Source organism: Phacochoerus africanus, chromosome 12 (assembly GCF_016906955.1).
Source record: "Phacochoerus africanus isolate WHEZ1 chromosome 12, ROS_Pafr_v1, whole genome shotgun sequence".
Classification (NCBI taxonomy): Eukaryota; Metazoa; Chordata; class Mammalia; order Artiodactyla; family Suidae; genus Phacochoerus; species Phacochoerus africanus.
Genome location: NC_062555.1, coordinates 16,784,264 through 16,925,783, shown reverse-complemented (window position 1 = coordinate 16,925,783; position 141,520 = coordinate 16,784,264). Strand labels below are relative to the sequence as shown.

The 141,520-nt window shown below is 47.4% G+C and overlaps 4 protein-coding genes, 1 non-coding gene and 1 pseudogene across 12 annotated transcripts in view; 4 read left to right on the top strand and 2 right to left on the bottom strand.

The window, feature by feature from the left end:
* Nucleotides 1-9,471, bottom strand: part of MIA3 (MIA SH3 domain ER export factor 3) — a 50,230-nt gene extending 40,759 nt beyond the window's left edge. For 3 of the 4 annotated variants that reach the window (XM_047755575.1, XM_047755576.1, XM_047755577.1), the window contains exons 1-4: nt 9,314-9,470; nt 6,115-6,248; nt 3,584-3,670; nt 1-445 (exon numbers count right to left, since the gene is read on the bottom strand). The exon at nt 1-445 is cut by the window's left edge and continues 2,448 nt beyond it. In XM_047755575.1, the coding sequence (XP_047611531.1) occupies nt 1-445; nt 3,584-3,670; nt 6,115-6,248; nt 9,314-9,446 (799 nt within the window). In that variant the 5' untranslated portion in view covers nt 9,447-9,470. Of the gene's footprint in view, nt 446-3,583; nt 3,671-6,114; nt 6,249-9,313 lie in introns of all 4 variants that reach the window. The other variant, XM_047755578.1, reaches the window with a different exon arrangement.
* Nucleotides 9,472-24,312: 14,841 nt separating this feature from the next.
* On the top strand, nt 24,313-50,805 carry TAF1A (TATA-box binding protein associated factor, RNA polymerase I subunit A). Of its 4 annotated transcripts, none has more exons than XM_047754713.1 (11): nt 24,313-24,461; nt 26,049-26,171; nt 27,179-27,348; nt 29,990-30,103; nt 30,819-31,017; nt 34,037-34,167; nt 36,460-36,618; nt 39,092-39,158; nt 39,985-40,108; nt 40,824-40,978; nt 50,393-50,805. In XM_047754713.1, exons 2-11 carry the CDS (start codon nt 26,051-26,053, stop codon nt 50,803-50,805), a joined length of 1,653 nt encoding a protein of 550 aa, XP_047610669.1. In that variant the 5' UTR covers nt 24,313-24,461; nt 26,049-26,050. The 4 variants fall into 4 exon arrangements, with proteins under 4 accessions (XP_047610669.1, XP_047610668.1, XP_047610671.1 ...); XM_047754712.1 differs by having other exon boundaries at nt 26,039-26,171; XM_047754715.1 differs by lacking the exon at nt 50,393-50,805 and adding an exon at nt 44,843-45,289.
* Nucleotides 34,178-35,635, top strand: LOC125112525 (60S ribosomal protein L30-like; annotated as a pseudogene).
* On the top strand, nt 50,757-70,237 carry HHIPL2 (HHIP like 2). 2 transcript variants are annotated; one of them, XM_047754710.1, is made up of 9 exons: nt 50,757-51,068; nt 54,440-55,092; nt 55,981-56,124; nt 57,983-58,314; nt 60,238-60,364; nt 62,657-62,802; nt 66,961-67,042; nt 68,324-68,406; nt 69,610-70,237. In XM_047754710.1, the coding sequence occupies exons 1-9, from the start codon at nt 50,757-50,759 to the stop codon at nt 69,912-69,914; spliced, it is 2,184 nt and encodes a 727-aa protein (XP_047610666.1). In that variant the 3' UTR covers nt 69,915-70,237. The 2 variants fall into 2 exon arrangements, with proteins under 2 accessions (XP_047610666.1, XP_047610667.1); XM_047754711.1 differs by lacking the exons at nt 66,961-67,042; nt 68,324-68,406; nt 69,610-70,237 and adding an exon at nt 64,175-65,237.
* LOC125112441 (uncharacterized) lies at nt 70,233-136,822 on the top strand. Its single transcript, XM_047754625.1, has 4 exons — nt 70,233-70,273; nt 72,060-72,496; nt 88,699-88,841; nt 136,351-136,822. Exons 1-4 carry the CDS (start codon nt 70,233-70,235, stop codon nt 136,459-136,461), a joined length of 732 nt encoding a protein of 243 aa, XP_047610581.1. The 3' UTR covers nt 136,462-136,822.
* TRNAT-UGU (transfer RNA threonine (anticodon UGU)) lies at nt 72,634-72,706 on the bottom strand. Its single transcript has one exon. It is a non-coding gene; the product is annotated as a tRNA-Thr (tRNA).
* Nucleotides 136,823-141,520: the final 4,698 nt, after the last annotated feature.

Sequence of the window (141,520 nt, the reverse complement as noted above, 5' to 3'; positions counted from 1 at the left end):
AAAGTTTATAAGCATCAATCTTCTCCTGCTCATTGGAGACCTGAGAACTATTGCTGGTTTTGCTGCGTTCGCTTTCTGGCACTTTTAACTTATCTTGCAGCATTTCTCCAAAAGGTTCGAAAGAAGACTGCTCTCCCTGAGCGGGATCTGTTTGACTGCTTCCATGGGGGTGGCTCTTCTGAGCCTCCTGTCTTTCCCTGGGTTCCTCAGTGTTTTCTGAGAATACACTTTCACTTTCCTGCGAGCTGGGTTCTCCTGGTTCAGGTTCAGGGTCACTTTCCTCGGATGCTTCAGGAGGTTCTTCCACCTGCTGAGAAGTTTTTTCTTGAACTCCCTCAGAGTCTCCAGGCACCGAATCATACAATTCCAAAAATCCTAAAAGTTCTTCTACATTATAATTATCAAAATCGTCTCTTCCTCCATCAAAACAAACAAAATCTGTCTCCTGCAGAAGGGAAAGAAAAACATTAGTGTGTCACTAACTGAGTGTCACAAGAGCAAATGCTTACCCACGCGAATGACAGAGATGGTCTCAAACTCATGTTTGGCTCCAGAGGCGCTTTTGTGCCAGCCTCAGGGAGTCAGGAGACAGAGGCTGGAACCCACTTTCCCCTGGCTTCCTGCTCCCTTGAGGAAGGACCTTGCCTGAGGAATGCCTCCGGCCTTGCTTCCTTTGCTTTCCTAAGGGAAGAACAACGCATGTGGCTGCTGAGCTGGCTCTGCACCCTCCCTGTTTTCTGTTGGGATTGGGGCCCAGGGGCGGGGACACGACACCCTCTAACCTCCATGCTGCCAGTGTTACAGGGGCAGTCCTACCTGGGGAGGCCCCCCAGTTGGCCTGCTCTGCCTGTGGCTGGGTGAGTCTGTCATATCCTAGACTGCAATTTTCAAAAGCCCATTCATTTCTGCCCACTTGAGCCAAGTTGTCCAAAAACTTTTCTGGTAAGTAATGGTGACATTTGGGTCTCCATCTGCCTGACTTCTGGGTTTCTCAATTTGGTCTCAGCACAAGCAGGGAAAAGGAAGGAATCATTCACCAGGTCCTCCAACTTCCAGTATCTATACCTGATATTCTGGAAAGTGGTCTCGTAATAATTTGTCCAGGAGAGGCTGGAAGACCACCCGTATCTCCATCATCCTACCCTCTAGGCGCTATTTCTCTGCTTACCCAGCTGGAAGCAGGCAGAATCACCTTGCCGACTGGCTCTAAGTCTACAACAGATTTCTGGCTCATACGTGCCTTGGACTGGGAAAGATAAATGAGCTTAAGAAGCACCGTACTGAAATACAGATGTGAGGGAAATAAAAATGCTAAGGGACAAAGACTGGACCAAGACAGGCAAGGATTAACTATCACAAGTGCAGCTGGAAAACAAGATTCAGTCAGGGATACACTCCACTCTAAATCAGGGTTCTAAGTGTCATAAGAGCTGCTTTCAGACTAACCGGATACTGACATTCTTCCTCCGCTAGTAAACAAACTGACGTAGAAGGGGCCGTACACAGAGGAAAAGTGAAAAAACAGTGCCCATCAGCTCCTTCTCCTAACCGGCCTCGCACAGCACTCTGGAGACCCGATAATTGTAGCAGAGACGGATGGCTTCCTCTTCCTTTTTTTTTTTTCTTTTTTTCTGGTCTTTTTGTCTTTTAGGGCCACACTTGCAGCATATGGAGGTTCCCAGGCTAGGAGTCCCATCAGAGCTGTAGCCGCTGTCCAATACATTTCCAGATAACCATCCCTTTCATCACTGCTTTGATCCACAGCAACTCAGGATCCAAGCCGTGTCTGCGACCTACACCACAGCTCATGGCAACACCAGATCCTTAACACACTGAGCGAGGCCAGGGATTGAACCCATGTCCTCATGGATGCTAGCTGGGTTCACTAACCGCTGAGCCACTACAGGAATTCCGACTTCCTCTTCTTAGTGGCATTTCTAAGCCACTTCTCAAGGCTAAGCGTGGAGGGAAAGGGGCAATGAGAAGGCAGAATCCCTAACAAGTGAGGTTCCCCTGACCACTGAATAGCTGGCTCACACCTAGACCACCCCCCGCACCCCCAGCAGGATCTTCATCAGCAGCAAGGCCCCACAGACAACAGGACTGACTTTATGACCCTCGAGAATACCAGGACATTTCAGGAAGAGCAACGGCTCTGTGACTTCCATCCACTCTGCAGAGCTCAGCTGAGAACTGTGCCAGGCCAGCAGCTCCCCTGCTCGGCAGCAACTCCAAGAACTTGCTCAAAGATTTCTGTTTGGAGGTGGGTATCAAGTCCTTTAAATTTTAAAACTCCAGAAAAATAATCTGCTGGAACGAGGACCCCAGGACACGGACCCTTTGCCATCACAAAGCTATTTTAAGTTTGTGTGCCCTGGATGAGTGCTTTTACAGACCATGCCGTCAGGACCTGCAGATCTGAGCTTGGACCTCACGGGAAGCACTCAGATTCCCTTTTCCAAAATCTATCACATACCTCTAATCCCTTAAATCCCTAGAGTCAATGAGAAAACCTCATGGCCTAGTGCATAAGCAAGGGTTTCTTGCTGATTAACCTGATTTTTATATACTTAAAATGTCTACAAGCTATTCAATGAGTTACTTGCAAATTGAGACACCTTTTCATCATGCTTGTAAAATATTTATTTACCATCTACATTTAATAACTAAATACAAAGATACTGGATAGTTCATCTTTCTTTCTTACAAAAAGTAGCCAAGAAAGGAGTTCCCACTGTGGTCCAGGGGGTTAGGACTCCAACTGCAATGGTTGCTGTGGAGGCCCAGTGCAGTGGGTTAAAGGATCGGGCACTGCCAAACCTGTGGCTCAGGTCACACCTACAACTCTGATTCAATCCCTGGCCCAGGAACTTCCAGATACCACGAGTATGGAATTAAAAAAAAAAAAATTTTGCAAAAGTAGCAAAGAAAAATCCTGAATAAGCATACACGACCTTGTATAAGAACACCTGCTTCAATGGATAACTAGCATATTATGATATAAAGTCTCCTGTAGATTCTTTTTCTTTTTTTGGTCTTTTTTTTAAGGCCACACCTGCAGCATATGGAAGTTCCCAGGCTCGGGGTCAAATCCGGAGTTGTAGGCGTGGGCCTACACCACAGCCACAGCAACGCCAGATCCGAGCCACGTCTGCAACCTACACCACACCTCACAGCAACACTGGATCCTTTAACCCACTGAGTGAGGCCAGGGATCAAACCTGCATCCTCATGGATGCTAGTCAGATTCATTTCCACTGAGCCATGACAGGAACTCTGTCTCCTGTAAATTCTTTTCAAACTTTTCCCTTTCTTTCTTTCTTCCTTTCTTTCTTTCATCTCTCTCTTTTTTCTTTCTTTCAAAAGTAGTCTGTTTTTTTTTAAATTTTTTTATTACTCAATGAATTTATTACATTTATAGTTGTACAAAAGGTAGTCTGTTTCTAAATTAAAATCTGATACACAGATATCAACTTTTTTTTGATCAAATCACATTTCAAAAACACTTGAGTAGAAGGTTAACTGATGAATTTTAAAGCCAATTTGTAATTGAGAACAACAACAAAGCAAGCCCACAACTTACATCTGTTGGAACCTGTAGCTCTTCTTGGGTGTATTCATGGACTACTCGGATTAAATCCTTTGGAAAATATCCGAAAGTACGCCCAACCTATATGAAAAAATGGGCAAAAGAAATGAAGATCAGTCAAAAGTCTGTGTAAGAAATATACATGAGAGACGTCTCAGCAGTGAAAAGAAATACACAGATAGGGAGACATAACCACAAGAGGTAGATAATTGCTATTCTGTTTCCAGGGATTATTTATCCCAAAAAATGAAGTATAGAACATTAAAAGGGCAACTTTTCTAAAACCACTGAAGTTTTCTTTCAACATTTAGCTTATTACTAAACAAGATACCTAAAGTTAGATTTGTGAGGTAGACACATCTGCCTAGGAGAAAATTATTACGTATTATGTGATTAAAACTATGCAAACCAAAGCTGGTTACAGACTTTTCCAAATAACCCCTAACAAGAAGTTCTCTGCAAATTTCACAGCATCACTCATAAACCGATACCTATAAGTCTTTCTTAAACCAATAAACAACACCCAAGAAGATTAATAAGTAAAAAGAATATGAAACGTCTGAAATGCATGGCCACTACAACAAAAAGGCAGAGATTTATTGATATCATGGGCTGTACTAGCTTTTTCAAAGACTAAATTTTCAAGTATTGGGGGAGAAATACAATTCATATGAATCTACACAGTTAAGCTTTAGTTTCATGCACAGTAAACCTCTATAGAAGATTATCCCGTTCCTCTACAGGGCTAACAGCTAAGATATATTGTGTATCCTCCTGAGAAACGTACACTGCCTTGTATTAGCTACAGTCTGAAAGGGACGGCAGATCTCTTTCCACTCATTAAAGACTGACATGCAGATCCAATGCCCCCAAAGGAAAAGGAAAAAAAGCCATTTTATCACCGACTCCTAAAATATCCTCATTACGAGTGCTCTGGTTATATCTGGCAACTATCTAAAAAGCAAGGTTTAGTGAAATACTGCCTTGAAGATTAGATAAGAAAGGGCAATTTAAAATGCTACATGGCAGTTAAAAGTCTGAAACTCTAAGAAACCAAAAAACGGAAGGATGAAGACTAAGAAACAGAAGCAAGAATCACTTTGAAAGCTAAGGAGAGAGAGTTTTTAATTTCCTTAAGTATAAGATTCATGAAATGAGAGGGGAGACTGAGGAAAAATATACTTGTGTTCCTTCTTCCTCCTCAGGAAAATTCTACTTTATTAAGAAAATCTGGAAAAGGGAAAGAAATCAGAGATATGAGGAGAAAGGAATTGCATTTATCTCTGTGTAATCTTTGTCAGCTGAGCCCATAGGTCATAAAAAAAGCTCCGTGCGTATTTTTACAGCGGGTGGGTCTCACTTTTATGATCTGACAGAAAGATGCAAGGATCAGGGGCCCTTCTGCCTGGAAGTAGTCTTTGTGATCTAATTTTGCTTCCGGATATCATCTCTGCCAAGGAACGGTTGATTCGATTTGGGAGAAAATAAAGAGAGAGAAGAAAAGAAGATGGTTTCAAGAGAATGAATTTGCATAAACTACCATTAGGACAAAGGTAAGTGAGAAGCACTGCCCTGAAAGGAAGGAATTTTTTTTTTGTCTTTTGTCTTTTTTGTTGTTGTTGTTGTTGCTATTTCTTGGGCCGCTCCCGCGGCATATGGAGGTTCCCAGGCTAGGGGTCAAATTGGAGCTATAGCTGCTGGCCTACACCAGAGCCACAGCAACGCGGGATCCGAGCCGCGTCTGCAACCTACACCACAGCTCACGGCAACGCTGGATCATTAACCCACTGAGCAAGGGCAGGGACCGAACCCAAAACCTCATGGTTCCTAGTCGGATTCGTTAACCACTGCACCACGACGGGAACTCCAAAGGAAGGATTCTTAAGGGGAATCCGACTAGGAACCATGAGGTTGCAGGTTCGATCCCTGCCCTTGCTCAGTGGGTTAAGGATCTGGCGTTGCCGTGAGCTTTGGTGTAGGTTGCAGACATGGCTCGGATCCCATGTTGCTGTGGCTGTGGCATAGGCCGGCGGCTACAGCTCCGATTAGACCCCTAGCCTGGGAACCTCCATATGCCACGAGTGCCACCCTAGAAAAGGCAAAAAGCCAAAAAAAAAAGAAAGAAAAAGAAAAACACATAAAATCAACTCTAAATGGGAACGCCTAAAACACCATCTAGATTAAGTCTAATGCCCATGAACCCCCCCCTTCTGCAAACAGTGCAGTTACTTTTCAGGCTTCACCATCTCAGCCTTGACTCTGTATTGGGGCAGCCAGGGCTGGGAAAGCCTAGAACTTGATGCTGAGGCGCAAGAGCCACAAGCAGTCAGTTCTGTTGAAGCCCTTCCTCTGTGTGCCAAGCCTGGTGCCGGCTGGGGACACAGAATCACCCTCTGTTTTCACGGTCTAGCAGAGAAAACAAGTTAATGCCATCCAAGACCCCCAGAAAACAAGTTACTTCAATCTAGACTGTTAAACAAGCCAATGAAAAGGAAGAAAATAAAGCATGCCAAAGTGGTACTTACACTTCCAGCCCAAACTTCAGGTGATCCCCCTGCCAGTTTATAGTAGACATATACAGGGTCACCTTTTTTAAAATTCACAAAGCGACAATCCGGTCCTGTAAAATCTTCCAGAGCCTCGCCGCGGTACATTAACACTGTATGTAAAAGGGAAAAAGGAAGAAGCAGAAATCAGGATTCCACTTCCATGGTCTCTGCTGATTTATCAGGAAACGTACGATGTAAACAAGCAGGGAGCTTCCCCCGTAATCTCTGGAACCAGTCCCTTTCCATCCACATGCTCAAGCATCTCCAGAGCCTTACGGCTCTGAATCACGACAGGGGAGGGAAAGCATCCCCCGTTGTTCTCCCCGGATAAGGCTGGGAAACAAAACTCAATGGCCACTGCCACGCGTGGCTGCTCTCAAGTGAATCTCTTAGTTTCCTGTCCAACCATCCAGTCTGCAGCCTTCTCTGTTTCATAACCATCATGAAAAGCTTCATTCGGCAGTTGGGTAGATTGGATCACAGATGCTGCCTGGCTACCTGTCAAGGTAATAGGTAGGTGGGGAGAGCACCCAAGAACCCCCCAAGGGGTCAATTAACTTGAACTAAGCACGAAGAGGCCCTGTCTTTAAGTGGCTGTAATGGCAACTGCGCAGCAGTAAACACTTTCATTTGCAGCCAAGCTGCTCTCTCCTGGATAAATTAAGGAGAAAGGACATCACATCCTGTTATGGATCCAATTATAGGACAAAGTAATATCTTCTAAAAGCATATACGCTTGACAATATTCAACAGTAAGAAGGTTTATTTATTTCTAGAAACAAAATCAAATTGGACAAGTGGCTTATGTTTCTAGAAACACAATCATGTGTGGCAGGGACGAGCCTAAGGATGAGAACTGTTTAGTAGTTACCTTCAGTCTTAAAATGCAGGCCTTAAATCACACGCGATCTAGGAACTGGTAGAAGCAGTATTTTTCTTTTTGTTGACCAAACACACAGTTTCTAATGTAATATGGAATGCACAATAAATGCAATTAAATAGCAAAGAAAAAGGATGAAACGGAAATAACACTTTTTCTAAAAGCTAAATAGCAATAAAAGATACATTAAAACATATCTTTAAATAAGTTATTTGAGGGATAAACATGGGGGTTATTTGGATTTTGAAGCTAAAATCTGATTATTTTAATACACTTCAGCCTCCTAATTCAGATATAATTAGATAGATGAGAGGCCAAGTTGAAGGTGATGGACAATTTAAGACTGGGGATTTGAAGTTCCCTGTTGTGGCTCAGTGGAAACAAATCTGACTAGCACCCTTGAGAATGCAGGTTTGATCCCTGGCCTCACTCAGTGAGTTAAGGATCCCGGGTTGCCATGAGCTGTGGTGTAGGTTGCAGACGTGGCTCAGATCCTGCGTTGCTGTGGCTGTGGTGTAAGCTGGCGACTGCGGCTCCAATTCGACCCCTAGCCTGGGACCCTCCGTATTGCAGCAGGTACAGCCCTAAAAAAGCAAAAAAAAAAAAAAAAAAAAAGAGGCTGGGATTCTCTCAGAATCAGAAATGGCAATGTTTCTCTTATTTCACCCTTGGAAGATATCACTGCAGATTTATAATAACAAATCAGATGACAACATACAGCACACGGTGACACAGCTATCTGAAAAGCACACAAGGACAGCCCACACGCGCACACACACGTTACTAAATAAACACTTTATGCAACACAACACAGACCCAGACCCTGCCTGGCTGCAGCCTGTTGTGCTTGGTTACATCTGCTTGGACTCATGCCATTTTCTCAAGTTATGTGACAGCTACAGGCCCTTCCAACACCCTGTGGCCTTTCCACACTGAGGAAGCATCTACAGAGCGACTGTCCAGGTAAGCGGTGTTGAGGACCAGACAGGCCAGTGCTGGAAAGCAAAGAACAGCCAATATTTTGCCAACCCTGCTGGCTACTAACCTGGATTGACTCCAAGAAAAGAAGGGAAACAATCATGGAAGTTGCGCCCCTTTTGCAGCATTTATTACATCAGGTCTAGGGTTGCCTCTAGGAATGGCTTAAACGCAAATCAAAGAAAGCCTCCTTTCTTGAGCGGTGGAGCAATGATACAACTCTTCAAATTATACAATTTGTTTCTGGAATAACACCCATTTCACTATAAATAGCTAACCGTAGGCTCTGGCCTTTCCAGAATGAACAGTTCCCCAGGTACTGACAACAGTATATGAACAAGCGTTTCCGAAGTGGTTACCAGTACGTTACAAGGTTATCTGAAACGGACTGGGAAGCCGAAAGGACGGCAGTGGTCCTGCAAACACAAAGGAGGAGCCCCAAAACACAAGTGACTAAGGCTCAAGCTGGCTGGGTTTATAAAACCCCTGGAGCATGCATTATTTTTACTTTAAAACCCTCTTCTTCTCAGTCCGGGGAATCTCTGCGCTCCTCACCAGCAGCGGCACCCCCGCCCCATCCCCAATCCGCGAATGGGGAACAATTCCGCTTCCTGCGCAAAGAGGAGGCTGCCGGTCCCAGGTGGCCGATGCAGAGTCTCCGCCTCTTTCGAGAGCGCAAGCTTTTGGCCCTCCCGGCGCCCCCCCGCCTGGCTATTTGCAGGAAGAGCCTTCCAAGCACAGAAATGACAGGATCGAGGCAGAGCCGGGGCGGAGACCTTGGAATACACAGCACGCCTGGACTCCGGGCTCGTCCCAAGCCTAAACTCCAGTCCCAGTTCGAAAGGCGTCCGAGCCCCGAATCGGTGGGAAGCAGAAGAGCGAAGGGAGCCTCTCCCGAGCCCCCACTGGCCACTGCGTAGGGAATACGCCCCCTGAGCCCTTGGCCTATCTGCCCCCGGACTGCACTCTCCGAGGTCCCCGCGGCGGGGGCAGGAGAGCGCTGGGATGCAGCGTGGGAGCCCAGGACACTCGGCGCGCCACCCCAGCTCGCCGGAGCCAGGGCAGCCCGGGGAAGGGACGCTGGGGGCGGCCCTGGGAAACCGGGGGCCACCTCCGACCGCCCACCCCCCGCCTCCGTCAGCGAAAGAAAAAACGAAATGCCGGCAACAAGTGGGAGGCGCAGCCCCCGCGGCCGGGGCCGGCCGGCCTGGGCGCCCGCAGGGCCGGAGGGGACAGAAGCGGGGACCCGGCTCGCCCCCCGCGGCGCTCCGCCCAACCGCCCTGCGACCCCCGCCTCCCCGCGCGCCGGGCACTCACTGCTGCATTCCTCATCCGCGCAGACTTTGTCCTGCGAGAAGCGCCGGCCGGGGGCCGGCTCCGGCTGGCCCGGCACCGGCCAGGGCGGCCCGAGCAGGAGCAGCCAGAGCAGCAGCCCCGGCGCCGCAGCCATGTTGTGGTCACTCGCGGAGCGGGTGACGCGGAGGAGGCGGGCGGCGGGGCGGCGCCCGCCGGGGTGTGGGGGCCCCGAGCGACACGTCAGCACGGTCTCGGGAGGGGATGGCCGGAGAGGGTCCTGAAGAAGCCGGAGGAGGACAAGCGCGCCCACCTCCTCGCCTAGGCCTTCGCGGCCGACTGCTGCCTTCGCGGCCGACTGCTGCCTTGGCAACCAGGATTCTACCTCCTCCCTCGTCCAATCGCCGGCCTGTGCCCTTGTCCCTACGCAGTGGACCCTCGGCGAGATTCCACGGGTCTCGCGCCCCTCTCCGACCTTGGGTCCCCCCTCCCCCCGCGCTGGTCCAACAAGTCTTTCTTGACCCCCTTCTCGCAGCTTCGGATTTCTGGTCGGTCCCCAAGGGGCTCACCGTCACTACCCCATCCCTTCTTGGTTTGGTACCTCCTTTCCCGAAGGACCACATCCCACCCACGATTTACCACTGCTGGTGTCCAGTTCGGCATCCCCCTCCTCCTGACTCCCAGGGCGTTCTTGGGGCCCCATCCCATGATCCCCTCAAATTAGGAAAGGGAGCTGTGACTCTGAGGGAAATTAGAGCGGTGGCCTGCTCAGTTTTTTGTTTTTTTTTTTCCCCAAGCGTCTCCTGCTAGCCCTGGGGATGGGAGTGGCCCTGGGTCCCTTAGGCTGAGGTCTTCAGATTCTTGGGTCTATATCCGTAACAGAAGAATAATTTAATTCAATGCAAATGTGTTGAGCTTCCGTTACGTTACAGGCTACCGCGTTAGGACAGAGGCTGGACAAAGCTCCAGGATGATGAGCGGAAAGGTGTAGGGTCAACAGACAAGCTATCTGGACTTCGTGTAAAGAGGCCCACAATTTAGTGGAAAACAACTCACATCAAAAGGACTGAAGATTAAGTAGTTCCTGTCCTGGCTCAGCAGAAACAAATCTGACTAGTATCCATGAGGACGGGGGTTTGATCCCTGGCCTCGCTCAGTGGGTTAAGGATCCAGCGTTGCTGTGAGCTGTGGTGTAGAACTCAGATGCCGCTTGAGTCTGGTGTGGCTGTGGCTGTGGCGGCTGTGGCGCCTGTGGCATAGGCCTGTGGCTGGAGCCCAGATTAAATGCCTACCCTGGGAACCTCCATGTGCCACCAGAGTGGCCCTAAAAAGACCAAAAAAAAAAGACAAAAATAAATGTTAGAGGTGGGAAAAACATTTCCTGAGCATTTTCTTTATGCCCAGATGTCATTCTAAGGTCTTCATACGTAGTAGCAATTTGTTTAATTTTCACAATAGCAGGTGCTATTACCATTCATTTTCCAAGATGAGTACATTGCATTTGTCCGTGACCTGGCACTTCTCACTATAGCCTCTGTCAAGGCTATTCATCAATGCTGAGAGCCAATTGCATCTGTTAGTTGGTTTCCCAAACCGGAGTCCTTAAAAGCAAGTGAAAGAATGTGGCAGGTCCATGCAATCCATAATGTTGAATAAAGGAAAAGGTGAGAAGGAGATGTTCACAGTTATTTATCTCCAGGGTCATGAGATGCTCCACTGGTCCCACGGTGTCTCGAGAGAACGTACAATGGGTCAGGTGACTGTCCAAGCAATAGTGCCTTTAGGAGTTTCTCCATTTCTTTTCTACTGTGTTTCTTGCTTTGGAATCTTGGTGTTTCTAACATGCATCTTCAGCTTAGTATGTTGGAAACCCAATTTCTCATTTTCTCTCTCCAACCGTGCTCCTTTCAGCCTTCCTATTTCAATGATGGGCCCTTTAATTCTGCCTTCCAGGGGTTCAAGTCAGTAACTTACAAACCATCCGGGATTCCTCTTTATCTCACACGCCACATCCAATCCATCAGACAATCCTGTGTACTCTTTACTTGAATAGCTTTACTGAGCTGGAATTTACATACAATAAACTGCGCATATTCCAAGTAGACAATTGGATGAGTTTTGACACATATACACTCATGAGACCAGCACTAGAATCGAGGTAGCTAACTTCTCCATCACCCCAAAGAGTCCTCATGCTCCTTTGCAATCCCCGCCCCCGTCTCCTGTCTACCTGCCTGTCTCCAAACAACCTTTTGTTGCCCTAGATGATTTACAATGTCCAGAATTTGATATAAATGGAATCATACATTGTGTACTCCTTTTTGTGTCTGACTTCTCCCATAAGCATTTGAAATACATCCAGAAACTGACCGCGTCTCACCATCTCCTACGCTAACACTGCGGGCTAAGCCACCATCCTCTCACACCTGAAAGACGGCAGGCTTTCTCCCTGTTCTCTGCTTCGGCTCTGCCCTCCCAAAGTCTACTGTCTCAAGAGCAGCTGGAGGTGTTGAGTCATGATATAAATGCGGTCGTGTCTCCTCTGCTCAAGACCTTCCTCCGGCTGTCCACTTCCAAATAAAAGGCAGGGATGTCATCACGGATGGCCCGTCTTAGGTGGCCTGACCCTGTTCACCCCTTTCCCCCTCATCTCCCAGAACTCGCCCTCGGCTCCGCTAGTTTCACTCAAACCCGCTAAGCCTGGTCCTGCGCCAGAGCATTTGCACTTATAATTTTCCCTCCATCTGGAACAGTTGCCCCAAATAGTCTGCTTGGCTAGCCTGTTCCCTCGCTTCATCAGGGGACCGTAACGACACAGCATCTTATTAGAGAGGCCTTCCCTGATCACCTACATTAAGTAGAGCTTCCTCCCGTGATACCTAGCCCCTCTCCCCGTTTTATTCTTTAGAGCAGGTGCCCCCCATTTTTTACTTGGAGCACTTAAAACTGATGCTCGACATAAACACAAATCCCAAGTATATTATTTGCTAACACCTCAAATGGAATTTCCACTAGATAAAGGTTGAGTAAGAGTCAAAACACAAATGTGTCCAGTTTGGTGGTGGGCGGCGGTGGGGCATGGGGGCAGAAAAATACAAGATATGGAATGTTCCTGACCTTAAAGAATGTGCAACCTGATGGAGACAACAAGACAAGTACATCTGAGACGAACGGAAGACAGCATAATAACATATATCATTGCAAACCTCCCATGTGCCCGCCAGGAACATTCAGAAGAACTAACACTGAAGTTATCAGAAATAACCCAGTCCAGGAGTTCCCGTTGTGGCTCGGGGTAAATGAATCCGACTAGGAACTATGAGTTGTGGGTCTGATCCCTGGCCTCGCTCAGTGGGTTAAGGATCTGGCGTTGCCGTGAAGTGTGGTGTAGGTCACAGACAAGGCTCGGATCCTGCATTGCTGTGGCTGTGGTGTAGGCTGGCGGCTACAGCTCTGATTAGACCCCTAGCCTGGGAACCTCCATATGCCACAGATGCGGCCCTAGAAAAGACAAAAAAATTAAATAAAATAGAAATAAAAATAGAAATAACCCAGCCTGTTTCCAGAGTCCAGAAAATGATATAAGATGTTTTTAAGGACTATAGCTTCCAACCTAAATGCAATAACAGGAATTGTATTTAACCTACCTCTGTGCTTCAATTAAATATATAGAAAACTGGACAAAACATTCAGAATGATAATTTTTAGAGACTGGACTGCAAGCAGTGTAGGACACCGATCCCTAAAATAAGTGGAACAAATGAAGTGAGTGCTATGACTACCCCAACTTACTCCCCAGATGAAATTTCCAGGCCACAACCAGAAAAAGGAAACTCAGACAGATGATCTCCTTGCGTTGAAAAGACAGATTTGAAAGTTTGGGGCAGCTGACACAGATGGAATGCCTAAGGGATGGGTACAGGAGCGAAAGAGCTGCGTGGAGAAAAGAGAACCTTGCAGCGTGAGCTCCAGAGACCTGCGGAGGGCTTCCTTCAAGTCTTCAAGACAAGCGCCCGTGTGTAAGGAACTACTTGAAGTCAAGAAAAGAAGCACCAGAGAGGACAGGGGGAAAACTCATTGGAGCAGAGAACAATTTGTATTTTCACCAGCTGTACCATGCAGTGTATCAGGCAGAGTACTTAGTAAAAGGGAAAAATCGGCCTAAGATCTAGGGCTACTTTTATCCTTAACAAGGCTTGAAAACAAACCTTGAAAAGATCAAAATGTTTCCAAGTAAATTAACTGCATCCCATCAACTACACTTCAATTTTATTATTTATTTATTTTATTTTATTTTATTTTATTTTTTTATTTTTTTGTCTTTTTTGCTATTTCTTGGGCCGCTCCCGCGGCATATGGAGGTTCCCAGGCTAGGGGTCCAATCAGAGCTGTAGCTGCTGGCCTACACCAGAGCCACAGCAACGCGGGATCCGAGCCGCGTCTGCAACCTACACCACAGCTCACGGCAACGCCGGATCGTTAACCCACTGAGCAAGGGCAGGGACCGAACCCGCAACCTCATGGTTCCTAGTCGGATTTATCAACCACTGCGCCACGACGGGAACTCCTACACTTTAATTTTAAAAAAGATTCTGTAAGAAAGTATAAGCATGTAAAAGAGAAACATCAAGGATATGAAAATGTTCCAAATCATACTTCGATGAATAAATCAATGGCTGACATGAAAGATACCCTGGAAGGAATTTACACCGGATTAGGCGCTGCAGAAAAAAATACTTTAAGACATAGCTACATAAACTCTCTAAAATGAAACAGAAAAGAGACTGAAAGAAGAGGACAGACTATCAGGGTGGGCACTTTCAGTAAACCCCATATGTGTGTGATTGGGGGTCCCTGAGGAGGTGGGAGACAGAAAACACGTTTGAAGAAAAAACAAATGAAACTCTTCAGGTTTAAAAATGAAAAGACACATAACCCATTTAAAATGGGCAAATAACCTGAATAGAAGGAAGAAAAGAAAGAAAATACACAATGGGCAATAAGTAGATGAAAAGATGCTCACCACAACTAGCCAACAGGAAAACGGAATTCAAAGCCTCCATGAACTACCAAAACTACAAGCAGCTATCACTTCAATCCACTAAGAGGATCAGAGTGAAAAAAGATAGTACCAAGTTTTGGCAAGGATATAACAAAATCAGAGTTGTCACAAATTGCCGGCAGAAGGAGTTCTCATTGCGGCTCAGCAGGTTAAGGACCCAACTAGTATCCGTGATGATTCGGGTTCAATTCCTGGCCTTGCTCAGTGGGTTAAGGAACCAGCATTGCTGTGAGCTGTGGTGTGGGTCACAGATGTGGCTTGGATCTAGTGTTGATGTGGCTGTGGCATAGACTGGCAGCTGCAGCTCTGATTCAACCCCTAGCCTGAGGATTTTCAAGGCTGTGGGTGCAGCCCTAAAAAAAAGACAAAATAAAATAAAATAAATTGCTGGTAGAAATGTAAAAAGGTGTAGCCTCATTGGAAAATGATCTCATTATTCCTCAAGACTTTAAAGGTAGAGTTACCATATAATCTAGAAATTCCACTTCTAGGTATATAACCAAGAGTAGTGAAAACGTATATCCACAAAGAACCTTGTACACAAATGTTCATAGCATCATTATTCATAATAGCTAAGAATGGAAAACAACCCAGATGTTCATCCAACTAACGAATTCGTAAATAAAATGTATATCAATATGTTGGTAAAAGGAAGAACGGTAAGGGGAGAATAAAGTACTAATACAAACTACAACAGGAGTGACCCTTGCAAACACTGTGTTAAGCATTGTTAAGAAAAAAATCCATCCACAAAAGATCACATGTTGGGGAGTTCCCTTCGTGGCACAGTGGAATTGAATCCAACTAGGAACCACGAGGTTGTGGGTTCGATCCCTGGCCTCGCTGCTCAGTGGGTTAAGGATCCAGCGTTGCCATGAGCTGTGGTGTAGGTTGCAGACGAGGCTTGAATCTGGCGTTGCTGTGGCTGTGGTGTAGGCCAGCAGCTACAGCTCCTATTAGACCCCCTAGCCTGGGAACCTCCATATGCTGCAGGTGCGGTCCTAAAAAGACAAAAAAAAGACCAAACAAAAGATCACATGTTACATGGCTCCATTTGTATGAAATGTTCAGAATATACAGATTTATAGAGACAGAAAGTAGATTATTGATTGCCTAGGGCTGGCAGAGATGGGGGAGTTGAGGAAGGGGTGACAGATAAAGAGACGAGACTTTCTCTTTGGGGGTGGTGAAAATGTTCTAAAATTGACTGTGGTGGTGCACAACTCTGTGATTATACTAAAAAACATTGAATTGTTCACTTCAAATGGGTGAACTGTATACTTAAGTGAATTACATCAATAACACTAACAAGAAAAGAAGATTCCCATGCCAAAAAGCAAATTTCTCAATATGCAAAACAAAACAAAGCAAAAAGATGGTGAAATATATTTTCAGATACACAAAAACTAAAAGAATTACTCATTACCACATCTACACTGCAAGAAATGTTGAAGCCTTTCAGCAGAAAGTAAATATCAGATAAAAATCTGAATCTATTGCAAAGAATGAAGAATATAAGAAAAGTATTTATGTGGGCAAATATAAAACATATTTCTATTTTAAATACATAAAATATGAAATAACTTTTCTTATTTAAAAATATCTTTAAATGATAACTGTTTAAAGCAAAAAGAGTGACACTGTACTGTGATGTTTATAACACATGTACAAGTAAGATGTATAAAAGCAGGAGAGGAGAAATGAAAGTATATTGTTCTAAAGACCTAAAACTACAAGGGAAGTGCTAAAATATCACACAAAGGTATACTGTAATAAGCCAAAGATGCATATTACGAACTGGATCGGAACAACAACAACAAAACCATAAGACTTATGCCTAGTAAGCTAACAAAGAAGATGACACATTCTCAATTAATCTAAAGGAAGACAGAAAAAGAGGAGAGGAGAACATCATTTGTTCTACAGATGAAACAAACAGAAAGCAAATAGCACAGATTTAAACCTAATCTTATCAATCATCACATTAAATGTAAATGGTCTAAACAACCCCAGTAGAAGGCACAGATTTTTCATATTCAATTTTTATTTATTTATTTTTATTATTTTTATTTATTATTTATTTATTTTTGGTCTTTTTGCTATTTCCTGGGCCGCTCCCATGGCTTATGGAGGTTCCCAGGCTAGGGGTCCAATCAGAGCTGTAGCCACCGGCCTACACCAGAGCCACAGCAACGCGGAATCCAAGCCGCATCTGCAACCTACACCACAGCTCACAGCAACGCAGGATCCTTAACACACTGAGCAAGGCCAAGGTTCAAACCCGCAACCCCATGGGTCCCAGTTGGATTCGTTAACCACTGCACCACGATGGGAACTCTTCGTATTCAATTTTTAAAAAGCAAGATTCAACTATATGCTTCCTACAAGAAACAAACTAAATATAAAGGCACAGATAGGCTAGGAATTCCCACTGTGGCACAGTGGAAATGAATTGATTAGGAATCATGAGGTTGTGGGTTCAATCCCTGGCCTTGCTTGGTGGGTTAAGGATCCAGCGTTGTTGTGGCTGTGGCATAGGATGGCAGCTGTAGCTCCAAATCAGTCCCTAGCCTGGGAACCTCCATATGCCATGGGTGCAGTCCTAAAAGGCAAATAAATAAATAAATAAATAAATAAATAAATAAATAAATAAAGGCACAAATAGGGTAAATGTAAAAAAAAAAAATGAATCAAGATAACACTAATCAACAGGAAGCTGTAGTAGCTACATTATTATTAGACAAAGTAGATTTCACAGCAAAGACTATTACCAGGGTAAAGGAAGTTATTTCATAATTTTAAAGAAGTCAACTCACTGAGAGAGTATATCAATTTTAATTATTTATCTCTTAAGAAGGCTTCAAAATACATGAAGGAAAAACAGAACTTATGGGAGAACTGCACACATTCACAATTACGGCTGGAAATTTCAACATCCCTCTCTCTCTCTCAGTAACAGATGGAATAATTAGACAAAGTCATTAAGGATAGAGAAGACTTAAGCAATAGCATCTTACGTGACCTAATTGATATCTATAGACCAAACTACCCCCAAACAGCAGAATACATATGATTTTGAAGTGTGTGGAACACTTACCATGACATTGTGAGACATAGAACAATATATTTTTTAAAATTCAAAACATATACAATGTTTGTTGATCACATGCAATTAAAAATTAATAACAAACACATTTTGGAATATAAATAACGAACTTTTAAATAACTCATGAGACAACAACAAAAAAATCAAATAGGAGTCCCACTATGGCGCAGTGGGTTAAGGATCTAGCATTGTCTACGCAGCAACTTGGGTGACTGCTGTGCTGAGGGTTTGATCCCTGGCCTGGGAAATTTCGAATGCCATGGACAGAGCCAAAAACAAACGAGCAAACAAAAACCCATAAACAGCCCTGCATTTATTTATTACAGAAATTAACTAGTGGCTAGGAGAAAAAAATATTTGCCAACAACAACAAAAAACCCCCTCCATATCCAGCTAGCTTCACTAATGAGTTCTATCAAACATTAAAGAAAGAAAGAACACTAGTTGTACACTACAAACTTCTCCAGAAAATTGGAGGATGAAATATATTCAAACTCATTCCATGAAGCTATTTATTTGATAACCAAGCCAGAAAATAACTGTGTAATAATAACATTGCAAAAGCCTTCGTGAATGCAAAAATTCTTACCAATTTTAGCAAGTAGATTCCATCAATACATAAAGAATGCAGCCCATCACCAACAAGTGTGTATTATCACGGGAATGCAAGGTTATTTTAACATTCCAAAGCCATTCAATGCAATTTGTCACTTTAACATTAAAAAAAGAAAAACAATGCGATCATCTCAATTGATACTATAAAATATTTGACAAAATCTTACATATGTTCTCAATAAAAACTCTCAGTACATTGGAAATACCTAAGAGGTATTGTGGATTTGGTTCCAGAGAACAGCAATAAAGCAAATATCAAAAATAAAAAATGGGAGTTCCTGTGGTGGCTCAGTGGTTAACAAATCCGACTAAGAACCATGAGGTTGTGGGTTCGATCCCTGGCCTCGCTCAGGGGTTAAGGATCCGGTGTTGCCATGAGCTGTGGTGTAGGTCACAGACGCGGCTCGATCCTGTGTTGCTGTGGCTGTGGTGTAGGCTGGCGACTACAGCTCCAATTAGACCTCCAGCCTGGGAACCTCCATATGCTGCAGGTGCAGCCCTAGAAAAGACAAAAAGATAAAAAAATAAAATAAAAATAAATAAATAATGAAAATGAGTTCCCATGTGGTGCAGCAGTTTTTTAAGGTTCTGGCACTGTCACTGCAGCAGCTCGGGGTCCTGCTGTGGTGCGGGTTTGATCCCTGGACTGGGAACCTCCACACACCACAGGCATGGTCCAAAAAAAGCAAATATCACAATAAGCAAGTCACACATTTTTTTTTTTGGTTTCCCAGAGCATGCACAAGCCATGTTTACACTATACTGCAGTCTACTGTGCGTAAGAGCATCAAGTCTAAAAAGGATATACAGTAATTTAAAAATATTGTACTGCTAAAAAATACTAACCACATGAGCCTTCAGTGAGTAATCATAGTGATAGCAAAGACTACTGAGCACGGAACACTATGACAGTGCGATAATAATGAAATGGTCTGAAGTATTTCAAGAATTACCAAAATGTGACATGAAGTGAGCACATGCTGTTCAAAAAATGGTATCAGCAGACTTGCTTTACACAGGGCTGCCATGAAATTTTAATTTGTAAAAAACACAAGATCTGGGAAACAATAATGCGAAGCACAAGAAAACAAAGTATGCATGTAGAAGGAAACTTCCTCAAATAGATCAAGGGCTTTTACAAAAAAACCTACAGTTAGTATCAGTCTTATTGATCAATGACAGAAACATTTTCCTTTAAAGATCAGGAAGAAGTCAAGGAGGCCTGGTCTTAACCATTTCGATCCTACATTGTACTGAAGCATCTAACCAGCGAGACAAGGCAAGAAAAGTGTAAAAGGCGTAAAAATTGGAAATGAGGAAGTGAAATTTGCAATGACTATATAGACTATCCTACGGAATCTACAAAAAGCTCCTAGAGTTAGAGCGTTTGTTAAGGTTTCAGGATACAAGAACAATATGCAAAACTTAATTGTGCTGCTACATGATAGCAATGAATAATCAGAATGTGAAATTAAAAGTACAATACTTTCTGTTTTGCTTTTTAGGGCCACACTAGCGGCATATGGAAGTTACCAGGCTAGGGGTCAAATCGGAGCTGCAGCTGGAGGCTTCACCACAGCCATGGTAACCCCAGCTCCTTAACACACTGAGTGAGGCCAGGGATCGAACCCACATCTTCATGGATACTAGTCAGGTTCATAACCCTCTGAGCCACAACGGGAACTCCCAGTACAATACTATTTATAGTAGCACCCCAAAATGAACTATTTTGAGGTAAATTTAACAAAACATGTGAGAGGGAGTTCCCGTCGTGGCGCAGTGGTTAAAGAATCCGACTAGGAACCATGAGGTTGCGGGTTCGGTCCCTGCCCTTGCTCAGTGGGTTAACGATCCGGCGTTGCCGTGAGCTGTGGTGTAGGTTGCAGACGCGGCTCGGGTCCCGCGTTGCTGTGGCTCTGGCGTAGGCCGGTGGCTACAGCTCCGATTCGACCCCTAGCCTGGGAATCTCCATATGCCGCGGGAGCGGCCCATGAAATAGCAAAAAGACCAAAAAAAAAAAAGTGAAAGAACTGAATACTGAAAAGTATAAATTATTGTTGATGAGAATTAAAGAACTAAATAAATGGAGACCAATACCAGATTCATGGATTGGAAGACTTAATATAGTCATAATGTCAATGATCCTTAACTGGTCTGTAAATTTAATTCAATCTCAATCAAAATCCCAGTAGATTTCTTTGCAGAAATTGACAAGCTAATTTAAGATGTAGGCAGAAGTGCAAAGGACATATGATAACCAAACACCTTTGAAAAAAGAGAAAAAAATTGGAGGAGTTATACTAACTTTTCCTAGACTTATTACAGTTATATTTATTATAGCAGTGTGGTATTGGTATAAGCAGACACAAATCAGAGCTGCAGCTGCTGAACTACAGGGCAATGCCGGATCCTTAACCCACTCAGTGAAGGCAGGGATCGAACTCACATGCTCATGGACACTAGTAGGGTTCATAACCCGCTGAACCACAACGGGAACTCCCATAAGCTATCAGACTTTAAGTAAAGGGAACATATAATAAGTAAAATTTAAGCAAGTATCCTGTTGTGAGGCCAAGGAGAATGAAGATTTGCAGGCCAGTGGAGGTAAACCCTTTCCCCACAGTTAAAAAGCCATGTCAAGAATTCCTGCTTGGGCTCAGCATGGTGTCAGAGAGGACGTGGGTTCAATCCTTGGCCTCATTCGGTGGATTAAGGATCTGGCATTGCCACATGCTGCAGCATACGTTGCAGACGTGGCTCAGATCCGTTTTGTTGCCTTGGCTCTGATGTAGGCTGACAGCTGCAGGTCTGATTCAAGCCCTGGCCCAGGAACTTCCCTATGCCACAGGTGTGGCCATAAAAAGAAAAAAAAGCCCAGTCAAAGTCATGTTAAAGGGTATGTCCCCCTGAGCATGAGTCACATACAAGGCAAAGTCTTCTATCAGCATGTACTGTTTGTCTAGTCCTGACAAATATTATTCCAATTTGTACTGAACAAACTCAAACATCTTTAAGGAACATATAGGCTTATATAGAAGTTCCTGTTTCCGGTTCTGTCTAGTTTACCTTGGCACTATTTTCATAGAAGTCAAATATTTGGTGCTTTGAACAAATACAGAACAAATTCCAGGGTGGAACCTGTACAACACAATTTCCACAGTGGAGACTGTTTGGCTTAATCTATTTACAGGTTTCAGATAGGAGTTGCTTCCATACCAGGACAACAGCAGAGGCAGAGAATGTCGTCCTAAAAAGCATTAAACTAGGTATCAGAAGTCTAATTGTGTGACCCTAGGCAAGTTGCCAACTTCACTGAATCTCAGATTCCTTGACTGTAACACTGGGGTTAATGGTAAAACTTCACATTTCTATAAGAAGCAATGAGATAACTGATTAAAATGTGGCCCATTACTGTTGTTTAAATAATTAAAAAGCAAAATCTTAAGACTCTTACAACCAGCAGGGATGGTGATGGTACCAGAGTCTCAGTCAATCAATGACTTCATCTCAGAGGAGAGATTTTTTTGATAGAAACCTACCCTGGAAATTGTTCCCTTCTTACTAAAACACAGAATGGAGGGTAACAGCCCCACCCCCAAAAGTGTGCTTATTGGTCAAAAGTGCCTCCTGGAAGGAGACACTGAGAGCTAAGAGGGAGAAAGTATGCTCTAGATGTAACGTACAACCTAGCAGACCTGTTACAGATCATACACAGCAAATTTCCTGAATCTTTAGTATTTTGATTGACACACATCGTACAAACTAGGAACAGGAACGTAAATACCATCATGAAGATTGTACTCGAGTGGGTACCAAGCAACTGCGTACTCAAAGAGTGGTTCTTTGCAAGTACAAAAGCTCATCCCAATTCCAATTTAATTCTACATGGGATTCGAAATGGCATGGAACACATATTCGATGATGTCAAACCAGAATGATTAAATAGAGAGTCTAAAAAGGTGGGGGTGGTGGAGTTCCCACTGTGGCTTAGTGGTAACTAACCTGGCTAGTATCCTTGAGGATGCAGGTTTAATCCCTGGCCTTGCTCAGTGGGTTAAGGATCCGGTGTTGCCATGAGCTGTGGTGTAGATCACAGATGTGGCTCAGATCTGGCATTGCTGTGGCTGTGGAGCAGGCCAGCTGCTGTGGTTCCAATTCAATCCCTAGCCTGGGAACTTCCATATGCCAAATGTGCAGCCTTAAAAAGAAAAGAAAAAAAAAGTCATTAAGTTGCTCTTTAGCACAATGCAATCTTTTTGTTCCTTAGGATATGTTTTCTCTTAGATTGGAGTCTAGAAGTCTTTTGTATGTTTTGCTTTATTTTTTTAATTTAATTAATTAATTTATTTGTTCTTTTAGGGCCAAACCCGTGGCATAGGGAGGTTCCCAGGCTAGGGGTCTAATCGGAGCTGTAGCTGCCAGCCTACACCACAGCCACAGCAACACCAGATCCGAACCGCATCTTCAACCTACACCACAGCTCAGGGCAATGCCAGATCCTTAACCCAATGAGCAAGGGCAGGGATTGAACCTGCGTCCTCAAGGATGCTAGTCAGATTCATTTCCGCTGAGCCACGACGGGAACTCCATGTTTTCCTTTATGTTTGCATTTCTGTTATACCATTTCCTTTTTTAAAAAATTATTTATGGTATTTGGCGTGATATAGTATTTTCTTTTTACTCTCTTCCCTCTGACACGTTTTCAACCAGAAATGTACCATGGAAAAGGGAACAAGTAGGTAGAGCACATAAAGATATTTGTTCCAACTTTCTTTTACCTATTGTCTGAGAATGTTTAGGTAAATCAAATTTCTTCCCCATTTTTTGAGGGAGTACGAATTTTTAGCTAGATAAAATGCATTCTCTATTGGTTTTGGTGAAATTATACCTCACAGCAAGGAAAGAAATGTAACTAGACCAAATCTTTAGACTAGAAACTTGTGTCTATGTTATTTAGTGTAGGTGTCCCCCGAATCACAGCATCACTTAGGTCAGCCTTGTCTGCGGAGCTTGTGCACAGGCTTGAGTGAGGCCGGATTTTTGACACACAGAGCAGCAGAATTTTCCTCACAAGCGCATGGCTGCTGCATAATGTTACTGAAGACAACATACAATCAAGTATTTCAGCATTTTAAGGAATCCCTGTACAAACTCTTACTAGACCCTTTGATCATCTCTACAATACTGTGATTCTGCTGAAATAGCTCACTTTCAGGTCGGGGGAAACGCAAACGTTCCTGCGGGAGCCTAACCCATTATCTCTGTAGACTTAGTTATGAACCAAATTGTTTTAATGACTTTTAAGCTGCCTCTCTTTTACTTTCATTACTGAGTCCTGGTTCCATTCTCTGATGCTAGGAAAAGTCTGACCCTTCCTTCACAGATAAAACCTCCAAATTTTGAGTTCCCATGGGTCTTTAGTTTTCCAGGATTATCTTCCCTAGAACTCCTCAATTTCCCCTCGTTACATTTAACCACTTTACTTTCGACCTCCTATCACATTAAGTTTGTCAGCGTTCCTCGTGAAATGACCCCAGAGGACTCCATGGAACCAACTCCAATGAGAAGGAAAACGATATTCTTGCCCAAATTTGGCTGAGGCAGCCACATAAATTCAAAGTTAACACTTTAATAAGAGAAAAAAGATCTCAAGGAAGAATTAAAAGCCCATGCGGGAGTTCCGGTTGTAGTTCAGCCAGCCGGACTAGTATCCACGAGAATGAGGGTTCCTCCCTGGCCCCGCTAAGTGAGTTAGGGGCCAGGTGTTTCCAGTGAGCTGTGATGTAGGTTCACGCGGCTCGGATCTGGCGTTGCTGCAGCTGCACGCCGGCAGCTGTAGCTCCTAGTCCACCCGTAGCCTGGGAACGTCCATGTGCTGCAGATGCGGCCCTAAAAAGCGAAAAAACAAAAAGCCTAGGCAAAGATTTATCTTGTTAGAATCACAAGCCACGCCTCCAACGCTCGCTGAGTGGGCGCACAAGCCACGCAGTAGCCGGAAGGTCGCATGGAGAACTACTCAGTTAAAGTGACATTTCGGTGTTTTGACTGTTACCCTCTTCCAGGCGGCCTTCCCCTGCTCCAATCTTCACTTGCAATTAAAGGCTCCCATTCTTCCCGCTGAGCACGTCTAGGAGGAACACCTGGGGCCAATCCAATGGGAAAGCGTCAGTCCACGGCTACTTCCGGGTCACGTCCGGGTCGAGGCCCTCACCACCCAATCGGGAGTCAGGGGCGGGGCTGCGTCTGCGCGCCGCGGAGCGGCGGAGGGCGGCTTTGCAGCTTTCGCTCTGAGCGCTCCTTTGCTTCCTCTGCTTCGGATGGGAGTTTGCTCTCACCCGGCCGCAGTCGCGCGGCGGGTTTGGTGCCCAGGGGAGCTCCGGCTTTAGCAGGTGAGTCTCGCGGTGGTCGTCCGTATGTCGTTGCCCCAGGACGGGACGGAAGGGCTGTGCTAGGATTCAGTCATCATCTCCTTTCCCATGTTTTCCTGATGCTCTGAAGCTCGCGTTCGGAGCGTGCTGCTGGAGGGGAGGAGAAGCTTTGGTACTGTAACAACTGCTCGGCACCAATTTGGGCTTTTAGAGTGAAAAGGGAGAGCTGCTTCTGGAATGACTCTTTAAGGAATATGCGGGTCGGGTTCAAACTCTGTTGTTATTTCAAACCCATGCTAACCCCAGAGTTTGATTGTGAAAGGTGTACTCGGGCTGTGACGTGGAGAAGCCCAATTGGAGGCGGGGTAACTAGTTATAAAGTTAATGCAGTAGTCCAGACAATTTGCAGGGGGGTGGTGAAGAGTCTAGGAGCGGGGGGAAGATGGGAGCAGTACCAGCAGGCAGTATCAGCAGGACCCAGTACACCGTTGGATAAGTGGAAGGAGGGAAAGGGGCCTGAGCATCTTGAGAATTAAGTCCAAACTCAGCTTTTCGCACCCTCCTGCACCTACTACCCATCCACCCAGAATCTGTTCATGCCAAGTGTGTTTAGTGTTCTAGTTCCTGGAATACTGTCCTCACCTTTCTTGTGACATTGGACCAGGTTACCTAGTTTCACTGAGCCCTTTAGTGCTTTCAGTATGAAAATGGAAGAAAACAGTAGTACTTACGCTGGATTTCTGTAAGAATTGAATTAGATACCTTGTATCCCTGGTGTATTGGAAGGGGCAATACATGTTTAGTACTGCTGTTATTATTGTATTTGTCATATTGTTTTGTTATTATACATTTTGCTGTTTTTTCTCTAGATGAGTGTTTTTTAAAAAATTGGGAACAGCTCAAAAGGATTTATTTGTGTATGTATTTATTATTAGGACCACACCTGAAGCATATATGGAAGTTCCCAGGCTAGTAGTTGAATCAGAGCTACAGCTGCTGGCCCATACCACAGCCAGGCCAGATCAGAGCCATGTCTGAGGCCTGCACCACAGCTCACGACAATGCTGGATCCTTAACCCATTGAGCAGGGCCCGGGATCAAACTCACATCCTCATAGATACTAATTGGGTTCATAACCCACTGAGCCACAATGGGAACTTTTTTATTTAATTATTTTTTTAATTTTTAATTTTTTAATTTTTAATTTTATTGGACTGTTGTTGACTTATGATGTGTTAGTTTCAGGTGTACAGCCTGAATCAGTTATGGATATAACTATATCCATTTTTTTCCCGTATAGGTTACTACAAACTATTGAGTAGATTTTCCTGAGGTTTTTTTTTTTTTTAATAAAAGGATAATTATCTTATTTACCTTTGTATCTTCTTGAAATATGGTAGTAGTTATCTTTCTTTTTTTCGTGGGTCATTCTTTTGGGCTGCTGCTGATGTAATTAATTCATTTCCTACTTTAAAGGAACTACCAGGTACAGTTAATTTTGTTAATCATTGATATTTGTGAGATAAGAGATGGCTGTCTTTCTGTATAACTGGGAAGCCTATGAAATAAGATGTACAGAAAATAACTGGTACTGTCAGCTTGGAACAGGTATGAGTGATTTCAGTGAAGAATTGACACGGCCCACGACAGAGGATGAACAGGGGGAAAAATGCGTGTCCTCTGGTACAGGGATGTGTTTTCCTTGGCTCCAGAAGCATATAGAAACTATAGGTAAGTGAAATAACATACATGCTTTTCAGCTTTAATGCAAGGAAGTGATAAGCTTCAATATGGATACAAAAATGGATAACCAGGCTTGTTCAGTTTTCAAGATAAGAATATGTGAGGGTATTTCAGGCTGTTAACCTTTTTTTTTTTTAAGAATTCTTTTCAGTTATTGAGAGTCTGTATATATGGTAGATGCACTTTTTCTTTTTTCTCCAGTAATTCTTACTGAGCATTTACTATATCCCTGGTGATGGCTAGACATGGGGTACACAGCTGAAGAAGATATGATCTTTGCCATTGAGGAGTACATACCAGAAGTTTCTGTTTAATTGCATTGAAATAATTCCTAATAGAATTGATATATAATAGATTTCAAAGAAAGAATATTGTTTTCTATCTTCATCTAATGTAGAAGTAAAAAAAAGTTTCTTTAATGGGATAAATCTATCAAAATTCATAAAAGTGGGAGTTCCTGTTATGGCTCAGCCGAAAGGAACCTGACTAGGATCCATCAGGATTTGGGTTAGATCCCTGGCCTTGCTCAGTGGGTTAAGGATCCGGTGTTCCTATGAGCTTTGGTGTAGGTCACAGATGCGGCTCAGATCTGGCGTGGCTGTGGCTATAAGGCCAGCAGCTACAGCTCCAGTTCGACCCCTAGCCTGGGAACCTCCATATGCCCTGGGTGTGGCCCTAAAAAGGCAAAAAAAAAAAAAGAAAAAGAAAAGAAAGCATAAAAGAAGCAGTTCTCTGTATGTGGTATGTTGGGTGCTGTAGTCCTGGGAATACATTTGATCTTGCACTTTTCTAATTGCCCAGAAATGTATCTTTCTTAGCCTCTCTTTCTTTCCCCTTGACTAAGATTCCCTGGCTCTGAGAATTTAGCTCTTATTTCTTTATTTTTTAAATCTGAACATCATCTCATTTAACTATCTCAGTAAATTAATCCTCAGTAAATCTATGTGCGAGGCATTTTAGAGATGGGTCAAGACTCTTTTCTTTAAACTTTATAGCCACTGGAGGGAAACAGGAGAAGGATTTTGCTCAGACAACAAGTGCTTGTTTAAGTTTTATCCAAGAAGCTCTGCTGAAGCACCAGTGGCAAAAAGCTGCAGAATACATGCACAGTTACCTGCAGATCTTGGAAGATTCAGACAGCAATAAAAGGCAGGTTGCACCCGAGGTGAGTCAAGTGTGTGTCTCCTGGAAGAAGGGGTGGAATCCTGGGAGTTTCTGCTGCTTGAACCCCACCCAGAAAGGCTGTTGCAGGATCTCAAATTTCTTTTACTACAAGCTACTAAAAGTAATTTTGGATGGAGAGTTTTATGGGGACATTTTTTGCACAAGCCCAGCCACAGCAATGACACCCTAAAAAGCAAAAAAAAAAAAAAAAAATTACAGTCTCTTTTTGTCCAGTTTGTTTCATAAAATGAAAGAATTAGATCCGTGGCTTCCAGACACTTGTTTGGGCTGCGTGTGAATCATGTAGGGCTCTTATTGAAAGTAGAGGTTCCTGCGCTCCATCCCCGCTGTACTGAGTCAAAGTCTGACTCCCTCAGATATTTTATTTATTTTTGTCTTTTCAGGGCTGCACCTGCGGCGTATGGAGATTCCCAGGCTGGGGGTTGAATCGGAGCTACAGCTGCTGGCCTACTCCACAGTCACAGCAACCCGGGATCAGAGCCATGTCTCCCACCTACACCACAGCTCACAGCAACACCGGATCCTTAACCCGCTGGGCAAGGCCAGGGATCAACCTGCATCCTCAGGGATGATAGATTCATTTCCGCTGAGCCATGACGGGAACTCCTAGGATGTTTATTTTTAACTAATGTCCCAGGTCATTCTTACAGGTTTAAGAACAGCTGTGATGGGATTGTCTCCAGGTTGTCTTTAAACTTCAGAATCCTGCAGTTTGGGTGTTCTGAAGTGAAATCTTGGTCTCTTTCTGAGGTGGAAAGATGATTGTTATTATACCTGACAACCAGTATATATATTCAGAGAAATAATTGACTTATAATTCACTTAAATTTGGAGCTCCTACTGGGGTGCAACGGGATCGGTGGCATCTTTGCAGTGCCAGGACACAGGTTTGATCCCCAGCCCAGCCCAGTGGGTTCAAGGATCCTACGTAGGTTGTGGCTCTGACTTGGATCTGATCCCTGGCCAGGGAACCATGGCCATGGGGTGGCCAAAAAAGAAAGAAAAAATTCACTTAAATTTACTTTGAAGTCAATATTATTGAAGTGCTTTATGTTTTTTCACAGCCAGAAGATTATTATTTAGATAATATTTTCATTTTGTACAAATTATGAAATCTGAAAGGTTGAGTAGTATATAGAAATTAGGAGCCCTCATAGACACCTGCAGTTCTTTCTGTTGTTGCTGCGGTGAAGCAGAGGAGTTTTGGGGGCAGATATTCATGAACATCGGTGATAAATGTGTGTCATTTCTAAGCACTGAATGAAGACAGTGGTGCCGATTGCTGTCTGATGTAATAATAAGAGCATCGTCTAACACCTTGCTTGCATAGTCACTGCACCTGTAGTACAAAGGTCTTTTTGGAGTTGAGGTTTTCAGGTTCCCAAGACAGGGGCTGTTTAGCGTGAGCTACTGCAGCTCTGTCACATAGAAATGGATGGAAGTTGTCAGCAAACTGAACCATAGCAGTTGAAGAAAGCTGCAGGAACCTTTTTGTCAGCTGAGTGTGCTATATGGCTGATAACAGGTTTCCACTCTGTATGCACAGGAGGGTACACTGTACACAGGAGGGTAAGGCTGGCAAAGTACAATGAACTTGGAACATCTTAAATGCATTTCCTGGCAAATTTTCACACATTAGGCTGCTTTTTAAAACAAGTGTTTCGGGAGCTCCTGTCGTGGCTCAGTGGTTAACAAATCCAACTAAGAACCATGAGGTTGCGGGTTCAGTCCCTGGCCTTGCTCAGTGGGTTAAGGATCCGGTGTTGCCGTGAACTGTGGTGTAGGTTGCAGACACAGCTCAGATCTTGTGTTGCTGTGGCTGTGGGGTAGGCTGGTGGCTACAGCTCCAATTCAACCCCTAGCCTGGGAACCTCCATATGCCAAGGAAGCGGCCCAAGAAATGGCAAAAAGACAAAAAAAAAAAAAAAATTTAAGTGTTTCATAGTCAATGAGTTTGTAATAGAATATTGTTTCAATGTGATCATGCATACATAGATCATTTATTTTTATTGAGGTACTTTAAATTGGGGTAAAAGAGAGATTTGCTCCCATGCAAAAGAAGAGCTCCAAATTCTCAGCCAGAGTTCTGGTCCTCTGGGCAGAAAATATTTTAATTAAAATGTGTTCAGAGCTGATGAAAGATTTTGAATTGGAGTTCCAAGTATAGACTAACTATAGTCAACAGTCGCTGACCTTGGAGGATTCTTAAGAACCATCCACTTGCTCACATGTGGTGGATGCTAACGATGGGGCCAGAGCAGTGAGGACGTCAATGTTAGTTGAACCTGAACTTTCTGAATTTAATAGTCTTCCTCCAATACTAATTAAAAATGTTACTTTCAATATGTAGCTTAACCTCCTACCTTCTTTAGACCACTAACTTAAAAATGACACTGTTATAGTTACCTGATAATTTAATCAACACAAGATTTTTTTTTTTTTTTTTGGTTAAGATATGTTGGTTTTACTGGGTGAAGTACAGTAAAACATTGACAGTAGTGGTATCTAGGGAAAGAAATCATAGTTTGTTTTTTAATGTTATAATCAGAAAAACATAGCTTTCTTAGATATTGGCGAAGGCAAGGATTTTACATTTTTGTTGGTAATTTCTGTTTTGACAGATTATTTGGAGGCTTGGAAGTGAAATTCTTTATTATCATCCTAATAGCAGTGTGGAGACTTTCAATACCTTTGCTGACCGGATGAAAAACATTGGCGTCATGAATTACTTGAAGGTGAGAAAGGAGGCTTGGTGGATTTGCACCTGCAGTGTTCACTTGCGGAAGGTGCTGGCCTCAGTGCCGAGACAGTAACAGCGTAAAAAGCATAGGAGAAGGTTGAGACGGTTGGATCACTAGGAGAAGCTGAAACTGGGGTTTTTATATTGCCCCTCCCCCAGGGTGTGACACTCCGATCAAGGATTGACTTTCCCTCTGAACCAGAGCCCTTCTCCCACAGCCCTTGTTCAGGTGTTTTCGCTGCATTTATGTAGCATGGATAAAAGAGGATGTATTGATTTCCTGCTGTGGGCTAAGTGAGGTATTAGCTTGTGAGCCGATGCCATCTCATTGAATTCCCCATAATGGCCTTTGAAAGGGTTAATAGTTATCATTCCCTATGAACATGAGACACACTAGGGGAGAGTAATTTCCTCAGCTTATTTAGCTTTAAAGTAGTATTTGACCAGAACTCTGTCTTCAGAGCCCTGTTCCTTTCACACTGCCTGCTGTTTGTGTGTTTATGTACTTTGGCTCGCATTTACATAATGATCATCTTTTCATGTGTCTTTTTGCTAGATTGAAATTTTTGATAATGGGGACAGTGTTACTCCATTGTGTGTGTCCTCTCAAGGTCTTACATAGCTCAGCACTTATCGTATGTTTACTGAGTTTTTGACCCTGGTTGTCTAATGGCTGTGGGCTGAGATGGTGGGCTTCTCAACCGTTGCAGATCTCCTTACAACATGCATTGTACCTTCTGCATCATGGCATGCTTGAGGACGCCAACAGAAATCTCAGCCAGGCAGAGACGTGGCGATACGGTGAAAAGTCATCTTCCCAGGAAGTGTTAATTAACCTTATTCAGGCCTATAAAGGGCTTTTGCAGTATTACACGTGGTCTAAAAAGAAGATGGAGCTGTCTCAGCTTGGTGAGTGAATATGAGTGAACTTTTCACTCGGTGATAGGGCTGAACCTGGGAGGGAGGCCGTCTTAAGGAGCAGTCTCTCTCCCCTGCCCCGCAGCCTGGCTTTATCCAGGGTGTGCAGAGAACAGACATTTCTGTGATCTAAAATTCTTGACCCCCCTTTATAATCTTTCTGGAATTTAAAAAAAAAAACTATTCAGACGTGAATCAGATGATTCACAGATTAAGTTCATGACCATTTTATTACTTTTTATTAAAATATAGTGGATTTACAGTGTTGTGCTCGTTTCTTTTGTACAGCAAAGTGACTTCATTATGCACGCACATGCGTTCTTTTTCTTCAGTACTCCTTCCGTCGTGCTCTGTCCCAGGACGCTGGGTGGAGCTCCTCGTGCTGTCCAGCAGGACCTCGTTGTTGTTTATCCCTCCTGTGCATCTCCCAGCCCCAAACTCCCCATCCATCCCTCTCCCTCTCCCCCTCAGCAAACACCAGTCTGTTCTCCGTGTCTGTGAGTTTGTTTTCTGTCCTGTAGATAGGTTCATTTGTGCCATATGTTAGATTCCAGATATAAGTGATACCATATGGTATTTGTCTTTCTGACTGACTTCATAGTATAAGAATCTCTAGTTACATCCATGTGGCTGCAAATGGCATTATTTTGTTCTTTTTTATAGCTGAGTAGTATTCCACTGTGTATATGTACCACATCTTCTTAATCCATTCATCTGTTGATGGACATTTAGGTTGTTTCCAAGTTTTGGCTATTGTGAATAGTGCTGCAGTGAACATAGGGGTGCATGGATCCCTTTGAATCATTGTTTTGTCCGGGTGTGTGTGACCATGAACATGTGCTAAGAGTTAGCTTGGGATTTTTCCTTGTTGCCGTGGCCGCTGCTGGTTGGGTTTGACTACAGTTGAGTGTCTGGGAACCCCTTTCCACAGTAAATCCACACCTAACTTATACTTAGGAATCTGCCTTTTTTCCTTTCAAGGTTTATTTTGTATTTTTATTATTTATTTATTTATCCCTCTGTACAGCATGGGGATCAAGTTCCTCTTACATGTATACATTTTTTCCCCCACCCTTTGTTCTGTTGCAATATGAGTATCTAGACATAGTTCTCAATGCTACTCAGCAGGATCTCCTTATAAATTTATTCTAAGTTGAATCTGATAACCCAAAGCTCCTGATCCCTCCCACTTCCTCCCTCTCCCATCAGGCAGCCACAAGTCTATTCTCCAAGTCCATGATTTTCTTTTCTGTGGAAGGTTCCTTTGTGCCGTATTAGATTCCAGATATAAGTGATATCATATGGTATTTGTCTTTCTCTTTCTGACTTACTTCACTCAGTATGAGAGTCTCTAGTTCCATCCATGTTGCTGCAAATGGCATTATGTTATTCTTTTTTATGGCTGAGTAGTATTCCACTGTGTATATGTACCACATCTTCTTAATCCAGTCATCTGTTGGTGGACATTTGGGTTGTTTCCATGTCCTGGCTATTGTGAATAGTGCTGCAATGAACATGCGGGTGCATGTGTCTCTTTTAAGTAGAGTTTTGTCCAGATATGTGCCCAAGAGTGGGATAAGATTTATTTTTGATGTTTCATACCTACTTTCCCATTATCACTTCATTTCCATGTATGTGTATGTATATATTTGTTTTGCTTTTAAATTGAAATATAGTTGATTTACAGTGTGTTAATTTCTGCTGTATAGTAAAGTGGTTCAATTATAATACCTAAATATACACATTCTTTTCTATATTCTTTTCCATTATGATTTATCTCAGACTATTGAATATAGCTCCTGTGCTCTACACTAGGACCTTGTTGCTGATCTGTTTTATATATAATCATTGGCATTTGCTAACTCTCCCAACTCCTCCCCGTTGGCAGTCACAAGTCTGTTCTCTGTGTCGATGAGTCTGTTTGTGTTTTGGTTCATTTGTGTCATATTGTATTTCATTTTTTTTATTTTTTGCTTTTTTGGGCCACACACACAGCATATGTAGGTTCTCAGGCTAGGGGTCGAATCGGAGCTACAAGCTGCCGGCCTACACCACAGCCACAGGCACACCAGATCTGAGGCATGTCTGTGACCTACACCATAGCTCCTGGCAATGCTGGATCCTTAACCTACTGGCCAGAGATTGAACCCATGTCCTCATGGATACTAATTAGGCTGAGCCATGACAGGAACTCCCCATTTGTGTCATATTTTAAATTCCACAAATAAGTGCTATCACACGGTGTTTGTCTTTCTCTTTCTGACTCTGATACTGTATCTTTTTTCATTCATCTGGTAGCTTGATTTCTTCCTTTCCAATTGGACATTGTTTATATTATTTTCTTGCCGAGTTGCCCTGGCTAGAAGCTCCATTATGGTGGTGAATGAAAGTGGCAAAGAGAGGACGGTCTTTTGCATGAAGCCTTTCCCTGTTAATTGTGACATTCAATACGGGCTTTTTCACGAGAAACTTTTCATCAGATTGAAAAGTTCCTTCTATTCCTACTTGTTGAGTATTTTTATCGTGAAGCGTTATTACATTTTGTCAAACGCATTTTCTGCAAAAGTTGAGATGGTTGTGAGGTTTTTGTCATTATTCTATTGATTTGGAGTATTGTAGTACTTGACTCGGGTGTTAAATGACCTGGAATAGACCCCACTCGGCGTGGTATAAAATCCTCTTTATTTGTTGCTAGGTTCAGTTTGCTAGTGTTTTGTTGGGTTTTTTAAAATCTATGTTTGTAAGAGATACTGGTCTTTTGTTTTCTTGTGTTGTCTTTGATGTTGGTATCAGGGTAATATTGGTCTCATAGAATAAGCTGAGAAGTGTTTTTTCTCTTTTTTGGGTCATTGAGTTTGTAAAGAATTAGGGCTGTATTTTAAGTGTTTATTAGCATTCACCCGTGAGGCCATCAGAGTCTGAGCTTTTCTTGTGGGTCGCTTGTCAGTTACTGATTCAGCTAAAGTCCTCAGAGCTGAATGACTTTAATAGTTTGTTTCTCTCTGCACAGATAAGGAAGATTATGCTTTCAACGCGGAGTCCCAGACGCTGCTCAACCACAGCTGGAAGACCTCTGTAAACCTGTGTGCGTTGATTCAGATTCCTGGAGTTTGGGACCCGTTTGTGAAGAGTTACGTAGAGGTAAGTGGACTTTTCATAAATGTCTATAAATCTTTGTGCTTTGATTCAAATTCCTGGAGTTCGGGATGCATTGTGAAGAGTTATGTGGAGGTAAGTGGACTTTTCATAAATGTCTATAAATCTTTGTGCTTTGATTCAAATTGCTGGAGTTCGGGACGCATTTGTGAAGAGTTACGTGGAGGTAAGTAGACTTTTCATAGTTTCACCAGTTTCATTCTGTTATAAGCTTTATCTTTATTGATTAGAAGGCAACTAATGATTAGAAAATGGTTTAAAAAAAGGGAATATGATGCCACTTTTTTTTTGTCTGCATAATTTTTATTTTACCAAAGTACCTTATATTTTCTCTTACCAACATGCTGTACATGTGACGGTATTTTTTTCACCCCTGGATAGCATGTCGTGGCCAAATACAGTTGTCTCTCAGTAGCCGTGGATGCTCAGTCTTTATATGTGCAGTGTTTGCATATAACCTATGTACATCCTCCTGTTGACTTTAAATCATCTCTAAGAGTACTTATAAAATATGTAATAAAGTGTAAATGCTATGTAAATAGTTGCCTGTGCACAGCGCATTCAAGTTTTGCATTTTGGAAGTTTCTGAATTTTTTTTTTTTCCTGAATCTTTTCCGTCTGTGGTTGGTTGAACCCTAAAATGAGGTCTGGGAGGATTCAGGGCCTGTAGCTGATGCTGACTCTGTTTATAAAGTTATTAGCCTTCTAGTTGTAAGTGTCACTTCTGTGTTCTTCTTGAGCTTCTGAGAAAAGCAGAAAGTTCTCTTATGATTTGGTGGGGTATTGCTGGGAAGGAGCTAAAACTCTGAAACTACGTCACAAAATATGAGACGAAGAGTGGCTTTCAGAGGCTCTTAAGGATGTCCTGCCATCTCAGAGTCACTGTGAAAGGACAGAGCGCGGTGGCACTGGGCAGTGGGAGTAGCTCATCAAAATAATTTGCTGTTTGGCTTTCTTGCTGCCCGGCCGTCTTGGCAGCTGCTTGTGGTTGGGGGCGTCCCGCACCTAAGGCAGGAAGATGGTGGCCACAAAGAAGATGAAAAAGTTGCTGGAGTCAATCAACGCTCGGCTCCAGCTCGTGATGAAAAGTGCCAAGTACGTGCTAGGGTACAAGCAGACTCCGAATGACCAGACAGGGCAAAGCGGAACTGGCCATCCTCGCCAGCAGCTGCCCAGCCTCGAGGAAATCTGAAATCGAATGTCACGCCATGTTGGCCACAACTGGGGTCCATCACTGCAGTGGCAAGAATATCGAACTGGGCATAGCACGTGGACGATGCTGCCGAGGATGCGCACTGGCCGTCACTGATCCAGGTGATTGTGGTATCGTTGGCAGCATGCCAGAACAGACTGGCGAAAAGTAAATCATGCATGAGTTTTCTTCAATGAAACCAGCTGGGCTTGTTTTTTAAAATAATAATAATAATAATAATTTGCTTTTTGGAATTCCTGTTGTGGCTCAGTGGATTAAGAACGCGACTAGTGGAATTCCTGTCATGGTGCGGCAGAAACGAATCCGACTAGGAACCATGAGGTTGCAGGTTCAATTCCTGGCCTTTGCTCAGTGGCTTAAGGATCCAGCGTTGCCATGAGCTGTGGTGTAGGTTGCAGTCATGGCTCGGATCTGGTGTTGCTGTGGCTGTGGTGTAGGCCAGCGTCTACACCTCCAATTGGACCCCTAGCCTGGGAACCTCCATATGCTGCGGGTGCGGCCCTAAAAAGACAAGAAAGTAAAAAAACCATTTTGCTTTTTGGAAGTTTCATTAGTGCTAGTGCTGAAGTGATGATTGTATTATCAGAAGATAATCTCTGAAACTGCCAGCAAATCTGGAAATTCCTGTTTCAGAATGGGAAGGAATGCAAAGAAAGGAGTTATAATTCTTCCGCCCTCCCTTTGTGGCTGACATGCCCTGTGATTGGCTGCATCATGTGGTCCTTCTTTAGCCCTTAGTGTGTCCTACTTTGAAGATGTCATGTCTCATAGGGACAGTTTTTCATGTGGAAGCTTGCTGCATCTTTCTACCACAAAATAGGATAAGGAACAAAAAGGGGAAACCGTGTAGGCCTTTGTTGTGATCGCCTGTGTTCCGCAGCAGTGGTAACACACGCCGGCGAAAGCAAACGCGGGCATCACGGTCGTTTCCTACCCCTTTTGCAAACGGCCTTTAGCAGTTTTCTGATCTTTTTTGTGCTCGTCAATAATGTCAGCTTGTGCAGTCTATTTCATATAGCCCTCTTACAGAATTTAGCAAAGATGTTTTGACTTATTTTATATAGATGCTGGAATTCTATGGGGATCGAGACGGAGCCCGAGAGGTGCTCACCAATTACGCCTATGACGAGAAGTTCCCGTCCAACCCCAATGCTCACGTCTATTTATACAGCTTCCTCAAGCGAGAGAAGGCACCCAGAGAGAAACTGCTCCGTGTGCTGAAGGTAGCGTGCTTCCTATCAGCAAGCAGGGGTGGGGGCGCACTCTAGCCAGTGTTTTAGCCAGGTCTTGGGACAGCGCTTTCTGACGTTGATGTCACAGCACCCAGAGAAAGTGACAGTGTGCATACGGTACACTGAGGTCAAGACAGGAGGCCCCACGCAGACCCCCGCCCCATCCCAGGGGAGACCAAGCCGGAGGGACCCGTGTGTCAGAAGCCCTGCGTCACCCTGATTGGGAAGCTCTGCATTGCAGTTTTTTTTTTTAAATGCACCTTTATTGAAACTTATGTACAATAAAACACTTATTTTAAGTGTACCTTTGGATGCATTTCAGCAGATATATGCATCCGCATGACCCCTGTAATAACTGAGACGTTAAACATGGCCTTCAGCCTAGAAAGTCCCTCATTGCCCTTCTCAGCCAGTCCACCCTCTGACTCCTTGCCCCGGGCAGTCGCTGACCGGCTGTCACTGTGGGTTGGTTTTCTCTCTTCTTGAATTTCATGTAAACAGCGTCTTACAGTATGTACCCTTTTTCTGTCTGTATTTTCTCACTCAGCCGAATGTTTGAGATTCATCCTTGTTGTAATTTGTTCCCTGTTACTAATGAGCAATATTCCGTTTCTGTATATTCACTTCTCGGTGGACGTGGATGTTGTTTTCACTTTGGGGCTATTATGAATATCCCCGTGGGTATGCATGTGCATGATTTTACGAACCTCTATTGTCCTTTTTCTGTGGCAGCTCCCTAAGAGCGGCACTGTGGAAGGTCCGTATTAAACTGCCCAGCTGTCTTCCGCCGTGACGGTACCACTGACCTTCCCGGTACCAGGGTGTGAGTTCAGTTTCTCACACCCTCTTTGGCATTTGGTATTCAGTCCTTTGAATCACAGCCATTCTAGTGGGTGTGTAGTGGTGTCTCAAGTGCTTTTAATTTGCATTTCCCTGATGGCTAGTGATGTTGGATATCTTTTAATAGGCCCATTGGCTATTCTTACGTCGTCTTTTGTGACATGTCTGTTCACATGCTTTATTTTTTGGAGGCTTATTTGTCTTCTTATTGATTTGGAAGTTTTTCATATAATTCGGATAAAGTCCATTGTCAGATATACAGATTGTAAATATTCTCTCCCAGGCTATGGCTTGCCTTTTTGTTTTCTTTACAGTATCTTTCAAAGAACAGAAGTGTCTAATTTTGATTAAGTACAATTTATTCATTTTTCTTTTATAGTTAGTACCTTTTAAGAAACCTTTAACCAGAGTTCCTGTCGTGGCTCATTGGTTAACGAATCCGACTAGGAACTATGAGGTTGCAGGTTCGATCCCTGGCCTTGCTCAGTGGGTTAAGGATCCTGTGTTGCTGTGAGCTGTGGTGTAGGTTGCACACTCGGCTCGGATGTGGGGTTGCTGTGGCTATGGTGTAGGCTAGCAGCAACAGCTCCGATTAGACGCCTAGCCTGGGAACCTCCATATGCCGTGGGTGTGGCCCTAAAAAAAAAAAAAAAAAAGACCAAATAAATAAATAAATAAATAAAATCCCACTGCAGCAGCTTGGGTCACTCCTGTGGCTCAGGTTTGATGCCTGGCCTAGCATAGTAGGTTAAAGGATCTGTCGTTGCCACAGCTGTGGCTTGGATTCAGTCCCTGGCCTGGGAACTTCTATTTAAAAAATAAAAGATTAAGGAAAAGTAACAGATTTACTGGTTATTTTGTAGGAAATTATTTCTGTGTGAGGTTAAAGTACCCCAGCAAGTAGACAGAATAAATTATTTTTCCTTCTTCTTTTTTTTTTTTTTGTAGCCGCACTTTTTTTTTAGCTATGGCATGTGGAAGTTCTGGGCCAGGGATCAAACCCTCAGCACGTCAGACCCTTAACCTGCTGAGCCACAAGAGAACTCCTCCTCTCTACTATTAACTTTGTTTAAAGGAGGAATAAACTTGTAATCCTGTTTTTGGCATATTCATAAAAATAGTCCATCCTGTTCTTTAACAGAAGAACCATTAATTCTCCCTATTGTGTAAAAAGATTTTAAAAATATTGACTTTGAATACTCTTAATGTGCTGTGTTCCAGACCTCAGTCTTTCAAAATAACTACCCTTGCCTTTTTTCTTACTGTGTGATCTTCTCTTTTTTCCTTTATTTTTTTCCTCATTCTTGGTTGCTGAAAGGAAACAAAGTTTTTAAGTGTGGTAAACAGTTTAACATGGTGAAAATTAAATGTTTCTGTCTCTCCAAACCCTCCCACCCCCCAAATAGCTATTTTGTTATGAGCAGGGAATATTTTTAAAAAAATAGCTTTACATGGAATGCTTTTCAATACCAAAATTAAACGTGGATAAAAGTAAAGTATCTTTTAACTCTTTGATTCATTTGCTGAGGACACATTAGACACTAAAAGCTTTATTTGAAAGTAAGTTGAAATTAGAGAAATGCCTTAGAATGTATAAAAATCACAAGATTATTCTTTCTTCCAGATTTTGTATCAGATTGTACCATCTCATAAACTGATGTTAGAATTCCATAGATTACTGAGAAAATCAGGTAATTCTCGTTTTCCATCTCTTTGTGCAGACAGGCTGTAGACTAGGGGTCGGCGGAGGACCCCACCTGTTTGTAGAAAACTAAGTTCTATTGGCGCTCAGCTCTGTCAGTTTAGTCCTGTACTGTCTGTGGCTGCTTTTGCACTGCAACAGCTTGTGTAGTTGTGCCAACCTGTAAGGCTTGCAAAACAGATGTTTAGGGTCTGGCCCTTTGCAGAAAGAGTTTGCTGAGCCCTGCTCTGGAATGTTAGACAAGAGTTGGCAAATGGATTCAATTTCTGTAATTCATGTCCTTTTACACTTAACAGAGTGTCAGCTCAGCATTGGAGGAAATCCACTTATTAAGTCCAGTAGGCAGTGGGACTACCTCGGTGCCCCACTGGTAGAAGAGAACATGTATAAGATGCCCAAATCGGGCAGGCAGTTTATTTATTTATGTACTTATTTTGGTCACACCCGTGGCCTGTGGAAGTTCCTGGGACAGGGATCAAATCTGAGCCGCAGCTGCAACCTATACAACAGCTGCAGCAGCACCAGATTCTTAACCCACTGTGCCACAGCAGGAACTCCTAAGACAGGTAGGATAATGTTATGAATAGTGTAGACCCATGAAGAGATGGGACCGGGCACCCTGCTGTCATTAGCATGGGCTGAACTTTGAGTTGCTCAGATTCATCGCAGGAGAATGTGATGATAGTGAATTGTTTTAAACTTCTAGCCAGACTAGAAGGCTTATGACGCAGTGGTCCTTTATCAATAGAATGTACTCTTTCATCTTTGCACGCCTGTGTGCTTTCTCTAACCTTTGATTGTTATGACCATTGCAGAGAAGGAAGAACACCATAAACTGGCCTTGGAGGTATTGTTTGGAATCTTAGATTTTGCTGGATGCACTAAAAATATAACTGCTTGGAAATATTTGGCAAAATATCTCAGACAGACTTTAATGGGGTAAGTAAGAAGCACACAGTATCTGTTACTGCATCACCATAAATATTTCCCAGTATTTTAGAGGATATCAGTCCATTTTTAAAGTTCTTTGTTTACGTTTCTGCATTTCTCAAACTGTGTCTTCAGCTGTTTTCTTCTGCTTACATCAGAAGACAGGAAATAGGAAGTCACAAGTAAAAAATTCTGTCTGGATTTGTTGTGCTCTCAATATGAGTGCTGTTCCTTACCCCTGCCTGAGAGCTAAGTGTGTGCCTTCTGATGGGAGGGGGCCTGGAGGGGTCCCTGCCAGGCTTCACTGCTCCAATTCGACCCCTAGCCTGGGAACCTCCATATGCCAAGGGTGTGGCCCTAAAAAGGGAAAGTAATAATAACGGTGCTATGAGACGGGCACCATTAGTATCCTCAAGGAAATTAAGGCTCAGAGAGGTTAAGCGACTTTGCCAGGCTCACACAGGCGGTAAACGGAAGATCTGGGATTTGACTTCAGAGTCTGCGCTGTTTGCCACCGGGCTGTGTGGAACTGACCGCTTTAGCAAGTGGGAAGGTGGGAAGTGGGACTGAAAAGGACTTGCTTTCGTGTGGCTCTGCCGTGGCCACAGCTAGTCTGGAAATACCCTCCTTGTCATCTTCCCACAGACTGGACCGAAGCTTGGGTTCTGACCGGCTGGCTCTGTCTCCATCATTGACCTTCCCTTTGGACATTTTTCTTTTCCAGGAACCATCTTGCCTGGGTTCAAGAACAGTGGAACTCCAGGAAAAACTGGTGGCCAGGCTTTCACTTCAGCTATTTTTGGGCAAGAAATGATTGGAAGGATGACAACGCTTTGGCTTGTGAGAAGGCTCTGGTAGCTGGGATGCTGTTGGGAAAAAGTATGCATTTCACTTCTTTTTTAATCTAGGCCTGGCTTTTAGGCAGTTTTGAAACTATAGTGTGACCATTTCATGCTGAAGAAATAACGAAACAGGAAAATAAGTCCTGAGTTGCAGACCAGGTGCTCTTTCGGTAGGGCATTTCTATGGATTAGAAACAGTGATTTCATTATTATTTTTTTAAAATACAGTTGCCTTACAGTGTTGTGCCACTTTCTGCAGTATAGCAAAGTGACCCAGGCACGTATATACATACATACATTCCCTTTCTTATACTGTCTCCCGTCATGGTCTGTCCCAGGAGATTGGATAGAGTTCCCTGTGCTGTACAGCAGGACTTCATTGCTTATCCATTCTAAAAGTAATAGTTTTCACCTTCTAACCCCAAACTCGGCGTCCATCCCACTCCCTCCCCTCCCCCCTTGGCAACCACTGGTCTGTTCTCAGAAGCAGTGGTTTCATATTGTTGACTGTCATCGGTTTTTATGCTCTAACTCGAGTATCTTTAGGGACCATTAAGTTAAGGGATGCAGACTGTTTTCTCAGGAAATGACCACACTGAAAACCAGCTGTAATGGAAGAAATAAAAATCATTATTAAAAATAGAGAAACTCAAAAACAAAACAAAACAAGAAATGACAACTGGCCTGTTATAGAAAAAGTTTGCTGAGTTGTCTACTTTATTGGAAGTAGAAAAATATTCTTTATTGAATGCACTTTTAATGATATCCTTACATTATACTTAACTTTTCCCTCTCTTTCTGTAAGGATGAGACATTTCTTAAGGGGGGAAAAAAAAATAAAACCCCCTATTTAAGAAAAAGCAAATTGATCTTTTGGGGGGGAATGTCCTGATTGTTAAAACTTTACCTGCTTTGTACTGAAGTCTGGAAAGGTAGCCAGTACTGAAATGAGACACCACAGAATGTTCCAGAGATGGGGAGAGAGAACCTCACAGTGGCTGCAGTAAGCAGCGTGGCCACCGAGTTTAAAGTGTTCTGAAGGGAGTCTTCAGGCCGGTTTAACTGTAATTTTATTAATTTGGAATTAGTATCTCGTGAATGTTTTAGATGATTACTAAGATTAGTAAATTGCTGATTTTGTGGGAGGAAAGGGATTAATGAACGTAAAAGTGGTTTTAAAATTTCTCTTGGAGTTCCTACTGGTGCAACGGGATTAGCAGTGTCTCTGGTACGCTGGGACGCAGGTTCAATGCCCTGCCTGGCACAGTGGGTTAAAGATCCGGCATTGCCACAGCTGCAGCTCAGAGCTCATCCCTGGCCCAGGAACTCCATATGCTGTGGGGAGTCCAAAAAAAAAAGAAAAAAGGGAAATAAAATTTCTTTCTAATGTATTGATGATGAGAAACAGAAATGTGATTTGGACTGTGGTTTTCTGAGTATAGAGGTTTCTAGTTCAGAAACCTGAAGATGCCTGGGTTTGCGGGGGCTCCGAAGATGGTCTCTTACTGGCCAGGTCACTTGGGTCAAACAGCCGTGGGAGGTTCCCGTGTGCAGTTGGCCCTGTTTGCTGACAGGGTTTTTGTAAGAAGTGTCACCTGAACATCGCAGCCAGTGCCTTATAAACGCAAAAGTATTCTGTGAATAGCACACACAGGATGCCTGCATGAGGGCCCACCTCTTCTCCTCTCAGGGTGTTAGTGTGGGCTTGAGCTGGGTTGGTCTTGATCTGGTCTCCCTCCTCACATCCTGGGGTTCGCATCCTGGTCGAGGTCGGCCTTGGCTCTGTGCTGGGTGGGGAGTGGTGGCTGCCCATGTCCATGCTCTGCACAAGGCGAGCCAGGCCCTCTTCTCCTTGCAGGGGCCTCCTCCTTGTGGTCAGGCTGCCTGGCTGCCCTGCAGCTCCAGTGAGCTTCAAGTTAGGAGGTTGTAGTTTATGTGGCTTTTTCTCCATGTTCGGATGGGAGCAGAGTTCTTTACAGCTTTCTGGATTCTAGATAAAAGCAGACATCTGCACAGGTATTTTGTTTGTGCTAAAGTGGTAGGTGTGTTTGGCAACACAAATTATATTATGATATTTGTTATTAACACCACACACTCCACTGATTCCCAGTTGATAAAATGTTAGCAATTCTGGGAGTTCCTGTTATGACTCAGCGGAAACGTATCTGACTATAGCATCCATGAAAATGCAGGTTTGATCCCTGGCCTCGCTCAGTGGGTTAAGGATCCGGCGATGCCGTGAGCTGTGGTGTAGGTTGCAGACGCGGCTCGGATGTGGCGAGGCTGTGGCGTAGGCCGGTGGCTACAGCTCCAATTCGACCCCTAGCCTGGGAACCATCATATGCTGCAGGTGCAGCCCTGAAGAGACCAAAAAAGGAGAAAGAAAAGTGAGCAATTCTGGCATACTATTTTCAAGGATAATAAAATTGTTACTCTAGATAAAATATATATTCTAGCAGTTTCCCAGGAAGGCGAATATATGCAAGCTGCACTGTAGTTTTTCATAATGTGATATATAGTCTCATTCATCAAATATAGAGTCTCTTGCGCTATCCACCTTGTATTTGTCTTACAGAAATTTGGTTCCTACTCTGAAATATTTAGCTAGTGATCCCCCCCCCCCGCCCCCGCCTTGTAAGACTTGAGAAGCAGGTAGAACCTCTGATGAGCACCTTTGGCAGAGCTGCCTGGTCACCATCCTGCTATCTGTAAACGGTGGGAATCACAGGATAATATTTAAAAAAAAATTTTTTTTTGAAGTATTTGATTTACAATGTTGTGTTAACTTCTGCTGTGCAGTTAATTTCTGCTGTGGTGCAGTTATACATTTATGTTTTTTCATATACTTTTCCATTGTGGTTTATCTATCACAGGATATTGAATATAGTTCCCTGTGCTGTATAACAGATAGTTTGCAGCTGCTAGTCTCAGACTCTGCCTCCATCAACCCTCTCCCACTTGCCTTCCTCTTTTGTAAGCACAAGTCTGTTCTCTGTGTCTGAGTCTGTTTTTTGTTTCATAGGTTCATTTGTGCCATATTTTAGATTCCACATATAAGTGCTGTCCTGTGGTATTTGTCTTTCTTTGTCTGACTTGCTTTACTTAGTGTGAGAATCTCTAGGTCTGTTGATGTTGCTGCAAGTGGCATTATTTCCTTCTTTTTTTAGGTTGGTAATATTCAGTTGTATATATGTACCACATCATCTTTATCCAGTCCTCTGTTGATGGACATTTATGCTTCCATATCTTGGCTGTTGTACATAGTGCTGCAGTGAACCTAGCGGGTGCGTGTATCTTTTCTAATTAGTTTTCTGTGAATAGATGCCCAGCGGTGAGATGGCTGGATCACGTGGTAGTTCTGTTTTCAGTTTTGTTGAGGAAGCTCCATACTGTTTTCCGTGGTGGCCGCACCAGTTCACATTCCCACCAACAGTAGAAGAGGGTTCCAGGAATGACTAGACAGCTTTTGATCTCTTCCTACCTGTGATTCGTTTATTCTAATTCTTCGCTTCCTTGTTGTTATAGATGGCTCTTTGGCTGTTCTACCAGGTTATCATTGAGAAGAAGAAGCTGTAGTAATTTGCCTCTAGAGAAGGCTTATTTAATATATGCATATATGTGATATGCATATCACCTTAACTGAGATTTGGGAGGGAAGGTAGAAAATGAGCTTAAAGTATATGTGTTAATTGCGATGGATCAGGAATAGTTATGTACGTAGGAAGTGGTATGTTTCATTGGTGACAGCTCTGAGAGTGAGCTTGGACATGCTGTATAGATACTACAATTCCTTCGCTTTTCAAGTATGCCTGAGTGGAAGCAAAATTTTAAAAAGATGGACAGTGTACTTGAAGAATTTGATAAGTATTAAAGTTTTTGGTTTTTTTGCCTTGTTTTTTAGGTTCTAGATATTTTCGGTACATTTCAAAACAAGATCATCAAGTCTTAAAGAAGAAAATTAAGCAGATGAAGAAATCAGTGAAAAAATATAGCATTGTAAATCCAGGACTCTGAGTTTTAGTTATTTCAGATTGGTAGCTACAGAGTTTTAAATGTATTTATTATTTATTTGGTATTTTAAGAAGGTACTTTTTTTGGCTACAGAAGTGCTATTTTTTTTAATATTTTCCTCTCAATTATAGGTAGAGAAACTGTCTCACTGCCTTTGCTCTCTGTAAATAAATATTCTTCCTTTTTTGTACTGTTTAATGTTTATTAAGGAATAATCTTCAAATGCAAATTTTTGTTTAATCAGAGAATGCAGCACTACAGCAGTCATTGCTGTTTGCAGATAGCTTGCCTATGGTAATTGCGTAATAAACTATAGCCTGTGGTTCTGCTAAATGAATGTATGTTCTTCGAGATGCTTGGCAGCCACGCTGGGCTCATCACCGTGAGGAGCACACTGGCCATCAGCTCTGCTGGGGAGACTGGGAGACATGGGAGGACGTAGTAAAGGCTCCTCCTCTCTCTCCTGTTGAAGAGACTTGGCAGTTTGGGGGTGTGGCCTCTGGCAGAGGCACCATGGACGCCTTTGGGACAGAGGGCAGGGGGCCTGGTTGCTTTCAGCTGGCACTAACCTCGCTTTAAAGGGCTCTGGCTCTGTTCGTTTGCCTGGCGCGGCAATCCGAGACCCTGCAGAACCCCTGTGTCCCTCTGGGAAACTATGCTTTGTATGGAAACCAAGCATCATATCCCCTCATTTCTCTGGGATTCTCACTGCCATTCCACTAAGATCACAAGAATTCATACATCCCATTAAATAGCTTTTGACTAAAGGTTTTCAGGGAGTAGACGGCTTGATGAGCTTGGCTGCAGCTGAGCTTGGCTGCAGCGGGAGGTGGTTGAACGGTAGAGGAATAGCCCCCCAGGGCCATATAGGAAGCCCAGAGGGAAAGCTTTGCTCAGAAGCCGGGAACAGCTCTCCTGGAACACAGACTGAGGTTCTATTACATGTTGTGGGAACTGCTAGAGTAACTGCTTCTGCAAAACGGTTTTGGCTCACATACATTGGCTGTTCGGATAACTAGTGTTTGAGTTCCACGAAGGCTCCCTGACTTCAGAACAAGTCCAATGTTAAGACGGCAAACTGCACATTTTCCCCATGGGCTTATATTCCTACCACCTGTGAGAAAATTGGACAGATTATGCCTGGTCGGTAATTTGGTATTTTATACCTAGTAAATAAATGACTATAAAAGATAATGCACAACCTCACAACGAGTGAAACAAGTAGGTGCCCCACAGAACCACAGGAAAACAAGCCAGATGGACCAGTGGGCAAGGCCGGCTTTACTGCGGAGCGTTCATGGTTGGGTGGTACAGAGTTCCGAATATAGCAACGCTGATTCCATGTAAGCTACAAGTTCTGTGTAAGAAAACACTCAGGGATGGAACTCTCAGAAGATGTGAACAAAATCTCAAAGCCTTGGCCAAGCTCATCAAGCCACCTACTCCCTGAAAACCTTTAGTCAAAAGCTATTTAATGTGATTTATGAATTCTTGTGATCTTAGTGGAATGGCAGTGAGAATCCCAGAGAAATGAGTGGATACGATGCTTGGTTTCCATACAAAGCATAGTTTCCCAGAACTTTTATATCAAATATATCTAATTATCAGAGCAGTGCGAGTCACTGGTGAAAAAGTAAGCCCACTGGAGTTCCTATTGTGGCTCAGCAGGTTCAGAGCTGACTATGAGGATGCAGTTTTGACCCCTGGCCCCGCTGAGTGGGTTAAGGATCAGGCGTTGCCACGAGCTGCAGTGTAGGTCACAGATGCAGCTTGGATCTGGCATTCTTGTGGCTGTGGTGTAGGCCAGCAGCTGTAGTTTTGATTCAGCCCGTAGCCTGGGAACTTCCATATGGTGTACCTGTTGCCCTTAAAAAAGCAAGGCCTGCTAAAATTGAAGCCATCCTCGCTCGGTGGGTTAAGGATCTGGCGCTGCCGTGAGTTGCAGTGTAGGTGGCAGATACGGCTTGGATCCTGTAGCCCCAATTCCACCCCTGGCCTGGGAACCTCCATACGCCGCCCCCACCTGCACGTTAGTTAGTACCTGGCTCCACCTTCGTTAAGATTCCTTCCCTCCAGCCTGAGGTCACCTCGCCTTCCTTGGAATCCAGTGGCAGTTTGTTCCTTTTTCTTGACTAAAATCTGCCTTGTAGTATTTGCAAGGTCCGAGGCATATGGAAGTTCCCAGGCTAGAGGTCAAATTGGAGCTGCAGCTGCCGGCCTATGCCAACAGCTACAGCAATGCCAGGTCCGAGCCACATCTGCAGCCTACACCACAGCTCATGGCAATGCAGGATCCTTAACCCACTGAGCAAGGCCAGGGATCAGACCCGCATCCTCATGGATGCTAGTCAGGTTCATTACCGCAGAGCCACAAAGGGAACTCCTGGACACTTATTTTAATCTCTCAGAGCATAAACTTCTTGAGGAAGTTTTGTTTTGAGCATCAGTTTTCTGTTAATCATTCCTCTTCCAGAATCATGCTTTGCACACAGTAGTAATACGTACTGAATTAACACGGAGACACCTATTATAAAATTAATTACTGCATGATTATTATATAGTCACATGTATTATTATGTCAAAAATATTAACATAGTCCCATCTGAAATGTTACATATTTTAATGATTGGAAATTCATGCTGCCGTTACGTCTGATGGGACCTGCTAGTTGATCTCTAATTTTGCCATCACTCTGCCCAAAAGTATACAATCTGACTTGAACTTACATGCCCTAAGTAGGTAGGAGGATTGTTTTATTTTGTCCACGTCTATTTTATTTTTGCTTTTATTTTTTTAGGGCCACACTCTCTGCATATGGAAGTTGCAGGCTAGGGGTCAAGTTGGAGCCATAGCTGCCAGCCTACACCACAGCCACAGCAAACCCAGGATCCAAGCCTCGTCTGTGATGTACACCACAGCTCACGGCAACGCCAGATCCTTAAACCACTGAGTCAGGCCAGGGATCAAACGTCCTCATCGTTGCTGGTCGGGTTCATTACCACTGAGCCACAAGAGGAACTCCTAAGGTTATTTATTTTTTTAATGCTGAGCTATACTTCCGTAAACAGAATCATTTAAAATTTTTTCCCAAAAAGAAGACATTCCTCTGGGCTCAGTTTATTCCATGGCACAAAGAAAACAGACAAAGAACCGAAAGTACTCTCAGGTCCCGCATGGAACCCCAGAAGGCCCTCCTTACACACACGGGGGAGACGGTCACCTCCCCTTTCCGAGAAGACCTTGGTGCTGGGGGTGTCACTGGGTGAAGTTAGTCCAAGGGCGGCTCCTCCTGCCCAAGGCTTCCAGGGCCGTGACATCATCTGACCTTTGAGCAAACAACCCCTTGGAATGGGCATAGTCACCAATGAATGACGGAGGTTGGGTTATGTTTTCTGTTGAGTTTATTTTTTTTGGCTGCCTTGTGGCATATGGAGTTCCTGGGCCAGGGATCAGATTTGAGTGGCTGTTGTGACCTAAGCCACAGCTGCAGCGATGCTGGATCCTTCACCTACCATGCTAGACCAGGGATCAACCCTGCGTCCCGAGATACCGCAGATCCCCTTGTGCCGCAGTGGGAACTCCTGCACTACGTTTTAAAAAGAGACACTCAGCACAGCGTGATAGTGCCTGGTGCCACCGGCAAGTGGCCTGTGTTGGACTGGAGGTCCTTCTAATGACTCCTTCCTCTTGACTTCGTTGTGAAAATGCTGTTTGTGTTTTAAATGCTACTTGGGGCTTTCCTAGCCCAGGGTATCGTGAGCTCACACTTGGCTAGACTGAGGCTCAACAACCCTTCTTGGTGATGCTCTGGCAAGGCCGTGGGTGGTGAGGGGAGAGCTGGGTGCAGAGCCTCCGCAGAAGCCGTGGGACTGAGAAGAATCTTTGACTTCATTTGCATTTCAAAGGGCAGTTTTTGTCAGTAAGGAAATTTCCACGGAGTCAAACCATGGAAAATACCAAAAGGAAATTCAGCTCAGATCCTAAATGTTTCCTGCTGGCCTGAGCCCCTGTTTATGCCTCCGTTTGGGTTTGGGGCTGTTCGAGTTTGGGATTCTGTGTCCTCATTCAAGAAATATTTATCAAAGGCCCATTCTGTGCAAGTGACATGTACAAAGCAAAACACGTATTAGTATATTCTTCAATATGAAGGTGGAAACAGACTAAGTGAGGAGGGTTGCCCTCACAGAAGGCATTGATTTACGAACCTGACTAGTATCCATGAGGATGCAGGTGTGATCCCAGGCCTTGCTTAGTGGGTTAAGGACCCGTTGTTGCGGAAAGCTACAGCATAGATGGTGGATGCAGCTCAGATGCAATGTTGCTGTGGCTGTGGGGCAGGCCTGCAGCTGCAGCTCTGATTCGACCCCAGCCTGGGAACTTCCATATGCCGCAGCTGTGGCCAGAAACAGTAAAGAAAGCAGATGTTCTGTGTTTCCTGATGAAACTGTCCCAAAGAGTCCTCGTTGACTCCCCTCTCAGCAGACCCCATTCCCTCCGTCATGTCCTCTCCCCCCACCCCGCCCCAGTTCTCCTGAGTTACAGCACCGGGTAAGTTTCAGGTGTGCAGCGTGATGATTGGACGGACATATACCACGAAATCACAATCACAGTGCATTTAGTGACCATCCATCCTCATATAGATACAAAAACTACAGAAATAGAAAAACGTACTCTTCCCTGTGATGAGAACGCCACCACTTTCATATATAACATACTGGCGGTGTGACATGTTTATCATGTGCACATTATATCCCCAGTACTTATTCATCTTACAACGTAAGGCGACATAATATAACCTGAAGAGGAAGGTTATACCTTTTGATCGCCCTGATCACCTTCCTCCAATTCCCCACCCGCCCCTGGTAACCACAAATCTGATCTTTTTCTATGACTTTTTGCTTGTTAGTTTTTTTAAAAATACTTCTTCTCTTTTTCCCGCAGCACCTGCAGCACATGGAGGTTCCCAGGCTAGGGCTCTAATCAGAGCTGCCGCTGCAGGCCTGCACCTCAGCCACAGCAACGCGGATCTGAGCCGCATCCACCAGCCATGCTGCAGTTCTCTGCAAAGGTGGATCCTTAACCAACAGAGCGAGGCCAGGGATTGAATCAGCATCCTCAGAGAGACTAGGACGGGTCCTTAACCCGCTGAGCCGTAACAGGAACTCCTTGTTCGTTTTTAAAGTGTAAGTGCCTACACCACTGTGAGTGCTTTTTACACAACACCAGGATTTGATGTTTCCATCCATCTCAAAATGAGCTTCGCCGTCCCCTCAGGATTCCGGAAATGCCCCTCCTCCTAACCCCTCAGAACACACACCTTTTCGGACCCTAGGAAGCAAAGAGCAGGGCCCCCCCCCCCACCCCCCGTCTTCCCAGATCCACAGGGAGGTCTCGGAGCTGCCGACAGCGCTGCTGCCCGGGCTCTGCTGTTCCCCTGCAGAGACAGAAGCAAAGTGTGAATTTCCTGCTCCCTCCCCGCGGGAATTCTTTGCCGTTTTAATGGACCACGGCTGCCACCGACAGCATCACACCCTTGGCCCCGCAGCCGGGCACCCAGCGGCTCAGCAGTCAGGGCGGGCTTCCTGCCAGCTTCTTTTCGAGGGCCCTGGAGGGGACAGGGACACCTTTCAGCGCTTTCGCAAGAGACAGCTCCCCGGCCCCCAGGGACGTGGCTCAGAAACCACCTCCGCGAACCCGGTGAGAGGAGGGCGGAGAAGAAGGAAGGAGACACGGGCAGGGGCGGAGGGAGCCCGCGCAGAGCCGGAGCCCGACCCGAGCGAGCGCAGCGCCCGCGCGCCCCCACGATGCTCGCTCCCAGCCGTGCGCGGAGTCCGCAAGTCCCCTGGCTCCTGAGCGCTTCTCGAATTCTCTGCCTCTGCCTCGCAGTCGTGCTGAGCTGGGCGAGCTTGCTCCAGGGACACCCCCAGTGTCTGGATTACGGGCCCCCCTTCCAGCCCCTCCTTCCCCTGGAGTTTTGCTCTGACTATGACAACTTCGGCTGCTGTGACCAGCGCAAGGACCGCCGCATCGCTGCCCGGTACTGGGACATCATGGAATACTTCGACCTCAAGGGCCACGAGCTGTGCGGAGGCTACATTAAGGACATCCTTTGCCAGGTAGGCCTGAGTGGGAACCCTGCGGGCAAGCAAGAGAGGCAGCTCCAAAGAGTGCCTCCAAGCCCCTTCTGGCCCCCCCGGTCCCTTCCAGCCCCCTCCCGGTCCCCTCCAGCCCCCTCCCGGTCCCCTCCAGCCCCCTCCAGCCCCTTCCAGGCCCTTCCAGCCCGCTTCAACCCCCTCCAGCCCTCTCCAGCTGCTGCCCTGCTGGGTGGCCACTGGGGGTCCTGGGGGGACGGCTCTCTGGGCACCCAGCCCTTTAGAAGCTCACCTGCCCGCTGCCTCCTCCTGGATCTTCCTGCTCTGGACAGGCACATGAGGCGGAGTTTGGTTTCCACGGGTTTCCCGAAGCTCATTTGCGGTTCTTTCTCAGGCCCCAGAAGAAGGATATGGGGATTCTTCAGGGAGAAGAAGCTCTGGGTCCTCTCTGCAGCGCTGGGGGTGCTGGTCCCAGCACACGCCCGCGCTGCCCATGGAGTGTGTGAGGGAGCAGCAGTGTCTGTGGGAATGCTGTCCTGGTCTGGGTCGTTTGTGCCAGAGGGTCTCTGGGGGTGATGATGGGGTCTCCTGGGCTTTGCAGAGCTGGAGCGGGAGAGGTTAGAGCTGCGGCATGGCAGTGACTCAGAGGTTCTGCTTCTCCTGGCTCTCCAGCGGCCAGACCCCATGTCCCTGGCAGACAGCACCTCCGTTGGGCTCAGCCTGAACCCTGCCGGATGTAGGCTGCCCACTCACTTTGTGGGAAGGGGTTCAGGGTGCAGGGGAGGGTCCCAGCTGGAGAGCAATGAAAGAGGCTGAGGAGGAGCGCTCTAACTCAGCTGGGGACACACATCCAGGCAAACCTTCCATCGGAGACCCTCCTGGGCTTGTCAGCACAATGACTTGGCTTTCCTGCTGCTACAATTCCAGAGCCAACTGGCTACCCCACCTCCCCGGGCAGGGAACATGGCAGAGTCTGGCACAGAAGCCGGCCACCTGGGAGGAATCACCCCCCTGTCCTCTCTTGCCTCGGGCACCTACTCCCACCCCAGGCTTCCTCTTGGAGAATTAACTCTGAATAACCATTTGGGCAGAAGCTGGGCTTTTGTAAGCAACACCGAGACTCTTAATTTCTGAGCTACCCCCAGGTAAAAACGTCTCCTCCTTCCCTCCCGCTTCCCTTGGGAGTGAGGTTGCAAATGCCAAATTCAGCAGTTCTCCTGTTTCCCAAATCTGAGGCTTAAGCATCACCTACATGTGTCTAATTCATGTGTCTATTTATTAAACATCACAATTTGAATTTCTTCTCCCTCTTTCTTCCCCCACACATGTGATGTGTTCCAGTGGTGATTCTGCAGGAAGCAGAGAATGAACTACTATGACTCCCAATTTACTGATGAGGAATCAGGAGTTTTAAAGGACTTATTGAGAGTGCCAGGCACAAAGCCAGAGGCTTATGCCCAAGCCTCGTATCCTTTTGATTTTGTTTTTGTTTTCTTTTTTGACTTCCTTGAGGCATATGGAGTTCCTGGGCCAGGGATCAGATCCAAGCTGCAGCCACGACCTATGCCGCAGCTGTGGCAATGCTGGATTCTCAACCCACTGTGCGGGTCAGGGGATCAAACCTACACCCCGTGCTGCAGAGATGCTGCTGATCCTGTTGTGCTACAGTGGGAACTCCTTGTGCCCTTTTGATCACATCAGGCCCTGGCACATCCCCCAATGGCTTCCCGACCTGGGGCGGATGTGAGCTCTGTTAGAACAGATGCCTTTGTGCATCTTACTCACTGTTGCAGCCCCAGGGCGGAGGTCAGAGCCTGGCAGTGGTGGGGACCTTCTTGGGCCTTAGTTTTCTAAGACAGAGGAATGTTACTGAGCTGACCGAGCAGAGGCACCTGTGCAAACCCTCAATTGCAGCCTGTGATGGTGCCTGGTGGTGATCTGGCCACAGCCGTCCTCTCCTCCCCAACACTGCATCTTTATTTCTGTCTCTTATCTCTCTTCTTCATGCTCCCCAGGAGTGGACAGGTCAGTCAGGTGAGACTCAGCAGTCCCTCTGGCTCCCTGTCAGTAGCTCTGACAAGAACGCTAAAGGGAAACAGCCAGCCCGGGTGAGATTCGATGAATCCCTGGGCTCTTCCTTCTGCCCTTCCCAGTAACCTCCTCTTCCCAGTAACCTGCTCTTTCTTCTGCTCTTCCCAGTAAGCTGCTCTTCCTTTTGCTCTTCCCAATAACCTGCTCTTTCTTCTGCTCATCCCAATAGCTTGCTCTTCAATCTGCAGTCAGGATGGACATAGAGAGAACAGGAGCTCAGATACACCTAGAAATGCTGCTGGCCCCTCAGCTAAGTGATGAGAGAACAGACGTGAATGAGAGGACCCTGGGCTGCCAGCTGCTGGGCGGGGGCGGAGTTGGGGGTGGAGGGTGGCGGGGATCTGAAGCGGGTTCTGGGCCTGTGGACCCTGCTCTCTTCCACCGGCCCCAAATTACCCCCTTTCACCTGCTCTTACCTTCCTGATCTCAATTGCCTCTGTCTTTCATCACTACGGAGAGCTGGTTATGAGCCCACGATATTCTGTTTTCCTCTTAGAAAATGCTATGGTTTAGGGAGGCCAGAGTAGCGGGCGCTCATTTGTTTACAGTCTATATGTTTGTAAGGAGCAGGTGCATGGCCCTATCACCACAATTCAAATTTGCGTATCTCCTAACATGGTGCTTTGTATATATTAAGCACTTCAGTATTTTTTATAAATAAGCTGCGTAACCTCTGGGAACGATACCTTGCGTGCTCATTTATTTATTTTGGCCGCACCTGCAGCATGCAGAAGTTCCAGGGCCAGGGAGCAAACCCAAGGCACAGCAGTGACCAAAGCCACAGTAGTGACCTGACCATGTCAGATCCTTAACCGCTAGGCCACCAGGGAACTCCAGTTTTGTTTTTCAATTATATATTTTGAACATATGGAAAACCACAGAAAATTAAATAATTAACATTATGTATCCAACACTGAGATTCAATAAATGTGAAATAAAACCTTTGCCACATGACTTCAGATTTGCATAAAGAAATCTTACAGCATTTCTGATAAAAGATGGAGGCATCCATCCTTTCGTTAAGGAAAAAATTGAGCATTTAAAAAAAAACCTTATATGTCAAGAACTAGGTTAAAATGCTAGAGATAGTATAGCGAAAATGAGATTTTTTTTTTTTCCTTTCTGCCTTCCAGGAGCTTAACTGGGTAGACAGTTTGAATCCCAGAAAAGAACTTTAGTTGGTCATAGGAACTCCAGACGCCTGGCTCTTTCCAGACCTTTCCTCCCTGTTTTGCTCATAGACTGGTTCCAGCCCCACTGTGGCCAGTCTGCCCATGGGAGCTGAGCTTCCTCCTCTTTCCCAGGAGTGCTCGCCCTACGCCGCGCACCTGTACGATGCTGAGAACCCGCGGACGCCACTCCGGAACCTTCCCGGGCTCTGCTCTGACTACTGCTCTGCCTTCCACTCCAACTGCCACTCTGCCATCTCCCTGCTGACCAGCGACCGCCGCCTCCAGCAGTCCCATCAGAAGGATGGTGCCCGCTTCTGCCACCTCCTCAATCTCCCGGACCAGGACTACTGCTTCCCCAACGTCCTGAGGAGCAACCATCTCACCCGCAAGCTGGGGGTGGTGGCCGAGGACCCTCGGGGCTGCCTGCAGCTCTGCCTGGCCGAGGTGGCCAACGGGCTGAGAAACCCGGTCTCCATGGTCCACGCGGGGGACGGCACCCACCGCCTCTTCGTGGCCGAGCAGGTGGGGGTGGTGTGGGTCTATCTGCCCGACGGGAGTCGCCTGGAACAGCCCTTCTTGGACCTCAAGAGCATCGTGCTGAGCACTCCGTGGATTGGGGATGAGAGGGGCTTCCTGGGGTTGGCTTTTCATCCTCAGTTCCGCCGCAACCGCAAGTTCTACATTTATTACTCGTGCCTGGGCAAGAAGAGGGCAGAAAAGATCCGGATTAGTGAGATGAAGGTGTCCCAGGCTGATCCCAACAAAGCTGATCCCAAATCAGAGAGGTGAGGTATACCCACGAGAACCTGCAGCCCTGTACTGTGTTCCAGAAGACAGCCAGCGGGTCCTCTGAGATGATATGGGGAACTCTCCTGGGTTTAGAACTACTCATTTATAACGATGACAGAGGAGTTATTGCTGGTTAATGAGATTAACCCATGTTAGCTTCCTGAGTGTGTGGTCTTCGTGGGGCGTGACCATCTACCTCTCAGTTAACTAGAGCCCGGCTTGCTTGGTTTTATGGAGGGCAAACAAAAGCCAGCAGCTGTAAGGGTCTGGGGAATTAATTAATTTATTCATTTTATGGCTGCACTTGCGGCATATGGACATTTACCAGGCCAGGGGGCGAATCAGAGCTGCATCTGAGACCTACATCACAGCACATGGCAACACTGGATCCTTAACCCACTGAACAGGCCAGGAATCAAACCTGTATCCTCATGGATCCTACTCGGGTTCATTAACCGCTGAGCCACGAAGGGAACTCCCCTTTTTCCTTCTTCTTTCTGCCTTGTCTCTCTCTATTCTAGTATGGACAGGTTTGGGGATGAAGAAGAGCATGAAAAAGTGATAGACTAACCCCTAGGTTGCCCAGAGGAAGAGGCTGAGAGCCCTAGCAGAGCAGAGAGTAAGGCCAAAACCCCCATAAAAGGGTGCTTGTTACCCTGCTGGGTGTACAGCTCACGAAGTCAGGATCTGAAAGAAAGAGGAATCAAGAAGGATCCTTGGAAGCGGGGGTGGGGAGGGGGGGGGGTCCCAGAGCCCCAGGCTCCCTGCTTTGTGATCCCTGGAAACTGAAGCAGGTCTTGGCTGGCTTGACCCAGTCATTTCTGGATATCTCAAGAGACTGCTGTTTCAGTTTGCATCAAAGCTTGGCTTCTTTTTCCTTCCAGGGTCATCTTGGAGATAGAAGAACCAGCCTCCAATCATAACGGGGGACAGCTGCTTTTTGGCCTGGATGGCTATATGTACATATTCACCGGGGATGGAGGGCAGGCTGGGGACCCCTTCGGCAAGTTTGGAAATGCTCAGAACAAGTAAGCTGGGTGAAGCTGGGCCCCTGTCCCTTTAGGGTGAGCCCCTTGGTTTTTTTGCTGAGATGAAAATCTGCAGAGGGCCAAACCCACATCGCTTATTGCAAGATGTAGCCCCCTGTTGACACAACGGGAGGGATATTTGGTTTTCTGTCCTGTGCATTTCGGGCCTGGTGTCTAGTAGGGAGGCTCAAGGTAACTCTCAGAGGCAGAAAGACGTGACTTCAGAGTCGTTAAAGTATTAACTAGCAGGGCACTGTTCCGACACCAGGATCTGACCATTTGGTTCAATCCAGCCCCAATACTATTGATCACCGTGTTCCAGGCACTGTGCTGGGCCCGGAAACATGTGAGAAGTTAGTTAATAAGAGCCAATGACACCTTATGCTGGACGCTTATTTTGTGTCCGGTGCTGTTCTGGATGCCTTAAGTGTGTTTGAGAACGTCCTTCTGGCAACCACAGGGGCAGGAATTTGCGTCTGTTCTCGTCGTTGCTGTATCCCACGCACCTCGAGGAGTGCCTGGCGCTGGGGATCCCGCCCTAAAGACACCTGGAGCAAATGGATCCTACGGGGTGTAGGTATCAGGAGAGCCATTTCACAGTTGAGAAAGTAGAGGCAGAAAGGAGCGAAGTCCTTTGTCCAAGGTCACACACGGAGTGAGTAGAGCAACCAAAATTCAGACTCAGACAGTCCGGCGCAGGAGCCCTTGAGGCTGTGCTCGCTCGAGAAAGTCCCATGATCCCTCTACCCTTTGCACCCAGCAAGCACATGGCTCCCGTTTCCCCCCCGTAATTAAGATACAGGGGTTGATAATAATAGAGAACTCACATTTGTCAAATGCTGACTTAATGTCAGGAATCGCGTTATACGCTGTGTACACAATGACTCATTTGACGCTTCCGTCACAACCACGCAGCAAGGTAGTGTTTGTCTCTCCCCTGCTTTACCAGTGAGGAAGCCCAGCTCACAGACCACAGTCCCGGGCAGAGCTGCTCAAAAGCCGCCGTTGCTTCTACGGACCACATGACTGTATGAAGAACAGAACCAGCTCCTTTAAAAAATTCATAGTATTAGACCAAACCTGAGAGAAACCATCCCGTGATAAACATTTAAACAATTGAAGCTGCAACTTGCTCAGTGTCACATGGACCCCAACGGCATCAAATCTTGCCTAGTAGTTCTCTTTGAGCTAAAAACTGGGAGGTCATAACACTAGATAGATATATAGACCAGGTACGTAGGTAGGTAGGCAGGTGGATAGATAGATGGGTGGGCGGACAGACAGACAGGTAGATGGGTAGAGAGATGGATGGATGGATGGATAGATAGAGTGCATCATGTCTCCCCATGTTTTTCTTGGTTGTCACTTGAGATTAACCATAAGTAGGCTCTCCTGAGCCATTTCCTCCAGTCCTAGGTCACTTTATTTTATCTAGAATACTTACCATGAGATCCACCCCCTTAAAAGTTTTAAGTGTGCCATAGAGTCTGATAAATTGTAGGGAAAAGGTGGCACGGCAGACCTCTCTAGAACTTCCCTTGCCTACAGATGGCGAACAGGTGCATGACACAATGCCCAGTGTCTAGGCATCAGGGAAATGCAAATCCAGACCACAGTGAGACAGCTCCTCACCCTCGTTAGGATGGGTGTTACAAAACACAGGTGAAGGACAGGTGTTGGCAGGATGTGGAGAAAGTTGAACCTCTGTATACTTTCAAGGGGGATGCAAAGTATATAGTGCAGCTTCTATGGAAAGCACTTCTGTCTCCAAAACTGAAAAATAGAACCAGCCAATGATCCAGCAGTCCCACGTCTGCATGCGTACGCCGTTCCTGTTTCATGGCCTTCTTCCTTTCAGAAGCTCCCTGCTGGGAAAAGTGTTAAGGATTGATGTGAACGGAGCAGGCTCAGGGGGCCAGCGCTACCGAGTCCCCCGGGACAATCCGTTTGTCTCTGAGCCAGGGGCCCATCCTGCCATCTACGCCTACGGGATCAGAAACATGTGGCGCTGTGCCGTGGACCGAGGGGACCCCGTCACACGCAAGGGCCGAGGACGGATGTTCTGTGGGGACGTGGGACAGAACAGGTTTGAAGAAATTGACATCATTGTTAAAGGCGGAAACTACGGCTGGAGGGCAAAGGAAGGGTTCGAATGTTATGACAAGACGCTTTGTCACAACTCCTCCTTGGGTAAGTGAGAAGCTCTGATTTCTGGAACGAGTTGAGCCAGTTGCACGTGCAGATGGGGAACTAAAACCTGGGCGTGTTTTGCCCTGTGGGGTTTCCCAGGGCCTTTGTGTTCTGCAGGGGGGTGCTTCTCAGGGCCGTCCTCCAGCCGCTGGCACCTGCAGCTCGTGAACTGATGAATTAAATCCTGCGTGGACTGGGGGGGGGGGGTGGGATGGAACTAGGAACCTATATTTCGAATGAGTTATGTGATTTTCAGGCATACAGTTTTGAACCACTGGCAGAAGACAATAGGCAGCTGTGAGGTTTCATTTATTTCTGATTTGGGACGACCCACAGAGATGATATTCCATGAATCCCTAAACATCAATGATCAAGGCGTGCTTTAGAAACTCCATTTGGCTTAAGGTTCTGGCTTTCTGACTTTATCACCATTGCCTAGTCTTTTTTGTCTTCTTGTTACCAAACTTGGGTTCAGCTTTTTGTGTCTCAGGAATCCAATACTGAGAGACAAAGGTTGGGAAAAAGGAAAGATAGCTTTACTGAGGAAACAGGCAATCTTGGGGAGAGGGTGGACTCATGGTCCAAAGAACCCGTCCCCCCCCTACCAATCCTGGCGGTGTTTAGGTGGAGGGAGGGGGCTACGTGCAGGGTAGCCAAGTCAGCTCTGACCATCTCTTGAAACTGGTTGTGCAGGAGTTCCCATTGTGGCTCAGTGGGTTAGGAACCCAACTAGTATCCAACTCAACTAGTGCGAGGATTCAGGTTTGACCCCTAGCCTTGCTCAGTGGGTTAAGGATCTGGTGTTGCCATGAGCTATAGCGTGGGCCCCAGAGGCAGCTTGGATCTGGCATTGCTGTGGCTGTGGTGTAGGCCAGCAGCTGCAGCTCTGGTTCAACCCCTAGCCTGGGAACTTCCATATGCTGTAAGTGCAGCCCTTAAAAACCAGCCATTGCTGTTGTGCAGTGGTCCGAGCAGTGTCACCTTGATTATTTTAAGTCTAGTGAATCTTCAGCTCCAGGGTCAGTTTTTTTTCCCATTTTCTTTTCTTTTCTTTTTTTTTTAAAAAATGAGGGGTTTGTTTGTTTTTGTTTTTTAAATAACAAATACGTACAGAAAACAAAATCCCCAGAGTACAACCTATAATCTATTCTCACTCTGTCCCGTAGATAGGAAGTGATGGGACCTGGCTATTCCCATTTTCTTGAAGCCACTTCTTGGAATTGTGCAGGATGGAGCGGCTTATGTCATGGCTACAGTCTGGTTATCATGTAGTTAACTTCTTCTGTCCGGGTGGGGGTTTCATTATCTATAAAACAGCAGAGAGGATGTGGCTCCGAATATTATCTGTAGCCTTTGAGGAGGAACTAAATATCCTTGACTTGGTTTAATGACTAAACTATTATTATTTTGTCCCATTTGACAAAATAATATTTTCCTCCTGCATTTTTTCCTTTCTCCAATTAAATTTATTCTTTGGCTAAGGTTTTTCTACAGACAAAAAGGCAGGTGAAGGACATGGGGCGGGGAGTGCCTGCCCTGGGCCGGCCTTGCTGAACCTTGCTCTGTTAAGCTCCATGTTACAAAGCCATCTTCCAGACCCTTGTGATATTCCAAATCCTTAAACCTGAGTATCTGCCATATCAACCTAGGGGAAAAGTTTAGGTGTGTGGATTTCCAGGTCACTGCCTCACCGATGGGGGAATTTTAGGTCTTCCCTCTGCTTGCAGAGGCCGGTCCATTGGGAAGCTCACAAATGGCATGGCTGCTCTGATGAGAAAAATAACACGTGATTCACGGGGCTGCCTGTCCTTGCAAAGAGATGAAGTGTTCCCCACTCAGGCGACGACATTTAAAGCCCCTCTGTCCTCCTCTGAGCTCCGGTGTTTAGCCACGATGTTCCCTCTGTTCCCTGTTGCCGGACAGATGACATTCTGCCCATCTATGCCTATGGCCACGCGGTGGGGAAGTCAGTTACCGGAGGGCACGTGTACCGAGGCTGTGAATCCCCAAATCTCAATGGGCTCTACATCTTCGGAGACTTCATGAGCGGGTAAGGAAGGACCGACGTCCACCCTCTTTTTTTAAAAAAACATTTTATTAGCAGGCAGATTAGTCTCCGGTTAAGTAGTGTCTCCTGAGGGCTGACATTTGTTATGACAAACAGAAAAGCCCTGGCACGTTTCACTGTACCTCCTGTTCCCCTCCACCTGCTGGAGGCACAAGGGGCTTTTTCGCTCCTACTTACTCTGCAAAACTGGTCCCGTTCCTGGAGGTAGATGTCACAGAGGCGGCTGGGCAGCCCTGGAGTTTTTAACTCTTGTACTTTGCCACATTTTGAGCTTCTAGCAATTTGTCAAAGACAGGTTAGGTTTCCCACCCCAGAACCGACTCCTTTGGAGACTCCTGCGTGTGGTTTTCTGTAAGTCGTGATTCTCGGTATCCGCCTGTTGGTCTCTCCAGCTTGAGAGGCGGGGTTTGCCCTGTGACCTCCCTTCTCTTATAGATCTAAGAAGAGGTGTGGATTTTTTCAGTTTGTTCATCCTTTTGTTTATCCTTTTGTTTATCATGAGGATTATCATGAGGATGCTGGGCCAGAAACCAGAAGTCCTCTGAAGTTTCCCTAATGGAGACGTTTAACTCCAAATTCAGTTTCTTTAACAGTTTAGGTATTCTGCTTCTTTCTTTCTTCCTGAAGAGCCTTGGTAGACTGTGCCTTTGAGGGAATTTGTCCAGTTCATGTCCGTTGTCAAATTTATAATATTCCTTTATTATCCTTTTAATAAACTGGAAATTATAGTAATGTCACTTATTCCCAATATTTGTAATTTCTCTCTCTCTTTTGATTTTTTTTCCTGGTCAGTCTGGCTAGTGGTTTATAAAATTTTTTGATCTTTTCAAAACCAGCTTTTGAGTTCTTTTTTTCCCTATTGTTGTCCTTTTTCTATTTTACTGATTTATATTTTTCTTCCTTCCTCTTGGTTTGAGTTTGATTTTCTCTTCTATTTCTCGTTTCTTCTGATGGAAGCTGAGGTCAGTGATCTGAGACCTGTCGTCTTTGTCTAATATACGTGTTTAGTGCTTTAAGTTTCCTCTCAAGTTCTCCTTTCACAGCATCCCGCATATTTTGATATATTTGTCTTGATCTTCATTTGGTTAATTTTTTTTTTCTTTTTTCTTTCTTTTGTCTTTTGTCCTTTTTTAGGGCCGCACCCGCAGCACATGGAGATTCCCAGTCTAGGGGTCTAATCGGAGGTGTAGCCGCTGGCCTACGCCAGAGCCACAGCAGCGTGGGATCCGAGCTGCATCTGCAACCTACACCACAGCTCACGGCAATGCCGGATCCTTAACCCATTGAGCGAGGCCAGGGGATTGAACCCACAACCTCATGGTTCCTAGTCAGATTCACTTCCGCTGTGCCATGATGGGAACACCTAATTTTTTTTTTTCTAATTCCCCCTTTGATTTCTTTGTTCCATGATTTTTTTTTTTTGAAGTCTGTTATTTAATTTCCAAAAATCTTTCTGCATTGACTTCTAATTTAGTTTGATTGTGGTCACAAAACATACTCCATATGATCGGGAGATCATGCTGTTTTGTCTACATGGGTCCTATGTGTAATCACAAGCATCTCTGGAAGGAGGAGGGAGAGGGAACTTTGAGGATGGAGGAGGTGGCAGCGTGACAGCAGATGCCGTGAGAGAAAAGGCAGTGCGGTATGGGACCATGAGCCAAGAAATGAGGACAGCATCCAGACAGTGGAAAGGACAAGGAAACAGGCTTGTCCCCTAGAGTCTCTGGTAGGAGCACAGCCCTGCCAAGACTTTGATTTTGGCCCAGAGAAAACCCACTGCAGAATTTTGGCCTCCATAACTGTAAGAGAGAATATGGGTGTGTTGTTTTAAGCCACCACGCTGTGGTGATGCTTTACAGTGGCAGTAAAAAAAAAAAAAAAAATACGGCTGCCATGCCTAACACTCCTCATTCCTGGGAATAGACGCACGTCGCCTTCTGATATTATCACTTTTATTCTGCTTGAATTGCTTCCTTTAACATTTTGGGAAAAACGGATCCTAGTGATCATGAAGTCTCTCCGCTTTCATGGTCTTTATTTCCCCTTCATTTTTGAAAGATAGTTTTGCTGGATATAGAAGTCTGTGCTGACACATCCTCTCTTTAATCCTTTAGAAATCTCCACTACGTTCTGCTTTGCAAGAAGTTAGTTATTGATCTCCTGGGGTGGCTTGGTCCCAGCACTCAAGGATTGCCTAATTATAGGAAGAAAGAATATCTTTCAGGGTGGAAATATGGATTCCTAAAATATAAGGTTTTATTTTTCATCTAGTCGGCTTATGGCTTTGCAGGAAGATAGAAGAACCAAGAAATGGAAGAAACGGGACATTTGCCTGAGCAACACTGAGTCCTGTGCCTTCCCAGGGCTGATCAGCACATACAGCAAGTTTATCATCTCCTTTGCTGAAGACGAAGCAGGTAACAAAATGTACAAGGTTATTTTATTTCTTCCTTCTGGAACTTAGATAACCACAGGCCTTTTGGAATAGACATTTACTATAATTATTATTATTGTCGTTTTTTTTTTTTTTTTTTTAGGGCTGCACCCATGGCATATGGAGGTTCCCAAGCTAGGGGTTGAATCAGAGCGGCAGCTGCTGGCCTACGCCACAGCCACAGCAATGCCAGATCCAAGCCACATCTGTGACCAACACTGAAGCTCATGGCAACTCTGGATCCTTAACCCACTGAGCAAGGCCTGGGATAGAACCTGCATCCTCCTGGATACTTGTTGGGTTCGTAACCTGCTGAGCCACAAGGGGAACTCCTTTTATCGTTATGTAAACAACAGCTATCACTTCTCCCATTTTCACCAGCACTTAGTCACCTTTTATAATGTACTGGTTAGTGTTCTCCCAATTACATTCCATTTTGAAAGTCAAAATTTTATTTTGTTTGACCTAAGTGGCGACAGGGCTTCTGACCTTTATGGTATTTGCACGGCATCTAGCCACATTTGGAAGCAAGGAAGAGACTAAAATGATGGCTCAGGGTCCCTTCCAGACCTAGGACTCTCTGCGAGTGTAAGCCAGAGCTTTGATGGTTCCTCCGGTGTTGGGTCTCTTTCCACCCTGAGCCACGGTGACTGCACAGGAGCTTTGCTCAGCGGGTCATAACGAAAGCCAGCAGCAGCTGGACCCTTTGCTCCCAGCTGGCTCATGGATAGATAGTTTGAGATGCGTATTTGATTGAAGGAGAAGGTAGTTTGGTTTTCTTTGTTTTTGAATTTACTGTCTCAGAGACGGAGGAGGTTCTTGTTCTCCAGAAATCCCAAGGGGAGAAAAAAAAATCAGTTTACATATATTCATACAGGGAACTTTATCTATTTTGCAAAGAGGATTATCTGGCTCCCAGAAGGTTCTGGGCTCCAATAAGATGGTCTATTTTACAACGCTAGCTCTACTTCTTCTTAGAAGAGCTCCCAAGGCCTGGCATCCTGGGCACCCATGAGGGCCATACACTCTTGGCTCCAATTAAATTGCTGGTGATTGAGCTGTGTGGCTGTTTGCTTCCTGGTCCTGCTGCAGCCCCTGAAGTAGCTGGTTTAGGAGCGTAGGATTGCTGTCCCTGCGAGGCAGGGCAAAGGTGGCAGGCAGTTCCCTTTATATGCAATCACTGCCATCCTGGCCCGATCCTGCTCATTCCGATTTGGGATCTGCAGCATTCTCCTGTAGCCCCCAGTCTGGACGTGGAACCCAGGGGCCAGTACTTGAAACAGCTTTGGGATTGAGTCTCTCTCCGTGGGCCACAAGTCAGCTGTGTGCATGGCTCATTTGTTGGTGTCTTCCAGCTTCCCAGAGTCGATGAGCTTCTCCGTGTAGCCCCTCAGCTCGTCCACGCATGCCCATGACATCTCGATGCGTTCATAAGCAAGCTCTGTAGCAGGTGGATGTGGGACTCGGGACCAAGGCCCAGGCGGCGGGATGTGCAGCCGTGGGAGATGCGCCGGCCACCGACAGCCGCACGGTCCCACTTCTCCCTGCCCCGCAGGAGAGGGTATTTTGGAAAATTCAAATGTTCTTCATGGAGAAAAGTCCTTGTGAGTTCCAAATTTTAAGTGCAAACATACAAAAAAGGAGGAAAACTACAGGCTGGCAGGCTGATGCCCAGTGGAACGTGAGTGCTGTCAAAGCCACAGGCTGGTGCCCCAAGGAGGCTGGAGTCCCCTGGAGGCCACTGGCCCAGGGACCCCTGAGCTGCTGTATGCTGTGGCCTGTCCCTTTTCAGGAGGCCACAGAAACCCCAGCTTTTGGTGGTTTCATCTGTTGAGCTGGTAGGCTTCTCGCAGGAGAAAACAGGCAGTTTTTGAATAGCGCTCAGTACATCTGGCAAACACAGCGAAGTGTCCTTGGCAGAAATGGACACAGTGGATTTGCCAAGGTGTTCCCGAGCCAGATGCTGCCCGAGGGCAGCCCTCAAGCCTGGGAGGCGGTTCCCAAGGCAAGTTCTTTCCTTCCAGAGTTGCTTGCTTTTGTGTTTTTGCCCAGAGTGATTCAGATTTTCTGCGTTACAGTCTTTTCCATTACTGATATATTCAGGGCTATTATTTCATTATTTGACTTTCAGGCACCAGCTTTAGCGGCACCAGAACTCTTTTTAGTGGCACCAGAACTCTGCCTCTACTGTTGCTACAATTTATTTCCGGAGTTCTTCTAGCCGACAGCTGGCACAGACACACGAGTAAATAAATGAGTGAGTGGTGGGTGTAGGGCTGCCCGTGGCTGAATTTTGCTGGGTTGGATTTCTGTATGTCACTCACCAAAGTGCATAGTCAAGAGCGCTGGTTGAGATCATAATGCCTGCAGGAGGAGTTCCCGTCGTGGTTCAGTGGTAGGGAACCTGCCTAGTATCCATGAGGACAAGGGTTCAATCCCTGGCCTCACTCAGTGGGTTCAGGATCTGGTGTTGCTATGAGCTGTGGTGTAGGTTGCAGATGTGGCTTGAATCCACCGTTGCTGTGGCTGTGGTGTAGGCTGGCGGCTGCAGCTCTAATTCGACCCCTAGCCTGGGAGCCTCCAACATGCCTTGGAAGCTTTTCGCCGAAAAGAAGAAAAAAAAGGAGTTCCTGTCATGGCTCAGTGGTTAACGAATCCGACTAGGAACCATGAGGTTGCGGGTTGGATTCCAGGCCTTGCTCAGTGGGTTAAGGATCCAGTGTTGCCGTGAGCTGTGGTGTAGGTCGAATCCCGTGTTGCTGTGGCTCTGGTGTAGGCCAGTAGCTATAGCTCTGATTAGACCCCTAGCCTGGGAACCTCCATATGCTGTGGGAGCGGCCCTAGAAAGGGCAAAAAGATAAAAAAATAAAAAATAAAAAGAAGAAAAAAAAATGGAGAGCGTGTGTGTAAAGCACACAATAGCGAAGGAATTAAATCCAGTGTGATGGCATAGACGTACCAGGCTCACAGAACTGTTACAGGACCGGCTCTTCGGGAATAAACAGGGAGGGAAGAGGAACTTCTCATTACCGAACACATTCTGCTTTGAGACCTAATAATCGTGGGACGTACTACCATCTCCCTTTCACCAATGAAGAAGTCACACGGGGGTCCCCCAGGTGGAGAGGTTGCCCGGGACAACACGGATGCTCGCTGGTGTTCTCAGCTTCACAGTCAGGTTCATTGGACTGAAGTGGGGCTCGTAAACCCCTCACTCCATGGTCCTCACAGGTGACTGGGAAACGAGGTGGAATGAGGTGCCTACCGTGAGAAAGGAACGGCGTTTTCTGGCGTTCAAAGTCGAGGAAACAGGAGCAAACAGGGACCCCTTGTAAGAGAGACGAGGGAGGCCGGGGCGGAGGTGATTTCTGCGGGGTGTGGACAGGAAATACGCAAGAAATATGGAACCCAGACTGAAGAGGGGGGAGCTCGAGGAGGGTCCACTGGGGGTGGGGAGGGGACAGGAGGAGAAATGGGCCTCTGCTGGGTGACCCCCTCCCCCCTCCTGCCCTGAGACAGTCTGGGGGCTCCGGGGCCTCCCTGGCCTCTCTTCTTTAAGGCCCTAAGAAGAGTTACTCCATTTGGCATGTGTATTATAGGTATAGAATTTATATTTATACTATATGTATATAATTTATATTATATATATATTACATGTATATAATACACATTTATATTTTATATGTATGTAATATAGAACATGTTTATATTATATGCATGAGGTGTAATTTATATTTATATTATATGTATATACTATGTAACATATGATTTATATATACCGTATTTATCTATATCGTATAACACGAACTGTCTGATAAGTGGTGCTCAGCCTATTTCGGGGGCTTCGCAGAGAAGCCTTATCCACAGTGAAGGGTGGGGAGGGGGGTGGGACCCCTCTGACATGACGTTTCTGAAAGCAGAGATGCTGCATCAGCTGAGGGGGCCTTCGGTTCAGGGAATAGGAGCAGAAACGGGCCTCTGCTGGGTGACCCCCTGAGCCGGTCTGAGAACCTTGGGGACCTCCCTGGCCCAGCTGTTGGGATTCCGGGGTCCCCTTCCGGGGCTCACACGTTTCGGGGCCACAAGCCCAGCCATCCTGGTCCCGCCTCGTGTCCTGTCCTTGACACCTGTTCTGTCCTAGGGGAGCTCTACTTCCTGGCCACCTCTTACCCAAGTGCCTATGCAGCGCGCGGATCCGTTTACAAATTCGTCGACCCATCCAGGTGAGATTGGGTTCCTTCTTCGCAGGGGGTGTGTCCTAGTGCTTAGCTCCATGGCAGCCAACAGTCCTCACCCCCCAAGGAGTCCCAGAAACCATCACCGAAGCCGGTCTTCACTTCAGATGAAAGCAGATGGACCAAGAAATGTGTAGGATGGCGCGTCTGCAGGAAGTAGAGAGTATTTGGGAAACGGGGTCTTTGTGGTTGGAAATGAGGCTCTTGAGCCTTTCTGGGTTGCCTCATCTAGGTCTGTGGCTCCTGTCTTGTTTATTTTTAATTTTTATTTTTTTATTATAGTCGATTGACAGTGCTCTGTGAATTTCTGCGGTAAGGCAAGGTGACTCAGTTATGCCAATATACCCATTCTTTTTCTCAGTTACCCTCCATCACAGTTCACCAAAGTGATTGGGTAGAGTTCCCTGTGCCGTACAGCAGGACCTCATTGCTCATCCACTCTAAATGCAAAAGTTTGCATCTACTAACCCCAGACTCCCAATCCAATTTTTTGTTTGTTTGTTTTTTTAACATGCTTCTGGAAACGTCAGTCTGGGATCATCTGACAGTGGGTGAACGCTACTGCCCAGGTTCTGCTCTGTTTACTTAGTCAGCCCATCTGCGCTAAACGCACTCGCCCAACATTTTAAGGAGCGGTTGGTTTATTTATGCATGGTTTCCCCTTCCATCTTTTCCTCCTGCCCTTCCCTTAGAATCACAGACCCTGGATGCGGGGTCTCAACTGTGGCTTTGCCACTAACAAGCCGTGGGACCTTGGATCTGTCTGTTTCTTAACCTTTGCGCACCTCCGTTTCCCCTCTTTCAAATGAGGATCATAGTGTCACCTACAGCTCCGGTTCTACCCCTGGCCCGGGCACTTTCATATGCTGCGGGTGCAGCTGTTAGAAAAATAAAAAAATAAAAAGTTGTGTATCAATCATGTACGATGTGCCAAGTACACAGTTCTTATTTAATCCTCATCGCTCTCTATTACTTTTGCTATTTTATAGACGTGAACGTTGAAACCTAGCCAAGTTTTCCTGCCCGCGGTCCCCAGGATTTGAACTCAGTCCTCTGCCGCCTACACCACCCTGGGTGGTAGTGGCCCTGGGTGTCCCTGTCCGTTCTCCTCTCCGTCAGAGCTCATCCCAGATTCCTCCTTGTCCATCCCACCCCTATGGATAAAGGAGGGCTGAACCCAAGTCTTGCAAACGTACGCCTCCTGCTGACCTTGAGTTCCTGGTCCCGTCTTCAGAGTCCTGGGTCCTCACGTTTTCTATCTGTTTTTAGGCGAGCACCTCCGGGAAAGTGCACATACAAGCCGGTGCCGGTGAAAATCAAGAGTAAGCGGATCCCGTTCAGGCCACTAGCCAGTGAGTCTGTCTTTGTCTTTGGGCTCAGGGCTTGGCATCCAGGCGCCCGCACGGTGCCCTCTGCAGACAGCTGCCATCCTGGGGCGGGAGGTCTTTTCTCACCAAGGCTTATCCTCTGGGTGAGGATTGGGACCCATGGCTCTGTCTAGATGTCTCCTCTGCGACCAGACGGAGAGGGCCAGCACCTGCTTTTGCTGTGACCTGTGGTCCCTCGTTTGTTCCTTCCTTCCTTTGTGGCCATCCCTGGGGACACAGCAGTGAGCCTGACCTACAGGAGTTCTGAGTCCAGTGAGAGGGCGCATGGAGCACAGGCAAGTGAAGAAATAGATGCAGCATGGAGGCTCTGGCTAGAAGGATGTCGAGGCCTCTGACTGGGCCCCCAGCTGGAGGCCCTCTTCCTGGCTAGGTGGGGAGTCAGGAAAGACTCACAGCGGAAGGATGCTATTTCCAAGGGAACTCTTCTAGAGCCATGCAGCATTGGAGGAATCCCATCACAAAGGAATTGTTTTGGGAGTTCCCAATGGGGCTCAGCGGTAAGGAACCTGACTAGTACCCATGAGGATGCGGGTTTCGATCCCTGGCCTTGATCAGTGGGTTAAGGATCTGGAGCTGCCATGAGCTGCTTGTAGGTCACAGATGCTGCCCAGATCTGGCGTTGCTCTGGCTGTGGTGTGTGTAGGCTGGCAGCTGCAGCTGCTATTTGACTCCAAGCCTGGGAACCTCCGTATGCCTTAAAAAGAAAAAAAAAAAAAAGAAAAAAAAAAGAAAGTAATATTTTTAGATTAAGGCCAGTGAAGGAATTAAAAATGTTAATTTCAAAAGAACTTACATTCAAGGAGTTCCTGTCGTGGTGCAGTGGTTAACGAATCCGACTAGGAACCATGAGGTTGCGGGTTCGGTCCCTGCCTTTGCTCAGTGGGTTAACGATCCGGCGTTGCTGTGAGCTGCGGTGTAGGTTGCAGATGTGGCTTGGATCCCACGTTGCTATGGCTCTGGCGTAGGCTGGAGGCTGCAGCTCAGATTCGACCCCTAGCCTGGGAACCTCCATATGCCTCGGGAGCGGCCCAAGAAATGGCAAAAGACAAAAAAAAAAAGAACTTACATTCAAGAACCCTCAAGCGAGCACGGGTTTCCTGGGTGGCACTTCCCTTAGAACCGCTTTCCAGGGCTTCTATTTCTACTAAATAAATATTTGTTTCCCAGAGACGGTCTTGGACTTGCTAAAGGAACAAGCTGAAGAAGCTGCTAGAAAATCGTCCAACGCAACTGTAACTTCCAGGCCAGACCGGGCCTCCTCTCGGAAGGGCCCCTCCAAGAAGCCGGCTTCCCCCACAAGCAGCAGGAAGCCGTTTCCGCGGCCTGGGGCAAAGAAGCGAGTGTGGTCCCCAGGCCCCCAGGGGAGGAGGAAGCAGAGCCCCAAGACCCCCCCAGGCAGAGGGGCACAGCGGCAGCGAGCTGGCAGGAGCCTCCCTCTGATGCTTCCGCCAAGGTGGTGGGTCAGGGGATGAGCTTCCAGTTTGCCCCTGGGGAGCAGCAGCAGCTGCTGCTGCGATGACCTTAGACACCTGGGAAGCTGGGGCGCAGGCGAGGACCAGTGGTGAGAGCTTGACCTTGGGCTGCACAGTGGTCTTCTCCTCAAGAACCTTGTCCTCTGACCCGACCGGATGCCCCGTGTCCGCTTCTGCAGCGAGACCAAAGCCCACGTTGCCAGGCCACCTGGCTGCCTGTGTTTGCCAGTCTGTAAACCCGCTTGGAAGCCCACTGCGTGTCCCTGTTTGGTTTTGTAAATGCCCGTGACCTAAGGTAATAAATCAACACTTGCTCAAATGGACCCGGAGTGTTTGATCTCCTGGATGTTTGCCTGGTGGTAAGAAATGGGACGTGGAGTTCCCGCGTGGGGCAGGGGCTTGGCAGCGTCTCTGCGGGCCAGCATGCAGGTTCTGAGCCTGGCCAGGCACAGCAAGTTAAAGGATCCAGTTTCCCCAGAGGTGCCTAGGTCACAGCTGCGACTGGGATTTGATCCCTGGCCCGGGAACTCCCTATGCCCAGGTGGCCAAAAAAGACAGAAAAGAAAAAAAAAAAAATCTGCCGTGCTTCACCCAGTTTGCCTAAGAGCCATGTGTCACTCCCAAGCCTCATCTCAGGTCTAAGAGGGGGCTTGTAGTGATGCCTTTGGGGGAGAGCTCCTCTAAAACGGACGTCTCCTTCGCCCTCACTGAAGCTAGGGTATGAATAAAGGCAGGTCCTCTGGCGCCTACTGTTCTGCGGGGCAAAGAGCATAGCAAACATGACTACAGGCTGCATACCTATTATGTGCTAAGTTTATATCCACTCTCTGAAACCTCAAAACCTTGCTGCTTGTGTGTTGCCCCGTCACTTCTGCTGCAGATCAGGGAAGTGAGGCCTGGCGAGGTTAGGCCACTTGCCCTGGACCATGGCAGGAAGGGAGCGGGGAATTGTTCAGCTGGACTTGAACCAACGCCCCTGTCAGCCTCTCTGGGGGCCCCCAGGGAGGGTGGTGGCTTTTAACCTGGTACTTGAGTAATGACAGAGCTAAGAGCTTCAACAAGTTCTCCAGATTCTGCAGAGTACCCGGAAGAATATAGGCAATTTGACTTAACGGAACAAAACCAAAAATGCCAGGGTTGTAAGATCCAGAGCTAAAATCTTGCAAGCCAAGAAATTGTCCCAGTCACATCATCCTCAAAAGAACCCAGATTAAGAAATACATTCTCTTGTTTTTTGTGGAGTTTGGGTTATGCTGGGGGAGATACTTGATTTCATCTCAACAAGTGCCATGCTTACAGCTTGGCAGGCACAGTACAAGCTCTGGGAGACCCAAAGAGATGAAAGGCTTACCTGCTGTAAGCACTGTTAAGCATTAACTTGAACTCAAGGTCATGAGACTCCGGATCCTTGAACTTGCCCCATCCAACAGATATATGAGAGCTGCAAATGGGAGCCGCCCCTTTAATTAAAATTTTTCTAGTAGCCAAAAAAAGGTAAAATTAATGCAATTACATAATTTATTTAATCCTGTAAATTATGGCATTATTGTTTCAATATGTAATGGATTAAAAATTACTAATGGGTTAGTTGACATTCTTTTTTTTTTTTTGGTACTGAATTTTCTAAACCCAATGTGTATTTTATTTCAGCAAATCTCTATCTGGAATAGCCACATTTCAGGCACTCAATGGTTTCATGTGGCAGGGGGCTAGTTTATAGACAGTCCTTTATCAAAAAATCCTGGGTGCGGACAATTTCTGTATTCAGAAAATGCTCTGGGGAATTCCCGTTGTGGCTCAGCAGAAATGAACCCAACCAGTAGCCATGAGGATGCGGGTTTGATCCCTGGCCTCTCTCAGTAGGTTAAGGATCCGTGGCTACCACCAGCTGTGGTGTAGGTAGCGGATGCAGCGCGGATCTTACATTGCTGTGTCGTGGGTCAGCAACTGTAGCTCTGATTCGACCCCTCACCTGGGAACTCCCATATGCCACTCGCGGCCCTTAAAAAAGAAACAGAAAAGAAAAGGCACTGGTGACTATAGTCACCCAGCATTCGGGAATTCAGGGTAAAAACTGCAAACCTTGGCTTCCCGCGCAGCCCGGGCCCGTTTATTTCGCGGAATCGCTCCCTCCTTCTCTCGTAGGGGGCAGGATGGTGGCGCCAAGCTGGGCTCTGAACGCCGAGCTGCCACGTGTCCTCGTCCAGGCCACGCGGGCCAATCTCTGGGCCCGGCAACAGGGTCTGCAGGCGCCCTCGCCGCGGGAGGGGCCAGCGAGAGACGGGCTCCAGCGCCACCTGGCGGCCTCTCGGCGTCACTGCAGGCGCAGCCACGTCCCGCCCGCCCCGCGCACCCGCGCCGCGCGCCGTCGAGGTCCCCGCGTCGCCGCCCTCTGCCTTTCGTAACTCGGCGCGGGGGTCTGGGTTTGCAGGGCCTTGAAAACGAGCCCCTGGCGCCTTGCGCCCTCTCTTCCGGCGCTCTGGCCGCAGATTCGGGTAGCGCCGGCCACCGTGGACCATTTTTCTTTTTTTCCTTCTTTGTGGCGTTCCAGGATTTTCTCTTCCGGGTCGCTCTGAGGCACGGTAAGCATGTTCGTGATTTATATTTCAGGACTAAGTCCTGCCAGAAGTACCGTTTTTTAGAAATCACTGTTTCATTTTGGAATCCCTGGTGCGTATTTACGCGGGATGGTTTTTTAAAAAAAGCGGAAATGCAGACGAGGCCCCAGCGAGGATCGAACTCGCGACCCCTGGTTTACAAGACCAGTGCTCTAACCACTGAGCTATGGAGCCTCCTCGCTACCTGGCACGCTGTAATTCAAGGACATTGGAAGTAACATTGCTTTCCGGCAGTCTTAATTAGCTGACCCTCGGCGTCCACTATCTCGGACAATTGTAAAGACAACGTAATAAGCAGAAAAAAAAGCCGAATCTCAAAATTGTATGTTTATGATTACCAAACACGAATTCATACCGACGATACATTATACATACAGATAATTACTGAAAGGGAAAGTGCAAAAATGAAATACTGTTCTAATGGTGCATGAATGGTACCTTTACGTCTTAAAAAGTTCTCCAGTCTGTTGTTTGTATGACAAATTGTATCAAGTTTTGTACTTAGAGGGAAGTTATGGGGGAGTATCTTTGGTACCCGTAACTTAAGTAATGACTGTGGATGAATTGATTCCATACATTTGTTGAGTACGCACGTCCTACCCGATGGTAGAGGTACAGTGAGTAGGTAGCGCTCTGTTCCCTCTCCTTTGTAAACGATCCATCACTGCCTGAAAGAGAGGATGACAAGCACGCGCTCCCACACGTCTGCAGGCTTCTCTCCCTTACCTCCTTCAGATTCCTTTTCTCATCAAGACTCTTCTCTCACCCCTCCTCCCCCCCCCCATTTAACGCGGCACCACCGTCCTTATCCGGTCCCTTTGCCCCCAACTACTTAACTTTCTTTCCTGCTGGACAATGTGTTTATTATTACGTTTATTCTCTCCAGGTTAGAAGGGTGGGTCTTTGGGGCCAGGCTTTTTTGTCATTCCCTGCTGTATGCCCAGCACCTAGGATGCCGTCTAACGCCCCGTGAGCGGGTGCTCAGTAAATGCTGAATGATGGGCATCCACCGGGAGAAACCGGGAAGCGTTTGGGAGCCGCTTTCTCACGTTCGCCTTTACTGCCTGCCGCCTCCCTGGCCTCGCTCGTCCAGTTGGGGGTTTTCTAACACGCTTGGGCGTCCTCAGCCTGTCTGGTTTCCCTCTGGTCCTGCTGCCCGGCCCTTTGCTCTGAGACGCACCGCCCTGCTGCGCGCTTTCCTCGCTCCTCTGCTCCAGCCCTCCAGGGCTTCTCGCTGTTCTCAGGACCAAGCCGAGCACCTCGTTTGGTTTCCTCTTTGGTGTACAGACTTTGCCTCCCTCTAAGCCAACCTAGCAGGCCCCTCCATTTCTCATTTTACGAGGCTTCTTCTGCCTGTAACATCTGAGCCTCCCTTGGATGTTTCATGTCATCAAGAAATGCTTTTCCATCTCAGAGGTGGTTTTGAGAAAGGCTTTCCTTTTCTGGGGCTGCCCTGGCCGAGTGCACACAGCCTGTGGGGCGTAAACGATAGAATTGTCTTGTCTCACAGTTCTGGAGGCTATAGGTCCAAATTCAAGGTGTGGATAGGTTTGTTTCCTCCCGAGGGTTCTGAGGGGTGGTTTCCATTCAGGCCTCTCTCCTTGGCTTGTAAATGGCCATCCTCTCCTCCTCGCTTCCCTTTGTTATGTGTCCCTGTCTGGGTTCAAGTTTCCCTTTTTTATAAGGACACCAGCTAGGTGGCATTAGACTCACCCTAGTGATGACCTCTGTGAAGACACTGTCTCCAAAAAGGCCACATTCTGAGGTTCCTGTCGTGGCTCAGCCGTAGGGACCCCGACTAGTATCCATGAGGACGGGGGTCCGATCCCTGGCCTCGCTCAGTGGGTTAAGGAGGATCTGGCGTTGCCGTGAGCTGTGGTGTGGGTCACAGATGCGGCTTGGATCCCGCGTTGCTGTGGCCCTGGTGCAGGCCGGCAGCTGAAGCTCAAGGAAACCTCCATGTGCTGCAGGGATGGCCCTAATTAAGACAAAAAAAAAAAAAAAAAAAGAGAAAGCCACATTCTGAGGTACTGGAGGGTTAAGACGGCCACATAAGAATTTTGAGGGGGAGGAGTTCCCTTTGTGGCTCCCCGGAAACATATCTGAGTAGCCTCCGTGAGGACGAAGGTTCAATCCCTGGCCTCGTTCAGTGGGTTAAGGATCTGGCGTTGCGGTGAGTTGTGGTGTAGGTCACAGATGTGGCTGGGATCCTGAATTGCTTCGGCTGTAGCTCTCATTCGACCCCTAGCCTGGGAACCTCCATATGCCGCAGTGCGGCCCTAAAAAGACTTTTTTTTTTTTTTTTTTTAAAGAATTTTGAGGGGGCACGATTTAACCCGGAATGTGTGCTCAGTTAAGGCAGAAGCAAGGCCTCCCTTCATCCCCTGCGGCCCCTGCAGGTGGAGGTTCATAGATTTTTGCTGCACCCGCCCCTCCCCAGTGCTGGGGCGCAGGACCTGCAGCAGCTGCAGGTGGGGTGTGGTGGAAGTGGACCTGCATCTCTCAGCTCGAACTTTCGAGCTTTAGGACATGGAGACGAGGTGAAGGCAAGATCAGGAGTGGGGGAGACGTTCATGTGCTCACAAGGGTTAGTTAACTCTTCAGGGTTAGTCAACTCATAAGTGCATGGCATTAGAGGAACAAGTCTGGGAGGGTTTTTTAAAAATTTATTTTTTATTAAAGTATAGTTGACCTACCGTGTTGGGCCAGTTTCTGCTGTACAGCAAAGTGACCCAGTCACACATCTATACACCTTCTTTTCCTCACACTGTCTCCCATCACCCTCTACCACAGGAGATTGGCTGGAGTTCCCTGTGCTGTACCCAGGACCTCCTTCCTTATGGCTTCTAAATATAACAGTAATATAATAATCTACCAATCCCAAACTCCCAGTCCGCGGCACATCCCCCTTGGCAATCGCAAGTCTCTTCTCTATGTCTGTGCTTTATATTTAATTTTAGGTCCCTTCCTCTTTTTCCTGATCCCCGCCGTCAAGCCCCAACGCAAGCCATTTCATCGCCTGTGAAATGGAGGGGATAATTCTGGCTCTGTCTCAGAGCAGTGTGGGGCATTCAACACAATCGTGAACTTGACAGTGGTCGCAGGTGGTCAAGTGCCAGATACAAGCGCGGTAGACTGAACATTTCCTTCCAGCGTGTTGGTCCACCCCGAGCAGAACTTCTCAGGGACAGACTCCAGCTCGAGGCAACGGGAGGGGCGGAGGTATCCCAGGTCCGGCGTGGATGGAGGGAGAGGAGGAGACAGAAAGCAGAACCCTGGGATGGGCTATGTGTTCTTTTTTTTTTTTTTTTTTTGCTGTAAGGCGGCGGTTGGCTTTGCGCGTCCACCGCCCTCGTTCTCGCCTTCCTCCGAGCGGCTCGGGCTGAGTCGGCTGCATCCGGGGAGGTGGGAAGGCAGGACCCACCCCGCCCGGGGCAGCGGCTCGCCCCCCGCGCCCTGTCCCCGCGCCACTGTCCCGCGCCCTCTGTCCCGGGACCCGTCCTTACTCTGTCTCTACCAAAGTCGGATTCGAGGTCAGAGGGTGTGAGGTGTCACGTCACGGTCGGGAGTGGTTCATGCTCCTCTAGTCGCGCTTCCTTTGGGAGACTCGGAGGCTTCCTCCCAGGGAGGGGAAGGGGCTGGCGACATCCCGTCCAAGAGGAGAGGAGGGGTCATTACTGGGGACCCGGGAGTTAGGACGTGGGCGGAGGAAGTTGGAAGGTGCGCCCTGGGGTTGGTCCCTCCCTGCACTCACCCACACCTGAGCTGGGGATGAGGGGTGGGAAGCGACCTGGCAGAGCCGAGGGAGGGGAGGGGGCGGGAAGCCGAGGGCGCGCTTCCCCGTTGCTTTGCAAACCCAACCCAGATTCACAGGCAGAAGGGACAGCAGTTAGGGACTGCGGCCCCCCGCCTCCTTCGGGAAACACAGAGCGTACGCGCGTCTAGGGACGGGAGGCCCCAAAGGAACAGGACAGATAAAGTCCCTTCCCTCCAGGTTTCCCTGTAGTGCTACGCAGAAGGGGGGACCACCCGGCTCGGCGACCAGCGAAGCCGGCTGCCTGACGCAGGTGTCTGGACCCACCCGACCCGCACCCCCGCTCGGGCGGAGGGAACTCAGGACACTGGAGGGGCTCGGGGGCCAGAACCTGGGACGCTGGGGTCAGGATCCCTCGCTCCTCCCTTGCCCCCTCCTTGGCGAGAAGGGCAGTGGCATCCGCAGAACACACCACTCTTCTCCCCGCGCCCGCGCATCTGAGGACTGTCGCGCGGTCGGAAAAGGACAGCTGTAAAAGCAACGACTTGCTGAAGTAGTAAACAGTAAGAGCTCACTGTGCGCACACCAAAAAAGGCGGTTTGCAAACTGGGAGCACCCCCCCACCACCCCCGGCGCGCGGCTTATGTAGTGCAGAGGCGGGGACTCTGCAGTGTTCATGGCGGTTGGTACAACCTGAGAATTTTCTTAAATGAAAGGGAATTGGTTTCGTGGTTACCTCGTATCAATCTGGGGGAGCAATTTAAGTTTTGCTTCTGATTTTTAGCAGCATAGGGAGGAAGTGATCCAGGTCAAATTAACCTCACTTGTCTTGCAAAAGAAGCTAAATGGCTTTGCTGGTACAACTAAACTGGTCTTGTCTGCGCAGGGAATTTTGAAGCCTGGTTTCTGATTGCATTTAACAGGCCAGATGGGTCCCACGCTTGGGTCGACCTGCCATACAGGGCCCAACCACATATATGCACCCACTTCGTAAAATCATTGTAACAAAATTCACCTCCTGGATTTTGATCCCATCTCACACCAAATAGCCTTTTCTCAGGATTTTTTTTTCCCCTAGCTGCCTCTGCTGCACGTGGACATTCTGGGGCTAGGGCTCGAACCCATGCCACAGTGGCCACCAGAGCCCCTGCATTGACAAGGTCAGAGCCTTAACCTGCTGCCCCACAAAGGAACTCATCCCAGATAGGAATTTATTCAGTTTGCTGGACATTTGGATGGGATTGTGGGAGGGCTTTGATTCTGCGTCTGGAGCCATGCAGGGATGGGGTCAGGGTCACGGTCAGTTATAGAGGTAGGACTGGAGCTGCTGGTGTTTAGGAGGGGCGGGGGTGAAGACTAAAGAGGATGGAGAAAAGGCACCCCTAGTCCCACCGCTGTGAGAAGCTGGCTTGCTGAGCCAATTCGCTGCTCAGACAGGGTGTCATTTGGTGGTGGCTCCTCTGAGCCTGGTCAACAAAGACTAGTTCACCCCGGGGGAGGTGAGGGCTGATCATTTCCACCTCAAAATGCGGGGTGAGAGCAGGGCAGTGGCAAGACTTTGGGGTCTGGTCGACTCAGTTCCAATCTGGCAACACCTGGCCCTTGCTGAACTGCAGGGAGTACCAGCCTGCACTGTGGACCAATGTGGGCTTCTGTGTCAGAGGAACCCAGTGCCCATTCCAGCTCTGCCCTTTGCTGGCTGCCCTGAAGTTACTTAACTTCCAAAGATTCCTTCTTTTCACTTGTGCTGAGGGGCTATAGCATCTGTACCTCCCAGGATGTTTGTGAGGACAGAAGGTAATTCTGGCGAAAAGATGCCCGCTCAGGCTTAGCCTTATGTCCTTGTCAGGTTCCACACGTCTGGCTCGCTGCCCTTCCGACTTGGCAGAGGGGCCACACCTCACCCCAGAGACAGCAGGATACCCACTCTGCCCTTTATCCCTTGAACATTCAGCCTCTCACTTTCCACTGGATACTTCCCATCAGCGTTTAACATGCTCAAGTCCCTCTCCTGGAATGTACAGGAAAACAAAACAGAACAAAATAAAGTGACATTAAAAAACCCTCCTTCCACTCCAGAGAGATGTCTTTCCTTGCTCTGTAATTGGGAAGAAACTTTGTATTCTCTTACAAGTTAATCACTAAAGGAATGAGCTTACAAACTTACATTATATGCGATGGCCCATCTCTGGGAACCCTGCCTCCCAGATACTGAGCACTAAGCTAAAATACCTTGGGGACCAGACCCACCTGAGAATGGCTGCAGGAAGGGGAATGTGAACACAGCACCTCCAGAGTCTGGCCAGAACCAGGACTGAACCCCCTCCTCTTTTACGATAAAATGAGTCTGAATTCTAAGCTGAGGAAGATGGTTCTTTGGGACACTAGTCCACCTTCTTCTGGGTCTGCTGGCTTTCCAACTAAAGTTGCTAGTCCTTGCCCCAGGGACCATCTCGCTATTGGCCTGTCGTGTGTTGAGCAGTGCGAGCTGGACTCTTTCCCTCCCTGGCCTCCACCTGGAGAAAACCTTGGGACCTTGACCCCACTGGCCATCTCTCCTCCGTCCATACTCTGTTCATGTCCATCGTGGCCCACCCGGTCCTCAGCCCGTCCACCTCCCAGGCCCCAGTCTCTCAGCCTCTTTACAGACTTAACAGGCAGGGAGGGCCCACCTGCCCGCGTCTGAATTCTGGCTCTTCCCCTGCCCATCTGGTGAACTGAACGGATGTGACCTTGTCCTTGCAGAGCTGTGGGCCAGCGGGAAACTGCTGTTACTCAGGTAGTTGGTGGAATCGTGGGATCAAGGCTGAGGACCAGTGAGGGCAGACAGCTGGGTTTCCTCACTTGTAAAGTGAGAACAGTGGTGATGACGATACTGACAACCGTCGTGCCTGCTCCTGCGGGTACTTGGGAAGAAGAGGTGAAACAGGGCATGTGAATCCTTCACCCAGAGCCTCGCGTCCCGAGAGTGCTTCCTCGATGGGTATTACTGTTATCACTCGTTTGCACCGATTGTAGGGGCTTTGCTCACAGACATGCAGGGGACAGGAGGCAGGGGAGGTGGGGTTCCTTGGGCCTAAAGTCCCATTTCTGCAGCCAGAACACCTGTCGGGCACCTGCTAGTGAGACATTATCGCTTGCCTTTGGGCTGAAATAGGAGTCAGTGAGTCATGTTCAGAAAGAAGAGATTCCCGGAGTTCCTGTTGTGGCTCAGTGGTTAACGAATCTGACTAGGAACCATGAGGTTGCTGGTTCAATCCCTGGCCTTGCTCAGTGGGTTAAGGATCCAGCGTTGCTGAGAGCTGTGGTGTAGGTTGTAGACGAGGCTCGGATCCCGCGTGGCTGTGGCTCTGGTGTAGGCCGGCAGCTATAGCTCTGATTGGACCCCTAGCCCGGACACTTCCATATGCTGCTGGAGTGGCCCTAGAAAAGGCAAAAAGACAAAAAAAAAAAAAAGAAAAAAAAGAGGCGATTCCCTCACTTTCTAAAAGACCGTGGATCAGAATTAATCATATTAAAGGCAGGTGGGGCAAACACTCAGTGAGGCCAGTAAAGGGATAGTCTTCTGTCATGTTGCCTGCTCTTTGCAGCTTTTTCTAGATGTTTCCAACCTCCTGCTGCCATTGACAGTGGTGGGGTTTCCAGACTTTGGGTTGGTAGACAGAGATGCTGGAAATGGTTAGTCCAGGGACTGGACGGTGGTTGACATGTCGGGGGCGGGGGGGGTCCCAGGAAATCATTCAAGACTTTTGGGATGGTCGTGGGAGAGAGAGAAAGTAACTGCTCCCGAAACAACTTTGTGTGTCGTGGGAGGGAGGAAAGACGACCTCCAAGTCTACGGGGAGTTGGGTCTGACGATAGAAACACAGAACGGGGGGCGGGGGGGGGGGTCTTAGTGCCATGAGCCTCAGTTCTGGCTGCGCATTGGGCTACCTGGGGACTTAAAAATGTTACTTCCCAGGACCCAGAGAGTCTGGATGAATTGGTTCAGGTTGTGGCCCGGGCACTCCTTTCTGTGTGCTCCCCCTGTGATTTTAGTGTGTGGTGGGGTTGAAAACCTCATCTAACTCATTCTCTTTATCTTGCAGATGAATAAACTGTTTTTGAGAGCTTAAATACCTGACCCCAAATAAAGGCCGTACAGTCAATTATTGGCCATTGCACTCAGACCCAGGCTCTTCCCTGGAGCAAAATCTCTGCCCTAACACTTTGGATTGATTTTTTTTTCTTTCTTTTTCTTTTTTTTTTAAATTCAGTCTTTTTAGGGCCGCTTTGGTGGCATATGGAAGTTCCCAGGCTAGGGGCTGAATTGGAGCTGCAGCTGCCAGCCTATGTCACAGCCACAGCACCAGGTCCAAGCTGTGTCTGCTGGATCCTTAACCCATGACCGAGGCCAGGGGTCGAACCTGCATCCTCATGGATACTAGTCGGGCTCATTACCACTGAGCCATGAGGGGAGCTCCCTGTATTGATCCTCTTACAGAGAGGAGCTACAGTGCTTATGTCTTTAAACCAAAATCTGGATGTATTATTTGAATAGTGCTAGCATATTCTAGAAGGGCTGTGAAGAATCAAGACTGTTCCAGAAATGTTGGTGATCTATGGCCCCAGGATCTGGAGGTGGTGAAGAGCTAGGTTTTGGAGTCACAGGAGCCTGGTTTTAAATGGTGACTTTGCCACTACTGGCTATGTGACCTTGGCCTGTTACCTAACATCTCTGAGCCTCATTTTATCTGTAATGAAAGTGTTTCCTTAGAGAGTCAACACAGACTGGTTTCTTGATTGTGAAGATTACATAAGATAAATTCACAGGGCTCGTAGCATGTAATTTTTGCCTTTTATTCTATTTTATTTTCGTGTCTATTTTATTTTAGTGTATGGCTGCACCCACGGCATGTGCATGTTCCTGGGACAGGGAACCGCAGTTACAACTTACGAAGTTAAAGTGGGATCCTTTAACCCACTGCCCTGGCCAAGGGTCACACCTGTACCTCTGCAGTGACCTGAGCCGCTGTAGTCAGATCTTAACTCATTGTGCCCCAGCGGGAACTCCTGATTTGTGCCTTTTAAATGGTAGCAGGAGCAGTAGTTGTTATCACTAGTAGTATTTTTATTTTTACATTTCTGTGTACCTGCCTTCTAGAAGAGTGGGTCTCAACCAGTGCTGGGTTTGGACCCCCAGGGAACATTTGGCGGGGCCTGGAGCTATTCCAATCATCTTCATGGGGAGAGGGACGCTACTGCCACCTAGTGGGTAGAGACCAGGTTCGCTGCTGACCATTCCTAGTGTACAGGACGCCCTCCTCCCCCCGCCCCCAGCCCATTCAACCCAGTGGTACCAAGATGGAGAGACCCTACTCTGGATATCTGAAAAGAATTAGGAGCTTGAAGGTCAGAACTGTTGGATGGTGTTGGGGTGATGGATTTGTTTCTTGCACTGGCAAAGAGGCACTGAGTTTAGGGGGCTGTGGGCAGTCCCACATCTACCCTCCCTGCTGCAGAGGAAGTGAGTTCTTGTGGGAACCTGCATCTAATAACGCTGATGGAGTTCCTATTGTGGCTCGTGGGGTAACGAACCCGACGAGTATCTGCAAGGATGTGGGTTTGATCCCTGGCCCACTCAGTGGGTTAAGGATCCCACGTTGCTGTGGTGGGGTGTAGGCAGGCAGCTGCAGTTCTGATCTGACCCCTAGTCTGGGAACCGCCCTATGCCGCATGTGCGGCCCTAAAAGAAAATACTAATAACCCTGAGATTCCCCCCTGCGACCTACATCATAGCTCACGCAGAGAGCTGGATCCTTAACCCACGGAGGGAGGGCGGGGATTGAACCTGCATTCTCATGGATACTGGTTTTGTTAGCACAACGCCCCACACTGAGATCTATACCCCTTAAGGGTGCTGTGAGGATAAGCCTGCCCCGAGAGCATAGAGACGCTGGTACGAAAGGCTAAATAAAGCCAAGACGATTGCATCAGGTCCCGCGGGAGGGCTGCCTTTCTGCGCAGTGGTGTTCTGGGCACCTGGGCGTTGCATGAGCCCTCATCTCTCATGAGCTCATCGTTTATAAATGACAGCCACCCAAGTTGGAAAGTATGACCCCCCCCCCCCAAGTTGGCAAGTGGAAAACTTACTCAGCTTTCTTGCTGGAGCCTCGTGTCTTAACTTATTTATCTTAAAAATAAGACGAATATACTGCTGCAGGCAAGCTCCGTTATGTGAGAAGAGAAAAATGCGTGTAAGAAGTTCTTGAGAGCGCAAACTTTGTCAAGGTTACCGCTGTTATTTCTTTTGGTTGCGGTGGAGCAAGTGGACACTAGGTGGCGCTACGTTCTCGCGCGAGAGGAAGCTCTGCCTTGGGTGTAAGTTATCACTGTCGGTCCTGGAGCACACGCACCCCAGAGTGAAAAATATAGTAACAGGCAAGATTTAGTTCTTAAAATAAGTCAGCGGCCCAGTGAAGCAAATACATCCATGGCAGGTACATTTTTTTGCTTCAACTGATGGAGAAGGGCATTTATTGCCTACAGGCTACAGATATCAAATGATAAAAACACGCAATGTAATGAAACCTCGCAGCAGGCCTGGCCTCAGGAGAGAATGGGAGGCAGCTGGGCCCAGCCATGGGCCCGGGATCTGGCACGGATGTTCTTCTGCCGTGACGGTTTCATAAATGCTCAGTTGTCCTGCAAAGACAGTTCCCATCGTCTGTTGGCTCTTCCCCGCACCTCGCCACGTTTCTGAGCCTCAGTGTTTCACCAGTTAGAATAGGGATGGCTTTCCTCGACCGGGTCCTTGTTAGAGGGTGAGCAGAGTGACGATCACACCAAGAGAGGAAGTCGGGTTGCATGTTGTCATGGTGATGGGGCCAGACTACTCCCCAGCCCCTCCGCCGCCAGCCACCCTCCGGCCTCTAACGCCACTGCAAGGGGATTTGGATTTCCTGGCCCTCAGGCAAGTTCACAATCCTCTCGCCGCTCTTCTCCACACTCTGTAGACTCTACTGCAAAGTGCCTCCCAGGTGGGTTTAGAAAGGGAGGTACAGGGGTAAAAGGGTGGCTTCAGGCCCAACAGTCCTGTTTTCCAGCTCTGGCACCAGCTAGCCCTTTGACTTTGGAAATGACCTTCCACCGAAGCCTTAGTGCTCTGCGCTCACCTGTAAAATATGGATGCAAGGGGCAGGGTGTTTGCCAGAGGGGCTGAACATCTCTGAATAAATGCTCACCAGTCAGAACCCCAGAGGTTTGCAGATCCAGCGGCCAGAAGGCAGAGGGGGAGTTACACCCAGCGGAGGGGCCTCGGATGGAGGTGGGCCCCGCCGTTCCCACCAGTCCTTTCGTTTTGCTTGGGTCAGCCCAGCCCTGGTCCCTCCCGAGCTTTGTAAACTTTTACCATCCACTCTCTGCCCTTCCGCCGTTTTCCTCCAGGTACTGCTGGCTCCTGGATGGAGGGGCAGGGCAGGGTGGCACCTTAGGGACACCAGCTTCCTCAGTTAGTGTTCAGGGCACCTGCAAGGTCATTTCATCCCAGGAAACGAAGATGAATCACTGGCAAGTTCTGGGTGGGGGTGGGGGGTATGGTAGAGACAGGGGGCGGGGGGGTATTACCTCTCACCTCTGATAGAGACAGGGGGCGGGGGGGGGTATTACCTCTCACCTCTGATGGAGCAGGAGGGTGGGAGATGCAGCAGCTCCCTGGGAGCAGTGGAGGTGCTCCTTTGTCTCAGATTACAAAGTGTCTAGAAGCTGCTCCTTAAAGGCTATGCAGCGCCTTCTTGTTGGGTCATCAATGGTGCTTCAAAGGAAAGGCAGACACACACCTGTTCTCCAGGCAGATCAGGGCTTTATTTTTGTCCAGAGTCGTACCTCATGTTATAAACAGCATGGGCTCATTGGGTGCCACAGGGTGGCTGTCCTCATGGCCAGTTTAAGACATTTGTCAACACGGAAGGGGCCTGTGAGCCTCTGGCCTGGGCTGGTCCCCGTCGTCCACCAGTCAGGGGGAAGGCCAGGTGGTCAGGACAGGCCAGTGCCCTCACCACTGGGCTCTGAAACTAGGGCTGTCTGGGCCAGTGACTTTTTAGGGCTTGACATTCCCCTTCCTGCCAATGTGACAAACTGGTGGATCATCTCCAGCTCCCCGCCGAGGTCCAACCTTTGGGATGCAAATGGTTCTTGAAATAACTCTGATCTTGAACTTGCTGGCATCTGGTCATCTCCCAGACCTCGATTCCTATCCCCCCCCCACTTAGAGTCAAAGAGCACCTCATCTCCTGGAGCGGGACCGTCAAGCTTTGGAAGGTGAAGTGTGTTTTCCAGCCTTGCCTGTCCCCTCCCAGGTCATTCTAGGTTGTCAGTTTCAGGGAGGGTGGCCGGGCCAGGGAACTGACATTGGGGAGGGCACCCTGCGTCTTAGGTGCATTATATACATTTATCTCACTTGTTGCTCACCACCACTCTGCCCAGAAGTAGTAACTAGCCGTGACTTAGCCATCTCTTCAAAGATGACCTTGTCTCCGCTCATCATGCAGCTTGAAAATGGTGTGATTGTATTTTAAGCTCAGATCTGAACTCTTCCCAGTGTGTCGTACTGTTGGTTTATGCCTCAATCAACACATGCTTATTTAAGTATCTTTTCTGCCAAAAGTACTGCCCTGGGGAGTTCCCTGGTGGCTCAGTGGGTTAAGGATCCAGCGTTGTCACTGCCGTCACGAGGATCACCACTGCGGTGTGGGTATGATCCTTGACCTGGGAACTTCTGAATGCCTTGGGACCGGCAAAAAACAAAAACAAAAACAAAAAAACTGCCCTGGGTAAGAGCAGGGAACTTATGGCCATGGTTCTTGCCCTTAGGGACTGAGATAGAAATGCGAAGGAAGACTTAACAGATGGAAGTTGATGAACAGTGTGAAGAAGCATCACAGGTGCCCAGTAAGTGCAGAGGAACGGCTCAGCCTGCGGGAGTGACTCTCAGTCGAGGGGAGAAAGGGAGACGAGTTCCTTCTTGAATATGAGTGAGGCTGGGGTGGGGCCAGAGAGCCCGACTCTCCCTGAAGCAGACGTGCGTGGTGTGTTCTGAGAGCAGTGCTGTCCCACGATGGGCACAGAGGTGGCAGAGTCAGGAAGGTGGGGGCAGGGGGCCATGCCAGGTTCTGGAATTTAGTCTTCGCGCTGAAGGCAGTGGGGACCCTGTCACTGTTCTCCAGGTCGTGTGCGCAGTAGGCAATGGTTTGAGGAAAGTCAGACTTTCAGAAATGTTAAAGCAGAAACAAAGGGTAGAAAGGGGTTAGGGAGAAGATGGACCAGGGAGGAAGGAGGAGCTTAGAAGCTCGTCCTTTGCCTACCGTGTACCAAGTAATATGCTAAGAAACTAATTAAAAAATTTTTTTTTGTTCAAGTGTAGTTTTTTATTCAAGTGTCAATTTCTGCTGTATAGCAAAGTGACCCAGTCACACATCTATACACACTCGTTTTCTCCTCACATCCACCAAGTTCCATCACAGGAGACCAGATGTAGTTCCCTGAGCTGTACGGCAGGACCTCGTTGCTTGTCGACCCCAAATGCAAGAGTTTGCATCTACGACCCCCAGACTCCCCGTCCATCCCACTCCTTCCGCCTCCCCCGTGGCCACCGCAAGTCTGTTCTCCACGTCTGTGAGTCTGAGAAACTATCATTTCTTATTGTCAGCCTATCCCTCTAAGACAAATATTATTATGCCAGGTTTATCCAAGTGGCACTGCTGTTCAACAAATCTGTTTTCTCTTCTAGAATCACAGCTAGCCTGAAATCGCCAGTTTCTCTTGCAATCAGGTGTGGCCACGTGTGTCACTGCCAGGCTGGCCTGTCCACACTTCTTGGGAAATTGTCTGCTTTCCTCTCTTTCCTTGTTGGTCGGGCCGGGTGGGCGTTGATGATCGGGTGTCTGCTGTATAAGAATTTGTCTGGCCTTTGTCCCAGGTTCCTAGGAAGGAGCTTTTGTCTTTGTGCTTCATGCTGGGCCCTGGAGCCACACCTGGGTTTGTGCTAAGGAGGTGACTCATGGTGGGCACCCAGACAGCTGTGGGTTGGTGGCTGGCCATGGGAAAGACCAACCCTGAGATCAAAGGATGGGAGCTTTGAGCCACGTGGTGTCAGCCTGGAGCCTGACGTCCCGACTTCTGGGGAAGGCACAGGGGCTGTGGATTGAGTTCAGTCATGTGGCCAGTGATGCCAGCGATCATTCGTATGTAAGGAAACCCCCAGAGACGCTCTGGACACTGAGGCCTGGATGAGTTTCCTGGTTGTGACCACCTGATGTGCCAGGAGGGTGACACCTCCTGATTCCCTGGGGAGAAGGCGTGGAGGCGCCATGTTTGAGGACCAGCCAAAGGAAGAGACAGGCGTGGAGCCTCTGTTTCTGGGAGATGGCTGGGCGAGCAGGACCAATGCACTCACGGGCCTGTAGGCAAAAGGTGGGGGAGGGGAAGGCTGGGCACCGAGGGGTGGGGCCGGGGGGGGGGGGGACACATGTCCCAGGAGGGCTGAGGCCTGCTGTGTGGGCCCAGAGGGTGAGATGAAGAGAGGGCTGCCGAGCACGGAGGGAGGTACCGTTTCCTCCTGGGGCTCTTTCTCAGAGCACTTGGAAGTCGGACTCTGGTGGAGGAGGATGGTCGTGAACTTGTGGAAAGAAGACTTGCCTGGGGTCTTGTTTTGGGGGGGAGGTAAGACCAATGGCATGCAGAGTTTCCTGGGCCAGGTACTGAACCAGAGCCACAGCCATGACAATACCAGGTCCTTAACCCACTGAGCCGCAAGGGGACTCCTCGCCGGGCTCTTGACCTGAAACAGCAGAGTCTAATGAAGCAAGCTTTCCTCTTCCTCCCCCTTCTCTCCCCATCCCCTTCCAGGCTACCCCACCCTTTCTGGCCGGCTCACCTTCAAGTTTGAGGGGAAACCTGCATTTGGTTCCTACCCTTAAGACTGAGGTTTCCTGAGTTCAAAGGCTGAGGTTCTAATGCAGCTGCTTCGGGCTTCTGATGCTGGGCTGAGTGTGTGCGTCTTCGCTTGGGGAGGGGGCAGAGGCACTGGGGCTCCTGCCAGGGTCCCATCTGTGCCTTTTCTCTTGCAGGCGTCCCATCTCTGTTTGGGGAATGTGGCGGGCCTGGGAGCTGAGGGGCAGCCACGGCCATCGGTGGGGGTATGTGTGTTGGGGTCAGTTTGGGTGAGCACAGGTGTGTCCAAGGCTAAAGCCAGCTTGCAGCACTGAGTCAAACCTCCTGTGAGGAGGGTAAGAAATTTCAATGTAAGAGCAGAATTCCAGGAGTTCCCGTTGTGGCTCAGCGGGTTAAGAACCGGACTAATATCCATGAGGATGTGGATTCGATCCTGGGCCTCGCTCAGTGGGTTGAGGATCCTGTGTTGCCATGAGCTGTGGTGTAGGTCCCGGATGCGGCTCAGATCTTCCGTTGCTGTGGCTGTGGTGTAGGCCAGCAGTGGCAGCTCCCATTCGAACCCTAGCGTGGGTGCAGCCCTAAGAAGCAAAAAAAAATAAATAAACTAAAAAAAAAAAGGAAAGAAAGGGGCCCCTGGGCAAAGGGAGGACGGTGCCCTTGACCTTGATTTTCTGGTTCCATTCATTTCTGCCATTTTGTAAAACAGCATTGAAAGCACAGTTTATGATTTTGAGGTTCTCTGCATTTTTTAATGCTGAGTAACCCTTAGTGGCCTCGTCCCTGTCATAGCTCTGGTTGCAGAAATAAAGGATCTATGCAGGGGCGCCATGTTGTTTAAAAATAACAACTGAAAAATAGTCAAGAAACATTTTATTTTTTATTTTATTTAAAAATTTCTTTTCTTTGCGCCTGCGGCATGCAGAAGTTCCTGGGCCAGGAAGCGAACCTGCACCACAGCAGTAACCAGAGCCACAGCAGTGACAATGCTGGGTCCTTAACTACTGGCCCACCAGGGAACTCCTAAGAAACATTGCATATAATCCTTGAAATACGTCTTGGGTCCCTAAAAAGCCCTGTGTGGAGTCGTAAATGGCTGTGGGAATCACACGTCTTCCTGCGTTACTAGGCCATCCGTTTTCATGGTTTTGACACTGGCTGGTCCCCTCTCCCCATGACACGGTGTTCTTTCCGCCATGCCCGGGTGCTTCGGATTTGTCATCTTACTCAGTCCCTCTGCCCTGTCCCCACCCCCGGATGCAGGTGGGTGTCTCTCCTGACTGTCAGGCAACAGGGGGGCTCAGCGTCCGGGTGGCCTGTCCAGTGCAGTCAGAGCGAAGGTGCAGGAGTTAAGGGCCAGGCTGGGATTCGAGCCCCCGCCAGTCTGACTTGGAAAAGCCTCGCTTGTTCCATCACCCACGTCATCTTGCTGTGGCATTGGTTCCTGTTTTAAAGGTCACCGACGCACGATATTCCATCTTTTCAGGTCAGGGGTGCCAGCATTCCCGGTTTGGCATTGAACCCTCGGACTCTGCAAACACCTTCGAGGGGAAGCCCCCTTTTGCGCTTGCGCCGCGCCTCCCGCGGCCGGGAGCTAAGTCGGGCTGGCAGGGCCAGGTGGCACATAAGGTGAGTAATTGATTTTCTCCTTATGAATATTTATTCGAGTTTATTCTCCATCTGCTCTTCTTCTGTCACTGCTGAATGGCCACTGACCGGGAGCAAGCCTGTCCCTGTCCCCGCTGGAGGACCAAGGCTGAGTCGGTGACCACCGGGAGACCCGTCTGAGAGCACTGGGTACAATGGTCTGGGCTGGGACCTTTCCAGGCTGCAAATCCTTAATTGCCCGGAGCTCTTTGGAGCTGTCTGGCTCGGCGGTCTGCACAGACCTGCAGGGCTGCTTGCAGGATGGGAGGCCGTTATGCCCTAGTTATGTGGCTGAGCCCCCAGCTCTTGGAAGGGGACCACTTGTGGGTCGCCGATAATAGCCTATGATGGAGAGCAAGGCTGTAAAGTGCGGAGGGCTCATTCGTCTGGATGGATTGGGCTCAAATAATGTCACATTTTAGTCCCTTGTGTAAAATCTCGGCTAAGCACCAAATAGAAATGTATCTTTGGGCCCATGATAGCTGCTTCTTAGGGGAAGAGAAAATTGGTGATGCTCTTTTTACGGTGCAGGGTTCAAAAGTGACTAAGTTTGTGTGCATTGTAAGTCAACTATGCGGCAATAAAATTCATTAAAAAAAAGAAAAAAGAAAGAAAGAAAAAAAGAAGTAGGTTATTCAGTGAGAAGGGGGGGTCCAGGTGGGCATGAAGAGCAGGGGTGAGGACCCCAAGGGCTGTCCTAAGCTGGGCCGAGATGGCTAGGCCTCTGTATTCCTGCCTAGATCGGTGACCGGGGGTGAGTCACGTTGACATGAGGGTGACCCTGGGTGAGGTGGCAGCTGAAGCCATCCCTGCAGGCTGACGGTGAAAGGCTGGCTGCTGAAGTCCTTCCCTGGAGGGGGCATGATAGAGGCTCGTTTCCAAATCCATCACAACCCCCCACCCCACGTTCGAGCGGTGAACAACTGCATCCACAGAGTGGGGCTTCTGAGCCGGTTCCCTCGATCCCTGGGTGGAAGGAAGAAAGGGAAGGAGGAACTGTTGCTTTTTTAGCATCCGTGTCTGCAAGAAATGATGCCCTTAATTGCATCCTTCCCCTTGGCTTCCTTTTTCTTGAGCCCTGGGATGGAACTTGTTTCGAATGCTAAATAAAAGCTCTGCCTGGAGGAGTTCCCGCCATGGCAGCGGCTTAGAGACCCAACATTGTCCCTATGGAGATTTGGGTTCGATCCCTGGCCTTGCTCAGTGGGTTCAGGATCTGGCATTGCCGTGAGCTGCAGTGTAGGTCGCAGATGTGGCTCGGATCCCATGTAGCTGTGGTGTAGGCTGACGGCTGTAGCTCTATTGAACCCCTGGCCTGGGAACTTCCATAGGCTGCAGGCGAGGCCCTAAAAAGACAAAAAGAGAAAGGAAAATCCGTATCAGGGTGGTGTACGGTGATGACTTAACGGACTCGCTGACTGTGGAGGTCGGAGCTGCCGCTTAGACTCTCCAGGCTGGGCGAGTGTTAACTTACTGAGCTGTTGTCCCCGCCTTGAGACTCACTGCACCACAGCTTCGGGAGATGAATGCGTCCCTTCCCAGGTTTGTATCCACCTGGAGGTGGACTAGATGTTGTGATAGAGCCTTGAAGCCTCTGAACCTCTGCTACGGCGCTAAGCCTCAGCCTCTCGATGCACCAGCTGCCTTGGGGGTCTGCCAGTCGTGGTGACTTCCGTCTGCTTCTCCCCTTCTCCTGACCACCGGCCCGCCTCCTCCAGGCGCCCGAACCTGGGTGGGCTGCCTGAATCTGCAGGCCTTTTTCTCTCCCACCAATGCCCTTTGGTCCGTCCCTGGAAGGGAATCTCTCACTTTTCAAAGGATAGGTCTGTAAAAGAAGCAGTATTTCCAGAGCAGTAAATCCTCGATCTGTGTGTGGGCATGCGTGCCTGTGTGTCTGAAATCTCTGCAGAGGGGAGAACAGAGCCAATAGCGTTAAGGGGCCTTTGAATTTCTTTCTTTTCTTTTTTTTTTTTGTCTTTTTGCCATTTCTTGGGCCGCTCCCGCGGCATATGGAGGTTCCCAGGCTAGGGGTCGAATTGGAGCTGTCGCTGCCAACCTACGCCAGAGCCACAGCAATGCAGGATCTGAGCCGCGTCTGTGACCTACTCCACAGCTCACGGCAATGCTGGATCCTTAACCCACTGAGCAAGGGCAGGGACCAAACCCGCAACCTCATGGTTCCTAGTCGGATTTGTTAGCCACTGTGCCACGACGGGAACTCCAGGGCCTTTGAATTTCTGAAATGTCAAGAAAGCAAGAGGGAAGAGGGCACTCAAGGAAGAGCAGCACCAGTAGCAGAGGATGTCACACATGTGGAATCTAAAATATGGCACCAACGACCCGATCTACAAAAGACTCACAGACACAGAGAACAGCCTTTGGTTGCCGAGCTCGGGGGAGGGACTTTGGGGTGAGTAGATGCAAACTATGACGTTTAGAATGGATGAGCCATGAGGTCCTGCTGTACGGCACAGGGACCTCTGTCTAGTCTCTTGGGGTAGAGCACGATGGACGATGGTATAAGAACCAGCATGTATATGTGTGTTTGACCCGATCACCTTGGTTCATAGCAGACATTGGCACAACACTGTAAATCCACTACAATGTAATTTAAAAAAAAAAAAGCAAAGCAAGAGGTGATTGAACTGCTGGCAGAAGGAGGATGGAGTTGAGGGGAGGGGTGTGTGGGGCAGGAAGGGTCCCCAATTTGATTTGCACCCTGAGTATCTGCCTGATTCCGATTCTGGAGTAACCGACGGAGGTCAGGATGAGCCCCCCACCCCTCACAGTCTCTCTTTGGGGGAGGCGGGATGGAGGGACTCCTGGCTGTCCTTGTGTCTGAAGCTGCACACGCTTTGGCGGATCAGCCACTGGACTTGGTTTTCTTAGACACTGTGGTGTATTTCCTCTTTTCCATCCAGAGGAAATGACCCAAAAAGAACTCTGGAGAAGCTTCTGAATCAAGTTCACTCTCCAGCCGGTTTTCTGCAAAGCTGTGAAGGGAAACAAAACCCTTCCAGCCGAGAATGCATGAGCTGCCCAACGCGTCCTGAGCGGAGCCCAGATGTGCGGGGATGGTAGCGCCACTGGGCTGAAGTCCAGTTTGTTGGATCTGGTTCTTGTGGGTGTGAATGAGACTGGGTGCTGTAGGGGACAAAGTTAACTCCAATGGAGGGGCCTCTGGGCAGCAGGGACACTCACGGGGCCACAGGATTGCCAGTGACTGAGCGTGGACCACGCCTGATTCCTCCCGGTCAAGGGACACGAACAATAGGGATGGCTGAAATCTGCTGAGAGGTCTTCAGTCTTATCTTAGCCTCTTCGTCCCACCAGGGACTATGAGGAACAAGTCCCTAGGGGACCGCTATGGAGATCATGGGTCTGGCTGTTTAACTGGGTCCTGGGGAGACCCTGAGGTCTTAGACTCTGCAGAATCTGTATCCTTTTTCTTCTTCTTCTTCTTCTTTTTTTTTTTTTTTTTTGCTTTTTAGGGCCGCACCCGAGGCACATGGAGGTTCCCAGGCTAGGGGTCCAATCAGAGCTATAGCTGCTGGCCTACACCACAACCACAGCCATGCAGGATCCGAGCCACGTCTGTAACCTACACCACAGCTCACAGCAACACCGGATCCTTAACCCACTGAGCGAGGCCAGGGATCCAACCTGCATCCTCATGGATCCTAGTCGGGTTTTTAACCACTGAGCCACAATGGGAACTCTGGCAAGCATTTCTTTTGTTATATTAGAGTGTGTTCTGACTTCTTTAGGGGCTCCTGGAGGCTGTGGTGTGAAGCTTTGGCGCCTCTGTGCTGCACTGAGGCAGAGGGAGCCCCGAGGAGGGAGCTGGGATGCACCTGCCTGGGGTGTGGACCCCTTCCCTCAGGCACGTTGGCACTTCCTCCCCTGGCACACGTCTCCACTGCAGGCGAGGTGGCAGAGGGAGGCAGAGACACATCTCATGTGTAGACTCAGCCTTCTGAGTTGGTCTGAGAGAGCTTTGCACTCAGGCTCAGGTAGGCGGCCCGGCTTGGGGGGTGGAGGCCCAGGGCCCGTGTTGTTCGCAGGAGGACCCCGCAAGAACTCTGGTGCAGCTCAGCGGTGTAGGCCCATGTTTCTGCTATTTCAGGGAAGTGATTTTTCCTGAAATGCTCGTCATTGATGGATTCCACATCCCCACCAATCTTGAAACAGGAAGCTGGTTGGTATGTGGGGAGAGCGGCTTGGGAGAGGTAGGCCCACAAAGCAGAGGTGTGTAAAGACCACCTCACCCAGCGTGGGGGGCATTCAGGGCCACAAATCAAGCCCAGGTACCCCCAGGTCTGGGAGCAGAGGTGGGCTCCCTCGGCCTCTGGACGTCAATCACCTTCTCTGTCACGGAGGTAGGTCCAAGTCAATTAAAAAAAAAAGCTGTTCTCAGAGTTCCTGTCGTGGCGCAACGGAAATGAACTTGACTAGGACCCATGACGTTGCGGGTTGGATCCCTGGCCTCGCTCAGTGGGTTAAGGATCCAGTGTTGCCATGAGCTGTGGTGTAGGTCACAGATGCGGCTTGGATCTGATGTTGCTGTGGCTGTGGTATAGGCTGGCGATGACAGCTCTGATTCGAACTCTGAGGCTCATGGAATTTGTTGCCCTTTTGCCTGGAGCTTTTCTGAATTGGAAGCACCGCGATGCTCAGAGGGAGGGGACTGCTTTTCACACAGCACAAATCCAGCAGAAGTGGGGATTCATTGCAGGAATGAATTGTGGACTTTCATTCAACAGTCCCTTTGAAACTGATGGCATTTAGGGACCTATTGGTCATTGTAATGAGCTGGGCCGTCCCGAATGTAAAATATTCCTATAAATTTTATGGCCTCCCATAAAACAGAACTGTCTTTGCTTTTATTTACCAATTGCGTTTTTCTTCCCATTGGTATCATTGTAAATCTGAGCTCTCAAGGTTGCAGGTTCAAAACCAGGCATCTTAACTTCTGTTGACTGCATCCTTTACAGTAGAGAGATGCTGGCCCTCTTCCCCAACCTCTTTCCTGGGCTTTTGGGAGATAAATAGCTAAGTCTTTCCTCTTGTTCTTTCTAGACTTTGACATACATGAGCCAATACACCTCTTACTCCTGTTTGAACCAGATTGATTTTTTTTATTTTTTGGTCATTTGCAATGCAAGGCATCCTAAAATCATAGGACTTATCACCAAAATGATGATAAATAATATTTGCCTGCAGTTAGGTGATACCAAAGGCCCTTCAAGAACTTGCAGTGTCATTGCCTGTATTAACAATATTTCTGGGAGTTTCCATTGTGGCTCAACAGTAATGAGCCCAATTGATATCCATGAGGATGTGTGTTCGATCCTTGGCCTCGCTCAGTGGGCTAAGGGTCCGGCGTTGTAGTGAACTGTGGTATAGTTCGCAGATGAGGCTCAGATCTGGCTTGGCTGTGGCTGTGGTGTAGGCCAGCAGCTACAGCTCTGGTTTGACCCCTAGCCTGGGAATTTCCATAGGCCTTGGGTGTGGCCCTAAGAAGATGAAAAACAAAACAAAACAAAACCCAAAAACCCAAAGCTCAAAACACAGTATCTCCTTATTTCGTGTATTCATGATGCTCTGGCATCTGTGGCCTCGTTGCCTGGGGAGGGATTGCTCCTTCAGAACCAGGCAGTTCTTAGAGGTAGCAAAGGACTTACCCAGGAACTTTCATATGCAAACCATCCCATCCAGAGCCCTAAACCACCTTTTCCATCTGGCTCTTATATTCTAGGAGGCAATAGTCCTCTCTCCTACCCAAGGCCAGGCACCAGACAGCTAGAGGTGGCCCCTGTGCTCCAGAACCTGCTGAAATTATTCAGACCAGTCAGTCCTAAGCCTGCTCACCCTGTCCTGACCTGTTTGTCTGTGGAAACAATAAAATCTTGCGCCCACTTTTTCACCTTTGCTCCTTCTGCCCTTTGACCGACCCTGCTGCTTCCCTGCACAGCCCTGCAGGGTGTGGAGGTTCTTCTTCTTGGGAATGGAGCACAGCCACAGCCATAGCCTTGCAGGATCCAAGTGGCATCTGCAACCTATGCCACACCTTGTGGCAGTGCCGGATCCTTAACCCACTGAGCAAGGCCAAGGATAGAACCTGCATCTTCATGATATGAGTCGGGTTCTTAACCCGTTGAGCCACAATGGGAACTCCCCAAAACTATTTTTTCTCCCCCCCCCCTTTTTTTTTGGTCTTTTTAGGGCCACACCCATAGTATTTAGAGATTCCCAGGCTAAGAGTCCGATCAGAGCTGTAGCCGCCAGCCTACACCACAGACACAGCCATGCAGGATCTGAGCCATGTCTGAAACCTACACCACAGCCCTTGGCAATGCCGCATCCTTAACCCACTGTGCGAGGCCAGGGATTGAACCCACGTCCTCATGGATGCTAGCTGGCTTTGCTAACTGCTGAGCCACGATGGGAACTCCCCACAAACTATTTTTTCAGTGGCAGTCATCTCCTGATCTCTTGGGCTCACCATACCTGAAAAATAATAAAATCTTCCTTTAAAGCATTACCCTGAATTTCAGATATTGCAGTGGGCATAGTGTGGGTGCTAGAAAAGGCCATTTTCATGAACATTCTGGGGGAGGAGCAGAGAATCCTGTGGCTAACTTCCCTCTTGCTTTGCTTCCAAGGGTGTTAATGAACTTGATGTCAAAGCCATTTATCCTGCAAAGATTTTGCCTCAATAGCTGACAATGGTTTGAGATCCTCTGCTCTTTGTTAGATTTGTTCTATTTCATCTTATACTTTTAGTAGAGGTGGTGGGGAGGTGGAGAAAATTCTAAATAAGTGCAAATGGTGATACACAAGTTTTATGGCCCTATTTTTTTTTTTTTTAATCCTAGCAGCCCTTTGAGGGCACAAGCATGATAGAAATTCATTAAATCACTTGTATCACATGTTTTAAAATGTCAGTTTTCATCTAAGAACTTTTTGTAATCAGCGAATAGTTTTGGAGCCGGGATAGTTCCATCATTCATCTGCTTCCTGTCCCCAAAGGGGGAAAAAAAAAAAAAAATCCCACATTTCCTACTTGGTTCTACTGATTGGCCTCTTGAATCAGCTTTAGGGCTGGAAGACAGAGTAGGAGATAAGGACCTTGGTTTTCCTTTCAGGGACATGGTCCCCCACTCTGGAGAGCTGAAACCTGGACCTTTTTTTTTTTTTTTTTTGTCTTTTCAGGGCCACACCCAAGGCCTATAGAAGTTCCCAGGCTAGAGGTCCAGTCGGAGCTACAGCCACTGGCCTGCACCACAGCCACAGCAACGCCAGATCTGAGCTGTGTCTTCGACCTGCACCGCAGCTCAAGGCAACGCCAGGTCCTTAACCCACTGAGCGAGGCCAGGGATCGAACTCAGGTTGTCACTGCTGAACTGCCACAGGAACTTCTTTTTTACATTGAGCCTTTGTGGACCACACGAGGGGGTGCCCCCCAGTTGGGAAGAAGCTTTGGAAGCTGGCCAGCAAATGAACATGTCTAATCCACTTCCATTGGTTAGATAAGTCCTTTGAAGCAGGCAAACAGAACAGGCAAACCTACCCCTGAAGTAACAGAGTGATTCAAATAGAAACGCTTTAGCCTAAGAGTTCCGTCTTCTGTTTAGCAATGTGAGCTGAATGTGTCTTTAGCAGTTCGATGTTTCCCACTTAATCCTGGATTTGTGCTGTCCTGTGTGGGAATAGTTTAATTTCTTCTGGGGAGATACAGGTGTCTTTTTGACCCAGATCTGGCCCCAGAGGACTGGACGAGGCTGGGAGGGGGATGTGCTTGACTTTTCATTTTTCTTCCTCTGGAGGAAGGACTATGAAGAGGGCTGAGACCGGGCTTAGCCCAGTGTCACCTGGACCAGCAGGAAAGCCCCTCAGTGGCTTTATTGAAGATTGAATAAGCTCACATTTTAGAAATTGTTGATAACCATTCTGATTGCTTTGGGGAGCAGTAGGGGCCAAAGTGCACCTTCAGGTTCTGGAAGAAGGTGACATTTGCACTGTCGCTTGTCCTGGGGTGGGAGGTCAGAATAGGAGGAAGGACTTTGCTGTCACGTCCTGGTTTGACCTTAGACGGGGGCCAGGTCCTCCGGCAGAGAAAGGCCTAGGGATTCTTATGGGGAGGTTGAGCCCCTAGCTCCTCCTTCTGCCACCCCATGGAAGCACCAAATGTGGGGAAGAGGCAGGGATATGAAGTCACATACAGAGCAGGGGATGCTTGGAGTGTCCATGCGTCCCAGTGGGTGTGTGGTCACTAGGTGTCTCAGAGTCTTGGTGGTGGATCTGTTAAATGCTGTCAACTGCTCTCAGCAGTGCCCAGGGCACCCAGGGTGCGGGTCACCCCTGAGGTGAAATTACCCAGACTGAGCCAGAAAAAGCCAAGGACAAGACAGCACGAGGTAGCCTGGAGGATGATTGATGGAAGCACTGTGTCCATCAGGACCTGCCTGAGGAACACGTCATCCTTCCTTGAGGGTGGCCAGAAATTCCTGCATAGGAGGAAATCTGAAAAACTAAGGCATTTCTCCCAGCCCCTGGGCTGTGGGCTTGGATTATTTGTATGAGAGCTTTAAAGGAAATGCCATCGTGAAGGCCAGAGATCTTGGGCACATGGGGTGGCGTATTTAGTAAATGCACAGTTTTTTTGAACTTCTGCCATGTGACGGGCACTGTTTTTGAGCCCACGAGATGGACAGTTGAGTGAGGTACAGTTCCTAGACTCTGGGGAGGACACTAGGCTAGCAACTCGCCCATTACTGGTCACGACCGTGCATTTCATAATCAGCACGTAGCCCGGGATCTCAGATCATCTCGTTGTGGCCAGGGGGGGCACCGGCTGTAAAGACAGGTCATGCCCGACAACTAAGACTTCGATTTCTTCAGGCTCCCCGCTGTCTCCTCTGGTGGATTTTCTGCAGCAGTCACTCGGGCTGATACTGGCCGTGGTGCAATGCAGCCACATTAATATTCTGGTCAAGGCACAACTTCCCCTTCCCGGGCTGTGATCTACGGCTGTCTGCAGCTTCAGCGTCGCACTCCCAGAGGGGGCATCTGGGCTGTGAGGGGGTTTTCAACCCACAGAAGAGGATGTAGAGCAGACCTGAAAAGCTCCTTCACCTTCCCGAGATCTTAGGGACAAGGGTCCGAGTTCAATACCAGGGCCGTAAAGACTGAGACCTTAAACGATCCTGCAAAGGAAACGTCCCTAATTTACAAAAGATAATAGCTATTGCTCTCGGTTTATTGGGTCCCGTTTATGCAACGAATGCTTCTCATTTGCTGTCTCATTTAATTCGCACCACCACCAGCACTTCACGAGATTGGTGAGAAACGTGGAGAGCAGAGAATTGGTCAAGGTCATGGCACAAACAACTAAAGCAGAATCCAAATTTAATGTTCTGTATTTCTGACCCAAAGCCTGACGACAGGGTTTCTCAACCAGCAGTGATTTTTGTCCCCAGGGGACATTCGATGATGTCTGGAGACGTTTTCGATTGCGAAGGAGGATGCTCATGGCTTCTGGTGGGAAGAAGTCAGGGACGCTGTTAAGCATCTGCCGTGTCCAGGACCTTCGCCTGTATCCCTCAAAAAGTTGTCTTGACGTTCTAACCTCAGGATCTCAGCACATGACTTCATTGGGAAAGAGGCTTGTGGCGTATGGAGTTAGTTAAGACCATGTCATCCTGGAGTGGGTGGGCCCCTCATCCAATGTGACCGGTGCCCTTCGAAGAAGATGGCCTGTGAGGATAGGAGACAAATGGAGAGCCCTGGGAGGGGTGCAGGGATTGGAGGGACCACTTCAACAAGCCAGGGAGGGCCAAGGATGGCTGGTTGTTGCCAGAAACCAGGAGAGAGCCTCGGAACAGATTCTTCCTCATGGCTCTTAGATAGAACCGAGCCCGCTGACACCTTGATTTTGGGTTTCTGGCCTCCAGAACTATGAGAGAACAAATCTGTGTTGTTTTAAGCCACCTGTGTGGTAGGTTGTTATAGCAGCTCTCGCAAACCGACATACACTCTCACTGCAAAGAATTACCCCTTCCGGTTGTCAGGGGCACCACTGCTGAGAAACCCGCCCTGAGAGATCAGCATAGTTTTCTGTTCTGAACAAGTACAAGCATTCCTGACCCCCTTCCTTCTCTTCCCAGGGGCCACGAACATTCCAGGCAGGTTGGGTGCACTTAGGCTGAGATCCAGAATGGGGGACAATGGGCTGTTGCAGAGAGGAAAGTCCTGTCTCTTAAGCTGTTTCACAAGGTTAGTCCATCTGGCAACTTAATTAGCCTCGATCCGTGTCAGGAATGAGGTCCTGGCTGGAGCTGTGCTGATGCATCGCGATATTGTTTTCATAGAGCGGCATGCTGGTTCTCTTCCCAGCCTGGGCTGGAAACCCCTGGCTCTCAGTGTTTGGCCGGGTGGTCTGAAGTTTCCCCCACAATGTCACATTCTATTTTACGAGTCTCCGTTTTTCCTTACAAGGCTTAAGGCTGTATTTTACGCTAAACCAAGAGTGGTATTCCTCGAGAACTGGAAAAGAAAACATTCCCCCAAATTATAACCAGAAAAGTGTGTGGTAGGAAGACCCGTCTTCCTTAATGCAAAGGAAACAAACCACCAGTGCAGTTTGCTGATTCATTTGCTAGTAAAGTGTTATTGCCCCAAAATGCATTGTCTCAGAGCCTAGATGGCCCATTCATCTCTTGGGCGTCAAGCCCATTTTAATAACGAGCCCAGCATTTGTTTGGTTTGCTCACATGCTGGGATAGTGAGTCGACTAATAAAGGCAATGTTTCTTGCTTGAGCTTAGTGGCATCTACCTTGCTCTATGAGCATGAATTCTTATTTATTTAGGTTTGTATGTATGTATTTTGGCATGCAGAAGCTCCCGGGCCAGGGATCAAACCCGCACCAGAGCAGCAACTGGAACTGCAGCATTGGCAATGCTGGATCCCTGACCCACTGTGCCACACCCTGAGCATGAATATTTTAAATGACGTTGTGCGTCCAGGCGAAGACACAAAATACAAAACACAGAACACCTGCTCCAACCGGTAGGTCGCTCGCATGGGCATGGACGCTGGTAACCCTGGACGTTGGTACAGAGACTTTAAAACTGGGTCCTTTTCATCTACTGAAGATACTGCAATGCAGGTTCCATCCTGGTTCTAAAATGAGCCACGACTCACGAGAAATAGAGCAACGGTCAATGAGCAGTGGACCTTCCAGGCGTGGCCCTCGCTCCCACATTCCTCGGAGGAGAGTGAAGTTCACCTTGTCCCTGTCAACATACCCTGATGCACTGGGAGCACCGTTTCGACTGGCTGGCCCAGGGTGGGACTGTGTCTTCTGCTCCTTTTGTGCTCCCTCTCCCTCTCTTCCCTGGCCCTGGGGTCTAGTTCATTGGCACTGAACTTGGCAGTGAGAAGACCTTGGCGTTTCCTCAGTTCGTTGTGGACCCATCTTCCAGCATCTTTATGCCTCAGCGTGTTTACTGGAAAGGTGAGTGAGAACGGGACTCCAGGTGGATTCGCAACATTGAGATCTAAGGAGATGCTTTCTGGGATCATGACCCTCCCGTCTTTGCCTTGGGCCATGTTTTCCCCTGATGTGTCATTTCCAGAAGCTCGACAAGCTGATGCTTCCTGTAAGACTCTCAGCTGCTTTTACTTAGAGCTCTCATACTCATAGAAGGAAACACGAGATGAGAGCCTGGAGACCCAGGTGAAGGCCCCGCTCTGCCACTGTGTGACTCTGGGGAAGTCACCTAACCTATTTGGACTTCAGTTTGCCCATCAGCCAAATGGGAACGGAGTCTCTGTTACCAGTTTTCAAGGGTTCCGTGAGCAGCAGTTTTGCTAACGCGTGGGAAAGGGCTTTGCAAGTGGCGAGGCTGGATTTAAAGATCAAGCATAATGATGAGTCGATTGGGATTCCTCTTTAAATTATCGTGATTTCCTGGGATCATTTCCCTGGCCAGTCCCATTTTTCATGCAAGGGACAACAGAGCCCTTTCTGGTGCACTTTGATGGTGGTTTGTCTTGTTTTGTTTTGACTTTATGATTATCCTGCTTGCTCTTCGGGGATCTGGTTCCAGTTTTACAGTCTCAAGATTGGTTCCTTCCTCGAACGTGTTGAGTTCTCATTGTCATTAATTAAGATGCGGACAGTGATTTATAAGAGACACAGTTGCCCAAGGCACAGCATTTAAGAGGCCCCGTGTCCTTCCCCATTGTAAGGTAACAGCCTGCACCTGTGCTTGTTGGTAATTGATGGTTTGGGCCACTCTACTCGTTTGCAGCATTTGGTGGCATGTTCATGGTGAGTGCTGCAGCTGCTGTGGATCAAGCACTCCTGAATGAGGGGGTTTGATAACCTGGTGCGGAGGTTGCTGGTGCCTCAGAACTTGTTGGGAGGCTTGGCTGGGGGTTGAGGGCATTGGTGCCGCTTGGTATTAACAGTCTTGCTGCGAATTCAGATGGTGCCTGCAGTATTGCTGTTTGCAATAAGAAGTGCATGTGGATTTTTTTCCCTTCTTATGAAAATACAGGACCACAACACGATAGTATTTTTCCTCTCCTTTTTTAAATCCAGTTTGAAACTATCCATCTTTTTTTCATTTTGGACCCTCATGGCCCCTTGTTTCATTACACCCATGGGCCTATTCTGTCCTGCATCTAATCATCTCTTCGTCCCTCCAATCCATCGAGGTGTGGGGTTCTGAGCCGGAATGGACAGGGGCAGCCCCCTGTGGGGGCCCCTGGGGACCCTGGGGCATGAACCTGGAGCAGAGGGACAAGAGGAAGCAAGGGTATGGCAGCATGGCTGCTGTGCCTCGTGGCCAGTGGTGAGCAAATCCCCTGGCCAGGTCCCCCTCCAAAGGCCGCTGGGGGACTCCTTTTCTAATTCTGGCTGGCATGGTCTCCAGCCCACCCATAGGGCCAGCGGGAGGCCCTGAGTAATTGACACGGGGCCAGGGCATACACACTGAAGGTCCCGAGTTCTTTACCCTAAGTCTTCCCTAGACTTTATTTCCCAAACGCAAGCATCTGGGTCCTTCACCCACTCATGCCTATTAGTTTTGGTTGCCTTGGACACATGATGCACGGACTGAAACATGTACTGGACGGATGTACAGGTGCTACAAGATCTTCAGAAATAACAGACACAGGTTTGCATGACACTCTTTCACAGGAGGCGGTTCCTCCACCTCAGCTGCGAGGTTTTGTGAGGGGGGAGAGTGAGGCGCATAGTGTCTTTTTGACAGCCGAGGAATTGGAGGCCTGGAGGTGATGCGCGCAGGTTGCATTGCTGGTGAGCGAAAGAACAAACCCTCCTCTGCATGCCTCTCATCTCCTCAGGGCGCCGTGCCTGTCTGCCACAGGGTCTTGCAGTGGTTGACCCACAGGGAGAGGGTGAATCGGCCAGAAGCCTGCAGCTTTACCTCCAGTCATGACTCAGTCTGTATAGCTGGATATGCTGGAGACCCAGAGTTTGTCTCCTGTTATATAGGAATTCCTCTTGTTTTATGCTTTCTACAACTGTGACATTCAACTTTTTTTTTTTTTGAAGATGGAAGACTTCCCCATTTGGCCAAATGAAAAATCTGGTATAAAATCCCAATATATAATACTTACATTGAATGGCTGTGCTTGAAGCAGGTGATACCTTGCCTGCTCCCCCTCCTCCTGACCCTCAAAGTGGCCTGGGGACCCCTTTGCATACCTGAAGCAGTGAGGATGGCGCCTTCAGGTCAGAGGGGCTTTGTCCTCTCTCACTCTTTCCTTCCCCCTTCGTGGTGTCCCTGGTCTGCGCCTTAGCTGTCCTCCTCAAAAATCCCCTAAGACTTCCTGGCATCCTCCCGCCCTGCATATGGCATATGTGAGTTCATTATCCCAACCAAGGCACAGCGAGAAAGGTGGTGGATGCTAGCCTTTGTGTCACGCAACTCTGCTTTCCTTCTCTTACGGCCAGATCACAGAGGCCCCAGCTTACGGGCCATGGACACCCCCATTCTCAGACCAGCCAAGCCCTTGAACCTATTCTGAGCCGTCGGCCTCTCCCTGGGCATTAGCGTCTCCTCAGTCAGTGGTACAAAGCACCAAACCATGGCCCAAGGTCCTCCAACGAGATAGAGATACGGGCTATGGGTGCACGAAACTTCTTGCCACCATCCACGTTTGGAGAGTCTAAGTCCTAATGATTAGTACCCAGTGCTGAATGATCTAGGCACAGCCTTTCTATGTATAATTTTAATGTTTCCTGAAAGCCTTTATAGGTCCTGTGGGGGCCAAGAATCCCAGTAAGTCGCTGTATTCAGGGGCCTCACCCTCCCTCAACCCACGTGGTTTTCTCTGGAATTGCGGAGGCGACTCCCCCCTTACTGGCCTCTGGGTGGGCGTGGGGGGCTCCCCCACTCGCCTTGGCGTGGAACGTCTCAGCAAAGCAGTCCTTGGCACGGAGACAGTCTTGCTAACGCTGGTGGGTCTGATGTTCACGCTTTCTCCTCATGTTCCCACATCTCTTGATAGAGGCCAGCAAATCAGGTCTGCTCTTTCTGCAGCGAGAGCGAGAGTGCTGTCAGGGACATGAACAGTCCCTTCACCCCCTTCTAACTCTGCACCCCGTCTCCTGCCCCCGTGAAGGAAGGCTTGCCAGTGCGCAGGGTCTTGACTGGGTCTCTTGAGACACATGGACCAGCCCCTTTCTTAGACCCCAGCCCTCTTAGGAAATTCTCCCCTATTTCTCGCTCCCGGAGCTCATGCTCAAACAGATGGAGCCAGGCTCTGCCCTGGAGGAGACGGGGCTCCCTTTGGGTCCTCTGTCCTAAGCCTGTGCCGTTTGACCTGGGAAGGCTTGCCCAAGGGTCTCTTGGGCTCTTCCACGCGTCTCTTTATACATAGAATTGTGTTTTGTTCTCCCCGGAGCTGTGGGTTTCTTCTGGGTACCAACTCTATTGAGAATTCTAGAGGGACTGGATGAGAAGTGTGATTCAGGCGTGAGAAATCTATCTCAAACCCTAACATTGCAAAGAGCCTAAGTGGGGTCTGAAAGTCCACCACATCCTCCGGGAAGCATTCTCTTTGGTGCAGGATTCTGGAGTTCAGATGACCTCCAATTATTCACTGTTAATTACTCGCCTTTTTGTGGGGGGGGGGGAGTGCACCTGTGGCATTTGGAAGTTTCCAGGCTAGGGGAATCAGAGACACAGTTGCAAGCCTACACCACAGCCACAGCAACACTACGTCTGCAACCTACCCCACAGCTCATGGCAATGCCAGATCCTTAACCTACTGAGCCAGGCCAGGGATGGAACCCATATCCTCATGGATACTAGCTGGGTTTGTTACTGCTGAGCTATGATGGAAACTCCTAATGACTTTTCATTCTTGCAAGGAATAACTGCAGACAGACCCCCCCCCCCCCAGCTGTCTCTCTGACACTGGACAGCTGCATGTTCCGCCCCAAGCTCCCTAAGGCTGTGGGTAACCAGCCATCAGACCCACCTCCCATTCTTCCTTGTCTCCTCAGCTTAGAGGCCACAGGTACCTACCGAATGGTCACCTTGCCCAAGTTTGTGAGTAAAAGAAAAATGTGGAGGCGAAATGATCTTGGCCCCTCGACCAGTGTAGACAGATAGTCAAGGTCATTTGGGACAGGTGTGCAATCTTCCTTTCCTCGCAGCTGGAATTTAAGTCCTCCTTCCTTGGAAAATACCATGAGCGCTCTTGACTCCAGCAGCAACTACAATAAGATAGTGGCATTGGACTCTCCCTAAGCTATGCTAAGAGAAGCAGGCGTGGTCATTGCTGGGCCAAAAGCATGTGGTCAGAGTGAATTCACGGGGTAGGATGACAGGGGAGGGGGTGGTACTTTGAATCCCTCCAGTCTTTGATTTCTGAACTGGATTTGATTTCCTTTAAAGGAAGCCCAGGTCTCTGCTTAGTCGGGGACTTTCGCCTCTTGTGAAGTAGATGTGCTTCCTCCTTCTGAAGTCCTGCATCCCGCCTGTGTTGCCACTGTCCTCTCCTCTCATCGGGTTCCCAGGGATACCTTCCTCTCTCCCACGCCCTCTGTCTGAAGGGGCTCCCATATCCGTCATTTACCCAAATGACAAGTTGCCTCTGGAGGGACAGCTGCCTCTTGAGTTTGGCTCTAACCGTGGATTGACTAACCTTGTGCTCCATTAAAGGAGTTCTGTTTCCTGTGCGTGAACCTCTCCGTTTGAGGACATGGGGGATGCTTTCTCGGACTCCCCGACATCACAGAGGCCTGTCATCTTTTGGGGGAAAGTGTCTCCCTAACACCTCCTCATGTCATCCACGAGGATGACCTGCTGCCCCTCGCTGACCCATGATGGCATCTCCAGGCCCATCCCGACCTCTGGGACCCCAGAGCGGTCCTGGGCTCTGCAGTCCCTGGGGCTGAGTGTGTCTCACCAGGAAATCCCTGATGCCAATCCTGCAGCAGCTCCTCGTGGAGTCTGGAGTGCCCGCAGGGCTGAAGGAGCAGCCCAGAGGCTCTTGGGTGGGCATTGCCTGATGGGAATCCACACCTGTCTTTCCATCCTTGGGGCTTTGTGGCCACAGTGGCGCCCTTGAGGGGCCCTGCCAGCTGCTTCTGTCCGTGGGAAGCAGCTGCCAGATCACCAACCAAATTAAATTCCCAGAAGACCAGATTTACAGGCAAGAGGAAAGCAAGTCAGAGCTGATGAGCTCTGTGTGAGTGGCCCCTCCGGCCACGTCTCTCTGGCCTCAGATGGAGGCCGATGCACGCTGGCTGGGCTGCCACTTGGGTTCTCACCTTCAGTGGATGATGGTGACGCCCAGGGAGGTAGTGACGCATTCGGGGACTCATCCAGATGAGCAGCCTCAGGTACACGGAAGGGCTGGTGGTTACTTTGTGTCTGGCAGTGAGTGTGCATATCCGCAACTCCAATTCTGCCAGCCGCTAAGCGCCGGGCTGCAGCTGGGCTAAGGCATTGCCTCCGAGGAGCAGCTGCGGATGGGCTGCAGAGGAATTAACTTTGACATAACGGAATTTTGTTTTCACCACTGCTCATAAAAACAACTGCCTTGGGCAGATGTGAATGTGTGTGGCAGTCTGTGTGTTTCCAGTAATGACTGTGGATGGACAGAGGGTTCTCGCTGGAGGAAACGCCATCCCTGAGGACCAGGGCTGGCTGATGAATGATTCATGAAGAGCAGGGCTACCAAGAAGGATGCTGGCTGGAGAGAGAGAAGAGAGGATGATGGTGCAGGCTGGGGAGAGGGGGGGAAGGTGCGTTTTATTCGTGTGTGTGATGCCAGCGAGGCTGGCTGGTGCCAGTGGCTTAGAATCCTCTCAGGGGGCAGCAACCAGAGTCAGTGGCCCTGGAGCGGGATGAGAAGAGGCCTCCTCAGAAGCTCCCCTCCCCCGCCTCCTCTGGGCAACCTTGACCCTCCCTCTGGGGACACGTGGTGCCCTCCCTCAGCCCTCCACTCCTTTGCCCTGGCTATGCCCCGCCCCCCCATTCACTGCTTTTTCTTTTCAGAGATTCACTCTCTTGACTCTATTTCCCTGAAGCCGCAGCTCCGATTCTCTGCTAACAGAACCCCTGGGGAGCCCTGCCACTCTGATCGTGCCCTCTCACCCCTCCCTGGGCCACAGAATGTCCCCTGGAGAGTCCCACAAGGGCTCCCAGATGCCAGCGCCGTCCTGTCCTCAGTGTGGTTCAGGTTAGGCCCTCTCAGTTTCTCCGCTTGGCTGGCCTGCATCTGGGTATTGGGATAAAAGTCCTCTGAGTTTCCATCCGTCTCAGCCCCTGGCAGAGGCAGATGTTTGGAGAAGGGATCTGGGTTACTTTTGAATATGTTTTACAAGGCCAGGATTTTCTGTGCCGAGGTCAGAGGAATTCTAACCCCCAGAGGCGGGGTGTTTGGTCTCTGTACCCACAGATCGGGGCCAGCAGTGAAGGGCCAAGGTGCCCAGGGAGGCTGTGTCCTCAATTACAGCCGTGAGGAGTCTGGGGGAGGCTCGCGTCTTCTGCTCCCACATGGGCAGCTTAATGCACATGCCTTTCACTGGGAAGCACATAGAGTGTCTGAGTCATTTGGGAGTTCCCGTCCTGGCACAGTGGAAATGACTCAGACTAGGAACCATGAGGTTGCGGGTTCGATCCCTGGCCTTGCTCAGTGGGTTAAGGATCCGGTGTTGCCGTGAGCTGTGGTGTAGGTCGCAGACATGGCTTGGATCTGGCGTTGCTATGGCTGTGGTATAGGCCTGGGAACCTCTATATGCTGCAGGTGCGGCCCTAAAAAGCAAAAAAAAAAAAAAAAAAAAAAAGAAAAAGGAGAAAAAGTGAGTCAGCGCACTGGTATTCTATCGCTTCGTTGTTCACCATGTTATCCCACGCTGTTAGTGTAAGCTCCCAGATACTAAGAGGAAGGTGCTGCTTTAAGAGGTGTTCTCTGGGGCTGTTCCCATTTCCATGGGCACTATCGGTATTTGTTAAGTATCTCGGCTTCTCTGCTAGGAACTGCCGTCTATGGAGGCTGAATTAGAAGTGCATTAGCAGTCCCACTCCTGGGCGTATATTTGGACAAAACTACAATTCAAAAAGATAATGCACCCCTATGTTCATTGCAGCACTATTCACAGTAGCCAAGACACGGAAACAACCCAAATGTCCACTGACAGATGAATGGATTAAGAAGATGTGGTTCATATACACAATGGAATGCTACTCAGCCACAGAAGAGTATGAAATAATGCCATTTATAGAAACATGGATGGACCTAGAGACTCTCACACTAAGTGAAATAAGTCAGACAGAGAAAGACAAATACCTATGATATCACTTATATGTGGAATCTAAAATATGGCGCAAATGAACCTATCTACAGAACAGGAACAGACTCACAGACATAGAGAACAGACTTGCGGTTGCCAAGGGGGTGGAGGAGGGAGTGGGAGGGATGGGAGTTTGGTATTTGTAGATGCAAACTATGACATTTAGAATGGATAAGCAATGAGGTCCTGCTGTACGGCACAGGGAACTCTGTCCAGTCTCTTGGGATAGACCATGATGGGAGACAGTGTGAGAAAGAGAATGTGTATGTATATGTATGTGTGTATATATATACAAATACTCACACACGTGTGTGTATATGTATATATATATATATTTTTTTTTTCTTTTCCTTTTGCCATTTTCTTGGGCCACTCCCATGACATATGGAGGTTCCCAGGCTACAGGTCGAATCGGAGCTGCAGCCGCCGGCCTACACCAGAGCAACAGCAACACGGGATCCGAGTCAAGTCTGCAACCTACACCACAGCTCACAGCAATGCCAGATCCTTAACCCACTGAGCAAGGCCAGGGATCGAACCTGCAACCTCATGGTTCCTAGATGGATTCGTTAACCACTGAGCCATGATGGGAACTCCAAGAATGTGTATATCTATATGTGCGTGTGTGTGTGTGTGTGTGTGTGTGTGTATGACTGGGTCACTATGCTGTACTGCAGAAATTGACATGACACTGTAAATCCACTACATTTTAATAAAAATAAAATAAAATGAAAGTGCATTAGGCTGGCCTGCATGATGCCTGCATTTGATTTCAGCCCGTCTGTTTCAGAGTTCAAAGGAGTTTTGGTTCTTGTTTCCATGTGACTATCTTTCCCCTACATAATGATAGTGGTTAAGAACAAAAACGGGCTGATCCCAAAGGAAAAGAGGTCAAGTCAGCAATGAGGTCCTGCTGCAGGGCACAGGGAACTCTGTCTGGTCACTTGTCATGGAACATCGTGGAGGATAATGTGAGAAACAGAATGCAGATATATGTGACTGGGTCACTTTGCTGTATAGTAGAAAATGGACGGAACACTGTAAACCAACTATAATGGAAAAAAATAAAAATTAAAAGAGATCAAGTTAAAAATGACCAGCACTTATTTTTTTTTCCCCTCTCTCATTGAAAAAGAGTTTTTGATGTATTGGGAGGAAGAGAATGGCATTTGCCGTGTGCTCTTGTGAGCTTAAGTCTTATTTGAAGAAACCAAGGAACTTGGTTTTCTCATAGTCATTGCAGTTCTGCGGCAACCTCCAGCCCACTTGCCTGCCCTGATGAGAAGACTAAAGACCTGGTGATGCCACTTGTTCTGTTTCTAAGCATTAGGTGACAGGAGAGCTAAATATTCTGATTTGATGTGGTTTTCAAGGCACAGGGACCAAATGGCTGCAGTGACCTTGCTTTTTATGTTCAATTAAATGGACCAGTGATAAAATCTATATTGTTTCTGAAGTGGTGCGATGCACAGACAGAAGATGAGAAATTTCTCTGCCTGTGCCACTGAGAAAAACAAATGCAACACATCGGGAATTCAGATGTGTCCTCTGCCAGGCTCATTTTTCATTCAACCACTGCAGTGCTCTTATTTGATCACTAGGCTTGGTTTGGAGAGCTGGTGGTACAAGGGCTTCTATTTGCTGGTGGAGAGTTTTGTTAACAAGTAGTCTATGGAATAGCAATTACCCGTATGACACTGTGGTGGGTCCTAGGAGGGTTATTAGTGGCATAGGGCGATCCTGCCTTCAAAGTTTGTAAAATCTTGTTTGGAGGCAAAACATCCATGAATTGAAAGAGCTCGGTATCGGAGAGCGGAGGCAAAGTGCGGGAGAGCTGAACTGCCCTCCCCTCTCCTTCCCCAAGGTTCGCAGGGCTAGAGAAGGCATTAAAGCCACACTGGCCACATGGCCTAGATGAGTACTTCCTTTATTACTCTGGTAATAACCCATGCATTGCTCCTGATGAGTTGTGGGGGGGAATATGTATTCCATCTGAGATTGTTGCAGGGTTCATTTCTTTACCCCAATGTGATTCTTTTTTTTCCCCCCGCACTTGCTGCATATGGAGGCTCCCAGGCTGGGGGTCTAATTGGAGCTCTAGCTGCTGGCCTACACCAGAGCCACAGCAATGCCTGATCTGAGCCACATCTGTGACCTACACCACAGCTCGCAGCAATGCCGGATCCTTAACCCACCGAGAGAGGCCAGGGATTGAACCTGAGTCCTCATGTATAGTAGTTGGGTTCGTTTCCCCATGCCACTATGGGAACTCCTGCACTTATATTGTCTTTGCTGCTCTGTTTAGATATCTGCCTGCCTCATTAGACTGGGTCTCTTCGTGTCTTACTCATTTTTGTTTTCCTGACACCTAAAATAGTTCCTAGGGCAGAGTATGTACTCAATAGATAGTTGCTGATTAAAGGAGTGAATGAACTCAGGAAAGAAATTAGACTTGCTTTGTACGGCCCCAGGGGTTAAAACTAGGCCTAGGGGTTAGGTACGATGGGAAACACCACCACAGTGAAATCACTTCTCACTTCAGTAAGAAGAAAAAAACAAAAAATAGAGTTCCCTTTGTGGCTCAGCACTTAATGAACCTGACTAGGATCTATGCGGATTCGGGGTCCATCCCTGGCCTCACTCAGTGGGTTAAGGATCTGGCATTGCTGTGGCTGTGGTGTAGGCTGGCCGCTGTAGCTCTGATTTGACCCCTAGCCTGGGAACCTTCATATGCCGCATGTGCGGCCCTAGAAAAGACAAAAAAAAAAAAAAAGAAGAAGAAGAAAACAGATACACTGGTGTTCAGACTTGGTTTCAATGGAAGACAAAATGCGAGAATGTGAAGAGGGAGCGGGCTCCTTTGGCAGCTGGGAAATTCCTGGCTGCTGAAGGCTTGGCGACCACATCTGGAGCGCTGCAGTCCGAGCGACCTCTCAATTAGTTAATGCTGCCCTAGAGGACTTTGAGTCTCATTCAGTATCGAGATTGCATAGCCCTCTGTTTTGAAAGTCATCACATGATATACTTCGTCATTAGAAATTCCGAGACCTGGTGGCCCTGCTTCGGTCTGGGCTGTGGTGCTCATAGATAAAGGATGAGAGTTCTCCCTTTGCTTTTGCCGGGCAGAGGATGGGAGAGGAGGCCAGCACCGGGGGGGCTTTTCCAGCCTCAGAGGCTCCAGAATCCGTCCCTTTCTGGGGTCCACAACCTAGGGGGGGGGGAGGGGGCCAGGCTGCCACTGACTTTTGGAGCTCACACCTTACCTGGGTCATCTCGTCTTTATGATTTTAATCTCAAAACATTCTTGGAGTTCCCGTCGTGCCTCAGTGGGGAATGAATCTGACTAAGCACCACGAGGTTTCCAGTTCGGTCCCTGGCCTCGCTCAGTGAGTTAAGGATCTGGCGTTGCCATGAGCTGTGGTGTAGGTCGCAGACTTGGCTCGGATCTGGTGTTGCTGTGGCTGTGGTGTAGGCTGGCGGGTGTAGCTCTGATTCGACCCCTAGCCTGGGAACCTCCATATGCCGCGGGAGTGGCCCTAGAAATGGCAAAAAGACAAAAAACAAACAAACAAAAATTCTTTTTTACTTTTACAATATAGTTTCAAGCTTGCTGTGGAACATTATTTTCTTTTAACTTTATTGTAAGATTTGATAGTTTAGGTCCTATTTTATATTTTGAAAATGTAGCACATACAATAATGCAGAGGGTGGTAAGAAGAAATAAGCCTCCTTTCTGCTGTTTTCTTCCAGTCCTTGAGTTTCCCTTCCCAGAGGCGATCACCGTGGTCAGATTTTGGTACCCCTTTCCAGAGATTGTATTTGGCTACATAAGCATATATATATCTTTCTTTTCTCATAGAAAAATAGCGTGTGACATTTGTTTTTCTATCCTGCTTAAAAAAGAAACTGCCTGCAAAGCTCTGAGAGATTTCATATTGGTTTATATTAATGAAATCATGTCCTTTTAGAGGATCCACCATATTTCAGAGCATGGAAGTTCCTGAATTCATTTAAATAACCCTTTCTTTCATCGAGTCCTTGAAATTTAGTCCTTGTCAGGAATTCCCATGGTGGCTCAGTGGTAATGAACCTGACTGTTATCCACGAGGACACAGGTTCAACCCCTGGCCTTGCTCAGTGGGTTAAGGATCTGGCGTTGCCATGAACTGTGGTGTAGGTCACACATGTGACTCAGATCCCGTGTTGCTGTGGCTGTGGTGTAGGCTGGCAGCCATAGCTCTGATTTGACCCCTAGCCTGGGAATGTCTATATGCTATAGGTATGGCCCTAAAAAAGCAAAAAAAAAAATTTAGTCCTTGTCCAATCTTTTGCTGTCTCACACAAATACCACGATCCACGTCTGTGTACACAATCTGTCTTGCACACACAAGCAGAATCTCTGTGCAGGTGGAATAAAGTCCTGCAGGTAGGACGGGGCGTGAAAGCGCACGTGCGGGTCGTCATTTGCTGATGGTGTTCGTACTTTCCGCACATGGGGAGCAGTAGCAAGGATTCCCTTTGTTATCACTCTGTCACTCGGATTTAAGCATCTTGCATGTGACAGATCTCGTGCCTTCCTCACGAAACCGAGGGAGGCACTCTTGTCATCACCTCCATTTTCCAAAAGAGCAACAGGGAGAGAGCAAGAAACCTGATCTTACGTTCACACTGTGAACTCCAGAGCTTAGGTTCAGCCCAGACAGCTGAACGCTGGACGGGTCAGGACCTTCACTGCCCCCTTGGCCCTCCAGGGTGGCTGGAGCGCCAGTGAGTGACAGGAAGGCACACTTCGGGCAGACACAGAGGCACATGCCGCACATGCTTTTCTTGGCTTCAGTTTATTTTATTTTTTTGCTTTTCTTAGGGCTGCACCTGTGGCCTATGGAAGTTCCTGGCCTAGGGGTTGAATCAGAGAAAAAAGAATGTATACATGTATGTGTGGCTGGGTCACCTTGCTATACAGTAGAAAATTGACAGAACACTGTAAACCAGCTATAATGGAAAAAAAATCATTATATATATATATATATATATATATATATATATATATATGGGGGGGAGGGGTGGCAAATTTCTTGCTAAACCAACTGAAGGTTCTGCTGAAGGAAGGCCAGGGGCCTCAGGTATCAAGGGGTTGGGGGCTTCCCACTAAACCAACTCAGGGTTCTTGCTGCTTGGCAAGGCCTGGCAGGGATGGGCCTTCCTCGTAGTCTTCTTCCTTGTCTCCACTCATGTGTTTGCCCTTCCTTTTCTTTTCTATTTTTTTTTTAAAGGTGGTTTAGGCAGATTTTATTGAGTGTCAACTACTGCAGTGGGGAAGAGGGTCCAGGTAAACTGAGTTCCACTTGGAGTTCCCATCGTGGCTCAGCAGTTTCGTCTTTATAGCGCCACACTCTCGGCATATGGAGGTTCCCAGGCTAGGGGTCGAATCAGAGCTGTAGACCCCAGCCTATGCCGCACCCACAGCAACTCGGTATCTGAGCTTTGTCTGTGACCTACACCACAGCTCACGGCAATGCCAGATCCTTAACCCGCTGGATGAGGCCAGGGATCAAACCTGCAACCTCATGGTTCCTAGTCGGATTCATTAACCACTGAGCCACAATGGGAACTCCATAGCAGGAGACTTTATTTAAATGCTGGGTTTGCTCAAGGAAGGACTCTAAGTGGCGTGGGGGCAGGGGTTTGTGACGAGGCCATGTGGGTTTGCTAGTTGACACTTACCTGGAAGAGAAAGTTCTTGTCTTTCTGGCAGAAAATAGTTGTGCCAATGGGAGCGAGGTGCCCGCTGCAGTTAGGCCCTCCCCTCCCCCCGGAGGGAGCAAGCTCCCATTTCTTAGGCCTCGCAGGTGGCAGGAGTTGTTGCTGAAGGCCACGCTCACACCTCTGATTATCACAGGGAATTGATAGGAAAGGCCTCTGGGCTGCAGAACGACTCCCCAGTGCTCCCTGTTCTCATGTGAGGGAGCAGACCCACGGGTACTGCCACCCCGAGGCCTGACTGAATTTGCTCAGCCGGGGCCTGGAGTCCCAGGGGGGGGCCACCTGGTCAGACCTTCCTCCTCGTTCCTCCTCCTCCCCCGAGGACACGTGTCTGTGTCAATGTAGCCAAAGGTCACCACTCAGGAATATTCTGACCAGGCGAAAGGCATCACAAAAGGGCAGCGGCACGTGTGACAGAGGGCTGAACGGCCATCGTGAAGAACAGCTTTATCCTCATCATAATCGCAATCAGTGACCAGACAGACAGTTTTGTGAACTTTTTAAAGTTGTATTGAATTATAGGTGATTTACGATGTTGTGATAATTTCCGCTGTCCAGCTGAGTGTTTCAGTTATACATGTGCTTTTCATTATTGAAAGTTTCACTGAAGTACGGCTGATTTACAACGCGATCATTTCCGCTGTCCAACAAAGTGATTCAGTTGTGCGTGTACACGCATCCATTCTCTTTCAGATTCTTTCCCCATAAAGATGATCACAGAACATTGGGTAGAGTTCCCTGTCTACACAGTGGGTCCCTGTTGGTTAATCGCTCTATACACCTCGGTGTGCATATGCCAACCCCAAACCCTCAGTCCATCCCTCTTCCTGCCTCCATCTGTCCCCTTTGGTCACCAAAAGTTTATTTTCAAAGTCTGCAGGTCTGTCTCTGTTCCGCAAAAAATTGATTTGTATCCTTTTTTTAGATATACACATATCCATTTTTCTCCGATTCTTTTCCCACAGAGGTTATTACAGAATGTTGGGTAGAGTTCCCTGTACTCTACTGCAGGTGTCCATTGACCAAACCGATTTTTAGAGAGTCTTGTGATATAGACCCTAAGAGAACTTAGGCTTTGGTTGAATACAATTGAACCAGATCTTTTGGCAGTGCCAGGTCTGGCACTTTTCTGACTATCTGTGTGGCTTTAGGCCACAGGGCATTTTTCTATGCCGGCTGGTGTGCCCAGGCTATTGGTCCTGGTGCCTCCTTGACCCAAGAGCAGGTAGCAGGGAGACCTTCACAGTCTTTGGTTGAGGGTTGTTCTGGCTGCCAAATCCAGAAAACGATCCTGCCAGCTGGACTGGAAGCATTGCCACTGAATTCTGTCCTGTGGTCCCATCACATATGGCAGGGCTGCAGACCCCAAAGGGGAATCACGGCAAACGCTGGCTAAAACTGCCGCCAGATAAAGAATGCCAAGTTCAAAAAGTCACGATGGCAATTTTGCTGGTTTTTCTGCATATGCCTACAGGCCCCCTTTAAACTAGGATTTGCAAACGTGGAGGCTTTCTTGGAGAGACATTAAAATAATCACAAACAAGAGACTTTCCTAACTGCCATTTATAAATTACTTCCGCTTTCAGGCAAGGCCTTAGTGGCTTTTTCAGCTACAGACTAGTTCTTTCTTTCGGCATCTGTGCTCATCTGTGATGTGAAGGACACTTAAAACCAAATAACGCAAGGTCCCAGGTTTGTGCAAGAGCAGCGTGGCCACGGGACCCCAGGCACAGGCTAAATGTGCTCCCGAGGCCGTGGTTCTCTCTCTCTGAGGTTACCCTTAAATTTCATCCTGTCAAGGTAATTTTCCTCCTTGGGTGATTCCACCGGCATCTCGGATAGAAGGGTCTGAGCGGTCTCTGCCGTCACAGACAGGCTCAGGGAGCCTCTGACCTGCATCCACATCTGAAAACTAATGGAGCAATTCATTGCTCCTGGAGCTGAAAGAACACTCTACCTTTGACTTGAGCAGAGCTGCTCCGTGATGAATAAGGCGTTTAATGAGCAGAGGAGCGGGCAGGTCATGGTCAGAGGTGTGTCCGGTCTAGGACGTGACAGAGTAAAGAGATCCATTTTGCTTGTGACTTGTTTTGGAAGCAGGAGGTGAGATCTCTCTTGTTTTCTGAAGTGCTTTTTTTTTTTTTCCTTCCGCATTTTGCAAAAAATGGAGGATAATTTTGTATGTGTGTGTCATGAAAATACAGTATTGGTAATAACGACTCATTTCCAACCTACGAAGTTTCTCATTTGGACCCTTAAGCAGGAGAGCTTGCTGGCCCTTTCCCGATTTTGGTGGAAATGTGTGAATATGAGTTTTTTGGTTTGTTGTTGTTTTAGTTTTTGTCTTTTTAGGGCCACACCCGCAGAAGTTCCCAGGCTAGGGGTCAAACCAGAGCTGTAGCTGCTGGCCTTCTCCATAGCAACAAGAGATCTGAGCCGAGTTTGCGACCTACACCACAGCTCACAGCAACACCGGATCCTTAACCCACGGAGCGAGGCCAGGGATTGAACCCATGTCCTCATGGACACTATTCGGGTTCGTTATGGCTGAGCCATGACAGGAGCTCCCAAATACGATTCTTTTTAACCTCAAGGTAAAATTCCATTTTCTCTTGTCTTCTAATTCTTCCTCGTTGAGCCCAGTGGCTCACTTTGCTGCTGGTGACCCGAAATCGCTGGCTGTGGGTTCGTCTGATGACACGCTGAGTGGGGACGAGGCACCTCCTCCCTTTCTCTGCCCGTGGAGGGAGAAGCGACAGTTTGCCCTTGATCCCTGTGCCCGGTACCCTGCTGATGTTCGTGCAAAGCCCGGTGATGAGCAGCACCTCCTTCAGCTGCCAAACTACCATGTGGTTCGTGCTCACTTCAGTCCTGGCACCGGCACCTTGGTCCTCGGCTCTAATCCAGAGAGCACTGAGATGGGGTGTTTGTCCCTCGCCCTTAGCCTGGCTGTGCCAGAACAGCCCCTGCACAGAACGTGTCTCCTGCAGGGATCCGATGAAAGGGATGGAGGTTCCTTCAGTCCTGAGGCAAGAGAGTCCAGAGAAGGTCCATTTCTGTGCCCTGGAACCAGGGTTAGGGACATAAAGTGAACGTGGATTTTTTTTTTTTTTGTCTTTCTGCCATTTCTAGGGCCACTTCCACAGCACATGGAGATTCCCAGGCCAGGGGTCTAATCAGCGCTGAAGCCGCCGGCCTAATCCAGAGCCACAGCAACGCGGGATCCCAGCTTCGTCTGCAACCTACGCCACAGCTCACAGCAATGCTGGATCCCTAACCCACTGAGCAAGGCCAGGGATTGAACCCACAACCTCATGGTTCCTAGTCAGATTCGTTAACCACTGAGCCATGATGGGAACTCCAGAAAGTGGATTTTTTGGTAGCTGCAGGAAATACTTGTAGCAAATTCAAGAGGGACGGATCTTTTCTTTTTCTTTCTTTCTTTCTTTTTTTTTTCTTCTTTTTACTTTTGTTTTCCTGGAGACTCATTCTCTTATTTTAATGAAGATTTCATACCTGGATTCCTTCACGGGAGGCAGCACAGGAAGTGATGACGGAAAGATCTTAAATTTAATCCAAACTTTTCGAGATCCAAAGCTATTCATGTTAAGGATGTCATTTGCAACAAATGAATTAACTTGGTGCTGGCCAGGCAGGTGGTAGCGTTGAGAGTGGGTAGGTTGGTCTGAGCTCCTGGCAAGTGGGGTCCAGTAGAGGAGGACAGCGCGAGGCTATCCAGTCTCAGCTGATGACCTTAATAACAGGGAGAGGCACATCCCCCAGAGTATAGGGGTGAGGATCCCTGCCTGCCACGTGGCAGACTGGGGCTTGATTCCCCAGTGGGGAGGCTGACCTAATGTTTGGGGGTTCCTGTTGTGGTGCAGTGGTAATGACCCCGACTAGTATCCGTGAACATGTGGGTCTGATCCCTGGCCTTGCTCAGTGGGTTAAGGAGAATCTGGCGTTGCTGTAAGCTGTGGTGTAGATTGCAGATGTGGTTTGGGTCCCACGTTGCTGAGACTGTGGTGTAGGCTGGCAGCTGGAGCTCTGAATCAGCCCCTAGCCTGGGAACCTCCATATGCCATGTGTTCGGCCCTAAAAGGCAAAACCAAATACATACTGGGGACAAAAGCAGGCTTCCCAGGGCTCCTGGGTAACCAGGCTGCCATTCAGGGCTGTTATCCCCTTTCGTCCTGCATCTGGTTCTGACCCCGTGTCTCCCGGCCTCCTGCCTCTCTGCCTGTCTTACTCTTACCTTTCTTATTCTTAAAGCCCAGGGACCTTGGTTTCATGCCTCACTCTTCTTCCCCAAACTGATCAAGCTCTAAAGGCCCCATGGCTCATCATTGAAACCAGGGATTGGCCAGGCTTTTCTGGAAAAGACCAGAGAGTAAATATTTTAGGCTTTGGGGGCCATATAATGTTTTCACACCTACTCAACACTGCCACTGTAGCATGCCAGTGGGCACAGAGAATGTGCGAGCAAACGGGCAGGGCTGTGCGCCCAAAAAACTGTATTATGGACCCTGACATTGGATTTTTATGTAATTCATCCTGCCTCCTCCTCTAAAAATCCCTATTACATCTTCTCATGCTGAAGTTTCCCCTGCCTTTCCCCCTCCCCTACCATTACGTAATCAGAATCATTCAACATATATTCTTTTGTGTGTCATTCTCTTAACATTGTGATTACATTTGAAAGATTTATCTCTGTTGCTATGGATAGTACTACTTTATTCTTTTTCACTGATGGGTGATAGTCCATCATATGAGTGTAATGCAATTTACTTATCCATCAACTTTTTTTTTGGCACCGTTCTTAGCTAATACGAATAATGCTGCTATGATATTCTGGCACATGCTTTTGGGTTCAAATATATACATTTCTATTGCATATATACCTAGGAGTGAAGTTGTTAGGCTATAACATGTGTTCAACTTTAGTAGATATTGCCTAACAGTTTTCAAGTCTAGTTGTACCAATTTGTACTCCAATAAGCAGTGTATGAGGATTCTAATTTCTCCAAATCCTCGTCGATTCTTGATTTTGTCAGTTCCTTCCTTCCTTCCTTCTTCTTCCTTCCTTCCTTCCTTCCTTCCTTCCTTCCTTCCTTCCTTCCTTCCTTCTTCTTTCTTTCTTTCTTTCTTTCTTTCTTTCTTTCTTTCTTTCTTTCTTTCTCACTCTCTCTTTCTCTCTCTCTCTCTTTATTTCTTTCTTTTTGCTTTTTTTAAAGGCCACACCTGCAGCACATGGAGGTTCCCAGGCTAGGGGTCCAATCAGAGCTACGGCTGTCCGCCTACACCACAGCCACAGCAACACGGGATCTGAGCTGCATCTGTGACCTACACCACAGCTCAGGGCAATGCTGGATCCTTAACCCCTTGAGTGAGGTCAGGGATCAAACCCACAACCTCATGGTTCCCAGTTGGATTTGTTTTTGCTACGCCACAACCAGAACTCTGATGTTGTCAGTTTTTTAAAATTCTGCTACTGTGTGCATGTATAATAGCATCTCATTATGGCTTTATTTAGCATTTTATTAATGCCGAATGAGGGTGATTTCTCTTTGATAAGTTTACTGGCCATTTGGTTATCTTTCATGAAGTGCTTATTCAATTCTTTGAGCCTCTTTTTTTTTTTCTTCTTCTTATTTTCATGGCTACATCTGCAGCATATGGAAGTTCCAGGGCCAGGGACTGAATCCGAGCCTCAGCTGTGACCTAGGCAGCAGGGTGGCTGTGCAGCACCGTTTAACCCACTGCTCAGGGCAGGGGATTGACCTCACACCTCCACAGCAACCCGAGAGGCTGCACTCAGACGCTTAATCTACTGCGCCTTGGCGGTAACTCCTGCGTCTCTTGTTTTCTATTGGATTATCTGTTTCGTCCTTATTGTATTGTAGAAAGTTTTTGTCTTGATACACATACACATTTAGATTAACTGTTTAATATAACTTATTTTTCGTCTCAATTAGCTTGTTACATATGCTTTTAGTAGTTCCCTTGGCAATTACAATGTATATCCTTAATTTTACAATTCCAGTATAAATTAGTACTTTCCCACTGATGGGTGATACCAGGGTGGTAGAACACGAACTACTTTTATCCCGTCCCATCTTTTGTGCTATGTTTGACATTTATTTTAAATCTATCATCCATCCATCTACCTGTCTGTCTGTCTAGCTGTCTCTATCTGTCTATCTATCTACCTACTACAAATCCTGAAGAACTTACTGTTATTGTTTTTTATTATCAGTTATCATTTACATACCCACAGGTTTAACTTTTCTCACTTTTCATTTCTTCTTGCGTTTCCATTTTTCTTCTGGGACTATTGTTCTTTAGCTAAACTAAAGAGGGATGTTTCGTCTTTCCTTTAGTAGTATTACTCTGTTGACAAATTTGGTTACTATTTGAAAATGTCCACATTCATCTTTCACTGTAGGGAGATAACTTCACAGCCTATAGGATTCCAAGTGGTTTTCTTTTTTTCTTTTAGCTCTTTGAGGATTTAGTATCAGTCTCAGGAGATTCCATCTGTTCATGTTGAGAGGTCAGCCATCAGTGGAGATAATAGGTCCCTCTTCTTTAAGGACTTCCTCCTTGGCCTTCATCTTCTGCATTAATTTATTATACACGTATAAGTTTCTTCTTGTGGCTTTTTTGTTGCCTCTTGAATCTGTGGTTTGAATTCTTTCATCAGTTTTTTTTTTTTTTAATTTTAGGGCCGCACCTGAGGCATATGGAGGTTCCCAGGCTAGGGGTCAAATTGGAGATGGAGCTGCTGGCTATGCCACAGTCACAGCAACGTGAGATCTGAGCCATGTCTGTGACCTATACCAGAGCTCATGGCAATGCAGGATCCTTAACGCACTGAGCGGGGCCAGGGATTAATCCCACATCCTCATGGATACTAGTCAGGTTCATTACCGCTGAGCCACAGTGGAAACTCCCCATTTTTTTCTTCTTATAGTTTATACTTGTCTCCTAAAATTCTTCATCTTGTTATTTATATTCTTGAACACATTGAGCATAGTTACAATATCTGGATCTCCTGTGTATCTGATTCTATTCTGTTCTGTTCTATTCTATTCTATTCTTCTATTCATTGTCATTGTCCTTTTGTGGTCTGTTCTTTTTGCATGCTGGTTTTATTTTCTTATGTGCTGGACATTCTGTTGAAAAATGATAGAGATGGTGTGACGTCATCAACCATATCTTCCTCCAGAAAAGATTTACTTTCGTTGCTGGTAGGACGTTGGGTGTGGGCTTGTTACTCGAATCCAAGCAGGAAATGAGCTGTTTGAGGCTGGGCTTTGGACCTTGTGAGTCTATTTCTACTTTACTCTTTTCTCTTGGTTTAGTCCTTCTGTGTCACAACCCCAAACCTGGAATATTTTCCAGGGACCCATCTTCTTTGTGGCTCTAAAGTCTAATTTTTACACTCCTTTCCCTTGAAACTTATAAAACTTCTGTTCAGATCTTCCAGTTCCCAGTTCGCTGCATTTGACTTGACAAATGCCCCCACAGAGAATAAAACACCAAATGTTAGATTCATTTCTCAGAGCCTCCCTTCTTTCCAGGATATTGGATTCACAAGTCCTCAGTGGCTTTGTAGCTCTTAGGTGTGTTCAGATGTTTCAAAGCATTTTCTTTTTATTAAAGTATAGCTGATTTACAGTGTTTCTTCAATTTCTGTTGTACGGCAAAGTGACCTGGTCATACATACATGTGCATTCTTTTTCTTTTTTCTTTTTTTTTTTTTTTTTTTTTGCTTTTTAGGCCTGCACTTGTGGCATGTGGCGGTTCCCAAGCTAGGGGCTGAATCAGAGCTGTAGCTGCCAGCCTATGACACAGCCACAGCAATGTGGGATCTGAGCTGCGTCTGCGACCTACACCACAGCTCATGGCAACGCCGGATCCTTCACCCACTGAGCAAGGCCAGGGATGGAACCCACAATCTCATGGTTCCTAGTCGGGTCCACTAACTGCTGAGCCATGATGGCAACTCCTTATTTTATCTTGTTTTAAATAAAGAGAAAGAGGTCAGAGCTGGAGAGGAGAGGACTGCTTTGTGGGCGTGTGGGCGCAGACGAGGCAAACCTCCAATCAGGCCCCCTGGAACGGAGCGCAGGACTGATGGTGTGTTCCGAGCACAAGCATCGCTTCCACAGGGAGAATCTGATCTTATACCTTCCCAGCCTTTCACTCTGGAAAACCCTCTCCTGGGCTTAAAGGAAGCGCTCCTTTGGAGGTGGAAGCACTCACAGATGGGCATGTCATCTGATACGGCTGCTCCTATAATGATCATAACACTTGAGCTTCAGTTTCCCTGTCCTAAAACTTTAAAAGGATATAAAATACTTTCTCTGAGCTTTTGAAAGAACTAAGGGAGGTCATGTGTCTTTCTGCGGGGTTCGCGAAAGAATTACGTGAGATCATGTGTGTGAAGAGAGCACTGTGAAAACTTGAGAGGGACACTCAGATATAAATGTTTATTATTTACTTATGCGTCCCGCAAATTCCCAGGCGTCCCGGACTCTCTCTGAAAAACCCCAGCCGAAGCAGCAATGCTGCTTGTATCCCAGGACTTGGTCTGCCACGCAAAGCTTGCTTGATCATATAACAGTCATGAGTTTGGAAAAAGCTTGGCCTTTCGTTTTTCTCTTGTCTCTAAAGCATGTCCAATGTAAATGCTTGGGTTTTATCCTCTGCAAACACATTTTAATACGGCCCTTGTCATTATTACACAATCTGCTGGGTTAGACCTGCCGAATGATTCTTTGGCCAGTTCAGTGTCTATGGAACGAAAGACAAAGGATTTTTTTTCCCTAATATTCATAGACTGTTCGCTGTTAAAGTTCCACTTAAGCAAGTATGAATGAGCAGTTTTCTCTGGGTGCTGAAAAGAGAATATTTTAGAGACAGTGTCACAAAAATTTCTCCCAATAGGCAGTTAAGTTGCATTTTAGACCAAATCAATAAAATTGGCTGTTGGGAGTTTTCTTTTATAAAATTTTCACCAATAAAAATATGACTTCCCAAGATAGCTCCGATTTATTTGCTGGCTCTTCGTTCCGGATTAAAAGAAAAATACTATTCAGTTTACTATTCTTCTCTCTGACCGCCACCATTTCTGATGTACTTGCTTCATATAGAGCATTCTTTTTTGTGCTAAGCTTCAGAAAAATACAAGATCCATGCCATGTTCTCAAAGGGCTTCAGTATAGTTGGGGAGATAGAATGGTGCATGAATATATAAAAATAAGTACGGCGTTGGAGACTAAGGGATTGGCACAGGGGTGTGTTTGGTTGGAAGTTGGAGATGCCCTTCTCCAGGGCCATCTCGGAGAGGGTCATGGAGGAGGTATGAGCTGAACAAGGCTTTAAAGATGTTATAAATTAGCTAGAGGGAAATGGTGACAGGTGAGATTCTAAGCAACTGGAATAGTATGAGCAGAGCCTTGGCCATGAGAATCCGTAGGACACGGTATAAGCGCCACACAGCCAAAGCACTAGAAGGTAGGCGCCAGGAGAGCCCGGCCTTTGTCTGTTCTGCTCACAGCTTTCTCTCTAGTATCTAGGTCCATTCCTGGCCCCAGGCACATGCTCAATGACTATTAACTGGTTGCATGACTAATCAGAGACGGAGGAGCCCACCCGTTTGTCCGCTCAATGGGATTCTTTGCAGGAAGTTTCCAGGGAGGGAACGGGAAGTTGAAATCTCCAGGGAACGGGAGTCCGGCGTGAGAACCGCAGGCCAGGACTCTGAAGGATCTTTTTCTTCAGCTCCTATCAGTGGGTTGACTCCTAGGCTGGGACCACCCGCATGACGCATGTGGGGGAAGATGACACGTCGGTTAGCAAAAACTTCCTACCGCACTTGGGCCTTTCTGGAGGCTAGCTCTCCCACCCCTACTTTTTGTTTCTTTTGGTATCCGAGTCGAGTCCTGGTGTTGGAGCCTGAAACTCAAGTTTGGAGATGAACTAGAGCTCAATTCATGGAAGATCTTTCTTGAGAGTGGGACACCTCTGCGGGGTTCGGGAGGAGCTACCTGCTGCGTCTGAAGCCCTTGCACATCCTGGAGGGATACACTGGACAGGTGGTTTGAATTCTTTGAGGAACCAGCGATGACCGTAAAAGCCGAAACGGATTCACTGAGGGCAGGTCAGGCCCGGGTTGGGGATGGGGTCGGTAAACTGACAGAAAAGGCAGTGTTCTTCGACGTTTGCTTTGGTTCAGTTTTCCACTGTGAATGCAAAGGGAACACGGATCTTGAGCCTCAGTTCCACTCGAAACGTAACCCGTCAGGAAGGCGCCCAGCTGGAGTGATGTCGCCGACTGGGTGACACCAGTCAGGCATTGACGCTCCCTCGCTCCTGGGCAATGATGATGCAGAACTGAAAAACCTGCGTGACGCAGAACTGAAGAAACCAGACAAGCCCAAGTTTCCAAAGCCACCAGGGAGCTCAAAGCCCGCCAGGCTTTTGTCTGACAAAGTTCTTTTCATTTCCAAGTTGGAGAACTAGAACAATCAAGTGAAAGAGAATCATAACTGGTTGAAACTCCGCTGCATTGCAAGAATGTCAGTTTGTGACCAGGCGGTCACTAACGTGGAGTGACCTGCGGGTTCTGCCTTCATGCTCTGCCCTGCTGGGCGTCTGCCAGTGACTTCAGGGAAGGTGGAGACGCTGGCTCAGTTTGTGTCCCTAAGTCTGTAATACAAGGCTATACGTGGGAAGATGTTCGTACTGTAATAATATGTGGCCCTTCTTTAGCTTTAAGTTTGTTGCCGTAAAAAATAAACTGGAACCGTGTGTCTGTAAAACACAAATGTACTGGCTGTACGTGATCACGACCCTCCTCAGAGCAGAGTCATTGCAAATGCTTTGTATCACGGGACCTTGCGACCTGTTCTCCACGGGGTGGATGGAGCCTGACTCAAAAAAGCACAGCTGGGGAGTTCCTGTCGTGGCGCAGCGGAAACGAATCTGACTAGGAAGCAAGAGGTTGTGGGTTTGATCCCTGGCCTCCCTCAGTGGGTTAGGGATCTGGCATGGCCATGAGCTGTGGTGTAGGTCGCAGACGCAGCTGGGATCTGGTGTTGCTGGGGCTGTGGTGTAGGCCGGCAGCAACAGCTCCGATTAGACTCCTAGCCTGGGAACCTCCATATGCCGTGGGTGCGGCCCTTAAAAAAAAAAAAAGTGCAGCCAAAAAACCCCCACTGACATTGGTTTTTAACATTGTTTTAACGTTGCCTAGGGGGAGTGTGTATGTGTGTGTAGAAAGATTTATTTGTAGTTAAGGGATTTTAAAATTGTGACTTATTAAAGTCACAAAATAAAACATTTTTCTTAAGGCTTTAAGTTCAACTTACAAAGCTTCTTATTCCATCTTCAAATTTATCAAATATTTATGTAGGAATAAGAATAATTACCCTTCCATGTACCTTAGTTAATATTTAATGAATTAATAAGCTTAACAGACTGATTTCCTCTAAACAATTAACTGCAATTTACAAACCTAATTCATTTGTATCTTTTAAATATCTTTGTGTACCTTCAAACGCAATTTGATTCTCTTAAACACATCCAGTGCTTGAAGGGGCAAATTCACATATCAAGGAAACAACACTCTAATTTCAGAGCAGCGTTTGTAAATGAAATAATTTGTGTTTATAAATGTCATACATTACCTTCTGTTGAACATTCAAGCTGTTTACCCAGAAACTTTCTTACGCCTTTAAAGAAGAGCACAAGTCTCGTGTGCGTGTGCTTTCCCCAAACCAGCAAGCAATTCTGCAGTTCTCAGTGGCTACACAGTGTAATTTACTCCATGCTGCACTGTCCATCTACCTGGACAGAGCGTCGGACCCCACGAGTTAAGGGCTCAGTCCCGCAACAGGACCCTCCTCTGAAATGGAGCAGGGCCCTAGTCTGGCCCCTCGCTGTCCTGCCTCTGCCTTTTGTCTGTAGAAAAACCGAAGCTAAAGAATAAGCTTAATCAGAGAAGTGAGAACATGCAGAAGCAAAGGAAAGCAGGCAAACAGGACACGACAGCAGTTTAGGTATTGAGTGCAGTGGAGGACTTCAGTTCCTCCTTAAGGGCTGTGGCTGCTGTTCTGAGCCATGTGCTTTACACTATTTCGTAGACACTGAAACCTTCGCCAAGTGGTACAAGCTAAGTACATGATGGCCAGACTGTAGCCGTGACATCAGCTGCCGCAGTTCCGAGAACAGACCTCGAAGAAATGGGAACAAATTGACCCTGGAACTGACCCTTAATGGTGCTTTCGATGCACGGGTCAGAGCACTCCAGGACCAATTTCAGGATCACTGTCGCAGCTGACTGCGCTGGTTCCACATGGAGCTCTGCTTCCACCGGTAAAAGCTCCTTGCCCACCGCTTGTCAGTGGGGGGATCGCATCCTCATGGATCCTAGCTGGGTTTGTGACCCCCTGAGCTACAACAGGAACTCCTTCCCAATTGGGTGTCTTTAGTCGTTTGCCAGAATGATAAGAGGAGCTAATTGCTTTCTGTATTTCCTCACCTAGGATGTCAGCTTTTCTCATTTGATTTTGCATTCTTCAAAATTTTTTCTTGGAGTTCCCGTCGTAGCTCAGCCGTGAACGAATCTGACGAGCATCCATGAGGAGGCAGGTTGGATCTCTGGCCTCGTTCAGTGGGTTAAGGATCCTACGTTGCTGTGGCCGTGGTGTAGGCCGGCAACTACAGCTCCAATTTGACCCCTAGCTTGGGACCCTCCATGTGCCACAGGTTCGGCCCTAAAAATATATATAGCTTGGCTTTTGGCCATAATCCTATAGTCATTTATCAATATCTAAGAGCTTAAGAGCTTAATCTGGTTTAAATTGGATGGTGGGTTAAGTGTCAAAATCCAGGCTTCTTCTAAGGGAGAAGGAAGCACAGCATTCTGGAGAAGAGTTTTCAACCAGCTCGGGCCAATGAAATAAAAACCCAGCCGTCCAGAGGAGAGCTGTGACACAGCGACTCTCTCCTCCGCTGTGATGCTGTGACTCGCCCCTTCCCAGCTAAAATCTCCATCTGACCGATCCCCTGGGCCATCAAGAAAAGTGTTATGGCCTCTGCACGCAGTCAGAAAAAGAAGTTTCCAGATTCAAGCAAGGTGTAGAAAAGACAAGTTTACTGTGGCAAGACAGAGGTTAATGCAGTGGGCATACTGGGCAGACTTCCTGATAATCACGGAGAGCTCACCCTGGGCACCAGATCGTGGCTTTTTATAGCTCAGAGATAGGGGGGTGGGGAAGTGGTCTTGCCATTCGCTTGCGGACCCGCTGATTGGTTGGGGCAGAAGGGGGTCTTCTGATATACCTGCTGATTGGTTGGGGCAGGATGGGGGCCTCAGGATACACTTGCTGGTTGGTTGTGGGCATGTGTTGCCCATATAGGGGTGGGGTGAGAAGTGGGCCACCTGCCTTTCCTAGTGGGTGGCAGGAAGGAGACAGCCAGGTTGCTGGTCCTTGGAACATTGTAACAGCTACACTGAGGCAGGTGGGATGCTCAGGGTCTGCTAATTCTTCTATGGGCAGGAGGCTTTTTGAGTTTTATTTCCTTGGAGAGGCCTTGAACTCCCACAAAAAGGACCCTGTTGAGCCACAGCTCAAACTAACCCTGGATATTGGTCCCAGCCGACACCGCCAAACTTCCACATTTCTGGTAGGAAGTGGATCCTGCAGCATGAAATTGTAGAGTAAGGATGAGAGATAAAAAATGTAGACTCATTTATTGAGCAGCAGCAATTTCCTGTCTGTATTGGCAGAAGTTAAGAACGGTCCCTTTGTCACCTGCTGGACTTGCTCATTCCTGCCGGAGACCAGGATAAAAGGGAAAACGATGGAACTTCCCACTGAGCGGGATGATCTCTGAAACATGGAAAACCACTGGGGATGGCTCAGTGTGTCAACAAGAGGGCTGAAAAGTGCCGATGAATTAATCATTCCCAAGTTCCTTTGGCGAGGTCTGCGTGGACCCGTCTGAGTCAGGGCACTGGACACACCCGCCGCCCTGGGGACAGCATGTCTTTGTGCTGCCAGACGGCCGGCCCTGAAATGGATGTCAGCTCCCGTTGCGTCTCCAGTGGAAGCACGTTCAGGATGTCACATGCTGCAGAGCAGCTGCAGAGAGGGACAGTGGTAGCAGCTGATGCTGTGAGTGCAGAGGGGGGCAAGAAGCTGGCTTCAGTGAGATTTTCTTTACAGAGATACCGGGAGAGCTTTGTCTTGGCCATATTAGCCGATCTTGGAGTCTATGGTGTCCGGCTCCTCATCTGAGAACTCAGAGCCATGATGCTAGTTATCATGATGCTAGTTGTCATGATGCTAGTTGTCATGATGCTAATTATCATGATGCTAGTTGTCATTGCTAGTTATCATGACGCTAGTTGTCCAGAGCCAATTCCAAGAAATAGTTTATAACACTATAGAGAGTGTGATTTGTATTAATTTGAGATGATTCCTGCTGTGAGTTTCCTCTTTAAAATCCCCCCTTTTTCCTTTCTGTTCCCAGCATCCGAATCCAGGTCCATCTTGTGAGCTCATGCATCGCTTTCTCAGTACTGATTGCTCCCTGCCATTTTGGGTCCCACTTTAGGTCCCACTGTCAAAATAACGTCCAGAAAACACCTCTCATCATATCACTGTCCTGTCTTTAACCTGTAGTGGCTTCCTTTTATTTAAAGCATAAAAATCAAACCATAATGGGGAGTTCCCATCGTGGCGCAGCGGAAATGAATCCGACTAGGAACCATGACTAGGTTTCCGGTTCGATCCCTGGCCCTGCTCAGTGGTTTAAGGATCCGGCGTTGCCATGACCTGTAGCATAGGTCACAGATGCAGCTCGGATCTGGTGTTGCTGTGGCTGTGGTGTAGGCCAGCGGCTACAGCTCTGATTGGACCTCTAGCCTGGGAATCTCTGTATGCCGTGGGTGTGGCCTTAAAAAACAAAAAAACCCCAAAAAGCAAACAACAAACTCACAAAAAATCAAACCACAATGGCTTCCAAGGTCTTCCAGCGTCTGGCCCTACCCTCCTATCCAGCAAAACCTCCCATTGCTCCTCTTCAGGGAACTGGCCTTCTTATTAGCCCAGGTCCACGTGCCCATCGCACAGAGAGGCCAAGCAAACCGAAACGTTGGAGTTTGCAGCGGAGGAAGGTTTATTGCAGGATCATGCAAAGAGATGGGTAGCTTGTGCCCTCCAAATATCCATAACTCCCTGAACCAAAACTGCAAAGCATTTAAAAATATTTATATTTTTAATTAAAGTTGATTTACAGTGTTGTGCCAATTTCTGCTGTACAGCATAGTGACCCAGGCATGTGGATATGTGTATACGCATTCATATATACATAGGGATTTATGTACATATATATGTGTGTGTGTATATATACTTTTGCTCATGTTTTCTTCCATCACGTTCTATCCCAAGAGACATGATGTATTTCCCTGTGCTGTAGAGCAAGACCTCATTGCTTATCCATTCTAAATGTAATAGTTTGCATCTTCCAACCCCAAACTCCCCATCCATCCCACTCCCTCCCCCTCCCCCTTGACAACCACAAGTCTTTTCTCTATCCCTGAGTCTGTTTCTGTGTTGTACATAGGTTCATTTGTGCCATATTTTAGATTCCACATACAAGTGATATCAGACGGTACTTGTCTCTTTCTGACTTCACTTGGTATGAGAATCTCTAGTTGTATCCATGTGGCTGCAAATGGCATTACTTTGTTCTTTTTTATAGCTGAGTAGTGTTCCACTGTGTATATGTACCACATCTTCTTAATCCATTCATCTGTGGATGGACATTTAGGTTGTTTCCATGTCTTGGCTGTTGTGAATAGTGCTGCTATGAACATAGGGATGCATGGATCTTTTTGAATTATAGTTTTGTCTGGGTATGTGCCCAGGAGTAGGATTGCTGGATCATATAGTAGTTCATTATTTAGTTTTCTGAGGAACCTCCATACCGTGGTTGTGCCAGATTTACATGCCAAGAGTGTGGGAGGGTTCCCTTTTCTCCACACCTTCTCCAGCAATTATTATTTGTAGAACTCTTAACATAGGGTCTGGGGAACAATCAAAAGATTCATGTGGTTGGGATTTTTTTTCACTTAGGCTTTCTTTTTTTTTTTTAGAAAATGCTTAAGTTCTGGTTGATTTACATTTTTCTGTCAATTCCTGCGGTACAGCAAAGTGACCCAGTCCTACATCTCTACCACGTGGCTGGGATTTTTGAGGAGAGTTTAACACTGGGGCTCACCTCAGGGTGGGGGTTTGTTAAAGAAACCCCCAGGGAAGCTGAGGGACACGGGGATCAGGGGAGGAAGGACCAGAAGACCAGAATCTGGCACCTGAAAGGGGTCTGGCAGGAAGGCCCCCAGGGGGCTGTTGTCATGGACACGAGTGTCTCACCCTCCAGACCATCCACCTTGGGGTCAGATAAGCTCTCTTATCCACTGCAGGATCTCTAGCAGCATCTCTGGCTTCTTCCACCAGCGACGTACCAGTTATGAAACCCAAAGTGTCTCTGTACTTGGCCACATGTCCCCAGCGACCAATCCATCCTCCTGTTGAGAAGGGATAAGAACCACGTCCAGGCCCAGAGCAAGGGGTGCGGGGTGGTGATGGGGAGCAGGGAAGAGAAACCTGATGTCTTGCTCCGTCCGTCCCTGACCTGTCCACCAGCCGGGGACTGAACTTACACTCAAGACAGGGTGCAAACCTGTGTCCCCTTCAGGATGTTCCCTTCTTTTACTTAAAATCTCAAAAGGAGGTAGAACTGGAGCTGGAACAGAGCCACAACAGTGACAGTTGCCATTCACCCCCTCGGTCACGGCTGAGCTGCTGCCTCCAGCAGCCCAGAGATTCGTTATAAAGTCATTGCTCAGGATGCGCCTCTGCCTCTGGCCTTCCCCTGTTTCTGCTCCACTAGAACGCACTGCTTGATGATGTCCTGTTACTGCCCACGTACCATCTTCATCCAGCTCTGCCCGCCCTCTTATCAGGAGGAGCACCTTGGGAAGATCTGCAGAGGCTGAGAGAGTAGCCCAGGCTGTACTCACACACTTCTGACTCCCAGGGCCCCTTCTAACGCCCAGGCCTCCTTCTGAGACAAATCCCATCATGGCCCAAATTTCCCCTCTCATTTATCTGGTACCTTCTAGAAAACTATTGCCAAACCGTCATTCTATTGATGCCATTTTGCACTAGCGTTTTGTTTTGTTTTGTCTTTTAGGGCCACACCCGCGGCACATGGAAGTTCCCAGGCTAGGGGTCAAATTAGAGCTGTAGCTGCCGACCTACACCGAAGCCACAGCCACAGCCACAGCAATGCAGGGTCCTTAACCCACTTGAGAGAGGCCAGGGATTGAACCCGCATTCTCATGGATACTAGTCAGGTCGGTAACCCGCTGAACCACAGCGGGAACTCCCCGCACTGGTGTTTTAGTGTTTGGATCATGCTTGGCCACCTTTTTGGCATCGGTGCAGAGCAGACTGTCAGGCAATATTTTGTTGATTGATTGACTGGCTAGGCCCTCCGTCATCTTGGAGCAGAGTTCCTGCATTGTGTTGGGAGGGTTTAGAGCAGCGATTATGAAACTTTTAATGAGCATATGAATCACCTGGGATCTTGTTAAAATTCAGCTTCTGTAGGTGGCTTTGGGGAGCAGCCTGATTCTGAATGTGTGGCGAGCTCTCAGGCTGCTGCTGCTGGTCTGCCAAGATCTAGATGACAGCCAGACACAGGGCACTTTCTGACGTGAGTGGCCCATCCTGTAATAATCACCAAGAACCCTGTGGCAAAACACGCACTTGGTTTTGTCAGGGATACAGACACGCACCTCTTATATTCTAAAGACCCCATGCAACTCTGTATTAAAAGAGAGAGATTTTTGGAGTTCCCGTGGTGGCTCAGAGGGTTACCAACGTGACGAGTATCCATGAGGATGCGAGTTCGATCCTTGGCGTCGCTCAGTGGGTTAAAGATCTGGTGTTGCCATGAGCTGTGGTGTAGGTCGCAGATGCGGCTTGGATCTTGAGTTGATGTGGCTGTGGTGTAGGTCGGCAGCTGTAGCTCTGAATTGACCCCTAGCCTGGGAACTTCCATATGCTGCAGGTGTGGCCCTAAAAAAAAAAAAAAAAAAAAAAAGGCAAAAAATAAAATAAAATAAACTGAAGCCAAGAAAAGCACGTAGGTGTGGCCATAACATTTTTTTTAAAATTGATATATATTTGACTTACAATGTTGTGTTAGCTTCAGGTGTACAGCGAAGTGAATCAGTTACACACGTACACATATCCGTTCTTTTTCAGATTCTTTTCCCATTTAGGCCATCGTTGAGTATTGGGTAAATTTCTCTGTACTATACAGCAAGTCCTTATTACTCATCCAGTCCGCATCCTGTAGTACGTATATGCCACTCTCAACCTCCCAGTTATCCCTCTCTGCAGCATTACCCCTTTGGTAACCATAAGTTTGGTTTCAAGATCTTTGAGTCTTTTTCTTTTTTTTTGTGAATAAGTTCTTTTGCATCATTTTTATTAGATTCCACATATTAATAATTTCTTATGATAATTTGTCTTTGTCTGACTTACTTCACTTAGTATGATAATCTCTAGGTCCATCCATGTTGCTGCAAATGACATTATTTCATTCTTTTTTGTGGCTGAGTACTATTCCGTGATGTATAGGCACTTATCTCTTTATCCAGTCCTCTGTTGGTGAACATTTCGGTTGCTTCCAGGTCTTGGCTGTTGTCCACAGTGCTGCAGTGAACCCTGGGGGGCATGCATCTTTTCAAATTATGGTTTTTGTCCAGATGTATGCCTAGGAGTGGGATTACTGGATCATATGGCAGTTCTTTATCTAGCTTTTTAAGGAACTTCCATGCTGTTTTCCTTAGTGGTTGCACCAATTTACATTCCCACCAATAGTGTAGTAGTGTTCCCTTTTCTCCATGCCCTCTCTGGCATTTATTGTTTGTAGACTTTAATTTCTTTAATTCAATGAATTTTATTACATTCATAGTTGTACAACAATCATTGCAACCCAATATTTGCCGACTTTTTGATGATGGCCATTCTGACTGGTGTGAGGTGGTATCTCATAGTTTTGACTTGTATTTCTCTAATAATTAGTGATGTTGAGCATCTTTTTATGTGCTTTTTGGCCATCTGTCTTTCTTACTTGAAGAAATGTCTATTTAGATCTTCTGACCATTTCTTTTTGTTTGGGTTTTTTTTTTTTATATAAAGCTGTATGAGTTTTATTTTTATGTTTTGAAGATTAATTCCTTGTTGGTCACATCTTTTGCAAAATTTTTCTCCCATTCTGTAGGTTGTCTTTTTTTTTTTAATGGTTTCCTTTGCTATCCAAAACTTTTAAGTTTCATTAGATCCCATTTGCTTATCTTTTGTTTTTCTTTTCATTACTTTGAGAGGTGGGTCCAAAAAAATATTGCTCTGATTTATGTCGAAGAGCGTTCTGCCCATATTTTCCTCTAAGAGTTTTATAGTATCTGGCCTTACATTTAGGTCTTTAATCTGTTTTGAGGTCATTTTTGTGCATGGCGTAAGGCAGTTCTAATTTCATTCTTTTACATGCGGCTGTCCAGGTTTCCCAGCATCACTTATTGAAGAGTCTGTCTTTTTACCATTGTATATTCTTGCCTGTTTTGTCATAGATTAGTTGGCCATGGGTGTATGGGTTTATGTCTGGGCTTTCTGTCCTGTTCCACTTATGTATATTTCTGTTTCTGCGACTTTACCACACTGTTTTGGTGACTTTAGCTTTGTAGTATAGTCTGAAATCAGGGAGCCTGTTTCCTCTAGCTCCATTTTTCTTTCTAAAGATTCCTTTGGCTATTTGGGTCTTTTATGTTTCCATACACATTTAAAAATGTTTTTGTTCTAGTTTTATGACAGAACTTATTCATCTTATGATGGAAAATTTGTACCCTTTGATCAGTATCTCCCCTTTCCTCAACCCCTCAGCCTCTAGTAACTACCATTCCACCCTGTTACTATGGTTTTTGGTTTTGGCTTTTATTTTCTTTCTTCTTCTTCTTTTTTTTTTTTCCCTAGATTTCATGTATAATCACAATCATGAGATATTTGTCTTTCTGAGTCTGGCTGATTTCACTTAGCGTAACATCCATGGGATCATTTATATTATTTCAAATGGGAAAATTTCCTTTTTATAAAGGCTGAATAATATTCCATTATATATGTATAACATAATATATATTATATATAATATATATATCACTTTTTCTCTATCCTTTCATTTGTATTTACTCTATATTTTAATATCTCAGAGGAGTTCCAGCTGTGGCACAGTGGGTTAAGGATATGGCGTTGCTGCAGGTGTGGCATAGGTTGCAGCTATGGCTCAGATCTGATGCTTGGCCCAGGAATTTCCATATGTCATTGGTGTGGCAGAAAAAGAAAAAATATATATATTTTAATATGTCTGAAATATAGGGGCATTCTTATTTTCAATAATGTAGAGTATTAGAGAAATATGTAGTTTACCATGGGCTCCATCTCTCCTGTTCTTAAACTCATGATGGTTGTTCCTGCATAGGCGTCTGGGTGGGCTCTGACATGTCCAACTTTGGCTAATGGTACTGCTGGACACTGCATTTGGGAACAAACACAAATATGTGTTATTTGGCTTGCTGTGTCCCTCTTGAGGGAAGGTGGCTCACAGACTGGTCTGACAGTTGCGTCGTTGGCTACCAATGGCCGAGACAGGTTGAGGGCTGGAGTGTAGGCTGAGAGCCGTGTCTCCAGCCCTGGTACCTGAGGGCTGTGACCGTGGTGGACAGAGGCCCCAAAGGAGGTGGTCAGAGAACTGAATGGGGACTCCAGGTGGATTATGTCTCTGAGCCCAAGCAGGTGGGGTCAGTGCCCAGGAGCTCAAGCCACATGTACTAGAGCCTTAAACCTCTGGGTTTTAAGATCAGGAATTCTGTCTCCAGGGAGTAAAACTTCCGAGGGTAAGTCAGAGCTCTAGTTCTAGAAACTGGGCTATAAAGGGCCAGTTATGAGATACACTGGGTCCATTAGAACTAGAATTGAAGACGCTGCTTTAGAATGAAGGTGCCTAGTAGAGGTGGGAATGAAGGGAAGCCATACACCCAGAGAACAGGTAGGTTTTTTTATGTAAATACTTGGCATCTGAAAGAGAAGGGTAGAGATTTTCCTTAATTCTTCAGCATCCTTTGTTACGGGTCGATGAAACAGCCAGGATTTTCAGTCCAGAAGAAATAGGAGGACCTTTCTGCCTCCCGTTTGGTAATTGGTGCTGGGGGGGTCTCTCACCCTTCATGAACTCTGCATCTTCAAATCAGCCCCTACACCCCAGCGTCCTGCGACCAGTGTCTGATAAGCACACTGCTCTGCTCACAACTGATGTCCTGGACCAGAAAGCCTTGTCTCTTCCTTGCTCCTTGTCAACTGCGCATCCTTCTGTCTCCCTGGCTCCTCACTTTCTGACCTTGACCTTGGTCTCAACAGTGGGTTTGTCTTCACCAGCATTTTCTTTGGACATGACTGTACTGCCTCACTGGTTGTGCCACTCTTTCTTTTAAGAACATCAGTCTTTCTACTCAAACCCAAGTCTAACTGCCCACCTGGCCTCACTTACCTCCCTGGAAGGGGGCAGATAGAAGATAATCACCTTGGATTTAGCTAGTTATAAAGACATATTATCAGTATTTCATCCACTCTGGGTTTTTTTGTTTTGTTTTGTCATTTTGTCTTTTCTTGAGCCGCTCCTGCGGCATATGGAAGTTCCCAGGCTAGGGGTCGAATCGGAGCTGTAGCCACTGGCCTACGCCAGAGCCACAGCAGTGCGGGATCTGAGCCGCATCTGGGACCTACACCACAGCTCATGGCAACACCGGATCCTTAACCCACTGAGCAAGGCCAGGGATCGAACCCGAAACCTCATGGTTCCTAGTTGGATTCATTAACCACTGCCCCACACGGGAACTCCTGGGTATTTTTTTTTTTTAATCATCGTGGGAAAAAGAAAATAAAGCATCTCTGTAGCTTTTATCATTTTGAAGATCAGCCTGCAGTGGAGTTGATAAAAACAAAACAAAACAAAACACAGAGCAATGTAAACATCTGGGTGAGGGAACAGCAAATCAGATTATAATTCTTTTTTATATAAAAATATTTATATTCTCCCAGGCCTTGGATCCTCAGTTAGTGTCTGAGGCAGCGACAAAGGAATGTTTCACTGCATTTAGTGATGAGCGTGAGGAATGAACTGCAACTGCAGTGCCATCTGCAAAGCAGGGTACATTTCAAGTTTGTTGACAGGACTTCCTGGAGGCGAAGGGGAAAAAGATGCTCAGTTCCTAATGAATGGGTGGCTGGCATTTTCCTTTCACTATGAAAGGAGGCATTTCTAATTCTGTCTAATTCCAACACTGACAATTTTAACACTAAAAATTCAGTTCCATTCAGTTCCATCCTAATGGGACCGGAATTGGTTTCTCCAGAAATCTCTGTGCTAGGGAAAGAGATCCGGTCTGGGATGGAAGCATTAGCATCATAGGAATGAGGACACACGTTTATGTACATGTTTATTTTCAGCTTCAGAAAGTCTGATTTTTGGACAGAAAGAAGTCTGTCCTATATTCGTCTTGGCCTGGAACGGGGGTGGAGCCAGAGAAACGGGGGGGGGGGAAGGGGGGCAGAGCAGTTGGTGAGAAGCACAGTCGGGAACAAGGAATGTAGAAGTGGGCATTGTGGGTTGAAGTGCATCAAAGTGGAAAAATTCACATTCAACTGACAGACCTCATCCACTCCCTCTCATACTGCAGGGGGGCTTAAAAGAAGACTTCTCCCAGAGACCAGTGCGGCTGCTGATTATGTTTATCCCAACATCACCAAAAGAGGAAGGAGACAAAGGTAGCTATAAATTCATGACGTAATAGCTTTTATTAAAGTGGTAGCATGGAAAATTCCAAAGTTACCTAGGAGCTTCCAGTTAGGGTGTGCTTAGCCCACGGAGCCACTAGGAAACTCAGAATATGTTACCCACTGATCAAGGCCAGGGATCAAACCCGAACCTCATGGCTCCTAGTCAGATCCGTTTCCCCTGCGCTACGACGGGAGCTCCAACTTACCGCCTTTTCTACTTTCTCTCCTCACCTCTCTCTCTTTGTTCTAAAAGAGAACCTAGCATCTAAACTTGGGCAAGATGGTTTTTTGGGACACTAGTCCCAAAAGACTTCTCTGTCTGCCAGCTTTCCAAACGAATAAAGGAATAAAGTATTTTCTCTGCTCCAAGAACTCATCTCTCGATTTATTGGCCTGTCCTGCGGTGAGCAGCATGAGCTTCACCGCGGTAACACAAGTACAGCTGAGGGAGTAGCTGACCCCACCATCGACAGAGAAACCTGCCACACTTTTAAGAGCTGCACACAGACTGATGGAACAGAATGGAAGCCCTAACCTCCCAGAGCTGCAGTAACACATTTCCACAAACCTGGGGGCATAAAATAAGAGAAATGTGTCCTCTTGGTACCAGAGGCTAGAAGTTCGATATCTGGATGTCTCCAAAGGCTCAGGGGAAGAGCTCTCTCTGTCTCTTCCAGCTTCCGGGAGCTCCTGTGTCTGTGTACCATTCACTGCCTATTACAGGGAGACTTGTCGTTGGATCAGGGACCGCCAGAATAATTGCATTTTCATCCCTACTACCTTCATTACATCTGCAAAACTCTGATTCCAAATAAATCCACATTCTGAGGTTCTAGGTGGACATGAACTTGGCAGGGATGTGGTTCAGCTATGCTGCAGAGCCCCAGGGGGAGGAGGCGCCCACGCTCATCTTGCTCGGGTTTTAAATGCGGTGTCAGGAGCTAGAACCAAACCCAGCGGCACAAAACAGCCACCAATTTATGACGGCTCATGATGTGGTGAGTCAAGAACTCAGGCAGAGCTTCATTGAGCTACGTTCCTGGGCTCTCTGGTGTTACTGGAAAGATGTTACCGAATCCGGGTTCTTGTTCACTGAGATGAAGAAGGAACTTGGTGAGCACACAGGCGGCAAGCAAGCAAACGTCTTTATTCCAGGCAGGCAGACAGCTCCCAGCACAGACATTGGCCGGGGTGGGGGGGGGGGAGAGTTGAGTCCCCGCCCTCTCATCTTCGAAGGAGCTTTGATCCCTTAAAGACAGGGGTGCCAGCGTGCGGTCCTGCTACCAGTTCTTCTCCCTACTGGCCTGGCCCAGCACCTACATCGGGCTCGTCCGTTAGGAGCTTAGAGTCAGGATTCGCTCCCTAAGTTTGATGGTCCTCTTGTTCTTCTTTTTCTTAGGCTTAGAGTCACCATTCTTTACATTCCTTTTCTTTCTTTCTTTTTCTTTTTTTGGTCTTTTTGTCTTTTCTAGGGCTGCTCCCTCGGTATGTGGAGGTTCCCAGGCTGGGGGTCAAATCAGAACTACACCACAGCCACAGCAACATGGGATCCAAGCTGCATCTGCGACCTACACCACAGCTCACGGCAACGCCAGATCCTTAACCCACTGAGCGAGGCCAGGGATGGAACCTGTAACCTCATGGTTCCTAGTCCGAGGACTCGTTAACCACTGAGCCACGACGGGAACTCCTACATTCCTTTTCTAACAGCCAAACATGTAGATCACAGGTCAGTGTCCACAGAGGTACTTTCAGTAGTTAATCTTCCAACAAGCACGGGCTGTTTATCTTGATTTGTTTTTACAAATTTTAAGCCATGGACATTAATCGGAGAGGACACTGAAGTCTGTGTTCCTACACTAACTACCTGAATTATTATTCGGCCTCACCAGTGTGGACTGGGGTCACTGGTGACACTCAGCTGGTAGCTGGTCCTGTCTGGATAGTCCAGGGCAGCCTCGCTCTCATGTCGAGTCCCTCGATGGGAACAGCTGGAAGGCTAGACGCGGCAGGGCCTGTTCCGTTTTCATGACGTTTCGGGCTTTACCTGCGGTCGCTTTAGCTGGGTACTTAGACTCTGGGCTTTCAGGTGAGTGGTCTGAGGGATCGAAGGGGAAGCTGCCAGTCTGTTAAGCCCTGGCCCGGGAGCTGGCACAACACCACACCTCCACACTCTAATTCACCAGGGAGCAAGGGAACTCACCCGGATTTAGGGGCAGGGGACTGCGTGCCGGCTGTGTACGAAAAGGATCTTAATGCAAAGCCAAAAATAGTCATAGCATTTTTAGTCCTAAAAAATTTTATTCCTAAAAATAGCTAAAAAGAGGCCTTGGCCCCAGGGTCCCTTCAGAGGTAAACTGATAAAATAACTGATACACTCCTAGAGGAAGGGACAAAGAAAGACCCTCCGTAACACAGATGAAGCTCAACGGCTTTATGCTCAGCCAGGAAGCCAAGTAAACACCTAAATATGTACTATTTGCTTCCATGCGGATGAAGCCCAAGGCACCGCGATGCGAGGAATCGTGATCGGCTTACCTCCTGGGGGAAGCTGAGTCAAATAACAGGGGTGCTTTTCTAGGAAACTCTCCTGAGAAATGGAACTTTCCTGGGGAAGGAGAAATTTTCTATGTTTTATTTGGCGTGGTAGTAGCATGGGTTCCTGCATTTGTCAAGATTTGTCAAATTATAAGGTTACAATCTGTGCATTTCACCTTATGTAAACGATTCACACACCATACAGTAACCATGTAAAGTACATAATTCATGGATAAAGAAAACACAGTATATACACACAATGGAATAGTACTCAGCCATAAAAAGAGAAGGAAATAATACCATTTGCAGCAACATGGATGGAACTAGAGAGTATCATCCTAAGTGAAGTAAGCCAGACAGAGAAAGACAAATATCATATGATATCACTTATTGGTGGAATCTAAAAAATGATGCTGGGAGTTTCTTTCGTGGCTCAGCAAAAACGAACCTGACTAGGATCCATGAGGACCCAGGTTTGATTTCTGGCCTTGCTCAGTGGGTTAAGGATCTGGCTTTGCCATGCCTTCTGGTGTAGGTCACAGATGCGGCTTGGATCTGGTGTTGTGGCTGTGGTGTAGGCCAGCAGCTGCAGCTCCAATTTGACTCTTAGCCTGGGTACCTCCATAGTCCATGGGTGTAGCTCTAAAAAGACAAAAAACAAGACAAAACAAAAAAAGGATACAAATAAACTTATTTATGAAACAGAAAGAGATTCACCAACATAGAAAACAAGTGTATGGTTACCAAAGGGGGAGGGGGTTAACAGATACACGCTGCTCTATATAAAATAGATAAAAAATAAGAACCGAATGTATAGCCCAGGGAACTATACTCAATCAATATCTTGTAATAACTTAGAAAAGAATCTGAAAAAGTATACATATCTATATCTGAATCACTTTCCTGTACCCCTGAAACTAATACAATATTGTAAATCTACTGTACTTCAACAAAAAGAAAAAAAAGGACTTAGTTCAGTGGTTTTTAGTATATTTAGAGAATTGTGCAGCCATCGCCTCAACCAATTTTTTTTTTTTTTTTAACATTTTATCACTTCAGAAAGAAACTGCATGCCCATCAGCAGTCCCTCCATGCCTTTCTTCCTGCTTCCCACTCTCCGGCCTATAGACCTAGGCAGCCACTATTGATTTGTCTCTTTTGGAAATTTCATGTGATGAAACCATACAATAGAGGACCTTGTATGTCTGGCTTCTTCCATTGAGCATAATGTTTTCAAGACTCATCCATGTCATAGCAGATTTCAGGACTTCATTCCTTTTCACAGCCGAGTAATATTTCATTGCACAGGTATGCAAGAGTTTTAGAGTTTGGGTTCTTACATTTAGGTCTATGATCCCCTTTGAATTATTTTTGTGGGTGGTAGAAGGAAGGGGTTCAACCTCATTCTTTTGAATGTGGGTAAATATTTGTTCTGGTGTCACTAGTTGAAAAGACTGTTCTTTCCCTGCTGTGTTGTCCTGGCAACCATGTTGAAAATCGATTGACTATAAATGCAAAGGTTTATTTCTGGCCTCTCGGTTCTGTTCCACGGATCTATAGGTCTATCCTGATCTATAGGACAGCATTGCCTTTAATCACTCAAATTCACTTCCATGATTTTCCCCTGAATTTCAATGACTCCGACTACTGTGAATGTGGCCTTTATTGCTCCTACCCAGTTTCTTCTGAATCCAACTTTAGACCAATTAGCATCCTGTTCAAATGACTGGGAAACCTTCATTTCCACAGCCTGCTATGACCGCAGAGTTCTGCTTTCCTTGGCGCATCTCTTTAATTTTTTCTTTCAGATCCCCTCTGGATTTTTCTAATTCCTTTGTGCTACTCCTTTGCTCTGAAGTTTTCAAATGGTAATTCAAAGCTTTATTTTACTAACTAATTTAAGACATGAAAATGTTTTATTCTTTAAAATCTGAGCTTTATAATTGGCAAAAGGATCACTGGTTGGAAGGTGGTTGAAGATCTTTACAACTGGTGAAAAAGTGCAATTTTACTGTTACACTTAAAGCAAGCTATTTGATAGAAGAATCTGCTCAGCATGTGGCTGCAAGCATTGTTCTCAATCCACTAATGGTTAAATGCGTCACCCCAGGCAGTCTCTTATGCTAACAGCATCCTGAATGCAGACACAAACAAGGCCTTTAGTGAGCTGCGTCATTGACCTCAAGGGGTGATCATACAGATTATCCAGAATATGCTTAAAATAATTTTTTTTGGAGTTCCTGTTGTGGCTCAGGGGTAACGAACCCAACTAGTATCCATGAGGATGTGGGTTCGATCCCTGGCTTGCTCAGTGGGTTAAGGATCCGGCTTTACCATGAGCTGTGGTGTAGATCAGAGATGAGGCTTAGAGCCCACATTGCTGTGGCTGTGGTGTAGGCCGGTGGCTAGAGCTCTGATTTGACTCCTAGTCTGGGAAAAAATAAACACCATCAAATCATGGTCCCGTCTGCATCTCCAGGCCATCAGAAGAGTTCCTGGCTTGGGACGATCTGTGTATTTTGAGGCCATAGA

Bases quoted from the DNA above. Each gene is read 5' to 3' on its own strand.
- TAF1A (XM_047754713.1), top strand. From the start codon at position 26,051: ATGAGTGATTTCAGTGAAGAATTGACACGGCCCACGACAGAGGATGAA. The intron at 26,172-27,178 runs GTAAGTGAAATA...TAAACTTTATAG, and splicing joins GAAGCATATAGAAACTATAG to CCACTGGAGGGAAACAGGAG. The intron at 27,349-29,989 runs GTGAGTCAAGTG...CTGTTTTGACAG, and splicing joins AAAGGCAGGTTGCACCCGAG to ATTATTTGGAGGCTTGGAAG.
- HHIPL2 (XM_047754710.1), top strand. From the start codon at position 50,757: ATGCTCGCTCCCAGCCGTGCGCGGAGTCCGCAAGTCCCCTGGCTCCTG. The intron at 55,093-55,980 runs GTGAGGTATACC...TTTTCCTTCCAG, and splicing joins GCTGATCCCAAATCAGAGAG to GGTCATCTTGGAGATAGAAG. The intron at 68,407-69,609 runs GTGAGTCTGTCT...TTTGTTTCCCAG, and splicing joins CCCGTTCAGGCCACTAGCCA to AGACGGTCTTGGACTTGCTA.
- LOC125112441 (XM_047754625.1), top strand. From the start codon at position 70,233: ATGGACCCGGAGTGTTTGATCTCCTGGATGTTTGCCTGGTG. The intron at 72,497-88,698 runs GTAAGCATGTTC...CCATCTTTTCAG, and splicing joins CCGGGTCGCTCTGAGGCACG to GTCAGGGGTGCCAGCATTCC. The intron at 88,842-136,350 runs GTGAGTAATTGA...CTCATACTGCAG, and splicing joins AGGGCCAGGTGGCACATAAG to GGGGGCTTAAAAGAAGACTT.